The sequence below is a fragment of the Phoenix dactylifera genome, chromosome 15, assembly GCF_009389715.1.
Source record: "Phoenix dactylifera cultivar Barhee BC4 chromosome 15, palm_55x_up_171113_PBpolish2nd_filt_p, whole genome shotgun sequence".
Taxonomy (NCBI): domain Eukaryota; kingdom Viridiplantae; phylum Streptophyta; class Magnoliopsida; order Arecales; family Arecaceae; genus Phoenix; species Phoenix dactylifera.
In genome coordinates, this window is record NC_052406.1 from 1170553 (window position 1) to 1297153 (window position 126601).

Below are 126601 nucleotides of genomic sequence, written 5' to 3' on the forward strand. Positions count from 1 at the left end.
TGTATCAAATAAGCTTACATTATATATTAAGAGGCCAATTAGTGTGCATCACTTAATAAGGAAAAAAGAGGATGCGGCGATCTTTCTTCACACATAGGCCCCCCCTCTCTCTCTCTCTCTCTCTCTCTCTCTCTCTGAGTCACCTATTAGATCTTTAATAAAAAAAATTGTTCGATCTGATCTAATTAAACTGTGAGACCATTTCTCACTTGTTTCGAGTCCAGGTCAGAGAAAAGGAAAGATAAAATTGGAGAACCGGAAACTCCAGACCGGACTCGGCTGAAAGGGGGTTTTGTTGCGTTTCCGGGTCGGATTAAGACACCAACAACCCATGCCACGCGGTATTCACAATCTCCCGCGCATAAATCCACCGGGGAATAAGACCCAATTCCATGGGTGACCACAGTAAACAAAACCGGGGACGTGAATCCGTCCCGTGATCTCCTGAATCCGCCCGATTCCTTAATTCCCGCCGTACGGACGTTTCCTTTGAAACCCGACACCACCCGGGCGGCGCCGCGCGGCGACGAGGTCTCCCCCGCTATTCCCTCCTTCGAGCGAGCGAAGATCTCGTACTTCTTTCATGAAAGCGAGCAAGGGGAGGCCGCTATGGGGCTTGGCGAGGGCCAAGGTTGAGCTCCCGCTCGTGTTCTTCTACTGCTCCCTCTTTTTTCTTGCTGGGTTCTACGGATCCCTCCTCTTCTCCGTGGTGAATCCCCTTATCATCTCCATCTTTGCTTTTAGATCTCTTCTTCTTCGTCGTCTTTTGGAATTCCATTGTGATTTCTTTCTGGGCTTGCAGCGTTTCTCGGGTGGCCGCGTGCCTCGGGGAAGGCTGCTGGAAGTGGAAAAGGAAGTGTCGGATTTGCCCGGGATGCCCCATGGGGAGACCGGAGAGTCTCGCCCTTCTTCAGTCGCCTTCCAGGTTTTTTTTTTGTTGTTGTTATATTCTAGTTATGGTGAATGAATCTATTCTTAATGTCTCTGATAGAATTCAAAAGAAAGCCATTGATTGCTGTAAAAATTTAGTTTTTATACTCTCAAATCTACTAAGGTTTAAGTGATGAAGCTATTTGTAGTTGTTGCGAAGCAAACAGTTTAGGAACAATTGTTTGCTGAAAGGAGTAATTTTGGCTGGATTTCAAATTGGATGTTTGTTATTCAACTTTATAGATGCAGGGCAAGAGACAAAAAGGGAAAAACCAATTTTATTTGCCACTGATAGGAAAACTTATTTCTCATTTATTTTGGTTTAATTTGTTTGCTGATTTTATTTTGGAAGTCTTCAGATGAAATTCAGTTGTCAAATTACACTATAATTTATCCAAGACGCCAATGCACCTCAGATTCTTTTCTTTGCATGAAATACTTTCAACATCATCCAATTGTATAATTAGGGTTCACTTTGATGGAAGTGGGACCAAGGAATCATCACACTCATGCAAACCTTATGTTGAGCACTCAGGGTGTCTAGGATGAAACTGCTATGAGAAATCTGGTTCACCGGGCTTTTTGCAGGCTCTCATAGCTTGCTAGAGAAGTAGCTTAGTAGCACTAGTTGCAATTTGCAAAACACAGTTTTGGAATATTTGTTTGCTGAAAGGAGTAATTTTGGTTGTATGTCGAATTGGATGTTTATTATTCAATTTTATAGATTCAGGGCAAGAAAGTGAAGAAACAATAATTAAAAACCAATTGTATTTTGCCATTGATAGGAAAACTTATCTCTATTTACTTGATATAATTTCTTTGCTGATTTTATTTTGGAAGTCTTAAGATGAAATTAGCTTGTGAAATTATGTAATAGGTTATCCAAGATGCTAATACACCTCAGTTTCTTTTCTTCACGTGAATTTTTTTTCAACATCATCCAATTGTATAATTAGGATTTGCACTGATTGAAATGGAACTAAGGGATCATCAGACTCATGCAAACCTTATCTCGAGCACTCAGGTTGTCTAGGATGCAACTGGTATGAGAAATCTGGTTCACTGGGCCTTTTGCAAGCTCTCATAGCTTGCTAGAGGAGTAGCTTAGTAGCACTATCTAGTGTAAATAGGGTACTAGAGAATAATTTAGTTATACAATTTTCACCTTGCTGTGCTGCATGGCAGCAATTTATTATTGCATAGTATATATACTGGCTTCCATTATTGTTAATTTTGTTACTTTAATGTCTCAACAAACAAGATTAAAAGTTTCTGTAATTTTGATGCTTGGGAGTAGGTTCTGAGCTGGAAACCTCGAGCAGTATATTTCCCAAAGTTTGCAACAGAAGAAGAGTGCCGAAATATAATAAAAGTTGCTAGACCAAGCCTAGAACCATCGACACTTGCCTTACGAGAGGGAGAAACTGTGGAAAACACCAAAGGAATAAGAACAAGGTAAAACATTCTTTTATATTCTCTTGGAAGAAATCCATTAAAATTAATGTTGTAATAGAGAAGAAAATCACATACATGTTCCTTTGTTTGTGTTCCCTTTATGACAACAGTTACTTTTAGTTGATTGGTGTACTTTTTTGGAGAACGCTTGTTCATTTTTTATATTTAGATATCTAAAGAGTTCATGCAGAATTCAATGTTGTTGGAAAGTAAATAACAAGGTTTTGGATCCCGAAGAGCTCCTCTTTGCTTTCCGGTTTGGTAGGTTTTGAAGCGAGAGTGAGTGCAGGACTGAATTCAGGTGTGGGTACGGGGAAGTAGATCTTTTTAAGAAATTTAGAAGAGGAAATGCTTAAGAAGCTGGTGCTGAAACAAATTTCTTGAGAGATATATGCAGCAATTGTGGCAACCTAAATAGAAGTTTTCTATTACTAAGTTTCTCTTTATCTATTATCTTTGTTGCTTTCATGAGAGTTTCTTGAAGGGATATTATTGTGCACTGGTTCTGAAATTTTACCGTCAAATGCATTGATGTGTGGGAGAAGACAAAAAGAATGTGGTCTTTATTTTAAATTGACTTATAGAGCCGGAGATAGAGGTGAATGGATGGTTTTTCTTATTTTTGTATATGGGTAGCCTGGGGCAGATGACTTTACTGTGAACTAGATAACTATTATAGCTTTTTGTGCGGATTGAACTTAAAGTTTTGAATATACTAAATCATCTTAGGATTTGAATCCTTGTTTTAAAAAGAGGTTTATGCATCCACATATGCCAAGGAAGCCCCTGTACTGCATCCCACAGCCATATATGGCCCATTTATGTGCTGGGCTGCTTATGCCCAAGCCGCTGCATATGCACCCACATACTGCACATTTGATCACTTATGCACCAGATGCTGAATATGCACTCGCATAACTTAAGTACTACATGTATGTACTACATGTTTTGTCTCTTTTGTTTATGAAGTATGCATTCTAAAGTTTAAACTTTGTTATAAACTTGTAACAATGCTTTGCTGTGACTTATAGTTTACTCTCTATTACAAGTTGAGCATGAATAGGATCATATTGTCATTTTATTAACATGTCTTTTTATTCTAGAACTTAATATATGCATTTTGAAATACCCAAATAAGTTTGTATGCATGTACTTATTTTTTTGTTTGCTTTATTTTCAAATTTTTAACCATATATATATATTTGATTTATTTTAAATATTTAAAATTTGAACCTCATATGCAGCCGCATGCCACATATGTGCTACGCCATGAACTAATTACATGCATGTGGCTTCCACTTTTTAAAACGTTGCTTCGAATACTTAACCATTTGATCCTCTTTCTTTTGTTAATGTTTCCATGCAATATCTTGGATAGGGTAATTAGTTCGAAACCTATAAAATTTGCAGTCTTAGTAGTTTTGATCAATGAGAGGTAAAGAAGTGTTGAAATTATGGAATAGATGAGGTTGCTCATTTTAGGAGGATTATCCTTTTAATGTGCAATGGTTAACTCTAATATAATTATGGGGACCACATTAGTAGATAGTTTTGTTTAGAAATATTATAGCCCTTGGAAATACCCTTTTCCTCTTATTTGTTTTTTTTTTTAGCTGTTTAAAATCTTATATCTGATTTTGGGAGTGAATTTTTTCTAGACACTAGTGAATTATTTGTTATAGAATAGTAGAAGTTTATCTTGCCAAGATGCTAACTAGTATTGATATTAAGAAATTAATGGTGTTTTATGTGGCTTTGTTTAGTGATTACTTGGAAATTGGGATTAAGTCATGTAGCAAAAAGGAATGATTGCTCACATCTACAATGTGCTATAGAAGTTTGTTTTAAATGTGAAAGATGAGTTCTGTTAAGGGCTGGACATGGTTTAGTTTTGAATCATAGATACTCTATAGGTGGACTATCCAAATGAAAGATCGATATCAACCTTGATCTGGTATCCCTATATTCCAGAACTGTGCTGATGCATGGATGAAACAATACATCAAGGATCTTGCCCTATAGAACATGAGTCATATGAAAAATGGTTGATTAAAGATCATCTTTGTGTTTTAATGCAAACTTTCCTTTCTTTGTAGTTTTAAAATCTTGATACCTTCCCATTTAGTTGAGATACCTACCAGCTATAGTATTGAATGGAGGGCTTGTTACCAGAAGTGCCATTGTGGCAATGATCAGATCGATCAATGGACAGCTTTTGGGGACTTGTGAAATACAATTTCGTCATGGGCATGCAATTAAGCATGGGATGTAGATTTTGGTGAAAGTTTGTTGGAAAGATGGTTAGGCGACCTTTCATTACATCTGACTATACCAAAGCATATAACGTGGCCATGGAGTGGGATAAAAGATGCTTTATTTGCTTACAATCACATGGAGAGTGAGAATAATCTCATATGGGTTCAAAGTTGGAATATAGACTTAATGAAGCTGAATTTTTGGAACTGGAAGTCTGCTTAGTTGTGCTTGTAACATGGGATGATCGAAGTTATGAGATCAAGGTGCCTAATGACAGCTGGTGGAGATCACTCAGAGAATGAAAAAAAGTGCTTTTTTTTTTCTGAGTGAAAGTATTCCTCAGATTCATAATAGATGAATCTCATCACCCTGCAAAGATTTGGAAAGACTAAGTCTTCAAATGCGGCTATACTTTTCTGCAGTCTTTCTGCACAGAAAAAATTCTGGCCATGCTTTACTGGTAAAAAAGCAGTCAGTTGGGGTACACAAAGTATGTGATGTGCAGGCTGGCAGGGTTCAAAGGACTAATATCTAATATATCTGGACCCTCTCTTTCTCTGTTTTGAACATTTCATCAATCTTTTGGATATGGGAGTAAGATCAGTCCAATATGTTGAATTCTTTCTTCCAGGCTACTGGTTAGGATAATCTAAATTAAGCAGTATTAGGTGGACGGCTATTCACATCATTTGTGCTGTCTGTCATCCTGGATGAAACATTTTGATTTTTAGAAGGGAAACAAATTTGGAGTAATCTCCTGGATACATTTATAGCACTCAAAACTATAGGTATGTTTTGTCTACTGCTGTAGAAGTACTAATGCCATTTTCATTCTTTTTATTGTGCTTTTTCACTAGGTGTTTAGGCTTTCTATTTCATGCTTTCGAGCTGGGTTTGATGTGGTTTCTTCTTCTCCCTCCTATAAATTGTATCTTAACAAATTAAAATTGTTGGTTGATTGGGAAAAGAATAGAGGTTAGAAGTAGCCACCTAATGATTGGTTATGCTGGACACTGGCAATAATTTTTCAATGTTTCTTATAATCTGAGTTTTGCATTCGCGATCTTTCTTCCATAAACTGAGCATTGTATTATATTTTTTTGCCTACCTTATCTCTGAGTCTGAGGTCATGCCTCTTTCAAACAACAAATATCGAGGCAAAGTTTAATATATTATAAATTTTGACTTTCGATTGTTTGTGATAACACAAGAGACCATGGTTTACCGTACCGATCGGTACGGGTCAGTACGGGCCGGTATGTACCGGTATCGGACAGAACCGGTATGGTACAACTATATTTTTTGGTTCTGACCATTCGCAATGCGTACCGGTCGGTACCGGCCCGTACCGACCGGTCCGTATCGGCTCCAAATTGTTTTTGGCTTTTGGCCCGAACTAGCCAAACCAGTATGGTACCGGTTCAGTTCGGTACGGTACCGGTTCAGTTCGGTAAGGTACCGGTACCGGTACCGGCGCCCACCAGTATGTTGGTACAGTCAGTATGGCAGACCTTGCAAGAGACATTCTCCAGAAGATGGTTGTGGAAGTTTTCTGTGCATGAACATGATGTGGACTTGCATATCTTTTTTTGGCATAATATTGCAGATATGGTGTTAGGGTTGAAGTTTCTAGGTCTTATGAAGAACTTCTTTGTTAATGATATGTCTTCCAATCCGTCACAATGTATTTAAACTTTTTCTTGCATATTTTGAACTCTGGGCTCATAATTCATTAGGTAAATTAAAGGATTTGAAGGAAGTGTATTTTTTACTGCTTTATAATTCATCTCATGGTTAATTGGCTTGCATACTTTTTGCTGCAGGTTCATCTTCATTAGTGTTTTTTATCCAACAATCTCATTTGTTGTATATGATTCACATTTATTATTACTTTTGCCTTAGTGACTAATAAAAGACTGATGAAACCTGTATTGGTTCACTATGTTTTGGAACTTTTCTGAATTGTTGGCTTCTGGTAACAGTTCAGGGACATTTATCAGTGCATCGGAAGATTCAACTGGAATCTTAGACCAGATCGAGCAAAAAATTTCAAGAGTTACCATGATCCCAAGAGAAAATATGGAGGTATGTTCCAAATGCTTTTGTACAGATACTTAATAGTTGTTTATTCATACTTCCAAGTTTTAACAAACAATGTGAACTGTAATACCTTTTTACACATTTTCTTCAAAAGATACCTCTGTGGTAGCTTCTAGGGCCAATACTTAAATCACTTTCCTATCAAATGCTGTGACAGCATGAGCTACATGCTAAGAGTGCAGGTGTGAAACTAGTTGAATAATTTTGATGAATGTACCGGATGGGTGGTTAAGAATGCTGATGTGCTAAAGACTTCTTTTCTTCTTATTGGTGGTTAATTTATTGCATACTTTCTAAGCATATAAATTGATTTATTATGCTCCATGTTTTATTAATAGAGTTATATCTGCCACTTTTTTGCTCAACAAGCCACAGGGTAATTACCTAATACATTAGAACTCATAATTTTTATGATTGCATATTGGAAACTGTGCATTTTCCAAACTTACAAGCTTAATATTATGGAACCAAAAGGCCTATGATCTAAAGAAATACTAGTAGCTCATCCTTTGACGATCCTAATGATTTTACATGAACCCTTGCTGCTTTTAGAGGATTACTGGATGATTTGTAAGCTGACTTAGGTATGGTGATACAGGCCTTGTTGGTTAGGTTGATGGTTAAAGGACAGCTTTAGCACCTTTTCTTTTTTGTTGGCACTGCTAAAAGTTAACTGTTGGAAGTGCAATCCGAACTTAGAATATGTGCATGATAAGATAGAGTGTAGATAAAATATAAGTTATATTTGACTTAATTTTTGATGCAGATTTGGATACCTTAGAGAGGCCAATTGTGTCCTTGAATGGTTTCCCAGCCTTGGCCTTGTGATACAGTTTGAAATAGTTTTTGAGACTAGAGTCAGTTCATGATGTGTTTGGTTGTGATGATCTTTCTTTAGAGTTTGGAGAGGAGACTAGATATGCTCTCAAGTCTCAATTATATATACACACACTCATATACATATATGTACATAGACACAGATGTACATATGCATACATATACATATGTATGTATATGTATGTATGTGTATATATAGATATTTGCTTATATATGTGTATGTATGTATATATATGTATATGTATACATATATATATACATGTACATATATATATGTATATGTATACATATATATATACATGTATGTATATGTCTACATATACATACATACATATATATATACATACATGTATGTATATATATATATATACATGTATGTATGTATATATATATATGCATGTATGTATGTATATATATATATGCATGTATGTATGTATATATATATATGCATGTATGTATGTATATATATATATGCATGTATGTATGTATATATATATATATATATACATGTATGTATATATATATAAACTTTGGATACTAGAAAATCAAGATGCATTATTTCTTGCATCTGAAAGGTTGATAGATGTCATAGGGGATAGCTATGATAAAGTGGTTGACGAGCACGAGCATGAAATGCTCCCTCAAGTGGGAAAGAGACTAAAAGAAAACCAGAAAGACAAGATAGCACTGTCCCACATCTACCAAGTGGTAGGTGAAATGATCTTGGAGAAGATGTCGTCGGTGAGTACAGCGAAAGAGGCTCAGGACCTTTTATTGGAAATGGCTGTTGGAACCTAGGGAGGAAGAAGAAGCTTGGGAAGGTGGCAAAGATTCTAGCCCTGCAAGCAAAGAAAATGATTATGAATGGGAAGGCACATTTTGATAATTCAGAGTATCTTGCAGAGGTGAGCGTTATCACTAGTTGATTTTAACATGGCCAAAGAGATTTCTTCAAATTAGGTTATTATAAAGGATGGACGAGAGAACAGATTTGAAGATTTAGTTGGAAGCATTTTTATTAAGGCTGATAGTTAAGTGCACTTGCTACCTCTATATGACAGCTCAAAGTAGGTCAAGTCATCTTAGCATTCAGAAAAACAGATTAGAAATTAGAAGATTAGTGTGGCAGGCATGAAATATTGTGATGCTTGGCATCAAGATTGATTGGTGAACATGGAGCAAGTGCAAATTAGTTTTCTAGAACTACATGATTTAACTTCTTAAACAAGTCAAGATGTATCACGCAGTGTCATGTGCTATGTCAAGGGTTCATAACTAATTAAGGAAGACTTGAAGCTTCATGAATAGAGATTCACCACCAAGGTACGCCAAACTAGTACTGGTCGGCGCACCGGTGGAGACCCGGACCGGTTTGGTACCAGTTCGGGCGGTACCAAATCGGTTCAGATGGTTCGGCCGGATTTTGGCTACGGCGACGTTTTTTTTTCGGGGGGTTCTCTCTTTTGGATCTTTTTCTATGAAATTAAATCAAATTTGATATTTTTTTGTTATTTTTTTTCATGTTTTTTTTTATATTTCTATGTTTAAGTTTAAGGTCTAAGTTAGATGATGCATCTTATTACTTTTAATTGATATATATCATAAAATGAAGACCATAAAATATCTTCAAATTAAGATACAATCAATTACATACTTTTAAAATATTTTCGGATATCTAAAATCGGATCGAGTGGCGATGGCCCTCGTAGATATCCGAATCATAAGTATAGTCAAAAGGAGGTAGATCAAGTCATCCAGAAGGAACGTGCGCTGGGTTATAGGAACTGTCGGATCTCTTGCTCACGCTCTGGGTCTGAGAGGTGTCTTCTGACTGTGTAGGAGCCCATCCGAATATGGCGGCAGTAAAATCCGACCCGTGTGATGCTCCGGACTACGTAGAGTAGTAGCCATCAGAAGATGCCTCCGACGCACTATATCCATATCCGTATCCGTATGGATCATAGGCTGCCTGAGGCTGCGGATAGTAGGATCTAATATACGACTCGAAACTTGATACTCCTATGGATCCTACTCCACATGCGAGGTCATCTACAACTGCATCCTATCCTCCTGAACGACCTCGAGGAGCCCGTCTTGTATATGCAATGGTATCCTTGCGGGCTCTATCAGATGGCCTACCGTGGTCTCTAACCTGTGTAGTATGCGTAAACTAGGACTCGCCGGTGTATCAAATACCAACCTCCGGCTGTGTCTCATAAGTAGTGTACCATACAGCCCTCCACTTTCTCCATGGCCAGCAGATACATCACCACCACAACCTTCATCGCTGCTGCTTTAGGTCTTCTCGACACTCTCCATTAGGGCCTTTTATTTTTTTTTCGTTTGCTAGGCAGGTGCCTATTTACCATTCGTGCCCCTCTTTGCTTGACTACCACGCCCTCCTGATCGAGTCGACTAGGTACCGTAGCGTCCAAGTCGACTTGGCATTCCACCTCCACCTTCTTCTTGGCAGCCATCTCCTTGGCTTCTTTGATGTCAACAAGGTTCTGCCTCATTAGCAAACAGGTCTCCAGTGGGCAATTGGGGCATGTAGCTACCTCACCGGAATTACTGGCTAAGTTCTGCTTCAATCTAGTTACCCCTCCTTTCTTGAAGTACTTGTGGCAATATTAGCACTTAAACTGGTGCCGGGCCTCGAGCATGTGCCCATGGTCCCAGCCAATATCACGCTCGGAGGGTTGGTTTTTCTTGATGGCTCCATTCCTACGAGAACGATAATTTCTTTTTTATAAACTAAATTTATTTTTAATTTTTTAGTTATTGTAAATTCAGAAAAAGAAGATTTCTGCCTCTAAAATGACTTCTGAATTATGTAGAACATATGGCTATTTTTTTTAAAAAAATATTTTTTTATTTTTATTAAAAAATTAATTTTTATTTTTTTATTTTTAATTAAAATATAACTTATATATATTTCAAAAAAAAATTATGTCACCATGCACATATCTACAACATATAAAAAAAATCAAGCCCAAATCGGCAAATTGAGCATGATCTCCTCTTTTTTTGCAATTTTTGACCTATTTTTTTTAAGCACCTTAAAAATATATTAAAGAAAAAAGATAAGAAAAATAAACCATACCTTAATTAGCCTTTACTAGATTTTTTTCGGAAGGAGAATAACGCTTTGTTACCTCCTTAATTTTTTTTCACATTGCCTTTGCTGGATCCCTGCTCGATCCCCCTTCCCTTCGTCTACTGGATGCCTCGATCCCTGGACTGCCACTCGGTTTTTATAGCCGAACGAATTCGGCATTTGATGGGACAGCGCACGCGCTGTGGCTGAAAGGGCCGACAGCGCGGCCACAGCGCCACGCGCTGTCGGCCAAAGTCAAAAAGCGTCATGTGCTGTGGTCAAAAAGGCCACAGCGTGTGGCCTTTAAAAAAAAAGCAAACCGGTGCGAATCAAACCGGTTCGCACCGGTATAAGGATGTACCGGTGTGAACTGGTCCAGTTTGCACAAGTACGAAGTTGGAACCGCTCAGGGCCGGAACTGTTTTCCACGGGCTGAGCAGACTGGTCAGGAATCGGACCGATCTGGTATGGGTCGGTTCAGCATACCATGTTCACCACTTTGATGTGATTGTTATCAGGTGTTTTGGATAGTGCAACAGAGATGATGTTGGCTACTATAGGATTTTATGGCATCAACAGACTCCAGATTGAGCAGGGTTCTTCAAAGTTTAAAGCATAATTAAAACTTAGAATATGTGTTTTTAGTTAGAATACAATTGATTGGTCTTGTTTGAGTTCATGTAATGGGTGTTTGGATGTATAATGGCTGAGTGATAAAACAGAATTTAGTTAAGAGGTAAATATTATACTTAGTGTTTGGATTGAGTTGAGATCATAGTGGTCGATTGCAACCTTGTATGATGTCATAACCTTGGCATACAGTGATAGCATTCGAAGTATGGCTAGAGAGTCGGTTCATGAGTGCATTTGCTTTTGATGGTCCTTGATTAGAGTTTGGATAGGAAAGTGGACATGCTCTTAGCATATGCTATATCTAATGTACATCCATATAGCTTGTCTACTTAATTGCCAAAAGAAATTTAATAAAGATAATATTCTTGTGTGCTATTGTGTTATATCTCTCCGGTCTCCACTCCATTTCCTTCCTCCTATCTTCTCCACTGATATTTAAACCTGCTGGTTAAATATTTACTTGGGTTACCTAATCCTTATGCATTTCTGAATCAAGCCATACAGAAGGTGTAAGCCATTTTACTCAATGCCTAATATTATAGGGTATTGTCTATTATTCCAGTAACTATTCAATCATCCTTTTCTCATCTAAGATTTTGGATTATATATATCAAAATTATAAAACTTTGAACAATTTACGGAGGCATCGATGTGCATTCATGTGTAAGAAGTATCTTATTTTAGATGGACAAATTATTTCTCTAGCATGCTATATGAGGACATGCTATCTCTAAAGCCTCCCACTTCTAGATGCATCATTTGGAGAATTAAAGCATACTGTAGCCCAAGGTTCGCCGTTTCGGTACCAGACCCCATACCGGTGCCACACTAAATAGTATCGGTACAGTACGGTACGAAATTTTTTATTGTACCGAGTATCGGTAGTCTCTTAGTACCGAATACTGGTACTGAACAAGTACAGCACAGTACGCCTTGTACTGCCCAATTTGGCCGGTATGGCGTATCATGTCGTAGCTAGTGACCAATATGACACATATATGGATATACAGGTAGATTGCAGTCAACATTTGCATGCAACTTGGTGTGAAAATACTCCATTACATGTCTTTGGATATATCTAAATGAAAGAGTATAGGTCTAGAATGAATGAAGAACCACTTTTCATTTTGTTGTAATGTTTTTACTTCTGTACAAGAGAGACCTGCATTTTAAGTGAAACAACACCACCCTGCTAACCTCCACCCCTGCCCCTTAAAGAACTCAATATTCAAGGATATGTTATCAGCAATAAATTTTCGTATTAAAAATATATTGAATGCTTTTTTTATAATTAAATCCCTATTCTCAAATGGGAATTCCACTTACCAGTGGAACATTTTAACCATTGCAGATTGGATTGTTGTTACCAACAGAAATACTTCTTTGATTTAAAATATTTTTCACTCAACATGCATTGTAGTAGCATTCATCAGATATTTATTGGATGTATTGTGATAATCTGATAGGCCACTTTGGCTTAGGAGTTAACTGATAAATTATTATCTTCTCTGAATCAGTAAAGAAAAGTACTTATCAAACTTTGAAGACTCAAGGAATGTTAGGATGGGAGAATTGTTGCTCATCTTCTTGTTTATCTTGTTTGTTTTGTTAAAAGGTTTAGAGAGAATTCGGAAGGAATGAAAAAAACGTAATGCTGGAAGTTTCAAATCCTAGCTGGGCTAGCTAGCATGCAGATGACAATATATGGGATTTAATGGTGTTTTTTGATAGTTACCAATAGCTAATGCTCATGCAATTATTTTATTTGGGAACTCACTTGTCTTCTTTTACAGTTTATGGCATCTTTTTTGTGGTGCTTCAAATATATTGCTACTGTTTTATGCATTTTCTTTGTTGAACTAGTAAATTCCCTGTCACTGGAAGTCTAATATAGTTGAGTAACTTTTGGTGATATTATCATGTTGCAGTCATTCAACATCCTCCGCTATGAGATTGGACAGAAATATGCTTCGCATTATGATGTATTCAACCCAGCTGAATATGGCCCACAACAAAGCAACAGGGTACGTACTTAGCTACAGCATAAGTCTTTTTTTGGGGAGAAAATTCTTTTTATTTTACACCTGACATAGCATAACATAGTTTCCTAAGACCTGACTACAGTGAATTAAAATGTGCAAAATAAAATTGATCTTGACATAATGTGTCTTTACAATTTGGTTAAGAATCATTTTATTCATTATTTAGAAATCTAGCTGGAGCTGGCACCTTGTTTAACTAACCAGCTTGGCCCAAAATGCCTAAAGCCACTATCTCTCCCACTGCTAAAATCCTTCATTATCCTTTTTCTTTTCTTCCCATGTTAGTAGGGTAGCCCACTATTCTTTTCCAAACACCTTCATCAATCCCCTTATAAATAGCGGTTTTTGATAAAAAAAATAGTGATTATATCCATTCTGCCGCTCCTATTATTTGCCACCAGATCACAGACACAAACAGATCATGAAGTTGATCTTGTGCTTTTATCCCTATCTCAGATCTGAGTTTATTTCACAACCAAATATCATTTCAGTTCTAAAATTATATCAGTTTGCAACTTCTTGTAGAACCAGTCTTTTGAATATTCTTTATGTTATATTGCCTCTTGAGATGTATGCCTATAGGATATTAGCTGCAAATGCCATTCTTGCAGCATATTGGAGACACCTTTAAGTGTGTGTCTAAGAGAGTGGAGTGTATTATTCTCAGTTTCTGGTGTCTTTTAAAGGGCAAGGAAAGGATAGTTTTGCATTGGTAGTCTGAAATCTGTCTTGATTACATGTGAACACTTTCTTTTTTGCCTATTTGCTTTTTGATCATGATAATTACCTGCTTGGGTACAAAAGTTATCTAGCAAGTATCTTTCTTGAAGTTGTAGCATTTTGTGTGTTCCACCCTTCACTGAAAGAGGATGGTCAGGGGATATGCTAGATGAGGGGGAAGGCACCATACATTCCCTAGCCTCACTTTATGAGAATTAATGTAAGGATAAACATGCCATTTGCTCTTCTGGTTAATTGTAGCCCGACATTGATTAAGTTTATTTGACAACAATTGACGCAAGGGCCTATATACACAATTTAAATTTTGTGGGGGTAGATATGCAAATAATGATATATCGAGGCCTCTATGTATGTATAATATATTTGTATCTTATATATGCAAATTTCCAGTTTCTTTGGATGTTCATCAATAAATCTGGGGGCATAAACAGCGTGGACCAAAACTCTACTGGTCTCTTGGTGGTGGCTGTTGATTGGACAAGGCTTCGTGTTAGGTTATTCTTACCCATTGCTTGTATCAGGTTTCATATCTAAATATTTATGTCATAGCAGTTTAAGGGCATCCAAGGTGACCAAGTTGTCTTGTAATTGACACAAATCTGGGACATTGAAAAATAAAGTGATCATTTTTCTTATCCTTACGTCTGTCTGATGTCAAATGCAAGAGATTACATGAAGCATTTGAGAAGTGAAGGGGAAAAAATCCTAATATGATACCCATTTAATAAAATTTCAAGAAGGAAATTTACAGTTTTATTTACTTTGGTGACTGGTATGTTGCATGGTTTAAGTATCAAGCTTCACAACCTTGCTAGTCATAGGCTGGCATGGTTTGATACACTATCAAACTGTGTCATGCCTTGCCAGTCTTGTGTCAGGGTACTTAGCAATGTAAATGGGTTTATGCCTATGCTTATCAGTCTATGCCCGTCCATATTGGTCCAGCCAGTAAGTGCTGGATCAGCAAGCACTAGCATGCATGCTACAAGAGCCTGTAATCTCGTGCCATTCCAATATTCTATGGGCATGGATGTACCATACAGCAAGGACTTGCATGCAACAATATCAAAACCCTCAGTGTATCGTAGATTATTTCAAGCAAATTATCAACCTAATAGGACCTCTAGAATTGCATTACCATTAATTTAATCTTGAAAGTATAGTTTATTATATGAGGGATCATAAAACTCAACATGTTGAAAAGAAAGGTGGAGAAAAGTCAAAACCAAAAACAAAAGAACAGTGCCGCTTGTACAGAGGAGATATTATCATGGACAACATGAGTGAAAGGAAAAGCAAAAAGACCATTATGCTACGCCGATCCATGTGTTGCTATTAATAGTTCTGTTACAGTTATTAGCTACTCACATTAACACTGCCAACAAACCTAAGTGTGCAGCTGGATTAAAATGAGTAACCCCCAAGCTCATTTCAAAAGTTCTTCTGTTTCTTTCCAAATAAATGTTACTCTAGCCTTCATGAAAAGTGATTTTACATGTCTGTCTCATCTATTTTTGGTCTTTTATTGTCATTAATTCCCATGTTTGCCATGAACAGGTTATGTTGTGGTCTATGACTTAGTAGAAACACAAACTCTGAAAAATAGCCTATGTCAAAAAAACTTGTATTATGTAATTTTTTAACCTCAGCTTCTTGATTCAGTAATGGTGATTGGCTTTTTCACACTTTCTTGTATCACAATGTTATCCAAATTATACAAAAATCTTCCTATTTAGGAATGGAAACCATCCAAAATCATAACTGCTTAAAATTTAGAATACAAGCTTTTCTTAAGCTGAAGCTGATATTCTTTTCCATGTTTCAGTTTTCTTATTTTGGATCTTGACATTTGAATTATGATACTTATTCCATATTCTTGGGTTTAATAAAGGCTGTAGATTTTTAGGCTATTGTCTTGAGCACTAGTTTAGCCTTCCTAATCATTTGTAAATTTGTATACATTTTATATTGCTAGCTACTTTTTAAGATTTATATGATGAACCTTCATTTTAATTAACAAATATTATTGTACTCATTTAGATATTACTTACTGCTCAAGCAAAAATAATTACTCTGTGTTTGCAGGTAGCTACTTTCTTAATATATCTAACCGATGTTGAGGAAGGCGGAGAAACTATGTTTCCTTATGAGGTAAGCGGCAGTAACAACAGTGTAACCACTTTTAATCTATTTCTTCCATCACATTTATGCAGGATTTGGTTGTGTTTGCAGAATGGTTTGAATATGGACATTGGCTATGATTATGAGAAATGCATAGGTTTGAAGGTGAAGCCACGACAAGGCGATGGTCTTCTGTTTTATTCAATGTTTACAAATCACACAATTGATCCAGTATGTACTCCACCTTTTTCTACCGGGAGAAGAAATTTCTCTGCTTGTATTTTATTGCTGATACATGCTCAACTATATTGTAATCTCAATATGAAAGCATTTTGATCTTATTATTATCAGATTAAATTACATTATTGCATCCAAATTTATTATGCATTTCTGCAAGATAGATTTGAGAATCTTATGTCAAACCATGGTTTTGATGTCTATATGCAAACAGATGACTTAAGACTTGATGTTCCAGGACATAACCGAAGCATTATGCTTTGTACCTAAATTGATGCAAGTGATCCAAAAGGATAACCTAATACATGATAAAAATAAATTGTTCATTTTCTATTGAAAGCCTATCATTTTTCCACTTTGGTGCATATGTAACAAATTTCCAAAAACATTGGAAAATTTATTTTAGGCATTTGGATGATGTTGATTAGGAAGAATGTTATGGATCGTCAATTCGATTGCTTGACCATGCATTTTGGCACTAGGGAAAAAAGCTATACTGGTTATCTCATACAAGTATTGAGTTTGTCCTTGTGTAGCATTGTTGTTCCATAAACTTTATTAAACTCTGTAAAATGTTATGACTCTTCTTAGTTTGACTTTCAGGCTAGAAACAATTTTATGTTCTTGAGGTCATGTGTTAAGCTGATGATCTTTGCTGTTTATGCAGCTATCACTTCATGGGAGTTGTCCAGTGATAAAAGGGGAGAAATGGGTAGCAACTAAGTGGATCAGAGATCAAATACAAGACAATATGTGATGATACAGAGGCTTTTTTGTTCATTAGATTATCCTTCATTTTTTACATTAAGTATTTACTACCTATGAATAAAACTCATATACAGAAATATAACAAAAAATTAGTCAACTTTTAAGTGTCTTATCCAAATAAAAAAATGTTCAAATCTCAGATCTGAATTTGATAGTTTGTATTCTTCCTTTTTTTTCTGCCCCTTTAAGCTAATTTAAATTCACCTGCTAGCTATTTGTGGAATCTACTGATATTGAAGACTCGAAGTTTTTGTTTTAGTGCATAAAATAAACAAATTGAATGTAGATGTGTGATGGAATCATGAGCAAGCGACCTTCCTGCTATCTGCAAACAATGTTATTCCAATTTTTGTGGACGGACTTTTGTGGCAAAATTGGTCAGAGGCTTCATCATAAATTTGTACCGAAATTTATGGATGATCTGTATTTAGATTGTTGTATTTCTTCTTTTGTTGCTGCTGCTGCTGCACTCTTTTCCTGTTGCAGTGCTTCAAGCCAATCACCAAGCTGTTAAGTAAAGCCGCATTATGAATTGATGATTTGCCAACAGTATGTATCATGATATTTGTGATACATGATTTCCGTACCTCTGTCCAACTGGTCTTCGAATTGGATGCTGTTGATCAAGCTGGCCATATGGTCCACAAAAATTTCTTGATCATTATTTAATCTGCTAATATGCTTATCTTTGAATGATGATCAGTTTGGTACTGTTTTTTTTCCTGCCATTTCGTCATCTATTTGAGTTGTATTTCACATGCACCAGAAATGCGTAAACTCTCGAACTGGATCTCAAATACAAAGAAAGCATTTACCTGAGGGATTTTGTATGGGTCACACAATGTGTAGGCAGTTTTAGCACTACTTTGTTTACTTGGGTTCAAGAGAGGAAATTTAGTGTAAAAGGGAGCTTATTTATCCAGTCAAGCTTGTGTTCTCTTTTGGGTTCCAAAAACAAACCTGAAGTGCTAAGTAAGCCGCGTTAGGATCTAACTTGAGCGAAACCGGAAACTTGAAATCCAAGCTGACAATATAATTATGCAGGTATCTCACCTAAATATGATTCCAATATTTTTTTCCTCTTATTATCCTGAGTTCTTCTGGGAGGGTGGCTGAGGCTCAGCTCAGCTCAAAATAAGTTTGAACTAGTTTTAAATTTACATATAATTGAATCAAACTTGAATCTGGATCAGAGGATGGAAATTGATTTCAATCCAACCTGAGAAGAGCTAACTTAATTAAGCTTGGTTCATTAAGACTCACAATTAGGTCTCTAATATGAAATATATGTAAGAGAATACAACTAATCAACAATATGAATAAATCAAAAAGCTGATGTTGGGAAGCTTAGGATAATATTAAGGCTATAATTAATAGACTATATAATTAGTTGGAATCAGCTAAACTTTAATTACAGATCGAACAATTTGAGCTTGAGCCTGATTTTGGTTCAAGCTTGGAGTCAAAATTTCAATGGAGCTTGTACCAAGCTTGATTAATTTTGACTTGATTTAGGATCATCAAGCTAATAAAAATATACTAGTGTTAAATACAATTCAAAATTAAATTTAATTGCAGTTGATCGGACAATAAATGAGTCAAGCTTGGTCTCCATCTTTAGGCTCATAATTAATTTGAAAGCCAAACTTGGCCAACCTTGGCTATATTACACCAGAAAGCAAATAGCTCAATGCCACTATTCTTGAGCAACTTGAAGCCGAATTTTTTTTTTGCACTCTTATGGATAGTAAAATAATAAAAAAGATTGGATTCAATTGTCAATTGCTCCTATCGAAAATAGGATTGGCTACAAATTGGAGCCATAACACATGGTTGCATAGAATCCATATAATTTTTTCGATCTAAATCGAGCAAATCTTATATGAAGATTTTGTTCTTGTTCTATTTGATACTAGTAGAAAAAGAATCTGACTCAGTATTATTAAAAAATAAGAGTAAGCAGGACCAAATTAAGATGATATCGATCACCCTACTTGCGCTGCGGGAGCTACATTGTTTTTCAAATTTCATCAGAAGTTTCTATATGTTTTTGCGCCTTTTTTTTGTGACCTCAAAAAATAAAGGGATGGACAATTGTTTGTTCCTTGGGGACATATACAAGAAGAAGGATGGTATATTTCTTGCAAAAGAAGAGGACTCCTACTTCCATACGAATCCACCATTGGATCATCCATCGGTCGTTTTAAGATCTGTGCTACCGGCTGCATGGGAGTTGGGAGCGTTTTCAGATCTTTGCTGTGGATGATCTAACAGTGGACACGACCGAGGGAAGGTGAATCCTTCTTTCACGGGAAAGATACAAACCCGATCCTTCCAATTCTGCCCCGCGGGACCCACCCACGCGCAAAACCATACAAACCCCGTTCCCACGCCTCTGACTGCTGACTTCTACGACGTCTCAGGTTGACCGCCAACATTGCCTCCAGCCTTCTTTCCCATCGCTTCCTCCCTCCATTTCCGCCATTCCAAAAGCTTCTACCTCTCTCTCTCTCTCTCTCTCTCTCTCTCTCTCTCTCACACACACACACACACACACATGGCGTCCCGTGTCGCCTTGGTCTCCTTCCTTCTTCTCCTTGCTGCGGCTCCTGCCATGTCCACCAACTACGAAGGTACTACTCTCCCTTATCTTCACATATCTTTGTCTTTTGGGTTCAATTGATTCCACCACCCTTCCATCCAAGGAAGAGATGGAGCTAGATCGGTGTTGGTGGGTTCTTCTCCTTGCCACCAAATTTGAGTCGATTTGATCTTTGATGTTCTCTTACTACTATTTAGTTCGTGACAAACAGGGGAGGCGCTGCAAGCGCTGAGGGCGAGGCTCTCCGACCCAAGCAACGCGCTCCAGAGCTGGAACCCCAGCCTCGTCAACCCCTGCACCTGGTTCCATGTCACTTGCGATGTTCGCAACCGCGTCATCCGCCTGTGCGCCCTTTTCCCCTTTCCTCCCTTTCCTTGTCTTCGTGTAATCCCCTTTTTTTTTCTCTAAAAAAGATAAGTTTTTTTGTTTTGTTTTGTTTTTTTCGCTTCTCTCTCCAGGGATTTGGGCAATTCCAACATCTCTGGTCCTTTGGCTCCCGAGCTCGGCCGCCTCCAGGACCTCCAGTATCTGTGAGGACTTGTCCCTTGGAATCTTTGCTTCCTTGGACGCATGTTTTCTTGTTCAAAGATGAAATCTTGGTTGATGGTTGGTGTTGGATTTTGCTCGGTGAATACAGGGAGCTCTACGGGAACAACTTCGAAGGGAAGATCCCTGAAGAATTGGGCAATTTGAAGAGCCTCATCAGCATGGATTTGTATGGGAACCGATTGGAGGGAGAAATCCCCAAGTCCTTTGCCAAGTTGAAGTCGCTCCGGTTCCTGTAAGTTTCCCAATTTCCTGGTGATCATAAGAAAGATTCTGTTTTTTTTATTTAAATGCTATCATTGCCGATTTGGTCTAAAAATTTCCCCTTTAATTATTTCTGCAAATATTGATGCAGGCGTCTGAACAACAATAAGCTTTCAGGATCCATACCGAGGGAGCTTGTGACGCTCTCCAACCTAAAAGTCTTGTAAGAATAACAAGGATAAAATTCTTAAAATTTCTTTTCATGGCTTTACGATTCGGCATTGAAGTGGTGCTTCTAATTGTTGCAGTGATGTTTCAAACAATGATCTTTGTGGAACTATTCCAATTGATGGCCCATTTGCTACCTTCCCCATCCAGAGGTAGTGTTGGAAAACCCATCTTCAATATGGGATAGAACTTTCTATTTAACTTATGATTAGAGTCTTTAGACTATCTAAATCATCGACGATATGTTTTGCCTTTAAACGTTCTTATTAGGAATCTTTCTTGACTATAATGAAAGTAGAAGATAAAGTGATCAAGGGTATAGTGAGAGTGGAGCGTGCCAACTGGCTGAGTTGGTAAAGTCACTAGGTGTTGATACACGTAGATTAGAATCCAGCCTTCACCTTGATCTGGGGCGGGCTTAATTTGAACCTAGTTCTCAAAAAAACACTTTACTAAGAGTGTGTTGATAATTTTAAGTAAAATAGTGGATTAAGATTTGCATTACTTGCATCTTTTGTTTGTTTATGGTATAGAAAGTTCTTATTTTGACATATGGCCTAAATATTGGAGGTATATTTGCTTTAGACTTTGATCTATGCTAGACATATCTAAAACCAATATTTAAGAGATCAAATGTTGCCCTTTTAAGTGAAAATACACTTTTTAGCTAGCAATCTATTAAATTGCTGCAATACATATATAGGCCTGGAGTTGCAGTTAAATAGCTAGCAATCTTTTAAATTGCTGCAATAAATATATAGGCTTGGAGTTGCAGTTAAATAGTTTGAGCATTTTCCCTTATATGCTTTCTACTCTCTAGTATATGTCATTCATTCATGAGGTTGTATGATTATTGCCTTATTACATTGTCCATCTTCCATGTAATGTAATTGCTAGATTTCATAGCTTTGTTACATATACATGTTAGTAGTAGCTATTGTTCATACATACGTACATACATACATACATACATACAATGTAATTGCTAGATTTCATAGCTTTGTTACATACATACATACATACATACATAAGTTATCGAAGCGAAAAAAGAAAAAATATTGGAATTATAAAGAATTGCATCAAGTTCTTTCCTGCGTACATGTGAGCTGAAATTTCTTCCATCAAGATCCTTCCTACCAGGAAATAAACTTGTTATATATAGAGGAGTAATTTGGAGAATAAATAGTTACAAAGTGGGTAGCAAAAGATCACCTCTTTTGCATTCATGCTGTGTAAACCAACACATGCCAACCTCACATTTATGAGAATGTGGGGCTCGAAGATCTCATGCAAGTGTTAGGGTCTGCCTGGCATGCTGCAGGTCCACCTTGCACTGCAAGGCCGGTTATAAGGCAGGCTAGCCCGCATGTTTCGATGCTTGTAATTGGACTGTAGGTTGCAAGTCAAGCTGCAAGGCCCTTGCAACCCAAGTCTAATCTGCAGTAGGTTAGCTTGCAACAAAATTGGCTGCAAGTCGACTTGCAAGGAGAGCACTTCCATTACCTTAAGGGCATGGGTTAAAATCTTGTCTTCATAACATTTTAATAATATAATGATAATAATTATATAATGCAGTTGTTATCATAATATAATATAATTACTATCATATGTCCATATCCATGGTAAATGTAATCATAATATGATATGACATGATAATATAACAATATATAATATAATATAATATAATAATGTTATTGTATTATATAATATAATTATATACTATTTATAATATATTATAGTATAGAAATATTATTATGTTGGTAATAATATAATAGTATTATTATATTATAGTTTATTATTAGTAATTTGATATATTTTATTATATTATATTGTTGTAATAATTATATTTAAATAGCATAATAATTTATAATATAATATGCATTATAATATTTTATTATTATAGTGTAATAATATTATAGAAACTATTATTATATTTTTATATCATATATACTATTTATTATACTATTTAAACTAAAATATCAAAATAAATATTTCTAAATTAAATATATTTTATAAATAAGTAATATTATGTCGTTTTTCCATCTAGGCTCGAGCTCACTTGCCTCCACTTCTCTCTCTATGGCTACACCTCCTCTTCTCTCCATCTCTCTCATTTCGCCTTTCTTTTTTTTCCAATCTCTCCTCCAAGTGCACGAGTTGAGCTTTCTTGTAAGTAAAATACTGCAATTTAAATTGTAATGCTACTTAAGTTGTATTTCAGCTTTAACTATAAGGCTCCAAATAGCCCCATAATGTATCACCTGCATGAATGTATGATCACGATGGTGCATGAACCTGCCTAGGTACAGTTTACCAACTTTTAACTTTAATGTACTAAAAACTATAGTATCACTCTGTAGAAAGCTTCTAATCCAGTGTTCTGTAATGCAACCAACTCAAGTTGTGTATGAACTTGTAATGTGGCTCATGGATGTACATAAATAAATATTTTGGCTGCAATGCTGTGAATTTTATTTAACTTGCCTATAATCATTGACAGTTTCTTGTTTATATGGGACTGCAACTATACATTCTCTATGGGTATGAAAGTCCAGTATTTTGGATGAACCTAAACAAATAGATATAGTTCTAGTACTTTATTATGCTAGCCTGTTTCTTTCCCTGCCTTGTGGAGGCATCAAAGTGTTGCAATACTGAAACCCAATCATATGTTTAACAATGTCTGAACATTTGGCTCTCTCTTTCCTCTGGCATTTCAGTTTTGGCAACAACAGCAGACTAAACGGACCGGAGCTGCAAGGACCGGTCCCTTATGATTTCGGATGCTGAATGCAACACGATCTACTTCCCCTACAGAGGCATTTGGAATGATATACTTGAATGAATTCTTGTACTTGCGCTAGAGGGAAGCTATTGTAGTTATAAAATGCTAAGGCAGATGGAGCTTTTTTTTTAACATGTTTGACTTTACCTAGCAACATTATCAACCCACAGTTAAAGATGATATAAAGATCGAAAGCTTATATTGTGCTGAATTGCATGTTTTTTTCAGATGCTTACTGTTCTTTTTCTTTCCCTTGACGGAAAAATTAAACTTAAGTCTTAAGCCTTTGAAATCTAGACTTTGTTTTGTTCATCTTTTCCTCCATATACCAACTAGGGCAAGCAGTTGATTTTGGTTTTGTCATGATTATTTTGATCATCTTCTTTAGCCCAAAAGTGGAAGTATGTCGAGTAATCTTGAATCAAATTAAGATCATAGCCATCTGTTTACTTCTCACTTGAGTTGCACGTCAAGGTCTAGCCAAGATATTTGGCTGCATTTGGATATAGATAGCTAACCAAGGGGTAATAAATATTAACTCTGGGTATCCCACATTTATCCACTTATTCTAGAGTTAATAATATTCCTTGTTGGTTGAAGTTTGAGAGTTATTAAGTTACATAAAAAATATGACAAGATGGATAGATACACACACACACACACACACACACACAGAGAGAGAGAGGAAAAAAAAATAAAAGAGAAAGGAGAAACATTTGAGAGTAAAAGTTATTCCACTCCTCCCGGTGGAATAATTTTAATTGGGATTGCTGTTTTTTTTGGGAGGGATATTTGGATAAACTCAACGTACCAACATATGCCAGAGCTTAGCCAATGCAACATTTGGATACAAGGAATTGCCCACATTAGAATGGTTGCAAACAAGCCAAGGCAGGCCAAGCTCTACGCCTGGCTTGTCAAATGAAAGGGGTACTCCACCAGGCTTTGCTACAAATTGTTCAAGCCTGATTCATTCCCTAAAAACTTAAATGAAGTTTGTTATCGAACCAAGCGCAAGCTCTTGCTTAGTTCTGCAAGCCTAAAGCTTTTCTTGAGACTCGTCTTGTTTATGAGCCAGGCCCTAACTGGAGGATGTAAATAAGACCAATTAGGATGTCTCCGCGCGTGCTGATAGCATTCTATGAGCAAATCAGCCTGCCTATGACTTGGACTTGACATGCATCGACCAGCAAGTTATCACCTTGCTGGCAAGGAGGAATACATACTTTCTGATCCATGGTGAGCTTGCAAGATTGCTCAGATTGTCTGGCCATATATTCAGACACAACTACCTTCATTCGCAGTGTCGAAAATTTTTATTCAACCAGAGAATGGACAGAGAGGACAGTTGGATGGATTGGAAACTCCATAGAGCAGAAGTTTAGACATGTATTCTCATTTTCGATTCAGGGTTCTGTTGTTACAAGTAAAAAGTAGTCAGAGAGCTCATATATATTCAGTATTCCAATTTCATAAAAAGAAACCAGCTTTCACAGATAGAGCTGCAGATAGATTGGGTACGATGTACTGATATTATTTATATCTGTATCTATATTTTTTGATGAATATGAATGTAGGTATAGATAGTTACTTTTTTTGGAGTTTCCATATTTCTTCTAAATGGTTATGGATACAAGCCTGATATTAGCTATATATGTATTTTTTCAATCCAAGTATAGATATAGAATAAATATAAATCAAAACTTTAGCAAAATTCAAAAAATATTATAAAAGATGGGAACCGAATGCACTATCGAGATCGTATGCGATATGCAGATTACTAAAGATCCAAGACATAATTATTGAACATGCATGAAGACCACCCATTGGTCCAACCAGATTTATACTAAAAATATTAAAAATCAAAAAATAACATAAACAAAATTTATATTATAGAACTATTAAAAATTTTTTATATCAAATACCAACATTGCTCTTTAATTGCAGCATAAATTAAAAAAAAAAACATGAATTATCTATTTTTATAAAAAAATTATATATAAATGCAGGAATACATAAAATTTATTAATATTTTAAATATTTCTAACAATGAAGTTCTAAAGATATAATTAAAAAACAAAATAAAATATATTTATTTAGATTTAATGATCAAAATTTGAAGTATTACAATATACCTGACTTTTTAACAACGTGAAAAGATATCAGTAAAATAAACTACCTATAAAAAAATAGCAATAGATATTACAGGTTACTAGTTTGAGCATTTGCTATGTGAGTAAAATCTCATTGGTTTGAATTTTTTAAGTGCAAAGGTTATTTAGAGAATTTTTTTTTATTGATATATGAACCCAGATTCAAAAAATCTTTGTAATCAGTAATAAGATCCAGGTCTGCTATGATTTTATAAGTAGATATTCAAATATAGATCTGACTGGACACCAGAATATCTATCTGAATCTTCGAAATGGATTGGATTTTATCAGACCCGTTCTCAACCCTACCTTCAGCATGTATCAAATGAAGCGCCGGTTAGCGTGGAACTTTTGGTGTGAGAGAGCAGCACTTTGTAGCACCATTCTATCAGAAGTACTCTTTTTTTTTTTTTTTTGGCTACTTCAAACAACATGATTAGTAACAAATATACAATTTGGAACAGGACCCCTCGGTCGGCAGATTCACATTCCAGTATATCTTTTTCTTGTCCGCTCATAGACAGATGGAACTTGACGTTTGAGAATAAGAACAATTAAATACATTTCCAAAGACACAAATACTGCTAAATTAAGAGCCTGTTTGACATTGCTGTTGTTTTCGTGCTTTTTACTCTACAAATTGAGATTGATATTAAAGATAGCATTTGCACAAAACTTTTGATATTCCTTGCTTTTATTGCTTTCAAAAATTCTAAAGATTTTACAAACAATTTCAAAAAAATAAAGGTTTCTCATGCATGTTCGGTCTAGTTCGCTTTTCTTCGGGTTTTTGGGAACAAGAACAGAAAATGGAAGCAATACCAATTAGGCTCTAATTTTTTCTGGCACAAATGGCTCATGTAGGAAAATTATCTCCTGATAAAGCCAGGAGTTAACACATGCGTTCAGACTAAAAGATGCAAAGAGTAACAAGCACACATTGAATGGTTCGAGAAAGTACAATATATCATAGGAGTGCAAGGGCCTGCTGTCAGCTAAGTGGTCATGACTAAAGCAAGACAACTTGTTTATATAGTATAGAGGTGCCCCAAATCAATGACAATGCCCATTCTTAAAATAACACAACCAAAATCACCTGCATCTCCACTACTAAGTGCGCATCCTGCTGTTCTCTACAGCCCTCACTTGAAGGAAATAAGGATGTGCCTGAACAATATGAAGAATAACATGTCAGAACACTAAAGTAGAATAAGAGAAGAACAAAAGCTGTACAACAATAAACAAATATTACTTTCTTTTTTCATTCTTGAGGATAGAATGCATAATCAGATATAAAAGAATGCTTCAACAAGATTGACCTCTGCTGCTCACCCAACTTATTTTTTCATATTTGGTACAATGGAAACTCCTTATAATGCAATTTCATAGCTTCCGAGATATAATCAAAAGTTTGCTTAACAATGCTCGTAAATTGTATATACATATGTATCCATCCAAGCAGGTAGGCATGTGTTGTACGATTAACTCATTACTCATTCTTCTAAAGACGAGATTAGGCGCCATTTAACAAGTTACCGCACATGTTAGGTGCAGGCATAGAGGGTAGGTCGAGATACAGCTTACCAAAGCGAAAAAAAAGGTTATGCAGACACTCATTTTGCCTCTAATATGATTTTCTTTCTATCAAAGTCACCCTTGTGCAACTAGAACCATAAAAAAAACTTCACTTTAGTCAAACAAGCATAATAGAGCATGAACAGTAAGTCTTAACTAGGGGATAGGGCGGGTTTCGAGCCCAACCCCAAAACTTTTTTGGCTCAAAGACCAAAATTTTTTTCAAAATTCTGGCCCAAACTTGAACTTGAGTTCAATCTGGCGCCCAATAGGGCTGGCCCGGAGAGTGGGGGGTCAGAGAGAGAACGGAGAGGGTAGAGAGAGAGATCAGAAGGTAGAGAGAGAGGGGAAAGAGATCAGACAGAAGGGAGAGAAGGGAGGCGAGGAGAGAGATCAAGAGGAAGAGAGAGAGCGAGGAGAGAAGAGAGAGGGAGAGAGGGGAGAGAGGAGAGAGATCGGATGGGAGAGGGGAGAGAAACATCAGGAGGGAGAGAGCATGAGGGGATAGAGAGAGCAAAGAAGAGAAAAGAGAGAGCAAGAGGTCGAGTTGGAATCAAGAGGGGAGAGATGAGAGGAGAGAGAGTGTAGTGAGGAGGGAGAGCGGAGGGGGGAGAGAGATTAGGGGGGAGAGGAAAGAGGGGAAAGATATCGAAAGGGAGAGAGGAGACTAGAAAGAGCAAAGTGGGGGGGGAGAGAGATCAAGAGGGGGAGAGCAGAGAGGGAGAAAAATCAAGTGGGAGAGCGACGAGAGGCAGGAGAGTGGAGAGAGAAAATACATGGAGAAAGAGAAGAGGGGAAAGATATTGAGAGAGGGGGGAGAGGAAAGAGCAGATAGAGATTGAGTGGGAGGGAGACAAGTGGTGAGAGAGCAGAGAGGAGAGAGAGAGAGAGTGGGGAGAGAGAGTCTAAGGGGGGATGAAAAACAAGGGATGGTGGGGTTTTCCTTAGGCTTGGTTCTAGGCTTGATCTTTGGATTGGGCCCAGACCGGGCCAAGCATTAATCCAAAGTCGGGCAGAAATTAATTTGAGCCCTACTTTTCATCCCCAACCTAACCTAATGCATCTTAGGCCTAGCTCATGGCCCCACCTCAAACCGGACCAAGCCCACTTCCAGCCCTAGTTTTAACCCATTAGGCTCTAGATTTTCTTTTGCTATTATTTCTAATAGTAATACCTTCTCTCCCAAACTTATTCACATCCACACATCATACCTTTCTCAATCCTTCAATGCACCATGTTCTCCCATATAATGAACCTCTACAACTTTATCACAATTAGTAGTTGTCACTTCCATCTAAATGTAAACATTTACCTCTTGCCATCTTGATTATGGAACACATCTCTCCCTATATTTCCATCTCTAAAATCCTCATCTTACAGTAACCTCATCTTATGGTAACTGTCCATCTGTGACCAACTATATGGCCCATAAAATAATGTTCGAACTTATTGCAAATTTCTGAATTTTTTCTAAGCCTCATAAGCATATTCTATGTGGCCACCCTTTTATTGCACCTTTCTTGATTTATCTCTCATTATTCAGTACAACAGACCCATGAAGAAATATTAATCACAATAACAAAGAGGCCTCATTTAAATATATAAGTATATCGACACTAAACTCGCATACAAATAATCTGATTAATCTTTGGAGTTTGGACCCTTACCCTCCAAAGTTCTTCATACTGGAAAAGCCATCAACATGCAATAGTTGAAGACCTTGAAGACCGAAACTAGAGAGCATATTCAAATTCAACAAACAAACTATCAAATTTGGTGATCTTTATTCTTTCATAGGGTGCTTGAGAGACAGGCTACGATATTAGAGAATTCCTGAATGTTGACCAGAGAAACAGCTGGTGTATGTTGGAGGCTAAATGGTGCAGTATTTGTTATGGAGTTGGCTACAAGGGATACAGTAATTCTGTGAAAATGGGATTTGCAGAATTGTGCTATTCGGAAATCTTCACATTATAGAACTAGTGACCTCTCTTATCCATCATCCTGCTTTGCTCTTCCTCTGTGTCTCTCTTCTGCCAAACGGAAGGTTTCATGTTGGAACTCATACTCGTGCACAGGAAATCATAAAGCAGTAGATGAGCATTCACACATACCCACATAGTTTGCAGATAACTGCCCCAGGAGGTCATTAGCATGAACTTCATTACAAACTCCACCACCTAATCCTTTTGGTATCATTAAAATGGAAAGTCATAACACATTTAGATGATTACTCTTGACATTTCAATTGAATATTATTCAAGGTCCATTAATTGATTGTCAATTACCATTCATAGGTCAAACCAAAGACCATCCCCATCAATTACAATCTGTCTTAACCAAGGTTCGCCGTCTCAGTACCGAATCCCATAATAGTAATATCCTATTACAGTATTGGTACGCCCCCGTACCACATACCGATTTGGTACTAGTATGGTACGGTATGGTGAGTGCACACTGGTACAGACCAGTATGGCAAACCTTGGTCTTAATCCTTGAGGACCACCTTCTTTCCATTAACTCATGTCATTTCAAAAGACTCATACATATTCTTGAATTGAGACACTGACTAAATAAAGTAACTTATTTCACAAATTACAAGTGTTATAGATGATATGATGTTAAACTAATATACTAGAGCTAGGCCATATTGGAGTTCCAGTCACAGCTAAAACGTTGTAAAGGCTTCACTAGGAAGTAAGTCTATTAAATGAAATATAAGTTCAAAATAATACCATTGCTTCTCGTGCTGTAAGCCTATCCTGGTGATCATAGCGAAGAAGCTTATCGAGAAAATCTATTGCCTGCATGCCAAGCCAGAGTCATGATGCAAATTGCAAACTAGTGAGGATGCTGATGATGATAAAAAGAACTAACAAATTAATTAAAAAATAAAACTCATTGCATCAGAATGCATGCCAAATGATATAATTATAACCTCTGGAGAAACAAGATGCTGATTGTCTGCATTGATAAACTTAGACCAAGGTTTCCTGCTGTGCCTGCAGAAAGTAAAGCAAGCATGACAATGACTAATGTGCTAGCCAGCAGCATCTTATCCTTCTTATTAAGTTCTTAGATAAGGTGATTGTCGCATGTAACCTACTATTATATAATTCTAGTATCGATTATAAATCCATATGTCACAAAAAAATGTACCTTCCAACAAGAGCTTCAAGCTGTGGATCAAGTTCCAAGCGATACTTATTTAAATAAGCATTTAGTTCATCTGTACCAAGTACCTGGAAAATTAAGTACAACATCAATAACTCATCAAGCGGTCACATAATACTATTGAATGCACTTAGCATGCTGATGTTGTGGCAAATGAACATTTACATTTGAATGGCATTCATAACCGGATTGGACTTTGTCCAATTCTCTCTCTCTCACACACACACACACAATCACACATATACACACAAAAAAAAGAGTATAACATGACCAGTCTACTGAAATAGCATTCTTCTATTATTCCTTTTCTGTATTTGTAAGATGACTTTTGACGCCAAGACTTCCAGTTTTAGACATTGTTGTTGATCAACTGACTGACAAATAAAAGTAGCTCTAGATACATACCAACATCAGATACAAACAAGAGATGACATGAAACAGCCATATCCATTTTGTCATATGATCTATTGACATAGGAAATAAAACATTAATATCGACACTTAAGAATACTGCGACAAAGAAAAGATAATAAGTTAATGTAATAGTAAAAGATTGATTTAGGAGGCCAATGTTAGCACTTGGTTGAGATAGAGTCCCAGTGTATTGTCAAAATTTGATTATTATACCTTGATCCATAAGTAACCTGTATAGGTAAATTCCCATACTAACAACTGCCAATAAAGGTTAAGATTAAGGTGACTATCATAAATTACCATCAAGCATTGAAACTAATGTAAGTCAATGTTCAGGTCATATATTACTAAGCTCAACATAGTAAACTAGAAATTAACATGAAAAAAGTGTGTGCATGCGTGCAAGTATGCATGCACATACATGCATATAGTACATATACATTATATATATATATATATATATATATATATATATATATATATATATATATATATATATATATATACGAGTTTGACTATACAATTTATGCTAACTCCTTGTAAAAGAAGTTAAATATTTTAAAATGAACAACAAGCAAATGAATGATAGGCAATTCAACTTGAATTAATACATTGCACCAGCATGGTAAAATATATGATAGGGTACATAAATTAAAAATTTACTTTATGGATCATGATATACACCTCTTAAAACATGGGAGGATTTAAATTCATTAGATTTTGATGATTAGATCATAGTAAAGCATAGTATCATTGTTCAACAGTTAAAAACAACCAAAACACATGAATTTTGATTTTTAAGCCTTTTTTTTATAAAGTATGTCATGTTCAACAGTTTGGATCTTGAATTTGGATAGCCAATCATTGATTTTAAATCATTAACTCTTTTTTTGAAGGAATTACCTAAAGCATATAGTCCAACTCATATACACATAGACACACACGCACACACATATGTACGTATATATGTGTATGTATATACCCAGGGGCGGCCCAATACATTTGGAGGCCTAAGGCGAATCCAATAGATGAGGCCTTTTTTTTAATAATAAAATTTTAAATAAGTATAAAATATTTTTTAAAAATGATATAAAAATAGATAGTAATCAAGTATAATATTTCAATAAAGATACACGAATCTAATAAGAATAGATAAGAAGTCTTTTCAATTTAATATAATTTTTGAATGAAAATATAGAAAAATAATTAACCTAAAAAAGGAGCCATGAAATTGATTAAATAACTGAGATAATGCTTAATAATACTTTTATTCTGTCAAGTAAGAGCAGAATAGGAAAAGATCATCCTATGGCACTTTTTATGGGAATTATGGTAAAGCAAGAGCAGAATTTGTCCAGGCCTTTTTTATAAAAGAAAGTAGGGGCATTATGGAAAATTCACTCGATCTAATTAATAAAAATCCCATCCCACCATTTCCCTTTCAAAGTGAGTACCCTTACTTGGTGAGTACCGAAGCAGCTACTGCAGCATCACATCACAGCAGCCATTCAACACCACCCCCCCCCCTCTTCCCTCCTTTTCTCTCTCTACCCTCCAAGAAGTCCATCTCCAATCCCCCTATCTTTCTTCCCGATGGCCCAGGTGGATCAGGAGTATTGTGAGGGAAGGAAAACCAAGACCAAAACCAAAAAAGAGAAGGGATGAAAGATAAGAGTGGCTTCAGGCGGGTATCAAGCCAACCAAATCCCTCCTCTCTCTCTCTCTCTCTCTCTCTCCCCCTCCATCCAAAACAAAACTACTGTCCCCAACTTCCCAAATTGCTCCTCTGCAGGCCAGAAAACTCTCCACCTCCCTTCCATCAAGGGAGAAGACTCGTAGCCAGCTCCTGTTTCCGTTTTAAAAGAGGCCTTTGCTTCCTTTTGATCACGGTGCCAAAAACTTCCCCCTCTCTCTCTCAATTTCTTTTCTCCCTTCACCTCCCGGGGCCTTCCATTGGCCCGGGGCCTTAGGCGACCGCCTCGATCGCCTAAGGCTCGGGCCGGCTCTGTATATACCCATATACACATACACACACACACATATATATATGTATGTATGTATGTATGTATGTATGTATGTATGTATTTACGGATATATATGTACATACAAACACATGATGTATATGAACATACAAGCATGCAGGCATGCATACATACATAATACATGCATGCATTCAAACATGTACATATGTACTTATGTATATAAAGCAGAAGGTCACAGAGTTTCACCTAATGATCAGGAAGGAAAAAAACAATACGGATCTACAGAGGGAAAGATTGGAAGATCCAAAACTAAAAAAGTGGCATTTGCTAGAAATAACATAAATACAACAAGACCTAAAAAATCCAAATGATTTTTACCTTGGCAATTTTAACAAGCTGATCATGATTATCATGGCCATAGAAGAAGGGTTCCTTGCGAAATATCTGCAATCAAATAGCAGAGAATTGTCACCGCTCACCATAATCGAGAAGTCATGAATGGGCAAGAAAGAACAATCTAATAGCATTTAAGATAACTAAGGAACTAAGATAAACTTAAAAGCTTTGGGTAGCAGAGAAGCCACTTACCATTCCAGCAAACATGCAACCAAGACTCCACATGTCCAGGGAGTAGTCATAATCTTGCAAGTCAACAAGGAGTTCAGGCCCCTTGAAATACCTAATTTAAAAAGACAAAGAACATTAAGTAGTCAAGCATATGTATAATAGACCAAACATGAGCATTTGCCGCATCCACCTACAATCATGCCCACACATTAATAGCTATATATATATATATAGACCTTCATCCAGAAAGACTAAAGAGCCGAGAGAGTTAGCTGATGCATGACTTTGGCTATGACTTCGGCAACATATAACCTGAGAGACGCTATTTAATAACTTAATAAATATCATGTGAATTTCTTTAAAATATCATGCAAAAAGACTTGATGATTATTGTTCCTCTTAATATCAATATGATTAATTTGGTAATGGTCACATCTCTGTTCAATATAGCATACTTGTTATTATAGCTGATCTATGTAAATAGTGTTTACTCAATAAGTTCAAAAAAATATGAAGGTTATTAGAAGCAAGATCAGTTGCAACTGTTTGCTAGAAGTCATCAATCTTAATGCCTAACAAATTAAACCAAACAAATCCTAGCAAAACAATAGAGAAGCTGTACAAAAATAGAATATGCACCTTATGCTAAGAAAGCAGCATGAGCACAAAAATATATACCAATCTGAAGCAAAAGCAAGTATAGCAAGTACAGTGCAAACAAAATATAATACCAACAAACATGGTTCGCCGTACCACCCCAAACCATTCAGTTCAAGGCATACAGAATCATACTGAGGGAGAGCCAAGACAACTTTCCATTTTGGTTCGAAATAGAGCTCGAACCACTCCGAACCATATGGTATGCCTCGATTCGGCCTGGATTGCCCAACCCCCAACCCCCCTCGAATAAAGGAGTTGGGAGGCGAAGAAGGCCTCCCATGACTACTTAGCCCCTCTCTAACCCCTTGTTTCTAAAAATCATGAAAAGTTGATACATTTCGCCGATCTAAGCCAAATCTAGCATGAAAAATAGGTAATGGCCCTCTCACTCTCTTTCTTTTTCCTTTTTTTCTTGTTTTGAGGTTGAAAGCTGGCAAGAAAATGAGAAAATGAGGGGAGATAAACTATGGATCTATAATGATCTAGCAATTCTACCTAAATCATAATTTTTCTTTAACTCTGTAATTTTTTAAATTAAAAAATATATTTTTGAATTAAAAAGTAATAAAAAATAAAATAATAACCAAAAAAGTGTAAATTAGTAACATTTTTAGGGATGTGCTTGCTACTCTCTATCAAAATTTGGTACCAATTTATTTAAGTTTGGGCACAATCATACATATAGAGGCACAAGCCAAAATTTGAATAAATTTAAAAAATAAGTAACCTTTTGCGCATATCCATGGGCTGAGAAAAATACAAGTAGCATCCCTGCTATGGTGCTACACTGATACGAACTCAAATTAATTTTCTAAATATTTTTATATTTAAAAATACTTTTAAATCAAAAATTATTAAAAAATATTTAAATAATACAAAAATAATAAAATAGGTATTATGTATAGATAATTCAAAAGTATTTTCTAAAGTAGAAAACTGATTTTTTGCATTAAAGTAAAATTTCACCGATTTTAAATAATTAATTAAATAAAGATAATATAAGATAAACATATAGCTAGCATCCCTAGTAGGGTTCTACATTATTCTGAATTAAAATAAAGCCACCATCCCTCAATATTTTCTAATTAAAAATTAATTTATTAGATAAAAATTAATTAAAAATATTTAATGAAATCTAAAAATATTTAAAATTATATTAAATATAGATAATGTATCCAAATTGGTTTTCACATCACCGATGAGTTTCAGTTAACTCATGCCACACCAGATAGGAACCATAGTATACAACTTGATAGAGCCCATAAAGATACCATTGCATAAGGAGACAATCCATCAAGGTTGTTCAAAACATGACATTGCTATGTGTAGATGACCTGGCATATGGAGTAGGATTCCTGGACGTATCTGGAGCCGAGCCGTACACTGGATCCTATTCCACACCAACTAGGTATGCCTATATGGGTATGGATGGGGTTCGTTTGAGGCATCATATTCGAATGGGTACTATCCTTCACAACCTTGAAACTGAACATTGTTCATAAGAGATATTGTTATATTTTCAGGTTAACAAGTAATACTATGTTAAAATGAGCTCTCATACAAATATAAAAGAGAATAATTTATTTTCTTCTTTTATTTATTTATTTATTTATTTATTTATTTCTAATTTTTTTTTTTTTACATTTGTGTGAATGTTATTATATAAATATTTTAAATACCAACAAAATATTTATTGTGTAATATCTCAGCTACCTGCATGCTACAGCTACTTTTTTAAAACTTCATTCCTAGCGGTCACTGATGATCCCAATGGAGTTAAAATGATACAAGACACATCCATACCACCTCTAGAAGATGGGCAAAGTGACTTCTAATACCTGGTTTCAGTGCAATTTCATCTATGTTACATGGACCCAGATCTGTGTGTTGGCTGCAGGGGCGTGTCCAAGCACCAGACCCTTTCAATATCAAGGAATTCCTAGAGAGTTGTATTCAAGTGTCACCCTAATGTTCATGTCTAAAGTGTTATTTACAGGCACTTCAGGCTAAGGCAAAGGAACCATAATATTTCATGTTTAGTCCTTGAGCTCCCACTCTTGGTTCTGAAGAAAACTGATTTTCAATTTTTCCTTGGTAAGAAGACCACTCAGACTCTAATATTGAAATGCTCCACGCCCTCTCCCTCAACACACCCTCCTCTCCCAAGTGGTTCCGTTTGGCAATGTGAACCACCTCCCTCCAGCTTGACTCATCTTTATAATCACTCATGACATTCTTTGATATTGTGAAAAGTCGCTAATTTCTCAATCCAGCTAGGCTTTTTGATGCTATTCAGCTATTCCCTGTTCCAGTGCACAATAGAACTGGACCTTTTTTCTTGGGCTAAGTCATCCAAATCTGAGTCCACCTAGTTCATCTATTGTCTGCCAAAGTATACCCTTTTATGGCCAGTTGTTTGTAGCAATTTTTGAATGGTGAAAAAATGATTTTTAGTGAAAGAAGCCTATATACCCTCTTTTCCTCATGCTCCCTCTTCTTTTCTTTTTCTTGTTATTCTTTTTCCTATTTATCTCTATTTTCTCCCAATTCCCTCTCTTTATCTAAATTCTTTTCTCTTCCATGACAACATACAGAAGTACATAATACATTATTGTTGTCTATCATTGCTGTGATGATCCGACTACCAGAAGTCAGCTTCATTTAACAAAAGTCAAACCGTCAAAGGCTTGAGGTTGCAGCAGCATTAAGGAATAAGGAGAAAACTGGCAAAGGAGAGCTTCAAATGGAGCAGGAAAGCAGACTTACGTACAACAAGGTTTTAAAGATTCTAGGAAGGAGAGAGGAAGTCAAGGGGCTGCCGTATGCCTAGGCACCTAGATGGGCGCCAAGAGTTCAAAACGATCCAAAAAATATAAATAAATTCTTAAGATTACAAAACAAAAAGAATGTGAAAAAAACATTTGCTAGATATTAATCCCATCTATATTCAAACATGATACAAACATTAGATAAACTTAAGGAGTAAGAATACCAGATAATTTCTAGCTTTCACACTTTTTTCCTAAATATTCTTGAGTGGCAGCTGTAGTAAGCATCATGGGTCGCAACCCGAATAGCAGCCACCATGGGCAGCAGTCATAGCAACAGCAAATGCTGCAGCTGATGGTAGTCACACCAGTTTAGCATCATCTCAATGATAGCAACCCCGATGGTAACAAAAAGGAATTCTTATGAAGCTGTATTCAAATGTCACTAATGTTCATGTGTTAGTTACAGGTACTTCAGGTTAAGCCAACCGTCCATAATATTTCATGTTTAACCCTTGTTGAATTCCCAATCTTGGTTCTGAAGAAAACTGATTTAAATTTTACCTAGCTTAAAGACCACTTAGCCTCTAATATTGCAATGCTCCATACCCTCTCCCTCAGCACACCCTCCTCGCCCAAGTGGTTCCATTTGGCAATGCAAACCACCACCCTCCAGCTTGACCCATCTAATATCCACCTTTATAATCACTCGTGACATTCCTTGCTATTGTGAAAAGCTGCTAATTTCTCAATCCAGCTAGGTTTTTTCGATGCTATTCAGCTATTCTCTCTTCCAATGCAATCGAAACATTAGAATCGGACTTTTTCTTTGGACTTAAGTCATCCAAATTTGAGTCCACCTAGTTTATCTATTGTCCACCAAAGCATACTCTTTTATGGCCAGTTGTTTGTAGCAATTTTTGGATGGTAAAAAAAATGATTTTTAGTGAAAGAAGGCCTTATACCCTCTTTTCCTTTTCTTATGCTCCCTTTTCTTTTGCCTATTTCTTGTTATTCTTCTTCCTATTTCTCTCTATTTTCTCCTAATTCCCTCTCTTTATCTAAATTATTTTCTTTTCCACGATAACATACAGCAGTACAGAATACATTATTGCTGTCTATCATTGTTGTGATGACCTCAAACATGATACAAACATTAGGTAAACTCAAGAAGTAAGAAATACCAGATAATTTCTAGCTTTCATACTTTTTCCTAAATTTTCTTGAGTGGCAGCAGTAGTAGACATCATGGGTTGCAACCTCAATACCAGCCATTAGGGGCAGCAGTCATGGCAACAGCAAATGCTGCAGCTGATGGTAGTCACACCAGTTAAGTATCATCCCAATGATAGCATCCCAGATGTAACAAAAAGGAAGAGAGAGAGAGAGAGAGAGAGAGAGAGAGAAGGGAAGGGAAGAGAAAAAAAAAATACTAGAGTCGCCAGCCTTCGGTGCCGGCAAAGCCGCCACCCACTACTGACCCCTCTTTCTCTCTCCATCTCCAATCTCTTGGCTGCTGTTAGGGTTCGGGTGAAAATAAGATGCGGAGAAAGGGGGAATCAGGAGTGTATGAAGAATCAGTTTAATGCTTTAACTGGGTCTAAGTGCTCACAGAAATATCTAGACAATCCAGCAATTATGAGCATCTAAACTCACTTTTGTGCCGTCATGACCCTTAGACTGCATCACAACTAGAGAATATTCATCTTCTAATGTAATATGAAAATGATTCTGCTGAGTAACAAAGCCATCTCAGAAGGATCGGTTGATATATTTTGATATGTTAACAATTTTAAGTCATAATTAAAAAACAGTAAAATCAATGATTTTTGGCATGGTTCCTAAACAAATAATTTGTCAACTCATCCAACAATCACTTCTTGACAAGTAAATCACACTGTCCTCAGTCTTGACATATCCATATGTTTAGATAGATTGCTATACACCCACCTTCTATGACCAGATTTCCTTCTCGTACTTTTATCTGAAACAAATAATTGAAGTGCCTCAAATCTCTCTTCTCCCAATACCCATTGGACACTAAAGAAACAGTAATCTGGTTGATGATGATGTCAAATGAAATATTTATATATAAATCATTTATAATAAAGTTAAATGAGAAAAAAAAATGATTGCTTCGTTGAAGTTGTGCAAGTAGATTGACTACTCTTTTAAGGAAAATCCATGGAATAAGCACTGGAATGTAGAGTTGTTGAGAAACAAAAAACCTAGTCAAGTTGGAGTGAAAGGCAATGGGCAATTGACAAACAAGAAAGCATTAAGGCATGAGAAAAGCTCCATTTAGTCACAATTACCTTGAAGCCACACGAACATTGTACTCCTTTCCAGGATGGTAGAATTCTGCAAGTCCCCAGTCTATTAAGCGAAGTTTACGAAGTTCATGATCGATCATAACATTGTGAGGTTTGACATCTCGATGCATTATTCCTTGTGAATGGCAGTAATCTAATGCCTGAGGTCATAAGAGATTAATTTTGAAACATTTTGAAGTCAATAGCAAGAGAAATAATCTCAACATCTTCAAGTCGAAAGTGCTGCAACTAAAAGGTTGTCATGATAAGCTTTCCTAAACTCTAATAACAGCTGCAAACAAGAATTCTTAGGGATGTTTATATAAAGGAAACAACACAATGCAGAATCAAAAGGGTGGAGGGAAGAAGGTAATTTAACTGACAACAATTAAGAAGTGTAACCATTTGTAACAAACACCAATTACAGCAGTGTAGGCAATACGTACTTCTGCATGTAACCAAAAATTCATCTGTAGAAACTTGTGAACTAGCACGTCTAGCAGTTCAATCCAGCATTCGAAGATCAGTTGAGTGAGAGAGGGGGGAAAACACGACAATATTCTCATGGACAACAAAACCACCAAAAATAACATGGAAATGTTCAGCTGTTGCAGTAATACAATGAAGTTAGCTTAAAGCTAACTCCCATTAAACACAATATAATTAGTGCCATTTATTATAGATGGGACTTGTAAGAAGTACTCAGAAATCTCATGCGTAGAAATTTTTGAGAAAAAATTTGGAAGAGGTTGTGGTGACAATAGTTTCAGCCTTAATAGGAACAATTGTCAAGAATGGTTCCATGACCTAATTGATAGTTGAGATACGTCTGGATGCTTACGCTTATGGTAACTCATTGGATACCAAAATAAAAGACGAGTAGATAAAATGGAACATTTTTCTTTAGATTAATTCTTTTTTTTTTGACACTAAAGGGAAAGAGTAGTATCAATTATGTCCCATAAATGATATTATTAGCCGATATACCGGCTTAGTACTTTACAGAGGAGCATCTTTGCTTTGGCATAGAGAGGACAAATACCACTTCACCTGATAGTGTTTACACCTGGACATCGTTTAAAAGGCTTATTTGAGACTCACATTGCCTCATGCACCAAGACAAGACTCTATAGAAACACCTCGAGACTCTTAGGCAAGGCTTTAAGATGTGCAGGCTATCAAACTAAGATTTTCATGGAAGGCGCATTCATTTACATTTATATTATACCTTATATGCGAGCAAACAAGCTAGGCTTTTTACAATTACTAAAATGAAATAGAAGAGAAGAAACGGATTTCAGTTTTATATTTCTGTAAGAAGTTCTCTGTGAACCTAAATCCAAAACCTGGGTACAGCAAGAAATGTTACTGTATGCTACCCATTAGAATTTGCACAGTACTGGCGTGTAGAATGCAAACTTAAATCCAAATCCTGTGGACAATAAGAATTATTACTGTATGCTACCCAGTATTGGCATTTAGAATGTGTGATCTGTACAAAATTTCATATTCGTGCAAATATTAACTGGGATTAACAATGCATATTTTTATCTGCATTCTTGTCACATTATTTTTTCACACCTTTTAAACCTCATTAAAAAAAAGTGAGATTTATATGTCCTGCCTTAAACTGAGTTTCTCGGATATTTTTTCATCTAGTTATTATTTTTACCAAACTTTTCCCTTCTTGCATGTTAGCATACAAGAGAGGAAAAGAGACTGCCCCTTATTAATGAAAGCCTTGTAGACCCAAAATGGTTCATACCATTGTTAAGCCTTTAGTTAAGATGCTTCTAATCTGCACCAGCTGGTTATTCCGGTGAATTGGGTGCATACCAGTTCATGGATGAAACCATACAGGTTATGGTCTTGTGAATCAGTGCCCTGGTAGTTTTTGATTTGAGACATATTGGATCTGAAATTGCTAAATTGCTACAAACAACCAACAAGTAGCACTATTTTCTCACAGGTTTTGCAGGTATATAAACCTTGCATCACTAAATTGATTTCTTGTCAAGTTTTATTAAGGAATAGAATGCCTTATTTTATCTCGACATATCACAGTCTAACAAAAATGTTTACAAGAATATTATAGGATAATAGGATTGCTCTAAAAGAAGCATAATGTACGCTTCCTCTTGATCAGTATTCAGACAAAATATGATCTGCAATTGCAAGATGATACACTAAATCAAATGTTACAGGTGAAATTATGATGGAACATCTTTTCTATAATATCATCAAACATGTTTCAGATAACTTAAACAGAGCAAGTAAAAAAAACCAATAGAATGGAAGATGAAATGGGAGCTTGCAAGAAGCACATCACAACATTGAGGTCAAAAGGCACCAGGAAAATGAAGGATAACAATGCACATACTACAGTTTCCAATGTTTCGAAATTGAAAACTAGTTCAGAGGTCTTAAACATGCTATTAAGCAAAAAACCATGTGGCACGAATGGCCAGCTGTGTGCTTAATCTATCTCCTTGTAAGGCTATACGTAACGTCCTGGCCAATTGTGATTTGCAAAAACGATCATTTCTCCTAGTTGGATTTGGCATTTTTCCTTTTAATGTAAGCATATATGTAGAATATTAATATTCATAACTCATGTCACTATATTGTACACAAACAAGCACATGATGAAACACATATAAACATAACAGGGAAAAGTGAGTTAAAAATGAACCTTGAGAAGTTCATATATGTAGTAGCGTATGTCATAATCCGTCAGCGTGGGATATAAAATTTTGAAATCTGTACTGTTCACATATTCAAATATTAAGCTAGGAGTTTTTGAATGCTGATCTCTGACAATATCAAGAAGCTTCACAACATTTGGACCACCACAGAGGTTCTGAAGTATTTTAATCTCCCTCTTTATCTGCAAAAGGTGGCAACAGAGATTATTTGTAAGAACATCAAAGGCAATCCAGTTTAGCCAAATGCAGTCATTATTGTTTTCCCCGTAATTCCAACAACTGAGAAACAGTGCCAGCAGTGTGCAAAAATCATTCGTATAACGAAAGCATGCTAAAAAAAATTGAAAACTAAAGAACTTATTGTCACGCAAGAAGAGTAAGACTGATTATTAGTGCTAGATGCAAATTCTTTGTGATCAACTGGCATTAGGGCAGAAATCGGATCGAATACGGATCGCATATTACTATATCAGTATATCCATATCTATATTTGTTCTATTTGACGAATACAGATACGGATACGGATGTTAGTCAGATGCAAAAATTCATAACCATATTTGTTTTAAAAATAACACAGATACAGAAATTGTGGATATAAATATTGATATAAATTGGATAATTAAATTTATAACCATAGAATCAAAGATATTATTAAGTGGATGATAAATTAAGTTAATAATATGTTAATACAGTCATTTATTTTTCTTAAAAGTTCATGATAAATTAAATAGGATTACAAATGAAATCGGATATTTGGATACAGATCAGATACTATCCATATCCATTTTTTTTCGACGGATATAGATCCGGATAAGTCGGATGCTCAAATTTCTATACATATCTGAATAGTTTTGGATAAAAAAACAGATTTGGACATGGATTTGGACGGATATTATCCGATCCACTTTCACTCTTAACTGGTATGCAACCATACAATCCAATCTTCTTTATTTAAATATTTTGCCAACCAAGGCACTAGATATGAAGAAAATATATTTTCAATAGGTTCAGTATGTAGGAGCTAAGAGAGCTCTGAGATTGGAGAATGAATCTTCCCCCACCCCAGAAATGGGGTGGGAATAAAGCTAGAATTAGAGGTGCTACTGGAATTCAAGAGACTCATGATGTAAAGTACCCACTCAAAAAGGGTTGACAGCTGAAGAATAAATTAAAACTTCTATCATCTCTTCTGGTCCTCTAAACATCATAAACAGGTTATAGCTAGGATAGAGGGGAGGGGATAAAAAGAGAAATATTCAGATAAGCAAATTTTTCCCATCTAGCTAAAAAGATTATATTCAAAGTGCTTGGAAAAGGGGGAGGGGAAAGCCAATAATAATAATAATGAAGATAATAATATAGTCTTGCTCCTGATGTTACTTCATTACCATTTTAACCATAATGTGGTCTGTCTCAATTAAGCATTAAAACTATGACCATGCTAACTTGGGAATAACCACGTCTTAATCAGATACTGTAAAATGGACAGTCAAAATGTTCACAGCAGTTATCCATCAAATTCTTTGTGATCAACTGGCATTAGGGCAGAAATCGGATCGAATACGGATCGCATATTACTATATTAGTATATCCATATCTATATTTGTTCTATTTGACGAATACAGATACGGATACGGATGTTAGTCGGATGCAAAAATTCATAACCATATTTGTTTTAAAAATAACACAGATACAGAAATTGTGGATATAAATATTGATATAAATTAGATAATTAAACTTTATAACTATAGAATCAAAGATATTATTAAGTGGATGATAAATTAAGTTAATAGTATGTTAATACGGTCATTTATTTTTCTTAAAAGTTCATGATAAATTAAATAGGATTACAAAAGAAATCGGATATTTGGATACAGATCAGATACTATCCATATCCATTTTTTTTCGACGGATATAGATCCGGATAAGTCGGATGCTCAAATTTCTATACATATCTGAATAGTTTTGGATAAAAAAACAGATTTGGACATGGATTTGGACGGATATTATCCGATCCACTTTCACTCCTAACTGGTATGCAACCATACAATTCAATCTTCTTTATTTAAATATTTTGCCAACCAAGGCACTAGATATGAAGAAAATATATTTTCAATAGGTTCAGTATGTAGGAGCTAAGAGAGCTCTGAGATTGGAGAATGAATCTTCCCCTACCCCAGAAATGGGGTGGGAATAAAGCTAGAATTAGAGGTGCTACTGGAATTCAAGAGACTCATGATGTAAAGTACCCACTCAAAAGGGTTGACAGCTGAAGAATAAATTAAAACTTCTATCATCTCTTCTGGTCCTCTAAACATCATAAACAGGTTATAGCTAGGATAGAGGGGAGGGGATAAAGAGAGAAATATTCAGATAAGCAAATTTTTCCCATCTAGCTAAAAAGATTATATTCAAAGTGCTTGGAAAAGGGGGAGGGGAAAAACAATAATAATAATAATAATAATGAAGATAATAATATAGTCTTGCTCCTGATGTTACTTCATTACCATTTTAACCATAATGTGGTCTGTCTCAGTTAAGCATTACACTGAGACCATGCTAACTTGGGAATAACCACGTCTTAATCAGATACTGTAAAATGGACAGTCAAAATGTTCACAGCAATTATCCATCAAATCAAGTGGTAATAATGATCTTGCTATAGACATTGTTTTCTTATCTTCCCCTTAACAAATCCACCTGGTAATCATCCATCATCCATGGATCAGAATGGTGTAAAAATGTAGGTGCAGGTGCAACAGAACTTGAGAAGGTAACTGGCTGCAACTTAGCTAGTAGAGCATAACACGTGTTCAGTCATGGATGTTAAAACTTTAAAGTACTTACTTTACAAAAGAGTTTAACTAGCCGTATTTTATATAATCTAGTATTGTGGAATCACAAACATATCACCATTGCACGCCTGAACATCAGTTCCCAAGTTAGAATGGTTACTAGACGGCTGTTAAAGGTAGTCAATTTGAGAAAGTGCTAATTGATACAATATATTATGCTTTGATTTTGGTTAATAACTTTATGGATGATTTAAAATGATACCGGGATGATGTCAGTTCATTTCATATATCTAGATTCTTGAATTATCATTCAGCAAAAATAAAGTGATGCCCGTGATTCATAGCACCAGTTTCAGTACCTGTAGGAGTACCATGCTGGTACAGTGATGTGTCGGTTCATGGTACCGACACTCAATATGCCCCTCAAACCTAGTATTGGTTTGCTACTGATACAGTACAGTATGCACGGTACCAAGAAGTATGGTCAGGAAACCATGTTCCTACCTTTCTCTCCTTGTCAAGTCCACTTATTAGTATAGCTTGTATGTGATTCTGTTAACTTTATCACTCTTAATATCAAAAGCATGCAATCAATATAAGCAAAACGAAACAGAAAAAGACAACTGCTTACTAGATTATATTGGTTTCCAGACAGAATGATTACATATTAATACATGTATTAATACCTTCTTCTTCTTAACGGGCTTAAGAATCTTGATGATGCATCGCTCATTGGTGGATACATTTATACCTTCAAAGACCTCGCTGTATTTTCCTCTCCCAACTTTCCTCACAACCTCATAAACGTCCTGATCACTGGGGGGAAGGGGGGGAGAGAGAGAGACTTTAACTATTTGATTACAACTATTTTAGCTTTCTATAATTGCAGACTATTTGTAGCATGCAGTTAACTAAAAATATCATAAATAAATGGACTCACGCAAAATGCCCTATAGGCAAACAGTGCAGCTCAGTGAAACATTTATTCACTAAAAAGAAAACATATTTTGCAATATCATTTCATAGCTAACTCAAAAGTTCCAGATACTAAGAGCCATAAGTGCCCAAAAAAAAATTATACTGGTATCAGAATAGAGAAAAAATGTAATAAGTAGAGTATCATAGCCATTTCTGCATAACTGCTTCTAACAATTTTGATGTGTGTAACATCCAAAAATTTTGCATTATACAATTCTACATTACTGAAATATAACATCTTTAAGAAGTTAAGAATCAATAAAGCACTTAGAATCATCCAATATAATTTTTTTCTTATTCAAGCATCCAAAATAATCTGAACCGATGAAAAAATTACTTATCAAGCATAACATCTATATGCTGTAATCCAAAATACAAATTACAAGGGGGGAAATTGACGAAAATGTTTACTAATAACCTCACCGAGGCTCTTCACTTCTAGAGACCTTGCCAAAAGGCTTACTACTGATAGATACTCTTTTTAATTAGCAAATGAAATGTCACTGATATAAAGGGAAGGACAAAACACAACATGCTGACTCTCTAGCATGATTGGTACCAAGTCTATTCATATTCAGAGACTAGAGCTGGTAAAACACCAATTTCATGTTACTAAAAAGTTGATCCTTAGCTCTATTATTGCAGCCTATTGTATAGTGACAGGAATTTAGAAAATATTTTGCTACAGGTTCCACATGTGGATTGCTGGGTGGCAGGGAAACTGGAAAACAAGGAGGACTTACAAATGAATACTTAGACAAAGAAGATATTACTTCAAATACCGTATTCTCACTCTCTTTAGTTCAAGAGGGCTAGCATTTTTCAGAAGAGTGATGGTAAAAGGACTTGTAATATAACTTTATTTTCTCCATGTTCAATCTGTTTGCCCTGTTTTACTGAAACATTGAGGTACATATATTCTTCAATTTTCCAAATTTAATGGATTGTATTGCTTCAATAAGTAACAACAGAGTACTCCTAACCAAGATTCGCCGTCTCGATACCGAACCCTGTGCCGGTGCCATACTAGCCAGCATTGGTACGGTATGGTACGAAATTTTTTTTGCGTACCAACACTCGGTACTTCATCCATATGGGTACCAGTACTGAACCGGTACAGTACGGTATACCCCATACCGGCCTACGATACATCTTGTACCATCCGGTTCGGGCCAATACGGCGAACCATGCTCCTAACCACTATGAAGGATTTCCAGTATGAAATCAAAGAAGACATATACATCTAAGTTTGTTAACTTCAAAGTATTAAGTTCAGAATTTGTAGTTACTATTGCATGTGTCATGAGGCTCCATATTTCATTAGTAAGAAATATATTATAGGGTCAAAAGCAATTTCACAGTATGCAGTAACATGCCTATGAAAAGAATAAAAGTTTCAGAACTTTGAAAAGGATATAAATAAGGATCTGTTTGGTTGCTGAAAAATGAAAGAAAAGAAAGATAAATCAGCAGAAGAAAAAAAATGATTGGAAAGAAAAAGAAAATTGAGTGTTTTCTCATGTCTTGTTAAAGTAAGAGCAAAAGTCATTGAGATAGTCGTTCGACATGGTTAACTTAGCGTGAGAAACTCCCTTGTTGTCATTTTCCCTCAAAATTGCTACTTTTTCTAGAAGAAAATTTTCAGACTTGCTGTAGAAACTTTTGACCCTGTATTTTCTCTTTGAAACAATATCTTGTTTCAAATGCACAAAAACAATGCAATAAAATGGAACATCTTCAAGTAAAGGTTTTCTGAAGGAGAGAAGGTTAAGAAGGTATATCATCAGTTGGTTGACCAGGAGACAACATTTGTCTCCTGGGGTGAGAACAACAAAACTCCAAAGTATGAACTAAAAAGCTGTCTGGACAGCATGAATTAAAGAACTGTTTGGACAACAAACTAACTTATCTATATGATTTCTCCCACTTGAATGGGAAGGGGTGAAGAGAAGCTAGAAAGTTCAAAGAAAATAATTGGGAGGGGCCATGAGAATTTATAGATCTGACAAACCAATAACTTCTGAGGCACCAGAAATTATTCTTCTGAATGGTTTCCAGCATCCGAAACCTAAGGGTCATAGGACCAAGGATATCCGATGACTCCCTTGAACTTCTTTCCTCCTTTTGTTTGTGCATATAGCATCAACCACTGGAATCGGATATCTCACGGACAGGACAATCAAGCATCCAAACAGTACAAAGTATCTAAAATAAGTTGTATACTTGCTTTTGCAATTTAACGAAAAGCAAAAGGCATACGAAGCATTGACGAAGGACCTTAACTAGAAAAGAAGCATTACTGAAAGTGGGAAAGTGACCGTCAACTTCAAAAACTTATCACACTTCAAATTCATTGAAGCATTATTTGAAATCTGTAACCCTTCGCAGTTTGTGCAACATATTGAAGCTTTGTCCTCTCAAAGATATACATGTATAGGGTTCACATATATTTTGATGATTTTCTCCATCATCTCTTTGAAAATCAGAAAATAAGAGCAATAGCTATAGTGAAAAAAGGAGTGATGAGGCACCAAATAAACTATAATTCCATGTTATATATATTCAAACTGGTGCATGCATAATCAGAGAAGCACGAGTGAATGTTTCATTGGGGAACAGCTTAAACACCATAATTTCAAAACAATTGCAGATTCTAGCAAGCTAAACAAATATAAAGAGAGAATCTACATGACTAGCAAGAAACTCTCTCTTTCCATAACTCAGACCTCTCTAACAGTTTAACTTTCCGTCCAGAATTCGCTTCCTTAATCAGCACACATTATCGCCTTCTTTCGCATCAATTGAGACAAAAAAAAAAGGGAAAAATAAAAAGACATAGCGACCAAATAACATCCAGACATCGACGGATTACGTTTTTAGATTATTAAAACAAGGCGGCGGCTCAGCAGCAAATTCTTTGGGGAGAAGAATCAAATCCAATCCAATCCATCGGACAATTCAGATCACGCCGCACAGCTAAAACTGGATCAGACCGATAAAAAAGATCGCAGAAGTGAACACCATAAGCTAGGGCTACGGTGGTTCCAGAAATCCGATCTTACCCCCACTGGACGGTGAGGGACTCGTAGTCCCAGTAGTCCTTGGGGCGGTGGACGTTGATGTCGGCGTAGACACGAGCCTTCGACATGGCGGCGCCGCCGGGCCCCTTCACCCAACCGCCGCTCGGATCTTCGCGCAAGAGGGCGAGAGAGAGAGAGAGAGAGAGAGCGAGCGAGCGAGCGAGCGCGAGAGTTTCTCCTACCGATCGACAGTATTGGAGAAATTATTACCCGGGGGGCGAGGGCGGAGGGGGAAAGGTAGTGGGGAGGGGGCGGCTGGGCACGTCGCGGAACAGAGCGCGCCCACGGGATCCCCACGATTTCGTGGGCGTGCCTCGCTGGGATCGTCGCGAGGGTAGCTGTCTTCTGTTATGTGAGGAGATTCCAATTCCGGAAAGAAACGAAGACCAATAATTGTCAGCGCCGGGAGCCATCCATCAGAATGCCAAGTGATGATGCGTATATGCGGCTGCTTTTGTTTTGCCCGTCTGTCTATGCTCAATGCTCAACGTTTTCTTACCGACCGCAATAAGCCATCCTATAGAAATTATCGAATCAATAGCAATAAGCTAGTTTAAAGAGGCTCATAAAATACGTCTCAAAAAACTGTATAGAGCAGAAAACTCAATTAACCGAATTTAGAAGCTAACATTTTATCTCTCCCAACAATAAGTTTAGCCAGAACATTTATAACACAACCCAAATAACCTTCACTTATAGGTATCTAAGTATATTTCTCTCTTTAGGACTTCCCTCTTACATCGCCGAGCCATCACCCTTATGGGTTGGAAACTTGGCGTTAGTATTTGGATCCAGATTGGCTCCTTTTAGTTCTCAGGTTAGCAGCCAAAATGTTTGAGGAAAGAAAAGAGTCCAATCATTGGGGCTTGTTCCTTGTTTTTTTTTTGACGAGGTTATATGTTGTATTTGGACTTAAAAGACTTTATGGACTATAATGGAGAAGCAACAAGCCTTCTTGTTTAAATTCCAAAAGATCATGGCATTCTAAAATACAGGCAGAGAAATTCTTTTCTTGCAATGCAACATGATCCAATGTATTTTAATAAGTCTAAAGACCAAGCACATCTTTGCGCATCCCACTCCCCCCCCCCCCCCCCCCCCCACAGTTGTGGTTTTCCCCTTTTTTTTTTGATAAATATAGCTCAATTAGCTCAGTTCTCTCTGAAAAAAAAGGAAACAAGAAAAGTGTGACTGCCAAAAGTTGCAGCACTTCAATTATGACAATTACCACAAGCATAATTATGGAAGGGTGGAGTCTCCCATTCTATTCCCTCCTTAATTACCACAAGCATCTACATACTCAGCATTACAAAATGATCCATGAGCACCACAAATATTACAGCACTTCAATTATGGCAAATGACATACAACATAATTATAAGAAACCATAAGATCTAGCGGATTCCCATATCTCTGACCATATAATCTTCAGGATGGTGCTATTGAATGCCAACTTCAACCTATTCTGCTGCAGAATCACCAGATAGTCTCTCATATAGTCGATAGATCAAAGCTGATTTAGACATCTGAGGCTCCCTCTCAAGGACTGCAATCACATCCTTGATAGAAATGTTGCGTGCCACTTTTGGATGGGAGACTGCCACTGGGCTTCTCCCCAATTTTCTCATGCCCCCTAGGACATCGAATAGAAATTCTACATTCATCAGTAGGTCGATCTTTTTTATTGGGATAGAGGACACCCGCCCAGCCCACGTTGAACTGCGGGCTACACCTACCATTTACAAGTAATTCTTTAAGACAGTAAAGGAAAAGAATGCCTTACACTTACCAGATATAGCTGCAGCAGACGAGCCTTTCTTTTCAGCTTCTTGCTGTTCTCTCGAACTTCTTCCAAAGCTTGACGCAGGCTTGCAAGTGGTAGTTTTACCAGGTTGGGAACCAGAGGCTCCATCCAGTCCTTCCCGTTTCTGCCGTGCTTGCTCAGCCATGAGTTGCCACTTTGAAAGCATATCATCTCCCCCAACTGCAGCTCGAGCAGCAACATTTGCAGCCGTCGTTCTCATCTTATCATCCTCTTCTTTGTTAGCCTGCATGAGGGAGAAATTCTGCAGCAGAAAAAGGATACAGACAACTCTCCCAATAAAGAACAACATTTTCAAAGAATGATACCTTAAGGGTCTTGGAACGCCCTTCATCCTTGTCCTTGTCAGCATCAGCCCCTGCATTCCCCTCCACCTGTGATCGCAGATAATGAAAATAGTGGCTCATGCAGATTTTGTTCAAAAAATAACATAAATAAAAGTTGAAGAAACACATTAAAGGGAAAAAGTTCAGGCAATATTTTGGCTTCTAAAGTGATTAATTTCATTCATAACCAAAACTAGTACCTAGATGCATAAATAAATGTGCAGGGATGCCTGATTCAGAGGTAAGGATCTCATTTTTGCGTGGAATGGAAAAACTTTCACAGACCAATGCTTTAAGTTTTCATTCAAGATTGAAGGTCATCTTTACTGAAAATGCTATGGTGAGTGTGGATATAGACAACTACAATATAGGTAAGTAATCACATTTATTGGCCACATGGACTGGCTATAATCTCTTACATCATACAGGTTGATAAATATATTAATCCACACCCAGTTACAGATGCTCCTGGCCTTCCTTCCTACATGGACTATTTCTTTTAACTTAAACAGTTCAATCTTCATATCTGCTCACTCTCTGTTCGTTCTGTTCTTGTCCTTTGTAGGCTGAACATATAGGGCTAACTATTCCACTTCAAATGTCATTGGTATTATTTGAAGAATTTTTTGGTGCTCACTTTCTTCACAACAAAATCATAAGAAGTTAACATAAGATCATAATTTCTTATATTTAAGTACATTTTAATTTTATCCATACTAAATCAAAATGAAACAAGCGTCAGACGAAAAAACACCTATACTTCTGTGCTTCGAAAGTAAAACAAAGATTTAACAGAAAAGCTTGAAACAAAGAAGCAAGGATCAAATAAAAATTACATGAACTTAATGGATTGTTCTGCTGAAGAAGAGAATAATGCCATGTAGAACAAAGTTCATTGAGGAATAATAAGACACTCAAACTACTCACTTCATTTAATTTTCGGAGCTTTTCAGCTTCTTCAGCCTGCTTTTTGTCCCACTCCTCCTTAGCTTTCTTGTTCATTAACAAAATCTGGCGCCGAACATCTGAAGTGATGACAAATCGATGACTTGTCTTCTCAATATCAACCCTCTGTTACAACTATAACATAATTAGAAAATGGAAGATAACAAACAGCTAAAATTAAGGGGTAAACAATATTAGGTTATTACCTGTTTCGATAGTCTTATTAGGTAACTTATCAAACCCCGCAAACGCTCCTCCATGCACTACAAAATAGGACCAATGAGGTTAGGACATAGATCAACCCAAAAGAAAAGGAAATTAATAGGTCTTATCTCACCATTGACAGGCAACGCTCCGCATCACTGTTTATAGTCTTTAAACCACATTTTGACACTGCCACAAAACACCACTAATCATTTACTTCATGTTCTATAACTTCCATTGCATCTTAATAATATTTTTTTATTTAAAAAAATGAAGTTGTATCTGGCTCAGGTAGAAAAATTAGTAACTGATATCTGCTAGCTTTTTCTGAAGAGGACCCTTCAGCAGAATCAACCGTTCTTCTTCTTCTTGTACAACTCTTCTAGTTGCTTCTGAAGCTCGACTCTCCTCTTTGGGGGCTGATAACAGTTGCTCTTCCTCTTCCTAAAATAATCAGTATGAAATTAAGTTTCCAGGTATGAATTATTTAACGATGAACTAAGTAAATAAGTAAAAGCATATATTTTCCATAAGGAAACACAAGGGAGAAAGTTCACACCCTCAGGTTAACTCCGCTTACGGCTGTAACATCATTTAGTTGTTCAATGCTTTGATCAAGTAATGCCCCAGTGGTCTTCTGCTTTTTGCTAATGGTATAATTTAAAAAATTTGTGGAAGTCATTAATAGAACTAAAACATGACATATGGAACAGATTGTATGAATGAAAAAACGACACACTAGAGACATGAGGCTAACCTGGACACAGGCGGGGAAGTGCCTAGTGCTTCATGTGGCTTCTTCTGGCCAGCTGATGGTTTCTTTTGGGCAGTTCTTGTAGTAGCTCCAGCCTGAAGTTGCGGGGTTGCAGATGAAGTCTGAGATTGTAACTGCTTCTACATTGTAATCAAAAGAATTTACCAGTTATTATTTCTAAGATAACTAATGTTGCATTGTATGAGAATACTGCCATTGTAAGAAAATGCAGCTTTGCACTGGTTAGAAGAAATAGCTGAAAATTTTTCTAATAATTTCAAGGCCAGTAGTACGGTAAATATTTTCTAGTAATTTAAAAGCCAATAGTTCAAAATTCAGGACACTATTCCATAAGTGTACTTCTAAAGATGTGTTTTTATTAAGGTGGTATAAGCAGTTCAAGATATTTGAAATGCCGAATGATGACATATTGATATTCAAGATCATGCAGGTGACAGTTTTAAATGGACACAGAAACTAGAGTTGCGTACAGACATCTGTGCATTTGCTTTGGCAATAGAAAAAAACTGTTGATTAAGTTTATTTTTTAATACTATAGAATTGTAAATGTTAAAAGATAATATTTGTTAAGGTGTTTTATCTTCTATATACGATTGACAAAGTGCTCCTTCATTGATAAGTTCTAACAAATTATTGTATTGCTATTGGTTTCAAATATTCCAATTGTTATGGCTACTTTTATGTGCCATACAAAGGTGCATAGTAGTAAATAAGCGGTGCTTGAATTGATTCTACAAAGTGGTCACAAGTATTCCATATGTTAAACTCCAGCAATTTTTAAACCTTATTTCTAATGAAAAATTTTGATTAGTATTTGAAGTCTCTGACATGTATGCTACTAACAAATACATGTCAAATGGATTCTTCAAGCTTGGTGCGAGACTCAATGGGTCCAAGTAAATCTGATAAGTGAGATTCTCCAGAATCAACATTCCATGTAAACCTCATGGTACTTGAGACTTCTAATTGATGCAATTAGAGATTTTTAGGATCTTTTGAGGGTTCTTGTAAGTCTGTGTGCACCTTTAGGGAAGCCAATCAGGGTGCAGATTAGCAAGCAACCTGTGGAAAGAGGCTCGACAATTATGTTTGGATGCCCGAGATGAACAGCGAGATGCCACTTGAATTAAGCTCCCTCTTGGGTGTGGATGTGTAATGTCTCTTTTTGTTATAGCTTATTACAATGCATTTTTGACCACCAAGAAAAAAGAAGCTATGTATATTTCTTATTAAGATAGTGTAATCAACAAACCAATTTATAGAAAGGAAAGCAGATCTGATAGATAAATCTCTCTTCATTAAACTGCTATTAATTATTAGCATGATTTAAAAGGCAATGATAACTTTGTCCTGCTGTTGAAGAAGAGAAGAACATCCCAAGTTGCGCAAAGCTCTTCCACAACTTTGCCCTTCTGTTTACGAAGGGAAGGACATCTAAATGTTTGCATAGCTCGTCTCCTTCAACAATTTGACCGCATTAGATAAGGTTAATAGCAATGTCCTTGAGTCTATTGCCTGCATGAGTACTCAGACCTAAAGAGGTAATGATGCTAATACTACTCCACAACGCACAAATATCTATTTCTGAAATCGAAGAATCAGAACAGCAGTCAAATGGCAAAAACCATGACTGAATTATTTCGGGCCAACATGGATAGTCAACAAAGAATAAAGAGGTAAAACTTATGGTCATGGATAGTCAACAAAGAATCAAGTGGTAAAACTTATGGTCTTTATAAATCGTACTGAAATGTGTTGCTCTTTGCCATATCTACAAAGTCGTAAGCATTTGACAACAGATAAGAGAAGTCTTTTTTCAAAAAGGAACTGCAAATTTTGAGGGAATTTTGTTGCTAGAAGTGAAAAGTCGTTCTAACTGATAGTAAGATACTATGTTAAAGATTGAATGCTATTCCAAATTGACCTTCTTAAGTTTTAATATTATAAAAAGCATTTAGTATTAATATTATTATTAGAAATCATAGTAAAAATGAACTCAATAAGCTACTTCAACCATCCCATGACACAAGAAGTTTCCTGGGTGGCATGTAGCACGGTTACTCGCCTCTGTTATATAAATAACCAAACATTACAATTAATTTACAACTATAATGAATGTAGTCCGGGACTAAAGTATCATGACATCCAAAAAATGTATGATGCAGACATTTTGACTGCTGTTGGCATGGGAAAATATGCAAGTCCTAAAGTTACACTACCTGCACGATAACATATACAAGCAAATTTGCTTTCTTCATCAACTTTAACATTAACTGCTTCTTATTTAAAAAAGACATGTTTCTAATACTCAAACAAGGTCTCTCAATTCATCTTAACAAATATAGCAACTTAAGACATCCACTTGGCAATAACTGATAAATACCTCATGAACAAATTATGTATTGTATAATTTAACCATAGAGTCACATGAACTACAATTAAATTAACAAAGGAGAAGCTTATAAGAAACTAAGGCCTTGTTTGTTTGCAGGACAGCAAACCCTGGTTAGATGTCCCTGAATCTCACAAACCCTCCAAGCATGGTATGCCATACTAGTTCAAATCGAGCGGTATGGGACGTACTGTTCCGGTTCGATATCGGTATCCAGTACAAGAGGCGCATCGACACTCAATACGACAAAAAAATTCCATACCATACCATGCCGACACTGTGCTAATGTGGCACCGGTACAGAGTAAGGTACCAAGACGGCAAACCTTGCCTAAATCCCTTATCCCTAAGTTAGTAAAAAGTGGTGTTTGATTGAATTTTGAGGGTTAGTGGAATAAGAAAAGAAAAGTTTGAAAAAATAAGAAAGTGAAGAGAATTATCTACAAACATCCCACCTTTTGAAAATGACCAGGTTATCTAACTTTTTAGCGCATAGACTGGATAAATTTAACCTCTAAAAACAACCCTCAGGTTTGTGGAATAATCCAGTCCTAGCTCACAGTTATCCTACAAGTAAACAGGGCCATATGACTTCTGGGAGAAGAAATAAAGGAACTGAACCTAGCCAAATAAAATAATTTGACAATTGGCTCATGCTAGCATGCATTAGCTTGCGTCAGCCTCTATAATGACATAGGAAACAATGTGCTACTGCTGTTACAACATAGTATGATAAGAGTTGGAACTTAGTTTAACTATAGAGTACAAAATGACTCAATTTAACCTACCCAAGGTAGATGTTAGTTATAGCCACATCAAGGTGGACACATGTCCACAGTTTTACTTGCAGACAATGTTTAGAATATTTCATGTTTTAGACATTTGATCTATGAATGATAATTGAGGTTTAACTAGTTTCTTTGATTATAATGATTATTCCATTATGGATGATGTGACATGTTCAACCTAGATTTTTTTCTAGTTTTATACATTTAATTTGGTTTTAGTTAAAAAAGTCAAAATAGGCGGATAGGAATGCTTAATCGCGTGCAGTATGAGGTGAACTCAATTATCCATTTCATGGCCCAATCACTAATAGATCTCTTTCTGGAGGAGGGGACCAGGCGAGTTGGTCTAAGGCACCAGATTCAAGTACTGGTTAATTTTTTCGAATTTATTCATTTAAGTTCTTGACAAATAATATTTTCTTTAATTTTTCTTTATTTTCCAATTTATTCATTTAAGTTTTGACGAAATATATTTTCTTTAATTGGTCCTTGAGTAGGTTAAATTGAATCATTCTGTGGTTAAACCAAGTTCCAACTCTCATCATACTATGTTGTAACAGCAGTAGCACATTCTTGCCTATGCTATTATACAAGCCAACACATACCAACATGATCCAATAGTTATATGCAACCCGGTATCATTCCAGCATCCATACACAATGGTACATCATATGACATGATGATACTGGCCAATGATTTTGGGAATTGATCAACTTGACAGAATCCCAATACATAACTTTGGAGCTTCACCTCATACAGTAGACATGGTCAACACTATCACTCATTGTATTGTCATTCTTCCACCTCTCTGGTTATCAATGCTATCATTAGTTTAAACACTTTCTAGCTATTTAAAGTTGATTCCTGAAAATAGAGGAAAATTTTGATGGTATAATCTTTGGTGAAATTTTTTCCGTCAATTCATGTATAGGATATACATCAAACAGTTTGCCCTTTAATAGAGTAATTGGTAAATAAGGACTCAAAAAGCCAACGTATTAGCAATGAAGATAATGGTTGATGGATATGGTATGGTTATGATAGATATTTCACTTTGTATATGTATAAGAATTAAAAAATCCAAATTATAGTTCTAGTGAAACATGGTGTTCTAGGTTACCCAGCAGATTAAAGTTAAATTCATATTTGAATAAATGATCTTATATGGGATATGCATACAGCATCATCGGAAAAAAAAAAAAACCTTGTATTACTTAAAATTTTGCAAGAGAGATCACCAATATCCACACGTATATCTTTTCCACTGCAACACTAACATCATTTGTGTCATAATGCATTTACCATTGAAATTCGAAGTTAATGATGCAGTCAACATAATATTTGAAGGAACAGCTGCAACCTGTTCATGAAAATGGTGCTTATAAATGCGCCTTTCTCCTTTGACATCATTATTAGTTACTGAGTAGATTTAGCATAGAGTATAGACTGGTGAGCTGCTTTTATGATGTTATGATTTAGCTCCTACAGGTGGGACTTCCCCTCCTATCTCAAAAAGAAATGATGTTATGACTTTGTATAATTTTTGTATCCACCATTTATTATGAGTAATTAAATAGTCAACAAGGGAACCATGATCTTAAAGGTCCTTAGAAAGTGGCACAGAGTCACATTGCAATGGGGCTTTGAAGAGTTTTTCTTTTTTCTATTTTTTAAGAATTATGGGGCACTAAGGAGTCACTAGTTGTTGAAAGGACATAGATATGATAGGTCACTGAAGAGTCCTCGAGATGTAGTCATAAACCAAGTATTTCAATGGGTCATTGATAAGTCACGTAGGGAAGTTAGCAAGTCATGGTATTCTCCTCCAATTAGAGGATGTAAAAATCTAAATTATGCTTTCTTTTCTTATCTTTGTTCCAACACCTTCTCTATTACATTCTTAGAACAGGAATTCAGGTCTTCCTATGATTGTCTTTACAAGGACATCCGCAAGTCATGGCAACCTCAGTAAACAAATTTATCAATAATTTTCTTTTCCTTATTCACCATTTATACCTTTTAAAATAAATTACTGTCTCTTAGAATCTTTAGTCATTCTTTGCACTTCAATACCAACAAAACTGAAACCTGAAAAACCTTGATATTCGTATTGACTTTTTTTTTTTTTTTTTTTTTGGGGGGGGGGGGGGGGGGGGGGAGGGGGGGGAGCTAATAAAACTTTTTAAACTTTGATCTTCTAAAAGTAATCTCATGATAAAATTATGGAAGTAGTTGTTACCAATTTTATTTTCTAAAATGTTTACTGAAAGTAGGGTATGCTGAACTGGTGCCGGAAGCCATATCGGTCGGCGACTAGACCAGTTCAGCTCGTTCGGTACCGTCTCGGTACCAGGCCCATACCAAGAGAGCCCACCCAGAGCTGGAGAAGGAGAAGAGACACAACGAGCGAGCAGGGGAGGAAGGGAGAAAGAGAGTCGCGGACTCCTGCGGAAGGCTGCAGGGGGCGTGGCGGAGGCCACTCCCCCGCGGCCCTCTGCAGGCGTCCGCAGCGGCTGCTTCTCCCTCCCGCTCACTCGCTGTTTCTCCCTTTCTTCCCCGGCTCCGGCACATACCGATTTCCACGGCGAAACCATACCGGTAGGGCACCGGACCAGTCCGGTAAGGGCTGAATCGGCCCGTACTTTTCGGTTCAGCATATCATAACTGAAAGATATAAACATGTCACTCCTTTTAATTTGGGTTCATCAACTAAATTATTGAATTGTTACAAATGTGTGGACCACTTGTCTTGTTATTTGCATGCATGCATGACGCCTCCCATTGCATAATACATCAGCATGACAATTGTTTTAAATTTTGTGGTACAATGATTGAATAAAAGCATATAGAAGTATCTCTCTTTGGAATGTATGCACAATGCGCCGATGGAGGCCAATTTTAATTTCGAGGTCATATATCTGACATATACCCTCCAGCTAAGCTGGAATCTTCCAAAGATGAGAAACACTTGATGATCCTCAACTACTGAACTTCCACCTATGGTACCCCAGTTATCATAATTTACAAGAACTAATAAAAGTTCATAACATTCAACTCATGCATGTTTTCTGCCAAATTTCGTTATTTTTCCTTTGCCTTTTCTTGTTTCTGTCTCTTGCTAAAATCTTTGGATAACAAACAACTCTCGACTTACAAAAATAATCATCCTAATATATACAACCTTGAATGAAAGCTTGGAATTATTACCTTCAATATGAGATCACTGGCATAGTATATGGTAAAGGGTTAAATTCCAAAGGGACCTTTAAGTGGTAATGATCCAGTATCTTAATATATAAACAGCACTTCAAATTAAACATAATAAGGTTTTATTTGTTATTTGTCTTTTGCTTTCTCCTCTTTCAATAGCAAAATGAAAGAACTTCTAAAACCAAAAAAGATATGATGCCTTCATTGAAGACATTTCTTCTAAATTCCAGTTTTTTACTTTAAATCCAGTAAGTATGCAAGAATGATATTGCCAGCAGTCCAAAAAGTGAATGTATGCATAAAATGTGCCCCTAACAGTTTGAGATATATTTTCAAAAAAAAAAAGAGCTATACTGCAGTAGGTATTTGCAATGGGAACCACAAATAAAGGAGCACTACTGACTTCAACAACTCCAAAAATGGAAGTGGTTAACACCACAACATGATGCACAAGGCACCTAAAACCGCCAGATATATTCAATTCTTTAAGATCGGAGGAACATGTGGTCAAACCGAACAGTTCGGTTTGACCACATGTGCAGGAGAACAAAGTCTTATTATTTCATCTCCTCTCAGGCTCTGCCACTTCATACTTTTTCTTCCTCCCAATGTTTGCCAAACCAAATCACCTGGTACAAGGCGTACCAAACTGAACCAGTCTAGAACCAGGTCAATGCAGCAATTCAGTTTGGGACTCAATGCGAATTGACCCGAACCACTTTGAACCAAACCAAACCACCTGGTTTGGCTCGATTTTGAGTGGTTCGACTCGATTTGGGAGCGGAACAAGCCCAGTTATCCTGAAATCCCCACCCCAGTTGTCGCTCGATCGTGCTTACCTGTGCCATCCTTTTGCTCACAATCCTTCGCAAGGTTGAGACCCTCGCTCGCTGCTAGAATTTTCAGCTTTTCGTCACCACCACTATCAATGCCCCGGCCCTACAGTCTGCCATCGGCATCCTTCTTGTTGTCTCTATCTCTGATGTCGCCCTCCGCACCTTTTGCAATAAGGGCTTCAAACCACCACTGCCAACTTCGCCCTAGTGGTTCCCCTAAGATTCTTGTATCCAAAACTCTTAACCCTCTGCTGGTTGCTACTCCTCTATGGAGGAGAGGCAGTCACCATCAGCAGTAGTGGCTATGCTTGGAGATATGGCATAGCAGTAGATGCAAGCCACATGAACTGGTTGGTGTTACAAAGGGCAACAGCGGCGACGATATGGCGGTCCTTGGCTATCCATTGCCCATGTGTCATCGGCACGACCTGTCCATGATGGGAAGAGCCAGGAAGGAGAGAGGGAAAAACATGTGCAAAGGCAATGATAATATATGAAGTTAGGTTTAGAGCCTTAAAAATATCTCTTGCGAAGAGGAGAAAACCGATGGTAAAAAAGAACATAAGAATGGCAAGAAGGGTAGGAAGAAGAAGTACAGCGGAAGAAGGGTTGAATAATTTTTTTTCTCCAATTGGCCAATTGAAACGAACCATTCGGTTTGAGAAATGCCTTCCGATAGGATTAAGAAATTGGACTAGTGCCACAGTTTTAGGTTCCCTTCTATTGAGGCAACAACATCATGATGCAGTGTAAAACGCACCCCCCCCCCCCAAACAAAAAAAAAACGACTACAAATTATTATATTATGAACTATACAATTGATTCATAGAAGCTTTGATCGCTAAATACAGAATTGGACAACAATGCATGCAATGTCACAATATATATATATATATATATATATATATATATATATATATATATATATATATATAACAAAGACCTCATTGACCAAAACCAATGTTTTCCAATATTGACTTTTTGATGCTCTCAACTATAAATTCAGAGTTCCAGGTCAAAAGACTTCAAGAGATACAGCTGATTAAAATGCTTAGCCTCAAAGGATGAAGATCAATGTTGTATTAAACATAGAAGTAATGGTAAATGCTAACCTGCATGGTTTGGTCCCCTTGGATTGCCATGGGACTTGAAACCTGAGCTTTACTTCCCATCATGCTTGCAGGTGTAGAATATCCCAGTTTAGATGACTGTTTTTTCCAAAGTTTCCTCCTTTGATGATTCAAGATTTTGATTTCCTTGGTTACTATGGATTGAACCAAATGAAGAGCTCTCTGGAGTTGTGAATTGAGACTTGTGAGGAGGTTCAGATGGTTGATCAGCAACTTCTTGTTTCATGTACGGCATTGGCGGGAAAGCACTGCTCCTCTGCTCTTTGTTTGCTGATAATTGCCATGCCACTGGATTATGTTGTGATGCTGCATGGCTTGTCAAAGATCCACTTTGTAGTCTCTTAGTTTCCTTGGTAGTATTTTGCACTTCAGATTTAGGCATGTTCATTACATTCACAGTCTGAGTTGGCCCCAGTTGTGTCATAACCACTCCCTGAGTATGTGGAGCTGGCCTCATAAGTGAATCCTGAGTTTGTGATATAAGAGAAGTTGTTGCACAACTGATAGATGGCCTAGGATATGAATGGGCATGAAAATTACTTTGAGTGCTTCCATACATTGAGAAAGATGTCTGTGGAAGTTGTGTGTGTTGCTGCTGCTTGTTAACTGCTTGGAGTGAATTCATAGAAATGTCTCTTTCTGGATTCATTGTATTCACGTTACCAGGAAAATTCTGGGTAACATACCCCTTCCCATCTGACTTGTTCTCAATTTCTCGAGACTTCTGAATATTGCTCTCAAGGTTTGAAGTATCAATCTGCATTTGGACTGTTGAAAGAGGAGCATAAGGCTGGCGTGGAGGAGATCTGGGGCCTTTCTGCTTCTGAGATGATGGTGTTAAATGAAGAGGTGGAACTGCCTGTGACTCAATGAACTGTTGAGCACCACCAGCCAAAATCTGCTGAGAGGAAGCTTGAGTCTGTAAGGAGTATTGGTTTGGATTTGTTTGTGGATTTCGAGATGACTGGGCATGAAGCTGCCGGCAAATTTTAACAAAAGCAAATTGTGAAAAAGAATTAAATATATTTCAATACCAGAACAATAAGTGTGTGGCATCTTTATGGACTGGCATCATAAATCTTCTACAATGAATTATGCTAATCAAGGATCATGAACTCCAAGATTATTAAATTTAAAACAACCAAAAGTCCATAAAATCAATTTACTTGCCTGCATTTGAACTTTCTGAGCTGCCTGCCTAAGCATCTGGTCCCCAACAATATTCCTTATGACCCTTAAAAAGTCTTCTTTGCTGACTTCATTAGTCTAGGTAAAACAACAAGTGCAATGCAAAATCAAGCCGAGCTGTGGAAATAGATCAATTTATGGAAAGCAGTTAACTTACAGCATGTCCGCATAATTCTCATACCTCTCACTGAAAGTTAAATTCCAGATTTTGTCAGGGAGGTTGGGGGAAGTGGTTCTTAATATTGCTGCAAATTTTCAAGTTATTCACTAAACAATTCTTATAATTTCCTAAATTATATAAATATGTTCAGTTCACCATCATTTTCTCATCTTTTTCTATTGCACCTTCAGAAATTTCATAGATGCAACGTTTATCCAACTCCCTGGTTTTTGCAGGTCATATATAATCTTGCCAAACTAGTTCTGAAATCTCAGTCTTGACTTAATGACCACGACTCCAGCTAAGTAGTAGAGAATAAAAATCGAGAATAAGAATGTCAAAAGACCCACCCTCAGTTTTGCGAATATGGACATAAGCTGCATGGATCTGTCTTTATCAAGGTGAGGGCGTAAGATTGGAATCAACATATGGAATGGTATGCTAGAATTAACTTTCGTCCTCCTCATAGAACTGTTTGCTTGGTTAGTAGCTGGTGCTTGTTGACTATTCAACTGTTGCAGTGTATGCTGCTGCTGGATCCCAGAATGCTGAGTAATGTCATGTTTTGGGCCCCGAACAGTAGTTTGCTCAGATGTGTTGGCCTGCTCTTTTTCAACGAATTGAAGGGGATTTGGTTCTGACTGTTGCTGCTGGTTATCAGAATGAGAATGTTCTTGTTGCAACAGCAACCGGTCATGTTCTGGTTGGCTGTTTACTTGTTGATCTTGATCTTTGGTACCAGATTCTTGCCGTACCAGCTCTGTTTGAGATGCCTGCTGCTCTAAGGACTGCAAATGCTGTTGTTCTTCTTGTTGGATTTGCTGACCAGGATTGTCCTCCTGCATAGAAGTTCCCCATTGTCCTAGTATTTGTTTTGATGCAGAACTGCTCCCTTGGGATGATACTCCAACTGATATCATGTAAAGGTCAAAACTGATAATAAGTTAAAACAGTACTAAAAAATAACTAAAATAAAAAGCTGAAACACATTATGGAAGATTAAAAATAAATAAATAATATCACTTTTCAGTAAAGTTGTACCATATCGAAAAGTAGACAGAGTCATCCAGTCAAGCTTAACATAAACCATGCTGTCAATTGGTGCATATTAACTGTGATGAGAAAAAGGTTACCATAGCTAAAAGTGTAGGAGTAACTTTTTGCTACATAACCACTATACAGGCCTCAATATGAAAGACAGATCTGGCAAGGCCATCATTAAGTGCCCATTACACTTTCTGCAGAATTCCATAGTGATTGGGTCATTCGCATTTAAAGTGACATATAATAATACTGGAAAAAAATGCATTATCCAAATAAAAGGTTATGGCAGCATGGCGTTGATCTTAATGATAGCTTTGGCCCAATTGTCATCAAAAACAATCAAAATTATCTCCTTTATTTTGACCCATGACCATCAGCATGTGTGACATTTACTCAGAAGCTCCAATTTTCTGGACCTTCAAAGTGCCCATTTTTTTGGGACACTTAAAATGACATTACACTCTGTGGCATTCCAAAAATGGAGTATCCTGTCTATGTCAGCTAGAAATAGCAGCATCTGGCACAGTTTTTTGAAGTGTCTTGGCAAGAAACACCTTATCAGAATTGATGAGACTTGAATTCTCAACTGCTTACTACTGACTAGTCAATCTACTCTAGATGTCATCATATTTTGACAATTTTATGCATTTCTATTTTTTCTGTTGTATTAGCTAGAAGTGTTGCATGCCTGGGTCTTCTTGAGGTAATTGTAAGAAGCTAGGGGCACTTGGATCAGAGAGATAGAACTGGAAACAGGATTGGATTGGAGAGACAATCATGTGATTTTGTGTGTGGGGAATGTTAGGTGGTAGCTGAGGACAAGAGTGAGATCCAGTTGTTAAGGAAGAGATGGAGGGAAGGGACTAGGTCAGTTGATTAGGAAAAGCATAGAGGAAATAGGGGATGAGGGCATTTTATAAGGCAGGAATCTTCCCCTTCTTAAAGAGCACCAAAAGTTAGACAGTTATGCTTCTTATGATTTTTTTTTTTTTTACTTTTTTGAAATACAGAATTCAGATTTCTCTCTTTCTTATTTTCCTTGTTGGATGCAAAATCTTCATCATTTTATTGACATGATAAGATATTGATCTTTATTTAACTCTAAATTGTGAAATTCTGTTATTAGTTGGGCACTCCAGAAAACCTTGTTGACATATCTGATCATTTATGTTATTTTAATCCAAGCCAATTTAGATGTTTATATCCTTATTCCTTTTCAATATCTATAGTAAGCATGTTTAAGCACCGAGCTTGAATGTCTAAAAAAAGAAAAAGTTAAAAAAGGGACAAGAAAAGTTATTCTTTAGTCAGCTCAGTCTGCTATCTCTTGAAGTACATTGTGTTCTCTCTTTAAGCATTTGTTTCTTTTATTGTGAAATAAAAAATGGTAAAGTCTCTCACAAGCTCAAAAAAAAAATAGCAAAATTGAAAACTATTTAATGACAATAACTGTAATCAGTTTTATGTTATAATCATTGCTACAGTTCCCACTAGAAATATTATGATCAATTTTTTCCTCCATATGGCAGAAGGACTTCAATTTTATTATATATATTTACATTTTTTATTAATAAAAATTTGAACTCTTTTATAAGTAAACCTCCATTAATGCATTGAGTTTCCCCAGCCCCAAGATAAAAATCCTAGCTCATACCCTACAGATAATATTGAGCATGCAGCCATTGCTAGACAAGCACACTCTAGATACCTCAACAATGAGTCTGATGCATTAATCAAGAAGTCTAACATTAAAAAAAAAGTGAAGATTTTTCTTTGCGGTAGTACAGATTAAAACAAGGTAAGCTGTTGTTCAGAGAAGAAACTAGAATGATTTGCCAAGAGCAAAAGTGTTAAACAAAGAATTAGAATCTTGCACATCACGAAGAGGAAGATAAATCTGTCAACACTGGTAAGATGAGCAATAGACAATTTCCTTGAAGATACGTTTCACTAAATGGCAACCAAACAAGGCACTCCTTGCCTCAGTTCATAACCATGATAGCAACTCCTTAAAATTCCCAAAAACCCCTCAACAAGCTTCCACAAAAAAAAAATAGAGATGCCACTGAAAGCCAACTGGATAATGCTATTCTTGCCATTTCTGGAACCATAAACATACCCTCCAATTTCATGCAAGTGGGCTTGAATCCAAACTGCCATCCACATCTTAGTAGAAGATTTACATACATGTCAATCTAAGCTCTAAATTTAAAGAATCTATCAAGAATACAATTGAATTTACAACAAATTAATTTCTTGCTCGAGAACTCTGTAAAATGTTTATCCAAGGGGTTGCCTATAACATAAAAGAATTGGCTGCACACCCTGTGATTTTTGCAGATTGATATCAGAAAGTCCTATACTATGATCATCTTTTCAGCCGCTGCATTCCAAATCCTTCTCCTCAATGAATCCCTTCTATATTTGGGCATCTGATAAGTTCCTTTTTAAGGTCATAAGTCCATTATGACAGCTAACCTTGTAGACCTCATTTATGAAATCCATTCCCCCTCGGCCCCTCCGATGCCTTGCGCCATTTCAAATCATTCCTCATCAAATAAATTGCAAACCCATTTTACAAAAAGTACAGGAGCAGGTGAGATAACAATTCCTTCCACCTTATAGTACGTTTACTGACTCCTCATTAAACCTGTTCCTCCAGCTAATTGGCATTTAAGAAGCTAAAATTTTGTTTTTATTAAAGAAGAAAAGGAGACAATTTCGTAATGATCTGTGTAGTCCAAGAAGCCATCAAAATTTTAGTTTTCTTCAGAAAAAAGAGACTGAACTGAAGCAAGAAAACCTGATGAAAGCATGAAACAATGGATGGGTATTTTACCGGTATCGGGCTCCGAGGGCTGGGAGAAAGCAGCAGCATCGCCTCCGATATCCCGATTCAAGGCAGCTGTGAATGCCTCCACATCCGCCCCGGAATGCATGCTCTCGTCCTGCTCGCAAACATGAAAACAATCTTAGGTTAAAATACTCAGCAATTTGGACAAAATTTGGAGTAAAATGTTCTAATAGGCTCGCATTGAGTGAGGATTTAGCATGAAAGAACTAAGAGAGCGAAGAGGATAAGAACCACATCGTCTTCGAGGAGCTTCATGATGGATGGATCCATAGCGGCGAGCCTTGGATTTTGGGGGAGCGGAGCGTTGTGTCGGGGCCGGACAAAGTCTTCAAGCTCGTTGGGGTTTGAAGGTGGCTGAGGTTTCGTAGGCGCCTAGGATCGGAAGCTGGACATTGCTTCCGATCATGGCAGCTCGGCGAGGGTCGGGGCCGGAAACAGCCTCGCCCGACAGGGTTTGCCGATGGGGCAGCGGCTTGCTGCAGGCTTTGGAATTCGATCCTTGTAGACGCCGTCGGTCACAGCTCGAGCCGCGCAATTGAGGGGCACGTGTCACATTCGCCAAATGGAATATGGATTGGATGGCTACTGATTCATCAATCAATGATTATTTGCCGTGGAATTCTTTTTTATTTGTTCAATAGCACAAAAATGTATTCGAGAATATTTTGGAAAAGTGATTTTAGCAAATATATATATATATATATATATATATATATATATATATATATATTGGAAAAGTGAACAAATATCTCCTGATTCCAGAATGATAAATATAAAAATAATTAATTAATTGGCAGCCTCTAGTCTCCCTTTTTTTTTTTTTTTTTTGGTTAAAAAGCCTCCAGTCTCCCTCGGAAACCATATCCAACTCCTTTCTTGACCCGTCCTCCAGGTCTTCCCAAGATTGGCCTTATAAATACATGCATACAAACATATGCACGTTCATAGATGTTATATTTCAGAATCTACAAAAAATGGTGACTATTTTTTTTCTTATACAGAAAATAGTATATTACTAGCATATACAAGGATTTGAATCCTATATACATGTGGAATCTGAATATAATTTTTGTCATTAATAAGCACTCATGACGAAAAATTTATATTGAAAATATAATTTGAATTACTAATAGTGTTTATAGTACTGGCGTACTTCGTATACAAGTTGAGCTCCCAGATATAGTAGAATACAACGATAAAATCTATGATTATGGAAAATATACGAAAGACCAGATATAGTATAATACAATAACAGAATCTTATGATTTGGTACAAATACTAAATTTAAATATGACAACCACATTCAATAATTTTTTGAGATTGATCTGAGCTGATATAGCAAAATTATACATGTTGTTGCTGGTGGTCCAAACCGAGAACGATTGGCACAGCGGTGTGAACGGGGTTCCCTTGGAGTTGGGTTGGTTGCGCTCCACCTTCCACCGGGAAACCTGCAAGCAAGCCTCGCACCACCACTGGGGTAGTGGGGGCCCTCCGACGATCAAGTCAGAGAGGATTGAAGGAGAAGGAGAGATAGCAGTAGCAGGTAAGAGAATGCTCTGGAAAACTTTTTCTTACCTCCCCCCTTCTCCCCCCAGCCGCATATATACCAGGCTGGGGGGTCCTTCTGGGGGGTTGGTCATCGTGTAGCACGATGGAGCTGCCACTGACATGGCCGTTACAGGGCGTCGTGGGGCAGCGCTGGGTACGGCCATGACAGGGCGTAGTGGAGCTCCGCTTTGTACGGCTGTTACAGGGGATCGTGGAGCAGCGCCGGATACGACCGTTGCAGAGAGTAGTGGAGCAGAGGGCCGCGGCGTGCTTCAGGGGAACAGCCTGTCGTTGTCGAGAGATTACCGACTCGGGGTCGGCTGCTGCCCTCCCGGGGATCTTCCGCATCTGTCTCGGGGCCGGGAGGTCCTCCCGCCCCTTGATCTCCATAAGGATCTGGGCCCGGGGAGTCAGGAGAGGGGTGTACCGGTTGAAACGTCGGGGCGGAGAACGAGGGCGTGGGGGGCCGTGGTTCCTCGCCGGCGACGGGCTTCTGCGCCGACGCTGGGGCGTCAGGCTCCTCCTCTGGCGTGCCTCTTTTCGCCTTTTCTTCCCAAGCTTTGGAGGGATCTCGGTGGCCTCCTTGCTCCGGTGGGCGGCCGCCTCCTCGGCGTCCGCATACTGGTTCGCCCGGGACAACAGCTCCGGGAAGCTCCTCGGCAGGCGTTTGTCCAGGGAGAAGGTGAGTCTGCCCTTCCGGAAGCCGCGCTTCAGGGCTGAAAGAGCTACCTCCTGGCTCAGGTTCCGGACCTCCAGCGTAGCCTTGTTGAAGCGGGTGAGATAATCCCACAGGCTTTCTCCCTCGTTTTGCCGAACATCAAAGAGGGAGTCGGAGACCAGTCGCCGCCGGCTACTGACGGCGAAATGAGTGATGAAGAGGCGAGTGAACTGGTCGAAGGACTGGATTGAGTTAGCCTCCAGGCCGGCGAACCACGCCCTTGCCGGGCCACGGAGGGTTGCTGGGAAAGCCTTGCAGAGGAGAGGATATGATGCTCCGTGGAGGAGCATAAGGGTCCTGAAACTCTCGACGTGATCCCGCGGGTCCGCTGCCCCGTCATAGGGCTCGATCGCCGGCATCTTGAACCCCGGCGGATTCGGGGTCCGCAGGATCCTCGAGGCTAGCGCCGGCTGGGAGGAGATCTCCAAGTCGGCGAAGGGATCTTTGGAATGGCCCTTCAGGACCTGGAGTTGTCGGTGGAGATCGTCCACCCGCCGGTCCAGGGAGCGCGACCGGTGGGCGGGAGACAAGGAGCGGCAGGAGGGAGACCGACTGGAGCGCGGGTTCCTCGAGGACTGGGGGGTCTGGGAATGCGCCCGGGTCCGCCTCTCGTACCCCGCGCAGCTCCGATGAGAAGGTCCCGGCAGAATGGAACGCGCTCGAGAATCCTCCTCGCGCCGGCGCTCCTCCCCATGGGAGAGGAAGGAGCGCGGGTTGAGGAGAGCAGGCGAACGCTCAGGCAGCAGCGGCTCCTGAGCTCGCTGCGGCGCCCGGGACATCACACCCTGCAGATTCTACACCGCCTCCGCGAGGGTGCGAACCTGCTGGGCTAGCTGGTCGAACTGAGCGGCTTCGACCGTCTGAATAGGCGGTGGGGCGGTGGAGTGTTGCTGAGAGCGCGTTGGAGATGCAGCGGCCTCCCGGCCGGAGGCGCGAGAGGCTCCGCGACCGGAAGCGTTGGAAGCTCCACGACCACCTCGCCGTGCCATTAAGATCGCTCTGAGATCCGGCCCTTCCTCTAGCGCCAACTGTTGCTGGTGGTCCAAACCGAGAACGATTGGCACAGCGGTGTGAACGGGGTTCCCTTGGAGTTGGGTTGGTTGCGCTCCACCTTCCACCGGGAAACCTGCAAGCAAGCCTCGCACCACCACTGGGGTAGTGGGGGCCCTCCGACGATCAAGTCAGAGAGGATTGAAGGAGAAGGAGAGATAGCAGTAGCAGGTAAGAGAATGCTCTGGAAAACTTTTTCTTACCTCCCCCCTTCTCCCCCCAGCCGCATATATACCAGGCTGGGGGGTCCTTCTGGGGGGTTGGTCATCGTGTAGCACGATGGAGCTGCCACTGACATGGCCGTTACAGGGCGTCGTGGGGCAGCGCTGGGTACGGCCATGACAGGGCGTAGTGGAGCTCCGCTTTGTACGGCTGTTACAGAGGATCGTGGAGCAGCGCCGGATACGACCGTTGCAGAGAGTAGTGGAGCAGAGGGCCGCGGCGTGCTTCAGGGGAACAGCCTGTCGTTGTCGAGAGATTACCGACTCGGGGTCGGACTGCTGGATCAAGGGGCAGCCGACTCGGGGTCGGGCTGCGAAGCCGAAGATATCCGACTCGGGGTCGGACTGCTGGATCAAGGGGCAGCCGACTCGGGGTCGGGCTGCGAAGCCGAAGATATCCGACTCGGGGTCGGACAGCTGGATCTAGGGGCAGCCGACTCGGGGTCGGGCTGCGAAGCCGAAGATATCCGACTTGGGGTCGGACAGCTGGATCAAGGGGCAGCCGACTCGGGGTCCGGCTGCGGAGCCGAAGATATCCGACTCGGGGTCGGATTACTGGATCAAGGGACTGCCGTAGTCTTCCTGGGTGCGCGTGCCGGTCACGTGGGGCGTGGCGGCTAAGTTCCCCCGTAACACATGTGATATGTGATAGTCGTAATATTAAATATCGTACATACTATAATATGTGAGATTGTTCATGATTCTAACAACTATAATACATGGTCATATGAAATATGAGAAAAATAGCAATTCGATCGAGCATACTCGTGAATTGACTCCTAGTAAATAAATGAATAGAATATGAGAAATATAGTAATTCGGCCAGGTACACTAGTGGCCCCTAGTAAATAAATAAATAGATTTTGAGCTTTTTTGTTGCTTATTAAAAGTTTATAACATGAATACCAAAACAGCTATGAACTATGCTAGGATCATTCAGTGCAAAAAAAAAAAAAAAAACTATGGTAGGATCTAATAGCATCTTTGTTGAATAACCTAGAATGAAAAGTCTTAATACAAAATATTTAACTCTTGCAAATAATTATAGCTATAGATTTTAGTATGAATCATGACGACCAACCATATTTATAATATTTATTTACTATTGAAAGGAATAAAGTATAAAAAAGATTCAAGGTCAACTCTCCCGACATCAGTTAAAGAATCTTAATACAAAATATTCAACTCTTGTGAATCATTTCAGCTATTAATTTTTTTAATATCAGTTAGTTGTGGATCATATCAAATGATCATATCAGTAATATTTATTTGGTATTGGAAGAAATATACTATAAACAATATCAAGATTAACTTATTATATCGTTAATATGGTGTTCTCTTGCCATTGTAGTTTTTCGAGATTCCGCTACTCTTGGTTAACTGCTTCGTCATTAGTATAGGCTTCCATTTGATGAACGAAGAGTCAACATAAGCCGAGCTTTCATTATTTATCCATCTATCTATTTACACCTTCTTCCCTTTCTCTCTCTATAGAACATTGTTTCAGTCAAATGAACCAAAATTATAAAATTACATTAGTATACTTCGAGCTTTATTAGAAATACCGGTAGCAATTAAAAAAAAAAAATTGTACTAGAGAGGGATAGATGATATTAAAGTTTTTTTTTAACACTATTAAATATACAGACTTGATTGAGTTCAATTTATTTCCAGATTGGCTTAAAATTACAATTTAACTTGTGGACTGGATTTAAGCTTGGCTCAATTGCACTATGACATTACTCATATCTATTAATAGATCTAATTAGGTGCACCATGTTAATTACACATAAGCATTGAAAGCTATCATAATAATAGTATTGGTATCTTTATACAAAAATCATTCTTTTTAGTTTTTTAGTGTCAATATAATTTTTCTTTAGAAGAAAAAGCTGCCTACCATGGATGACAAAAATGTTTATCATAATTAGATTTTTACATGCAAAGTTGTCCGTATCACTTTCTTTAATCAAACCATTTATAATTAGCATAAAAACTAATTATAAAATTATAAAAATATAAATGTAAATATAAATTATCTTTATCAAATATATAATCTAAATAATAATAATTTATAAAATCATTCCACTTTAGGCTCCACTAATTAGAATCCAGATAAAAGCTCTTATCCTTGAATTACCCCTACTTTATTCATGGAAAATGCCAAACATCTTACGAGTGCGACAATTCAATCAAATTATGAATAAATGAAAATGGATGGTTCCACAAGGTCTCCAAAATTTCATATCCGCGCTCTTTGTCCTCTCTTAAATTAGTTTCAAAAAAAAACTGCTATATAGCAAAAAGTAGCTACAAAAAATTATAATAATTTCAAAAGTAATAACAATGATGTTTGGATTTAAAAAAATCGAAACAAAAAATTATTTAGCTTATCTTATCTTGGAAATAACCCTACTGGGAATAATAATGATGTATCTTGGAATTGCCTATCCGGTTTCTAAGCTATCCCTAAACTCAGAAATAAACAATAAAACAAAAAGAACCACAGGGACGCGCCGCGCGAGGGGCCGGGGGTGAAAGTTCTTCCACACGTGGCGAGCGTCACACTTAGTAGGTGACGAGTCAATCAGCCAAACTGATGACGGGTCGAAATACCCCACGAAACCACCACCCCAGATTCCCGGAGACACCCGCGACCCAAACCCCGGGTCTTCTATGCACACCCACAATTGCCTGGATCCTTCTAATATATTCTTCCAGCTGTCAGAACAGCACACCGCGTAATAGGGGCGCGAATTAAAAACAGCGGAATAAACTTATCAACAAACGGAACGGGTCCCATTCCGCGTCCACAAGAGACGTCCGTTTTCCATGCGGCTTGCGTCAAACCGGACCCGATAAAAGGACGAGCGGGCGAGGGAAGGTCGAGAGAAAGAGAGAGGGCGAAGAAAACAGGGCAAAACGGGGGCAACCGAAGAGGGCAAAAAGCATGAGCGGCGGGTTTCTGAGGAGCGTCGGGCGGCGAGCCCACCAGCTTCTCCTCCTCCACTCCCGGCCTTCCCTCGCCGACGTTCTCTCCAAGCACTCGCCGTCGATAGCCTGCGTCCGATCCAACCTTCTCTCTTCTAAGTTTAAGGAGTCATCGTCCCAGATCTCCCCTGCTTCTCCTTCCCTCTTCTCCTCATCTTATTCCTCTCCCTCGGCCTCGGACGCTACTTCCTTCGCCCGGAATGGGTTCGTGAGCTGGTATTTGGGAATGATCGAAGCCCGCCCGGTTCTCACGAAGAGCCTCACCGCGGGGGCGATTTTTATGGCCGCGGATGTCTCTTCTCAGGTCGGTGTCCTTTGCTCTGTCTTCGTTTCCTCGTTTCTTGCGATAAAATCCCATCTTGCTGCTTGTTTTTTGGGCGGGTTCTGCTGGCTTTGATGTTTGGATGTGTATGGAAAGAAACAAGGGGGATGTGAGCTGAAATCTGAAGCTTCTAATTGTTGGTAGGGGTTGAGTCTAATGAATATAGAAGTTGGGATTTGTTGAAGCGTGGGGCTGGTAGAGGGCTTATGTGTATTTAAGTTTCTAGGGTTTGCGCACTTTATCACATAGTTGTAAGATATTGATTGGTTGCATCATTTTGTGGGTGCTTCAGATTTGTGTGTGGTTCCACTCATCTATTTGCTATAATTTTGTGTTTGTGCATTTGAGTTGTATAAGAAGAACGGCCATGTAACTGCACGTTCTTGAAGCAACGATTGTAAGGAAAATGTATCTCTTGAATCTAGACTCTAGAGAAAATCTCTGATGTTATGATATTAGAGGAGACTGATTAGAAGAAGACATCTGAGAAGAATGTGTGCTTTCCACACATTGTCATCAGTTATCACCTTCATCCAACTTTGATCTTCCACTGTCTGTTTTTCTTATTCTCTGTGTGTATTAATAACTAATTAAAGTTCCTTTCTAATTCACGTATTGAGATCAAAAGGAATAGGAGCACTCAAGTTCAGGACCCCTATCAAGTGCCAATTCTAAATTGCCAAACCACACAAAGACCATGCCTTAATATCATAAACAATAGGTGCATATTCCATGTGGTTCTTAATTCATCTTATTATAGAATAGAAGGTAAAAGAGCCTTGTAATATCACCTAGTTCCCGATGGTAATACCATGTGAAACATTATGAAACACACGGGGTTGATATATATTAAATTTGATATGGTGCTTGATCAATAGATTTTGTGTATGATCTATATATGAGACAATTAGTGAACATTATGAAAAACAAAGAAGGTAATATGTACACGAGCTTATATCACATGGATGCTACATATTTTTAGCACGAGCATATGAGCCTTGAAAAATCATCACAAATAATTTATATACTATGGAAGTCAGAGACAATTTATTAGTTATTAATAGGCAAGATCACCACTATATCTATTTTTTTTTTTGTCCAAAATGGACTACTATGAGTTATTGACTAGTATTATTTGCCCAAATAAAGATGGTTTAAAGTTTCACCAAAATCATAGCATTCCAGTTTTGACTAAACTTGTTTCAAAATTGATTCAAGGTATTTTGTAAGGTTTTGACCTTTTTCATGAGAAATTAACTAGTTTTGGTTGTCTTGTTAGAAACTACCTTTTAAATGTTCTTTAGCCTCATTTCTAGGTATTTTTTTCTTCGTTTTCGTAAGTTAAGAGAGATGCATATCACCTGTAGGTGATAGATTGAGACTTCAAGATGTAATTTTTATATAGTTTTGAGAATACTTATGCTTTTTCATAAGCAAGTCAATCTACATGCTATTTAATTTTTATGTCATTCTTGTCGGTAATTTTCCATATTTTTATAATAATAATGCTTGATAATTATACCTTTATGTTAATTAAGCGATTCATATATTTATAGTTACTTTTTGATTGCTTTACATGATAATTCTTTTATTACTTATTATTTTTACTTGTCTTGATTCTTTAGACTACAGACTCAATATTCAACCATCATTTGTTACTGACAAGTCTCCCCAAGGTTGTCCCATTCTTCTTGTTAGATTCTCCAGTCTATAATAACATCTAATATGTATTCTTATACTTGTTCTATCAGCTCTAGTATCTTTTTCTTTTCCTCCTTGGATTCATTTGTTTGAAATTTATACCAAAAAAACATATTATATCATGATATTGTATTATATTTTTCCTTTTTCTTTTTTTTAAAAGTTTTCTTATTTTTGTTTATCTCTTTTTGAAATAACTTCAGACAAATCCCTGCCAAAATTACTTAAATGTTCGGCATAGTCTCTTAGAGAAACTGATGTTGAGATTTCGTTTTTTAATGTTGCCTATAGGCTTTTCTATTTGCTTTCTGGATACGGATATGATGCGATGAGGTTTCAGATTTGAATTTGAAATATTTTTATGGGTTTGAATTGGTTTGCAAGGTTATGGGATTCATAGTTGGTCTTACATGCAGGGGCACTTGTGCAGATGTAGGTCTGCTGCTTAATGAATGCAATACACTTGGAGAGAATAAAATTAAAATTGAAAGAAATAACTAGTGTTTGTGTTTGATACCAAGAAAGGACCAGAAAACTCCTTAGAGAATATACATAGTAGCCTTCATTTGTGGTTATCTTCTCCTGTAGATTTATGGTAGTTCAACCATAGCTTTCGTTTGCTTGATTTGCTTAAAATCAGCTGCTGCAACAGTTTTAGAAATTTTCAGATATGCCCCCTAAAGTGTAGATATGATGGGACATTCGAGTAAATCCTATTTGCATTGTTATCTATATTGTGTTATAAAAAGGGCCTTTTAAATTTTGGAATATTTCTTGTATATTCGATCTGTCAACTTTTTTGACCAAAATGTCCTTGATTAATTTTAAAGTATTTGTACACTCTCCAAAAATATTCTTTGGATTATCTTTGTTTCCTAAAAGGATCAATATTCGAGTTCTTTCCAAACAAACCAGCCTTCTCTAATCCTTAATAAATAAGGAAGCAGGTGAGAAATAATGGATGTAATGTGGTCTCCTAATTTGTTAGAATATATTTATTCAGTGTTATTTATAAGATATTGCCTCATTGTTAAGGGCCTCTTAACAGAAAGTGGATAATTAGGGTTCATGGAATCTGGCATTGTGTGGGCTATGAACATAATGATGTTGATGGCTGTGGAAGATTAGAATTTTTTATTTTGGTTTTTAAGTATTTTTAATTTGTTATTTCTTTTTTGCTTCATATTATGCTTATTTTTTATTTTATTTATTTTTTTATATTTTTTTACTCCAATTTTTTTGTTTTGCATTTTATTTTTCAAATCTTATTTTCTGTTTTATAACTATATCTGTATTTTCTTTTTTGGTAAATCATATTTTTCTCTTCAACATGCATGGCATGTGCCTATTTGCTAGTAGAATTATAAAAAATCTTATATAACTATATATAGTGTTACAAGCTGAATATTCTTTCACAGAATGGTTTTAAACAATATGTAACCACTAACCTTATTCTGCCCTACTCTTAAAGCAATGCTGGTGAAGCTAATATGATTTCCTTGATGATCTAGTTCATCCCGCGTAACTTTAATGCAATTTTTATGACTCTAACATTGTTGTTTTGTTGATCTACTCCATTTGTTTGATGGTTTTGAAATTCCAGCTGATATGTGGTTGGTTGCCTCTCTTTGCAATATTTTGTATGTATCTCATCTTGACAAGGTAGCATAGATGCTTGAAAGCTCTTGGCAACAAATCCATTTAGTTAAGACCCATGCCTTGGAGCGGAGTAAAGATGTACATCATTTTGATGGTTCCTCATCATGATCTTAGTTAGGAGACTTATTTTGAAAGTAGTTAGGTGAATGAATCGTGTTATCAAGGTCAAGATATTTATGGTGGTGAACTGTAAGTATCTTATGGACTATTCTGAAGGTCAAGAAAAAGAGTTGTAAAGAAGCTTTCTTTGTAGACTGGTCAAGGAGTTCATGATATTTTAGACACACAGTGACCTTCTTGTTCTCCTATTACATTCTGAAGTACTGTTTATTTATCATTTAATACACATTCGAATGTTTTTTGCCATGTTATCTTGTTTGTTAGCTTGTGCATTTGTGCTTGTTTCTTTGTGTTTGTTATGGGTTGCAAAGAGGCCAAGGGGAAATCTATTTGTCTATATGCATGCAGAATTGTTTGTCATACCTGGATTGTGAGTGAATAACTGCTCAGTTGTGATATATGAGAGCATGCTGGAAAAGAAACTAACGTATAACATTTGGAAAAGGATGAACCACCCAAGGACTCAATTCATTTCCTTTTTTACTAGATGGGAAATTGTCTCTATAGAATGTTTTTATTTATATCTCGCTTTTGTTTTGATTTATGGGTGAGTTAGAAAGATGTGATAATGATGGAGGAGCACAGATCTGGCAGTAGAGGATTGTCGACGACAAGAAAATTGCTGGAGGAGGAGGGTGTGACAATGATGCTCACCATTGTTGTGCCTCTTTGTTTCTCTCCTCCCCTTCTTCCTTTGCTGGGAGGAGCCATCACTGAAGAAGGTAATGACAGGAGGGAGAGAGGAGGAGAGATTGATTGTGAGAGAGTGAGAGAGATTGATCATGATAGAGAGGGAGAGGAGCGAATTCCAGACCACAGGGGAAGGGGGAGTAGGAGGGAGGGGGGGTGCTTGGGGGTTTATTAGGTGTCAAACCATCCCAGTTCTTGACCAGTTTAGCATGATCTAAGCTGTCTGATTCGGGACAATTCGGCTAACCTTGATTCATACCATTGTTCTTACCATTTTTCAGATGAATGTGAGAGAATAGGGGTGGCAATGGGCTGGGTAGTGTTAGGTTGACCTGGAGTGAGATTTAGGTTGTTAGATATAAGTTGCAACCAACTCAACCCATTTAATGAAGAAGTCAAAATCCTTAACCAGAAACCAATCTGTTCATTAGATGAGAAATAAGGCACAACATCCTTAACTTGTTTTATTAGCTAATAGGATCATGTTTGGCAGTATGCAAGTGACTTGTTGACTTGATGTGTTTGACTAGTTTTTTTTTTTTTTCGAGAGGAGTGTTTGACCCGTTAACTTGATATGAATTCAATAAGATTGATCAACCAATGTTTCAAATCTCGCTCGATACTGGTAACCTATCAATTCAAATTGAACATTATTGCACATGTGCAGGGGTAGATATTGCAGGTGCAGGTTTATAATTCTTGCACATGATTTGCATCAGAGTCATGCTCATCATCCAATAAAGGATAGGAATATTCATGTCAGATTAACATGGCGGATTTTGAAATCTAGGAAATAGGCTATGGGGCAGATCAACAATTAGAAGCAAGTGGACTTTAGTGACTCCATTCCACATAAATCATTTCTTTCAAACCCCATTCCTCCACAAATTTAGGTATTCTATTATTAAAACGATTATAGCAGTTATCGCGACTGTTATTGTTTAATAAACCCCCATAGCTGTTGGTGTGTGTGAAGATTAATCTTTCCTTGTAAGAAGTAAATGTGCAAGGATTTATGAGCCATGAGTTATTCTCAATATTTGACGAGGCCCCCAAGAAAAGTTCAATGGATATGAGAATTATCATCATATATTTAATTGCAATCTTTTTTATATCATTTTGTTGTCTAGTTTGTGTTGATTAAAGTAAATAGGTGGCATTTCACCTTTTGGTGGAACCTTGTGTTTCTTTGAAATGAGGTGATATAAAGTTGTAATAATTCAATCAAACAAATTCTTTTTTTGCGTCAAATTGGAACTATGTTATCACATACAGGAGATACTGTATAATGATAAGCCTGCTATATGAATGCTTCATTGGTGAAAGGCCAAATAAGGAATATAACTTGCATGTATTTCGTGACTGTGTTTCTTTTTGATTCTTTTGGATGCCGCCCTCATGAAACTAACTAATGCTGCTTCATTTGAATTCACTGCTTTCTGATTCTTGTATATTTATCTTATCAGATGATCACACTCCCACCCTCTGATTCCCTTGATTTAGTAAGAACCTTGCGTATGGCTGGTTATGGAACACTAGTTTCAGGACCCTCATTGCATTTATGGTTCAATTTTGTGTCAAGGATACTGCCAAAACGAGATGTGCCAGCTACTTTTAAGAAGATATTTCTTGGGCAAACTACATATGGGCCTATAATGACTGCAGTTTTCTACTCAGTAAATGCAGGATTACAAGGTATTGATAATATTAGTTTCCCCGCCATGATATGAAAATTTACATATATGATATGAAATAACATATTATGTCATACAGATTGTGGTTTTTTCTTGTTCACTATTAGTTTTTGATAGCTAAAGCAAACTTTATGCTCTTGTAGTTATCTTCTTTGCTCAATTTTGTGTAGCTGAAACATAATGCATTAAATACAAACGATTAGGCATAATATCTGTTTTCATAAATTGCATTGAAGCTTAAATTCTATAATGATATTTTTCTTTTTCTTTTTTTTGTTTCAGTGGTAGCTTCTATAATCAAAAGACCTAAATATTCATGCTGATGTCATCTGAAATACATGATTGTATTTACCATTTTAACCATATTTTATCTGCTAATCCGTAGGTAGGTTTGCCCCTCTGCGCTAAATACCTGCATAAATATAGTGGAAACTGGGTGTCTCTCTTTTGAATTTAGTCTTGATATATAGTTGGTAGGCATTTCTGTTCATGCTAACCACTTCTGGCATCCTCCATCCTATTGAAATTAGCAGACACATCTAAGCGTAACCGGTTTGCGGGTGTGGAAATATGGCTCTTAGTTGCTCCATTTTAAGAAATTTTAGGTTTGATTAATAAATACATGAAATTTGATTACTCAAAGACTTTATTTTTTCCATGTCCATAACAATAGCCACCAACCCTTGTTCGAGGTGTTTGGGATCAGCTTTGTGAATGCTCATTTGCCAATCATTCCTTTTTAGATCTACCTTTGATATTTAAATTGTGGCCATCCTAGCCTTCGCAGATATCAAAGTTGGATCCATTTAGGGGTTTGATATGCTTTTATGATTGTTTTCCAACCCAACATCAACCTTTAACTCTTGTATGTGGGATTTGGATGGACATTGGCAGTGTTATGTGATTCTCTTACAAGAAGGAAGGAAAACGAGGGATCACTACATTGTTGAATTAAGGTAGCTAAGGTTAATGCTTTTTTATTACCTTTCATGATTTTGGCATTTTTTTTTCAGTTCCGTGTTTGTGATCTTCATGTAAGTTCTTGACTGTAAACTGTTATTGTTATTTTTCAAATAATGCAAAAAAGAGTATAATAAAACTGTCTGGAATAAAGGGCATTTTAAAAGATTCCATTGCCAAAATGATGTAAACCAATAGAATGTGTGAGCATGTTCTGCAAATGGAAGGCATTCAAGCTGAGGAGCTTGAAGTAGGAAAGGATAACAGAAGAAGAAGTCAATATTTGAAGAATGGTTCATGTAAGAGCAAGTGGCTTGGTAAAGATGCAATTATGGTGAAGATCCAAAGTGCTTCATGGGATGGAATTCAGAACTGTGAACAACTGTGGAAAATTTGTTTTCCAGGAGTGCACTTAATATAAAATTGCATATGTTGAGTCAGGCATTGAAAGAGCATCCCAGTCTTTTATTGGCTTAATTAGAGTTCAGACGAAGAGAGGACTAATGGAGTTGTAGTTGCAATTCTGAAACAGAAACCAGTAAGTCTTGTATCATCTCTTCTTCTGTAGGAATGTGATCCTGAGTTCGAAACCAAGTTTGTACGCACTTTTATAATTAGAAACTTATTTATATTGTATCATGATCAGAGTTTGAATCAATTTAGAGTGATAGATATAATTTGAAATGCTATGATCTTTTCTTTCATTTTGGAGTGCTAGAGTTGATTCTCGGGTTGAAATCTTATTTTCAGTTTGAACCTTTTATAATAAAACAAAGTGCCTTTTTTTTTTTGGGGGGGGGGGGGGGGATGATGAATAGATGATTGATAAATGAAGCTTTGGTTCAACCACCCCATGTCCTTTTTCCCAAAAAAAGAGGATAATTTGTTTTTTGAGAAAATATTGGTGGTATTATTTGATTGTTTCCTTATCTTGGTGCTCTTAATTCCTTCGAGATCTTGTTGAAGATGCAAGATGTTGACAAGCTCTTCAAAGAAATTAAGGTCATCATTCATCTACTTATCTATTTCTTTATTCAACTTCTCTTCAGTTTCTCATCTTTCAATCTGAAAATCAAGTCATATCTGATTGGCATCCCAGAGTTTTGGACTGGGATAGTATTTTATTTTTTCTCAAGAGAACTTCTTGATAGGCTTTCTTCTGGGAATTTTAGAGATTGGTGTAGTATTATATATACTTTGACTAATATATAGTATTTCTGGTACTTGTTTGTATAAACTGGCTAGTATGACACTGGCTAGGGTCATTCCATCAATGGAAACTAATATAATTTAATAAAAGCAAAAAATTCTTTTAAAAAAAATAAGACAGGGAAAAATCAGAAGCAGTAAAAAAGTCACTAAAGAGGAGTAAATGCATAACATCATTTATGGCATTTGTTTACCATGGCAAGCAAGCAGCAGGTATATCAATTACAATCTGGGTATAATAGTGGCTATGATTATATAATCATTATATTTCATTGTGTTTATAAGTATAGGAATCATTCTTTTTTAGCTTAAGCAGTAAAGTAAAAGCATCTGCATTTTTGGAATTTAAGAAAGGTTTTTTTTATTTTATCTTACTCTATAATTTCTTCTTTCTCGGCCTTGGAATTCTAAAGTTTTTATAATGAAAAAAGAAACCACATGCTGCCTTGACGTCACTTTTACATCCAATGAATTTGCTATGAGAGTCGAGTTTAGCTAAATTACTTTAAGATCCTAAGTTGGTAATACCAGGTACTAAGTTGCAAATGATGCTGTATTTGTTATTTGTATTACGAGTATGAATGGTATCAAGTATCAACTAAGATTTGCTTTCTAGCTTGCATGGGGCGTGATATTAGTTATATTTCTTCTTAGGGATTTTTGGTCTGTTTTTTAACCGTAATTGATTAGTTATTCAGAGTAGTATCATAACAACATTCAAGTTATCTTAACATGAATGTCAAACTCGTCCTTGCAAAGTTGCATAGCTTGCATCAATGTCCTCTTTAACTACCATCCTTTTTTTTTGTAAAGAATTTGACCAATTTTTCATGAGTATTGTTGATAATCAGGAAGGAAGTGTTTGTTCATATGTCAAAGGGAACCATCATTGAAGGACTACATTGATGAGAAGTTTGCAAAAGATTTTATTGGAGTTAGAAAACAAGGGATGTAGTGCTTCTTATTCTTGTCGTCCAACAACATCCCAAAAGATTTTTTTGGCATTTAGAAGCCAAGTTAATCTTTAAGAAAGTAAAATCTTTATCAGATTTGGTTTATTTTTCTTTAACAAGGTTCGTCGAACCGGTACAAGAGGCCTTATCGGCCAGGCTTGGTACGGTCTAGGTAAGTACTGTATTGACTTGAGGCGTACTGGAATTTGAGGGAGAGGTGGAGAGGGAGGAGAGAGAAGGAAGGAGAGAGAGAGGAAGGGAGGGATAGTGTACCTCCATCGTCATCGTCTCGGCAACTCCCTAGTCTTTGTCATCATCATCGGTGGTGGCAATGGAGGTGATGAAACACTAAGCCTAGCAAGGGGTCATGACGCACGATAGGCGATGATGATTGGGAGAGGGGGAAGAGGCGGGGAAGATTGGGAGAGAGGGAACAAGGATTGGGTTGGAGCTGCGACTCGCGACAAAAATTATAAACCACCAAACTGCTCGATTTGGTCGGAGCAGCCTGAAATGGCTTGAAATTGGGCAGAACCAAATGGTTCAGCCTGATTCTCAGCTGAAACCAAATCAACCAGCGGCTGTCTTGATTCCTAGCCGATACAACTTGGTATGCCTCGAACTGCCTTCTTTTGGACTGTTTAGTTTTCAATTAAGGTTAGCTTTAAGGGGGTCCTAATGAGTGTATGGCTGAAACTAAATGATTAGATGAGGTGTTGACATGGCATAATTAAGAACAAAAGCCACATCAACTGAAAATATGTTAGTGGTAGTGCAATTACTGTAGTGATCAGTGTTCATGTGCTGTTCACACTACGGTTCATGCTACAGGAACCATGAATAAGTGGTGCATTATAAGGGATACTTTAGGGACTCGAAAAAAGGTCCTTAGGTTTTTTGGTTTCTTTAAATATGTGAGTCAGGTTATGTAAGGGACTTTTATGTAGAATATGAAGAAAAGAATGCATAATTGGTGTTTTTTTCTCGTGGTGTGATTCTGTAATGGAGGCATGGGACATTCAAAAACCCTAGTTATGATTCCAAAGTCTCAGATTGAGTCCGGTATTGTCCTTTCTCTCCTTTTACTACTTTCTACTACCTCCAGTTTTGCTTCTGTTCTTTGTTTTCTGTGGCTTGGTTGTTCTGTTGTTGCTGCTAATCTGCAGCAAAACCTTAGTCTGCAGACCTAATAACATAGCAAGCTATTCCCCTGCCATTATGCCACCACTAATCATCTGTGGAAGGCAAACAGCCACCTGTAAGGGTCCATTTTCAGGTCACATCAGGGCTGTTGTCACAGCAAATCTTGTTCTACTATTGCAGCGAGCCTAACAGCCTTCCACCACAACCCATGGTTGATCCTTGCAAACCTTAACCTTGCAGCCCCTAACACCACTTGCTTTCTTAGATCGGTAATACTGCAGAAACAAATCTATTGTTACCATCTTTGCTATTTCTCCTCGAATCTATACATGCAAGCCACCAACAGACCATTTTTTTTCTAGCCAAAAACACAGCTGATTTCTCTGCTGTATTTAAAACCCTAAACCTGCTACTAAACTGGAAGTTTCATCAACCTGTAGGTTTGATCCTTGCTTCCTCAGATCCTGGGGACCCCTACCATCTAGATTATCCTACATCAAGAATCAAGATTATGTCCTAGAGGAACTTGGCTGATGTTCTTCAGGATCATCAAGTCTCCATTTAAGGTGGCTATGGAGTTTTTGAAGACAGCAGTGTGATTGAAGAAAATATTATTAATGTCCAGTTCATTATAAGATCCTTCTTGATGAGGATATTGCTCCCATTATTGATGTCCACGAATGTTAATATGGCATTAAGGATGAAATATTTCTTGCAAATATGACTGCAACAATGGCTTCAGTATCCTTTGTTTGGATTTAAGGATTATAGAGAACCTCCCCTACATACAGCTAGGCAATGGCCACTCTAAGTCCCTACAATCAAGAAGGAAGGTATAAATATATGAAAACAAAAGAAAAAAATTGGTTGGTGGATTTTTTCAGGAGCTGCAACAGTGATATGGTAATAATTAAGGGAGATTTGATTTTCCTTGAGGGATTATGTGACAGACCCAAATCCAGAAATTTTTGCATTTTAGTATGGTCTAAGTTTATTCCTGTAAATTCCTAAATTCTTTCTGTTCAACTTTTACCCTACTTTTTGGTTTTTCTTTTTATAACATTCAAAATTGTAGACACGCTAAATTTACAACATAGTTGAAACTTGAAACCTTGATCATATGAGAGGGTATTGCTAGCAGAGGTATATCTCTTTATCCATATTTACTTGGGGATGATGATGGGACGTGGATATTGCTAAGGTGAGTGTTAGAGAAAGCTCTATTTGTAAGATCTACTCTATTATAAGCATGCTTCAATTCATGTCGTCGATTGTTTTATATTACAAGCACGAACATGCATGAACCAGAGTCACAAAATTCAACCACCTAGCAAGATTAGATGTAGATTTTGCAGATAAGCTGGTATCTGGGTTTACCTGCAAAGGAAAAAGGTATCTGAATTTGTTAAATCCATCCTTTGTTGATAAAAGATGATCTGAATGCTTTTTGAAACAAAGAGCCCTGAATCTTATGAAATTTGTAACTTTTCTGTAATCCATTCATTCTACAGCCAATTTTAATCTGATTTTATATGTCCTGTTAGAATAGCTAGCCCAAGTTTTCTACTCAATTCACATTCAAATGTTTTGATATTTCCTGCCACATGGCTACAAATTCTAACTACCACCATTGATTTCACTTTTATATTTGTATATCAGCTTCTAATACTGTCCCTGTATTTATGTTTCGGTTCATCAGGGAAAACACTTGTTAATTCCATATCTGCGCTTCTTTATACTTGCATTGTTGGAACTCTTCTACCATTCTAGGAATTCTCATGCTGCCATTTCTTCCTGCTTATTTTGGTCTGCTTGCATCTTGGATAGTATGCTTGTTCTCCTGGTCTAAATGCACTGTCTTGCAACAAAAAAAAAAAAGAAAAAAGAAAATGGATGCACTGCCTTGCATGAGAGACTAGATGAGTGCTTTGTCTTCTAGTAACTGGTTATAGCTGCCAATGTACAAGGGGTTGGTGTTATTGGACTTGTTCGAACTTTAGTTCACTAGAATATGATACGTGCCATGCACATGATAGGATATAGTTTTGGAGAGTTGTGGAGATGTGGAGCTTGACTGATGCACGCATCTGGAGTTCTGGTTTATATTGTAGACTGGACTCCATTCTCAATTTCTGGTGTTCGTCATACTAGCAACCTTCCTTGAATGCAGTGCATTATATTCTCTTTTCATGTTCAAAGAACTGGAAAAGCTGGTTGATGTGACATTTTATTATGTGATTAGATGCAATTTCTAACCTCTTTATGCTTTCTTTTTCAGAGCCCAAAGTTGTCCCTTAATCCACTATGTACAAATGGATTTTGATTGCCCCCTTTTTTATTCAAAAAATTGTGGTTCTTCCCCCAATTTCATATTGCTTTATAAAATCTTACAAAGTTTAGCAAGTAAATGTGGATCTATTTTGGCTTTTTCTCAGCTAATATTTCCTCCACCTTGGCATCTTTTTTATTTTTTATCTTCTATTTTTGTTCTTCGGTGGGTCACCGTAGAAACTAATCATCAAATATCAATCTATTAATGATCATTTATAAATAGTGTGTTATTTCACTCTGTTTATGTTAGCTAGAAATTCTGTGTTTTTATGTGTTTATATTTCTTGTATGATGTCATTCTTTAGGTGAAACTGTTGCTGAGATCATTGCCAGATTGAATAGAGACCTGATCCCTACTTGTAAAAGTGGGCTTGTATACTGGCCCATATGTGATTTCATCACTTTCAAATTCATCCCTGTTCGTCTACAGGTGACATCTGACACCTATGCTATTATCAAGTAAAATGCTAATTTATTGAAGTGCGTTGTGACTGCTCTAAACACAGATGCTGTTTATTTTTCAGCCACTGGTAAGCAATTCATTCTCATTTCTTTGGACCATCTACATCACATACATGGCAAGCTTGCAGAAGGCAAGTGTCTAAAGGATCTCAACTGACTCAGTGCTGTATGTGCTCTCATCATTTATACCTTGTTCATTTTTTCGCAAATTGCCTGAATGGCATTGCCCAGAAATATGGTATTGACACGAAGGGTGGATTAGATTCTTTACTTTGTGTGCAGCACATTCTGAAAAAATGGATGTATATTGTAGCCTAGAGCGTTTTAAACGTGCTTGATTATTCTTGCCATAATTCTGTTAGAAAGTGCTGAGCACTGTCAAAACCTTTATCTCTTAAACCAATGAAATAGTTAATTAAGTGGCTCGGAGCCATTTTTTTCAAGACCAGCTTTGTACTTGTTATTATAGTATGGTTTCTTGATGCTTCATGGTGTTCTATGGAATTCGACGCTTTGGTTGCAAATGTCTTCTTACTGAAATACACGGTAAAATATAACAAGGAACTCAGTATTTCAGTGCACGGCCACCTGGAAATCCATAGTTTCATAGTTTTATTGTCAATTATCATTTTGACTCGTCGACATGGGAATATGGAGGTGTCAATAATCTCATAAATTATCATTTTGATTTTGGTTGCATTCCCCATAGTGCTATCCATCTCATTCTATGGCTCGGTAGGAAACTATTCTGAGCCATAGGGTTCATATTTCGCCGTGAAAAAGGATGAGCAGAGACTGTTCCCTAATACGATATTGATGGAACCCTGCCCCCCAAAAGAAGGTAAAAGAAGCAAAGAAAAAGATATTGATGGAACCCCATCAACAGGTCATGAGATTATGATGCTAAAACCTTTCCTGTTTCAAATCTACTTTGGAGTTTATCAAGTTTCTCCTCAGCTCTTCTTTTCTGCAGATAATTGTCATCTTGAATCTCCATTAGCAAACTTTGGTTCAGTCTTGGCTACAATTTCTCTACTCTTACAGCAGCTGATACTGTTTATGTGATCGATTCTGAATTTAAACATTGCATGTCCATTGATCCAACCAGCCAGCATCAACCCCCACCTTCCTATGTTTTTCGAACAAATTAGGCAGCCTTTCTGTGATGTTGGTGACCATTTCATGTTATCATCGTCGATAGGACCCGTCTCCGGCCACTCTCTCGGACATGGGGGCTGCTGGCTAACCTCAAGATTGGGAATGGAACATACTGATTGAAGGGTTTATGTGTCAGTCTTCTGCTTCTTCCTGTGGTTGTGGATGGGTTTAGTTGGTCCAGCCTGATATGATGCTCCTGCTCCCTTCACTCTCAAGCCTACCTGTCAAACTGGCGCATACAGTTGGATGGTTGAAGGTCCCAACCACTTGCCAACAAGCTTTCAAGCTTGGCCCACACTTTTGGACCATAGATGAGCTCAAAAAGAACTTTAATGCAAACGAAAGAATCTACAACCAGGAGAAGCAAACAATGCCCTGCGTCCCTCTCAGCTATTTGGCTGTTCATGCTTTGAGTGAAGCAGCTTAGTGATCTGGACCCCTTCATGAATGGCTATTTTTACGCTGATTATGTTTCTAATCAGTTATCAGATCAGGTGGCAGAGCAATCTCTCTCGTTCTTTCTTTTTTCGTTTTTATATATAGAATGGAAGGATCATCCTATTCCTATTCGTTGAAGTGCCGTGCCATGTAGGAGGTCATTTGGTCTGCGGCATGATTGATGTGAACGGCAAGGAGTACAGCGCAATTCTTCATTATCCTCCAGATATCCAGCACCGGAGGGTTCTACTCTGCTCTAGGAACCGAGATGTTGTAAATTTATCTGCCACCGATGGCAATAGAATTGGAGAAGCAAAATGGTGCACAGCATGAGGAGGCCTTTCCACAGTGTACCTCGGCCGGTGGCCGCAGAGACCATATGAACTGGCCTTGGCAACGTGATTCTTGTTGCCATTTTTCTTCTCTCTTCCTTCATGTTAGATGCGGGTGATGCAGTTGAGATGCTTCTAATGAATGAATGACGGGGCTTCAATCTTTTACATCCAAAGAAAAAAGTTAAAATACCAAGATAGTTAGGCTTCGTAATCTATCCACGGCTTCGTAGCCACCTTGCTAAGATAAAGAAACTGACAGCGTGCTCTCAGCAGTGTTATGTTGGGATAATGTTGGGGTAATGCCCCTCAAATAAAATTATTGTACCAAAAGATTTCAGCTGTCGCAGCCACCCAAAAAATTTGGCTGGAAGGTATTATTTACATTTCTTAGTCTTGTATAAGTATCTAAAATCTTCTTGGCGAATAATCAATATGGAATTAAATACATGCCCACACAGGTCCTCACATACTTCCTCCGTCCAAAATTTCTTTGGTGAATAATCGATGTGGAACTACACACATGCATGCATGGGTCCTTACATACTTTTCTCATTCAAATTTCGACATCCTCGTCAGGTTAAGAGTTTAAATCCATTCAAATCTAATTACAAGCACCATAATATGTCTGGTTAGCCTCCATGAATTCATGCTATAGTGTTTTCTAGTTTACATAGTCTATGTCCCGAATTTGTTATGATACTATTTCTCATAACTTAGAATCTCACTTAAAAAAAATAGTTAAAAGATATTTTTTAATTTTTTTAATTCTATGTAAATGCTTAAGATCTTCCAGTGATTAACCGATGGGCTAAACACACGGACCTCACAGTCTTAGTATACGAGAGGGATTGATCACCTCCAGACCAAACAAAATAATAGGGAAACAAACATGTGAGGAACAGAAGCAGACCCGTGCTTTAGGGGTTGCCTACTTGCCTTAAACCTTCACCATATCCTTTTATACCTCCTCTCTTCTTCTTCTTCTACTATTGCACCCTTGTTCGCAACATGGTGGAGACATGGTCGAGATAAAGAAGAGGAAGAGGAAGAAGAACGAGGAAGAGAAAAGTGGTAAGCCTCTGGAGCCACAGGAATGCTGGGGGTTGATCCTGAAACTGCACCACCATCTGCTGCCATCTCTAAAAAGAAACAGCTGCTCTCCACTGCTATGAAGAGAACCAGTGAATGGTCTTGTTTCTTTTCCTGCTATATATTCCATTGGGCCTCTCTCCCAGTTCATTATACTCATTTGCGAACTCTTAATATTTTTTCTGCGTCTTTCTTTGTTAGAAAAAGCTTCTCTATGAGAGAAATGTTTAGTAATCAATGAAGAGGATTTCTTTGTTTGATTGGTTTGTTGAAAAAAATGTACTTTTTCTCTCTTCAATCCTTTTCTGTTTTCCTTAATTTGCTTTACGTGTTCCATTTGGGTTTTCATACGATTTCTGCACGACGTTTTTTCATTCTTTCATTCATTTTTTTTTTCTGGAGCTAGAGAGATGAAGGGTGTTTATGATAAATGGAAAGGCAATTGATGAAAAGGTTTTTCTTTGTACTTGTGATATTCATAGGATACTCTCCCAGGAGATCCCCAGTGATATCACCGTCCATGCTGGAGGTGCCACTTTCGCCTTACACAAGGTAATTCAAAACCAAGGTGCCAAAAAATATAGAACTTCGAAAGAAAATCTTATTGTTTGATCCTTAGCTATTCATGCAAAGATTGGTCATTGGAGATCTATAGAGAGTCCTTTTCATGAAATATCTCAGAGATCCAAAGAGGCACAGATGGTTTATTTATCACCAAATAGAGATGAATCCTGTCAACACATGGAACTTCAAATAAATGGAATTGAATAGCCCCTATTCACTCTCCATAGTTCATGTAGATTTAAGTACATGAGATAAAGAAAGTTAGATATATTCCATGATCATAAAAAAAGATTCAATTTAAACTCATTCCATGGTGCATGGAAGTTCGCCTTTTTAGCTTTTCTTATTCAGCTTCATCCCCCAATCAAATTCCAATTCTTATATACTGCAAACTTTCCATGCAGTTCCCTCTGATCTCCAAGTGTGGTTACATAAGGAGGCTGGTGTCTGAAGCCAATGACTCAAACATCTCACCTATTGAAATCCCGGATGTTCCTGGAGGTGCTGAAGCATTCGGATTTGCAGCAAAGTTTTGTTATGGAATAAATTTTGAGATCACAACGGAGAACATTGCTATGCTTCGATGTGTTGCGGAGTACTTAGAAATGACAGAGGATTATGCATTTGGAAACCTTGTGAGCAGAACAGAGGTCTACTTGGAGGAAGTAGCATTGATGAGCCTTTTAGGTGCAGTCACTGTCTTACACAAATCGGAGGAACTTCTTCCCATGGCTGAGAAGGTTAAATTAGTAAGCAGGTGCATTGATGCGGTAGCATATATAGTCTGCAAGGATAGCCATATATGTATATCCTCAAGGACTGAAAACAGCCATGAGAGCTTGTATTCAGGATTACAACCTAAGGCAATCTTGGATTGGTGGGCAGAGGAGTTGGCAGTTTTGAGGATTGATACCTTTCAAAGAGTTCTCATGGCAATGAAAGCTAGAGGCTTCAAACAGTATGCTCTTGGACCAGTAATTATGCTCTATGCACAAAAGTCTCTGTGAGGTTTGGTGAGCCAAAATCCTTGCATGGCTGCTTCTCTATTAATTTTTATTTTGTACTACAAACATCACAATCTGCCGATGGTACCAAGGAAAAATTTATTGGTTTAATGAGACTGAATTGCTTATGCCAAATCTAATATATAAATGATAGGTCCAATTCTCCTTATGCCATACAGGGTGGCATGACTTCCTTAGAAGAACTCTCTCTCTGTTTGTTTTTTTTTTTGAGTGAATGTGGAGGAAGTAAGATACTTCACCCGATTTATTAATGAAAGACCTTAATCATCAAAATCAGATTTCTGCTGCTTTCTTATGTTCGCAACATTAAATTTACCTTAAGGAACCCATTTTCTTGTTACTGGCAAGATAAAACCAATGTGATTAATTCATACTTGCAAATAAACTTGAATGTGACCTTACATATTTCTGTTTGCAACATGTTATTTTATATAAATTCAATAGTTTTACGCAGGACATATTTGGAAGGAGGAGGAAGAAAATCGAGCCAAAAAAAGAGCATGAGAAAAGGGTGGCGCTGGAGACAATTGTCAGCCTTTTGCCAAGAGAAACGAATGCGACATCGGTCAGCTTTCTCTCTATGCTTCTAAGAGCAGCAATATATCTCGAGACGACAGTGGCTTGCCGGTTTGATCTGGAGAAGAGAATGGGCTTGCAATTGGAGAAGGCAGTATTGGACGATCTATTGATCCCTTCATTTTCCTACAATGGTGATACCAACTTTGACGTTGAGACAGTTCGGAGGATCTTTACAAACTACCTTGAACATGAGGTAGATGGAAGCCACTTCGGTTATGACATGGATGATGGCTATGCTTCTTCACTTCCTAGTGACATGGAGAGGGTCGGAAGGCTAATGGAAAGCTCCTTGCGGAGATCGCTTCTGATCACAACTTGACCATTGCAAGGTTCATAAGCCTTGCTGAACTTGTTCCAGAACAAGCAAGGGTCACTGAAGATGGAATGTACAAAGCAATTGATATATACTTGAAGGTGCTGTTCCTTTTGCTCTTAAAAAGTGATCTTTCTTATTGTTCTTGAGGACCATTTTTTTTCTAATACCTTTTCTTTTTCGAAGAATAATGGCCTTGAACAAATGTTGTGCGAGAGATTATACCCATCTGACTTATGGGAACACCTCACAAGCTTTGAGCCTGAAACCTCCTCCAAATGGAAGGGTGCAACTGCTGGGCCAAAATCCGGTTTTGCCCAAGTTCTGTTAAATAAGCTTATGGTCATGTTCTTCAGTACACTGATTCTGACCTTCACATCTTCTGTATTTTGTTTTTGATCTTCATCATAATTCTTTAATAGTGACATTTCCATCTGCTAATTATCTCACATACGATAGCCAGATCTTTGTTAAATTTATTTTACGTGAAGGCATTGATCAAATAAATTTATGATCACAGCACGCATCATTTAGTTGGAGTCCTCTTCTAAATTTTATACATGAACAGCAAACTTATGCTCCATTATAAGTTGTGTATTTTTTGTATCTTTTTCATTTATTGCCGCTAATGCTGAACTTACAGGCTCATCCATCTTTGAGTGACCTGGAAAGGAGAAAAGTTTGCAGCTTCATGGACTGCCAGAAGCTCTCAAGAGAGGCCTGTGCCCATGTAGCTCGGAATGATAGGCTTCCGGTGCCGATCGTTGTTCAGGTGCTTTATTATGAGCAGCAACGCCTTAGAGATGTTATGAGTGGAAACTTGATTGGTGGAGAATCTCCTGCTCTATCCCAGAAAGCAACTTCATATGGTATTGGATATCACAATGCGCCTGATGAGCTCTTGCGCTTGCGAAGAGAAAATGATGACCTGAAACTGGAATTGGTCAGATTGCGAATGCAGTTAAAAGAAATTGAAAAGTCTTCAGGAAATATAGCTGCTGCAGACAAGCTTCCATTGCTAAAGAACTCGTTCATTCATTCTATATCGAAGAAACTTGGACGCCTTTACCACTTCATGCATTCTGACACTGCAAAACTTCTCTCTGACAAAACCAGGAGAAAGCCATCCAAAGCCCAGAGGCATTCAATCTCTTGATACATGACTCTGGTTAAAAGTGAATATGCTGCACTTCTTTAAAACTTAGGGGCTTCACTAGAAAAAAAGTCATTTTTGCTTTGGGTTAAGGTTGCATGTAAGAGTCATCTGTTTTGTCTCTTCTTTCATGTAAATATCATATAAATTATCTTTAATCCTTCACTAGATGCAATGGTGTAAAGAAAATGTAAAATAATTTTCTGGAAGTATGTTAATGTTTATTGTTGTATGTACATAAGCAAATGAAATAATTTTCTTGATATTATCCTGCATATTTGCTCTGAGATTAGAAACTTAAGTTTTCTTTAAATAAATTTTAACACAGCTTGAGTTGTTCTTCTTCGTTCTCATTTAAACAATGATTTGACATTTTCTGGAGTTTTACAAATAAATTAGCATCAAGACAAGACTACAGAAGGAAACAATTTAGATATTACCTTGTGTTTACTTGGGATGAATGATCGGTAAACAAAAAACCATTTCAGGAATCTGCACTATTGTTGAATGACCTTACACCAAATGTCCCCCTGGACACAAAAAGCAATCAGTGACATGGAAACATTCTCAAATACCTTGGTCAGTTTTCCCCCTTGAATAGAAGGGAGGGGAAGCCCCATATGAGTATACTGAACATTAATATTTTATAAGTCAATAGAATGTGAATTTAAGGAATCATCAGCAATTAGGATAACTGTATTTTCTAAATTATGGGGAAAAAAATCATCAACTGCTTTGGACAAATTCTTTCATTGAGCATGTATCTTTAAAAATTTCTTGTTCAAAATTTGACATGCACCACTTGTCTTTGTCCTGTATCCTACTGCAAATTAATTGTGTTGCAGTTTCCAGCTAGCTAGTCATTTGACATAAATGTTATTTCCATGAAGATGAGGCTTTGTGTTGGACATGACTATCCTAATGTCTCTGAAGGGCTAAAAAATTTTGGGATCGATTATTCTAGATCCAATTAACATTTCATTATACTAAAATACATTACAGATTTAGAAGCTTCATAGCTTGCCATTTTAACATGTGTTGTACAAAGAATCATATCAGATACAGAGTTAGTGAAGAAACTTCATTTATAAGTTGCATTAAAAAAATTGCATGCGACACTATTGCTTTGATGTATTGCTAGTTCAACAACAACGAGAAGTCCGAGGTTCTTCTAAATGATACATGTACTGAAGGTTAGACATTTTCTGAAAAAAATAAGAACTCTTTGGACAGAGGTCAGTTCTGTACTCTAGAATACTTGGGGACCTCATAATACCAGACTGAAGCGGCACTATGTATGCGATGTGATTGTTTCGGTGTTTTGTTGGAGTGTGTGGCTAGAAAGGAAGGGGAGAATATTGAGAAGTCAAGCTAAATTTGTTACTGATGTTAAGAACAGCATTATGGCAGTGTGTTTATCTTTTGATTAGCATGTTTGAGGCATTCTAAGTTCTTTATTTATATATGACTTTATCATAAACAGAGTAAAATTTCAAGTTTAATTCTCTCTACCTAATCTCGCAATTGTTACTGTCATCACTCATCTGTGCCCGTATTCCCATCTGACCAAGCATAATTTTGGTTGACCAGAAAATCCCTGATCGACAATGCTGAGCAAGTATTGTCTTTATATAGAACTCTTAAGCATTAAGTTTTCCATATAGTCGAATTCAAAGGAAACCAGTTTGCCTTCTTTGATGATTTTTTTTGCTTCCTGCTCTTGGCGAGCGAGGTGCTTACTCTTCCTGATTTGCATTATTTAAGATAATGGATTTTCTTTTTGATGAAAAAAAGTGGGAACGCCACTGTCCATTCTGGATATTTTATGCTTAACATGCATCTTCTATAATTCACTATTCTCTTCTTCTAGAAAAATTAGGATGCTTTAGCCTTTCCTTGCAATAGACCAAAATTTTCATGTTTCCTAAGCTTTTATGTTCACCCACACAGTCTTCCCAAAGACAGCATATAATCTTCAGGAGGTTCTATGATATATATTATTAGTGTTTAATTTTTATTTTTCTCAATAGGTTATATTCGATATTTTTTCCTTTCAGTAACTTTTTTTTTCAGTAATTTGTTATACTAACTCATCCCTCATTATATATCATGGGGAAAACATGATCTTTCTAGATCATTATGTGGTCACTTGTTAGGTGATCTTTAACATCCCTTCGTCCTAATGATTTTAATTAATGATCTTTTGCTGCGTAAATCTTTATGAAGACCAACTTTTGGTCAGTAAAGATTATACAACTCCACTATTTTAACAGCCTTGTCAAATCAATCTACCTTGTTTATGCAGTACAAGATCCAGGATACTTATCAAGGACAAAGACAATAGCGAACCACCAAGGATATTTCTAATATAATCTTAGTCTTTAAAAAGTTGCCTTTGGTGCTTTATTTCCTAATTTTCTTGAGAGTGACGATTCCTTCTCCTAGTTAAGGCTACTTATGTAATTACATGTGTAGTAGGGGTTGTTGGAAATTTACCTGCACCTGTTATAAGAGCTTAAAGCAAACAAGTATTTGTCATGGAGAAAGCTCATACGAAATGATGCAAGTCACCTGTACAAGGAATAGCCAAAAGAATCTTTCAACCAGTAAAGCAATGCAGCTTGTACAGGCTCTGCAGTCTAATAGTCATATGTGATAAGATGTGTAGAACCACTGCCATGCAAAGAGAAAATTGACCTTTTCTTTATGGGCCAACTGGGGAAGGGAACCGAGTGTTTTAAGTATGAATCAGAAAATCAACTGTTTATATCTTCGTATATACTTTTGTACCATGCTGATGCACCACCCTTACCAGAATATGGTAGTTCCACGTCGAGTTCAATTTAACCAGGGATGGTCTTTTCATAATTATCCATTTGTGCTATTATTATTTGAAAGATTCAGAACGAATTACTTTGATTTAGGAGGATATATATATATATATATAATTAACTTTATTATATTTCAGTTACAGAATCTTAATGATCCGCCTCATACTTCATCTATATTGCATCATATTGTGCAACTTTGGCACAACGGATTATCATGTTTTCCTTTCATTATAGCTACCATGTATTCCCCTGAAAAAGAAGAAGTTAGCATACATATTGAGCAATGAAAGTATTTGCAGTAAATCAAATCACTCCAGTTAGCTAAAATGCAAAGGGTTTCTGTTTCATCTTCCCATGCTCTAGTTTTTCTTAGGCTGAATCATCTCCCAACTGTATCCCTTACCATCAGATTTCCACCACTAATTTGTCATCCTCGTCTGCTCTTTTTGACTGTTTGATTGTTTACAATCCATCCTTTGCGGTTGATGGCAAATACCGTCCATAGATCAGCATAAACAATTTGCAGGAATTATGCTCATCTTTTGTTGATACATGGTGTTGGGTTGAAGACAATGAGAAGTACTGTAAGATGTGGGTTCATGTCAAAGTTTTCATAAACTTATCCAAAGCTCAATCTGCCATGCTGAGATTTAACCGTTGCCGTCATTATTAACAGTCCCATCTTCACATGATGTTGTTGTTTAACTTGTCAAACGCATTGCTTAGTCCAAGCATGCAATGTGTCTGTGTTTTAAATTATTTGTGGCTCCTGTTTGCCCTTTTGTTTTATTGTGAATCCAGCTCATGGTCCTAAAACTAATCAGATAATTTCACATCTAGCAGATATTACAAATTTGTCAGCAAGGAACATGATAATACCATGAGATTCTGTTCAACAGCTACAACGATATGGACCATTGCAATCTAAGAAGGCTATGATGCCATGTCAAGACTCAAGCATTGGAAGAGCCAAGGAGGCTGTTTCAGGCGATCCTCCCTCATTCTTCCTTCCACATTAAAGCAGCTCTTGGTCTCATCTGGAAACCTCATGGATATGTCTGGCACATGAAATAGTCCCCACTCCTGTCTGTTCAATTTCACCACAGCTGACTCGCTTGAAGACGAAGAAAAGCATGCTCCAGAATCTGAAGTAAATGATGTCTCTTCTTTCTTCCTTCGGCTTCTGCTGCTTCCGATGGCCAGCGTCAGCTCTAAGTCGCTTTCTTCTTCAACCTCTAGCATGACATCTCCATCATCCCTTCCAATGCACTCTACTGCTGGGAGTCCCAGATCGAGTGTCTGATAAGGCTTCCACTGACATATGTAACTACCATAACATGATTGATTTGTACCTCTCTCATTCTCTACATTTCTTCTCTCAAGACCGGGTCGGTTTTGTGTGAATGCCTGCTGTCTCTTCAGCTCCACATTCTTCATGTCTCTCATCAACAGCTTCTGGACTCGGTACAGACGGTGAAGCTCATGTACCTGAACCAGTCATAAGGACATGGCTAAGAATCTCCTGAAACTTTGAAGTGATGGGCATAAAGGAAAAAGAGGAGAATTTGACAATGATTCTCATTACCTGGTGTCTGAAGGTTTTTTCCTGCTTCAACATAGCTGTCTTCATGCATTCTTTGTCATACTGTTTCAGATTTCTCTCCATTGGTCTTTGCAAATCAGCTAGGATAGATCAATGCAAATTGTTCTGCTGGTTACTTGCAATGACATGGAAAAAGATCCACAGACTTGCTTATTTTTTCCTCACTCTTCCTTGAATTTGAGTGTCTGTTTTATTTTGTTGCCAATTTGGTCTACTCCCTGCACATAGCCACATTCTGGATTCAGTCCTTCTAATGATCAATTGGTCAGTGAAGAAGTTAACTTGGCAGCTAACATAATAAAAGGGGCACTACTGTGTGAAAGTATTAGACATTCCAAGTAAAGGATTGATGTAAAATTTAAAGGCAGCAAAACATCATAATGCACCTGCATTAAATGTGTCTTTTGAGAATACCACTTGCTATATGTCTATATCTTTGTATCAATAAAATATTCTAGTGTTGTTTTCTATTCTAACGAGGCCTTCTTTGTGTTCTTTTTCTTTTTTTTGGAATTTTTGTTCTCTAAAGTTCTTTCACTTTTTATATTATGTGATATATGATAATCATTGACAAAGAAACCCACTTTCGTTGGAAAAAAAGGATAGTATGATTATCATATGATATTGCCAGCTGAATGTTGAATATAGTTCTGTTCATCATGGCCTTAACCATGTCTAGGACTTGATATGTTGGATAATTTCCTTTCATGAAAATGCCTGCTTAAGTGGTGCCAAGAGCACTATTCCAAGGTACATCATATTCAGTACAATTCCAATCTCTAGAGCCCTCCTTTTCTTTTGGATCTCGGTGATGATAATTATTGTCATGTGGATTCTGTGGATCTTCTCAAAAAAAAAAAGAAAAGTGGATTCTGTGGAGCATGAAGATCTTTATTTGCTGTGGTTTGCCATGTTGACTACTTGTCTTTGCACAAAAATGTTTTGTCTTCAAGTTGAAACTGAGTTCATAACAAACTCTGTTTGAGATTGCATAATTCTTTAACAATTTTTTTCCTTAGATTCCGAAATTTGTCTTTGAATTTGTGCTCATGATGATTAAAATGTTGAATCAATGAGACAAGGGGGGAATTTCCATTGCAATCTCCAAGAAACTAGATCAGCTGGCAATAACATCAGTAAGCATGGAGTTGATGGAAAGTTCTTCGAGGAAATTTTGATTTAACCAATCCATGTTAGACAACTCATGTCTATATCAACTACCTAATGTTCAAACTCATTAACTTTGATTTGCAAGACATTCGGTCAGATCTTAAAGGGACAGGTCACCTAACAACTAATTTTTTAACTTCATATCAGGCCTCTCTTACTAAAATTTGTATTTTTCAGGAAATTGACATCATCTCTTAGAGGCTTGATGTTAATTCCAGGGTCTAAGTTCCTGAATGTCAAAGATCATATCTTGATATCCTACATAAAATAATCTCTTCAGATATCAAATGAAGAATTCCCCCATGAAGCCAGCTTAGAACCTCACCCATTCACAAGACCAGAGAGGAGTATTTCTTGGTTAATCTGACGAGATGTTTCACTGCAAAATCTCTTCATGAAATGGAAAAAATTAAGCAAAGAATGAGCACACATACATGTGGAGAAACAAATTCAGAATTATACAACTGTAGACAAGTACTCTGTGTTATCTAGATGACACTAGCAAACTTCTAAAACAGCTGAAGTATTTAAATGGGTTACAATTGTGATCCAGTATAGCGGTGCATAAAATGATTCTAAAAACAATTAAAAGGAACAACTTTGTAACAAGATTCCATGGCAGACAACCTTCTGCTCTCTTGTGGAAGCTTTAGACAATTTGACATGAATACATGCTGTGATATATGCAAATTTATTTTCAACACAATCTTTTATGAACCACCATGACAATAACTTAAAAACAGTAAGAGCTAAGTATCTTCATGCAACCTTGCAAAGATGCAGCTAGGATGACCATGAAAAGAGAAAGACAGGAGAGAACAATCTGAAAGATAGCTCATGACCAGTGGAAGGAGCAAGAGAGAAGGTAAGGAGGGATCCTCACCTCTGAAATTCTATCAGCTGAAGTCTTGAGCTATGAGAAAAGAGAGGCGCAGAGGTGCAACCATGGAAAGGATTACTCTCCTCATCTCATACCACCCTTAGACCACAGTTTCCTTTGGACAAAACATCAACTCCACATACCCAAACTGTTGAGGCAGGAGGAAGATTTAAGATTCTCTTCACAGACTCTCACCAGAATATTTTAGTGGGCTCTCAAGCATGCCAAACAAATCCCAGTCCCTTGGCCAATGCAGTTCGAGTATATGTGGGGAAAGATGCCCCCAGACACTGCCAACAAGGGACAGTATTAGAATAAGGAGACCCACTTATTATATATTTCTTGGAAAATTATGGAGCACTACTCTAAAAGAATCATTAAACAGACAGCTAAACCTGCCATGGTAGATCACATGTGCCCTGGAACTCTATGATCATCACCAATTGTCTCAACTTATATATTGTTGTCTAAATGTCTTGAGTGTAAACAACACATCATATGATGATTGTGATAGACAAATACAATAGAGGGATAGATGGATGATGGGATATGCAACAACTCAGGGCCTCACCCAAAATGGCTAGCTGGAAGATATTATTTGGGTTCCTTGATCCTGTATAAGTACCCAAGATCTATCCAGCAAATAACCGATGTGGAACAAACACACGCCCGCACGGGTCCTCACATACTCCTCCCGTTCAAGCCCTGACGTCTTCGTCAGGCTAAGGGTTCAAATTTATTCAAATCCATTCACAAACACCACGATCGGCCCATGGTCAGTTTCAATGAATCTGTACTGCAGTATCTCCTAGTCCACATAGGTTATAGGCTGGATCCGCTCTGATACCATTTGTAACAATCCAGGACCTCACCCAAAATAGCTAGCCGGAAGGTATTATATGGGTTCCTTGATCCTGTATAAGTACCCAAGATCTATCCAGCGAATAACCGATGTAGGACTAAACACACGCCCGCACGGGTCCTCACAGGATATGTTGTGAGTCTTATACATGGGAATAGTTTGTCTGGCTCATCAGTTTATAAGGGTACCTAGTACATACACTCTTGTACATTCTTTATGATTTGAAGGAATTCATAGGTGTATATAACTCATGCATTCACACCTAGATGGGGAAGCATGATCATCATCTCTACCTGCCAAGAGCTGGATTTGTCTTGCATGTCTATGACCACAGTAGAATTGTGCGAGAGCTAGGAACAAATAACAGAGGCTGTGATGATCTTTACCATCCATCAGGGGTACTTTGCCATTGTGCATTCAGTTGATCCTATAATGCATCCTTTGGCATTCATTTATGGAGCACTCATTTAATTGGTTACGTTTATGATGATGTAGTCTCGGTCCCAAGCCTAGATGAAAAAGTTGAAGGGTTGGTATCAGCAAGACTACTCGTTGCAGCAAAAAGAAAGGACAAAATACCTAGCAAGTCTATCTACGATCATACTCGTTCGCAAATTGCTTGGATCATCGTCCATCCATAGTGGAGCCCAAATGGTAATATGGGATCGCAAAATATGCCTTTCACAACAAAAGCTAACCCTGTTCCATTTACTCGAGCCATATGTCCTGTTGGGATAAGGCTTGATGATTACGATTAATAATATAACCAATAATCCGACCTGGTGGAATGTCAAGATCATAATTTGTTTGATTCTATCACATGATCGAGCAAATTAGGTTCACAAGGGTTACACATATTTCTTGGATCATGCTTGGGGGTAGGTAGGTACCTTCTCTTCGGGGTCTAACCTTAGTAAGCATAAGCTCAAACAAAGGATGACACATGGGTGTGCGCACGCGAGCATTATTGCCACAATAATACAAAATCCCTTCTAAGGAAAGGCTCGGTCTTGTCCTTGCTGTACTGGTGAGGCTTACTATAAGGGCTTGGGTTGTATCTTTCGTGTAAAAAAATGATTAATTTTTTTTTGCAACATCAATCATTGGATTATTTTTTGCATAAATTTTAAAATATTTTAAACTCTTTCTTTCATCTGCTTGCATAGATATATGGTAGCTATTGTGCAATCCAACGGTGGACACCACGAGAAAAAGACATAATCCGAAACCTCCAGGGCAAGGAGGATGAAATCCCACAAAAAGAGCGGCACTGTACAAAATTATGGAAGTTGAGGTGTGTGAAAACTCTTTTAACAAGAAACAGGAGCATATAACTCTTGGGTTGGGACTATCAAGAAGGGGATCAGACGTGGGGTTCATGAGGATAACTCTTTCTTTTATTCTCTCTCTCTCTCTCATAACTCTTTTGGTTTCTTCTCCGACCCCAAAACGCCGGGGAGGGGGACATTGGAGCACGCGTTGCCGGTCCGGGGAGGCACAGACGTATCGGGCGGTGGGCCACACGAGGGGGATGGCCGAAAGGACGAGCCAAGGCTTGCCTATTGGGCCCCATCATATTTGCCCCCTCCTTCCAAAAAAAAAAAAGTTTCATAGGAGGATAGATGAGCTTCTCATATAAAAACAAAACTCTTATTACTTTCACCTCCAATGAAGGGTGGGGAATGTAAAGCAAAGCTACTTTTTCTACTGCAAAATCAAGAGGGTGTATGATAAATTATTTGGGTTTATCAGCTGCTAGGTTGATTGAGAAACTTGTTTAGTTGTTGATGACCAAGAAACCAACACACCACTGCCAACTTGTGGGGGGTGATAAAGGGTGAGATGACCTCACATCTAATCAATTACAAGATTATAATATTGTGTTTTGATTGTGTTGGGTTGAACCTGACAATATTAAAAGAGTTTTAGGTCTAGCTTATTAATCTAGGTTTTGTTTATACACTTGATGGATTTGAATTAGTTATAGCTCCATCATGACTAAGTTTCGGTCGCTCTTCTAGGTTTTCCGGCCAAAATTGATGTTTTGATGTGATTTTAGTTGGGCTTATTTGGATGTGGCTAGTTTTGTTGCATCGATTCCAAATTAGTTGGCGAATTAAATTTAGATGTGTGATTCATAAATTCCAGCAGTATAGGTTTCCTACTTAGACCATACCCAACCAATTTATGACTAAATTTGGTCAAAGAATAAGCTGCAGAAACTCCATATTGTTTTGTTTCCCTTGAAATATATTTAGGATCTTAGATTTTCTTCACCTGAGAAAGATTTTACCCTGTTCCAACCTCCTGTCTCGTTCCACTGGTGCTATCAAATGATGTGTTTCCCACACCATTCTCCAACCTTGCTGTCATTTCTAGTCTTGATGATTGATTTACACTGTGCAACACTTGTTCCTCTCCAGTAGCAGTGGAGGAGAGGAATTGATAGGTGATGGTGATAGAGATACTTGTAACTAATTTTATAAGGTATTCCATGCACATTGGCTAGTTGTCGGGATGAGTAGTCCATAAAAACCTTTACATAGCGAATAACCAATGTGAGACTAAACACACGCTCACACGGGTCCTCACATACAATCCCCGTTTAAGCCATGACGTTCTCGTCAGATTAAAAGTTCAAATTTATTCAAATCTAATCATAAGTACCACAATCGGCTCGTAGTTAGGCTCAATAGATTCATGTTGCAGTGTCCCCTAGTTTATATAGGTTATGGGTCGAATTCGCTCTAATACCATTTATAACAACCCAAGACCTTACCTAAAATGGCTAGCCAAAAAGTATTATTTGGATTCTTTGATCATATATAAGTACCCAAGATCTACCCAACGAATAACCGATGTGGGACTAAACACATGCCCGCATGAGTCCTCACACTTACGATACATGCCCTAATGGAGATATCATTGGTTCCTGAAGATTATCTCCATGGGTAACTATTATTTTGGTTGTCTGATAATATCTTGTCACTGTAAGAAAAAGAGTAAACTGTTCTTTTATTGTCGATTTGCTTTCATGGGGAATCTTTGCATGGTCATATGTTTTGTATGATAGGTATTGATAATTTTGCCCTTTTAGCCTATGTACATAAGTACATTAGGTTTTCAAATGATTCACAACTCAAATATTTTGCAGATGAATGACTGTGGAAGGCATGGTATACATCATGCAATATTTTTTTATTATTTTTTGTTTTGATGGGAAAAAGGGAGGAGCCTAGTTCCACCTGCTTCAATAATTTTTTTTTTTTTTTGCTGAAGTCAGTGGATGTTTAAGTTCTTGCATTTATATAGAGATAACACCATGCATAAGGAGTGGAAGAATTATTATTTAACAAGAGCAACAGTTCTTGGCCAAAGCATTATTAATTCTAATAGACCTTGTACAAGAATCACAATTACTTCGCAACAACGATTCTTGATTTTCTTTTCTTTCGATGCTGTTTTAGTTATTAAAGGAATCTAATTATTGTATGCATGTTCGCACCAGTGCATGTGTGCACATGCGCATGCATGCACACATTTCATCCTTGTATAACTTAAAAGATATCTAAATGCAAAATCTAATGCAATGAAGTCATGTTCCATTATTTAACAATAAGTTGTCATGCTTTATTTTAACACCTTTCATATGACTACTCCATTAATTTGAAGTAATGAAAATTTCATTCCTCATGATGAAGGTAAAGCAATTGTTGCTTTGCTACATATGATAAGGGTACAAATTAACACGTTTGGAGCTACTTCAATATTTCATCAAAATAGAGTGATTAAAAAATTCGTCGGCCCATGATTGGAGTACAAATAACGATCTGGCTATTGCATCCTTTCTGATTAGAGTGGAAACTCGTATGGCAAATTATTTTAGTATTAGGAATATGAGATATTCTATTAGGCCCTATTGGGTTGGGGGATAAGCCACGATAAATGGCATTATTTGGGCTTATCCTGACAAATAGAATCAGCATTTCTTAGGAATAGTGCAATTCCGGTTGATGACTATCATCCCTTGTCGGAGGAGAAAAAATAATTCCATAGGAAGGGGTGAAACAACTTTAACCTCCGGATAGAGTCTAAAATTATCCTTCCCGAATTATGTTTCTGTTCCCTCCTTTCACCTTTTATCCCAACTCTTTTTCACCACCTATCTCCAAGCTCCTATCTCCATGCAGCAGTACGAGGATCCGTGCGGATATGTATTTGGTTTTATATCGATTATTCATCGAAAAGATCTTTGGTACTTATATAAAACTAAGGAACTTAAAAAATACCTTCGGAACTCTCTTTAAAAAGAAAAACATAGGCGCACAACCTTATATGTAGGGTAGGACCCTTATTGTAGGAGAAAAAAACAATTGGCTAGCCTTCTTAGATAAAGTCCTACATTGTTACAAATGGTATCAGAGTGAACTCGACCAATAGCGAGTTCATGGAGTGGAGACTTCGCAGCACGAGTTCATGGAGACGGACCACGAGCTAATCGTGGTGCTTGTAATTAGATTTGAACCCTTAGCTTGATAAGGGCATTAGGTCTTGAATGAAGAAAGTATGCGAGGACCGTACATGCACGTATTTGGTTCCACATTGATTATTTATATAGGACTAAAAAATTTAAAAAATATATTCTAGCTAGCTTTTTTGGGTGAGACTCTAAGTTGTTATAACTAGGTCTTAGCCATCTCGACAAGCTCCAAATCAGAATCTAGAGGATATTACGGCTGCTATGCATGGGTTTAATTTGTTGAGGCTTGCAGCCTTTTTGCCCTCAAAACCCCTCTCGTGGCTTGGCTTAAGCCCACGACCTGATGCCATGATGTTCATGTTGGTCTCTTCCTCGGCTCGGTTCGAGGCCGCGCCCTATTGCTTTACCTCGGTCATGCTGGTCCCTTCCTCGGCTTGGTTTGAGGCCATATGATAGGAGGAGCAATTGTATGGTGTAGAACTTTTGCTTGTGATGAGTAAAGAAAGCTACTTAGTATACAAAACTCATTTTGTAATTTGACCCCACATGCATGAAATTATGAGAAACATCAATGTAGGAGTTCTAATTGGTTATCAATTAATTTTTCCACTATAGTGCTTTTTCTTCTCTCTCTTTGGTGTCAATGCCATTAATTTATGTATAAAGCTCAATATAATAGTTCAGAGACGCGCAACTTTTTGAGATGCAACCTGTACAAAATTAATTTAGAAATGGGAGCTAGCGCCGTTCTTCACAAGGGAGGGACATAAAAAGCCTCTGTGTGTGGACAAGTTGAGGAAGAAGAGCAAGCAATTGATGGGGGGAGCGGTGCAGAACACACGAGGCCTTGGGGAAGCAAATAAACATCATTACATGGTCATCATTATCTCCCACAAAGCATGCCTATCATTTCACAAGCTATTAGCCTCATCAGATTCAGCACTGAGCCTCTGAAAAGCTCGTCACTCCCTGTCGTTTTATCGTGAAGTCCGTAAAGTATTTGTCAAATTCCTCTTTATAAATGAATACTATATTATGTGGGCAGGCTGTTTGGATACACAGGAGGGGCTATTATGGTTGAGCCGTGTGCTCCAAACTCTGAGAGCTGAGGATAGTTAATTTACGTGCGCGTGATGCCGCATGCACCATGCACGAGGTGCATGAGAGCTATATTTTGCACTCCGGTTTGCTTTTGTAGCAGGAGCAGCAGAATAAGAAAAGATGAGCAAGAGGAAAGAAATTGATAGCCTGCCATCCCTTCTCTCTCTCTCTCTCTCTCTCTCTCTCTGCGTGTGACGATCGTGCTTGTGTATGTACATGTTTATCAGCGCTCATGGAGTTTTTAATGATTACAGAGTGCTCAACCATCTATATATCTCTATTGTTTTAATTAGAGAAGCCAATCCATATATAGAACTTTGTAATCCTTTGTTAAGTAGGAATGGGTTGGGTTATCCCGTGACCTAACTTGGTTCTGATATGGTTCTAGCTAGATTTGGTCCAATTCCATTTTCGAAGACCCATTGGTGGGGTCTGGAACAAAAATTGGATCTAATTTAAAAATCAGACCAGGTCTAGATTTTGTAATTTATAACCTAACTTGATGCAACGTGGCCTGCATATCCAGCTGCTTTAATTTGGATTTATAAAAAAATATGTCAGGTCAAGTCTCGATTTTGTAAGTTACAACCCAACTTGATGCAATGTGGCATGCATATCAAGCTGCTCGAATTTAGATTTATAAAAAAAATATGTTCGATCTGGCTTAGCCCCAAGACTTAAATGATATAATACATTTGTTTTTCTTTCTCCCTAGATGCATTTCTTAGTTTGTCAAATAAAGTTTCACCTAAAGTAATTCCTCTTTATTTGTCCCAAAGTCTCCACCTCCTGCCATTCTTTGTTTCTCTCGATTCTTATTTATAATATTTTCGTGTGTATCAAGATTAATTATTTTTTTGGATCATTATTTTTTTATATTTTAACTACAAAAAGATAGATAAATGCTTGACCTAAATCATAAATCAAATATAATGCAGTCCTAATCCAAACTTGAACATTTAGGCTAGGATCATGCTCGACCCTTACCCACCTCGAATGATTTGTTTTGTGTAAAATCTCCACCTAAAATCTTTCGAAAATCAAGACCTAATATTGAAACTAGATCGAGTTGGATTTGAGATTTCCCCGATCCGACCTATTTGCAACTCTATTGCTAATTTATCCACTTATACATATATGTAATCAAACTATGGCAATTTGGATTTTCTAAAATAAAAACTAAAATCCATGCCAAGCTTCCATATTTCTATATTTTTACTTAATCATGTGCATAGAAAGTTTCTATCACTTAGGTCATATTTGGTTGATAGCAATTGAGAGACAGAGTGGCTATTAGATTCCCTTTCTATCTGTTTTAATGTCTTCTAACTCATTTGGACATGAAAATATTGATTCTTGCGGGATTGTGATCCCATAATCAAAAGGATAAAACCATACCCAAAAAAGAGTGAGGTACCATTTTTTTTGTTAGTCATAGCATTTGCTTGAGTAACAATAAGAAAATATTTTTTAATATTATAATATTACTATTAAATATTTATTAAAAATATATGATAGTTATTTTTTATTATCTAGTTTATAATATAATATTACTTACATTATATTGTATTACTGTCATTTAAAATATTAAATTAATACTTACAGTAATATGATAATATATAATATTGAGATTATAGTGATATTTTACACTACCTATTATTTTATAGAATATATTTTAGGGGTAATTAATTCCCCACCCTCCAAAAGACCACGCTATAACAAAAAGTCCCAGTTGACTGGTCTTAAAATCTTCCATCCAATATCTTTACCAAGTTTAATTCCTGGTTCTTGAGCCCCTTTTATTTTTTTTTAAAAGGCCGAAAATGCCCCTGCCCTCCTCATCTCCCATTCCCAAAAGGAGAAGAAGAAAAGGACGCCACCGCCGACCACGGCCCGCCTCCGCCCGAGCTCCCTCCTGCGGCCGCCGCCGGCCCCGACTCGCCTCCTCCCGAGCCCCCTCCCGCAGCCCTGCCCCCGACCGAGTTCCCTCCTGCGGCCACCACCGGCCCCGGCTCGCCCGCTCCCGAGCCCCCTCCCACGGCCCCGCCCCCTCCCAAGCCTTCTCCCGCAGCCGCGCCGCCAAGATTGCCCCCGCCCCTGCCCCCGCACGAGCCCCCTCCTACGGCTGTCGCCGGCCGCAACCCACCCTCCTCCCACGTTCGCCACGGACCGGCCCCTTTTCGGAGCCGCTAGCCTCGCGGGAGGAGAGGTGCTTTCCGCTGGCCGGCCGCGGCTGCCGCCGCCGGAGGCCTCGCCCCCTCTCGGGCCGCCTCCCATGGCCCCCTCCTGCAGCCGCCGCGGCCCGGCCCCCTTCCGGCGCCGCCAGCTCGCGGAAGGAGAAGAAAGAAGAAGAAGGGAAGAAGAGAAGAAAAAAAAGAAAAAAAAAGAAAAAAAAAGAAAAAAAAGAAGAAAAAGAAAGAAAAAGAAGAAAAGAAAAGAAAAAAAGAAAAAAAGAAGAAAAGAAAACAAAAAAAGAAAGAAAAAAAAATAAATAAATAAATAAATGCATCAATATATGAATGAATGAATAAATAAATAAACAAATATATTTTAATGACATAAAATAATTATAAATAAATAAAGCTGCTGTGGCTGGACCCCCTCCCGCGGCCGCCACGGTCCGACCCCCTTCTGGCGCCACCGGCCTCACGGGAGGGGAAAATAGAAGAAAAGAAAGAAAAAAGAAGAAAAAGAAAAAAAAAAGAAGAAAAAGAAGAAAATAAAAATGAAAAATAAATAAATAAATAAATTCATAAATAAATAAATACATATATATATGTGATGAACGAATAAATAGATAAATAAATATATAAGATATATTGTAATAAAATAATAAATAAATAAATAAAGTGGCTGCGGCTGGGCCTCCTCTCGCTGCCGCCATGGTATAACTCCTTTTGGCATCGCCGACCTCACAAGAGGAGAAAATAGAAAAAAAACAAAAAAAATAAAAAAAAATAAAAAAAAAGAAAGAAAAAAAAATTAAGTGTGTGTAGAGAAGATTTAATTGTATACAGAGAACACTTAACTGTATGATGCACACAGTTAAGTATTCTCTGGATACAATTAAGTTTTTTTTGCACATACTTAACTGTGTGATGCCGAGAATACTTAACTGTATGCAGAGAAGGAAAAAAAAGGAAAGAAAAGAAAAAGAAGAGAATGAAAGAAAAATAAAAAAAGGAACGAAAAAGAAGAAAAGGAAAAAAAAGAAAAGAAAAAGAAGAAGAAAAAGGAAAGAAAAATGAAAGAAAAAGAAGAGAAGGAAAGAAAAAGAAAAAAAAGGAAAGGAAAAGAAGAAAAGGAAAAAAAGAAAAAAAGAAAACAATAAAAGAAGAAAAAAAAGAAAGAAAAAGAATACTTAAATGTGTGATGCATAGAACAGTTACTATGTGCAGAGAAGATTTAAGTGTGTGCGCAGAAAAGACTTAATTGTGTACCGAAAATATTTAACTTAAATGTGCGATATACAGAATACTTAACTGTGTACAGAGAAAATTTAAATATGTGCATAGAAGATTTAATTGTGTATAGAGAACACCTAACTGTGTGATGCACACAGTTAAATGTTATCTGTATACAATTAAGTCTTCTCTGCATACACTTAATTGTGTGATGCAGAGAATACTTAACTGTATGCAGAGAAGATTTAAGTGTGTGCAGAGAAAATTTAATTGTGTATAGAGAACACCTAACTGTGTGATGCACACAGTTAAATATTCTCTGTACACACTTAACTGTGTGATGCAGAGAATACTTAACTGTGTGCAGAGAAGATTTAATTCTGTACAGAGAATACTTAACTATGTGATGCACACAGTTAAGTACTATCTGTACGCAGTTAAATATTCTCTGGATACAATTAAGTTTGTGTGCAGGAAAGACTTAATTGTGCACAGAGAATACTTAATTGTCTTTTTTTTTCCTTTCCTTCTCTTCTTTTTCTTTCCTTCCTTCTTTTTCTTTCCTTTTCTTCCTTTTTCTTTTCTTTCTTCTTTTTCTTTCCTTTTTCTTCTTTTTCTTTCCTTTTTCTTCTTCTTTTTCCTTCTCTTCTTTTTCTTTCCTTTTTCTTCTTTTTTTTTCTTTCCTTCTTTTTCTTTCCTTCTCTTCTTTTTCTTTCTTTTTTTCTTCTTTTTCTTTTCTTTTTCTTCTTTTTTTTGTCTTTTCTTCCATTGTATCTATCAATATCAAGAAAAGAAAAGAAAAAAAAAGAAAGAAAAGGAAAGAAAAAGAATAAAAAGAAAAGAAAAAGAAGAGAAGGAAAGAAAAGAAGACAACAAAAGAAAAAAAAAAAAGAAAAAAGAAAATAATGAGCGAGTGACAGTTAGGTTTGTAAGCTTGGTATACAAGTAATATAGCATGGTTAACTTAACTGTGTGCAGAGAAACCATACCTATGTGCAGAAAATAGTAAACTGTGTGCACAGAATAGAACACTATATTTCGAGGTTAATTAAGTATGTATCATCGTTAGTTAAGTGTGCTTCAAGTTTAATCGACTATGTGCCATGCTAAGGTAAAACTTGGCTCACAAGAACAACCTATATTAAGTATCTACCACATCATTGTAATTGATTCGAAACATTCTACAAAAATCAGATTGCTTCACTTAACTGTGTGCAGAGAAACCATACCTGTGTGCAGAAAATGGTAAACTGTGTGCACAGAATAGAAAATTATGTTTCGGGGTTAATTAAGTGTGTGCACAGAACAGAAAATTATGTTTCCTTTTTCTTCTTCTTTTTTTCTTTTCTTTCCTTTTCTTTCCTTTTTCTTCTTTTTCTTTCCTTTTCTTCCTTTTTCTTTTCTTTCTTTTCTTTTTTTTTCCTTTTCTTCTTTTTCTTCTTCTTCTTTCCTTTCCTTTTTTTATTTATAATTATTTTATTTTATTAGAATATATTATTTATTTATTTATTTATTTATTTATTTATGTATTTATGCATTTATTTATTTTTCTTTTTCTCTTTTCTTTCTTTCTTTTTTCTTTTTCTTCTCTTCTTCCCTTCTTCTTCTTTCTTCTTCTCCCGCGAGCCGGCGGCACCGGAGGGGGGCCGGGCCGTTGGAGGGGGCCGTGGGATGGGGCGGGGCCGCCGTCGGCGGCGGCGGAGAACACCTCTTCTCCCGCGAGGCCGGTGGCTCCAGAAAGAGGCCGGACCGCGACAGATGCAGGAGGAGGGTGGGCTGTGGCCGCAGGAGGGGGCTCGTGAAGGGGCGGGGTCGGAGGTGGGGGCATTCATGGCGGCGCGGTTGTGGGAGGGGGCTCGAGAGGCGGCGAGCAGGGGCTGGCGGCAGCCGCGGGAGGGAGCTCGGGCGGGGGCGGGCCGTGGGAGGGGGCTCGGCTGCGGGAGGGGGCGAGGCCGCAGAAGGGAGCTTGGGAGGGGACGAGCAGGGGCCGGCGACGGCCGCGGAAGGGGGCGAGGCCGCGGTAGAGGGCTTGGGAGGTGGTGAGCAGGGGCCGGCGACGGCCAGGCCTTTTTCTTTTCCTTTTGCTTCTGAGAACGGAAGATTAGGTGGGGAAGGGGCACGGGACGGGGCGGGGCCGCGGGACGGGGCTCGGGAGGGAGCGAGATGGGGCCGGTGGCGGCCGCGGGAGGGAGCTCGGGCGGGGACGGGCCGTGGTCGGTGGCGGCTGCCCCTTTTTCTTCTTCTTCTTCTTCTGGGAATGGGATATCAAAAGGGACAGGGGCATTTTAATATTCTTAGGGGGTATTTTCGTCTCATAATAAAGTATTGAAATATGGCTGGACTGATTGTTAAACAATCAGTCAACAGGGATTAAACATTACAGTCCGGTCAAAGAATGGACCGGACATTAGTTTCCCCTATATTTTATATAGTTTTTATTTCTATTTTTTATTATCAATATAATATTAATATTGGTATTTACTAACATTATGACATAATATTACAATAATATTAATTTATAATTATCATCAGAAGATTAAAATATTACTATAAGATTAGTTTTATTATTGTTATTATATGAATAATATTAAACTATTAAATAGTATAATATATTATAATATTTTATTTTTATATTATATTATTTAGTATGATCATGATCATGACACTATATAATATAACATAGTTAATCTTATTTTAGTATTACGAATATTCATCTAATATTATTAATATCATATTATTAAATAACATTGATATTAATAAATAATAATATTATACTACATCAATATTAATATATTAAATTTATATATTATATTTGTTGCTGAAATTTGGATCCGGGGGCGACCACTGAGCTAAGGAGGCGGAGCTCCGGCGAGAATCGGCGGGCTGCGGGTGGCGGCGGTCCGTCGGTGGGCAGCGTCCTCTGGGAGACCTGCAAGAAATCGGTGGCTGGGATTTCCGGCGCCGGTCCTCCGATGCTTAAGTCAGAGGGGAAATATGTGTAAACAATATGTCCAGAGTTTTTCCACCATGGTAGAGGGGTTCTTCTTTTATAGTGGGGTGCTGGGTTACCTGTGATGCAACGGGACCAGGTTGCCGTACGATTGAGCACGTCGCGTGAGTCGGTGCACGATCACGTGAATTAATGTCTTGCCGTAGAGGATGAGGTCGGAATCAGGAAGTTGTCGCGGCCGACTGAACGTAGCCGAGCTGACTTGTCGTGGAGGACCGGAGATCCGCAGACGGCAGGAGTCATGTGCATTAATCGTTGAGTAAACCGGAGGTCTGCAGAGACTATAAGCATTAATTGTTGAGTAAGCCGGAGGTCTGCAGAGACCATGCGCATTAATTGTTGAGTAAGCCGGAGGTCTGCAGAGGCCATGCGCATTAATTGTTGAGTAAGCCGGAGGTCTGCAGAGACCATGTGCATTAATTGTTGAGTAAGCCGCCCAAGGCGTGGTCTCAAATTAAGCCGTAGGAGGATATGACAGTAGCGAGCAGTGGGTGAGGTCCGGCCTTCGAAGAATTGCTTTTATTGCAGTGGTGGGGCTTAAATTATGCCGGCGCTCTGCGTGCTTCGAGGCGTTTTTAATGAGGGGAGAGGAGGCGACGCCCTTTCGTCCTTCGAGGTTATTTCGAGTAGCGGGCACATGATGGGGCTCCGAGATTCGATGGGACGGCGCCTTGGTCCCGTATCCGAGGTGCCCGTCCAGAATAAATGCGCTGCTTCGGTTCTTGGGGCTGACACGTGGTGCAATCCAGACGGAAGGCGGGTTTTAGCCCTGCCAATCTGAAACGTCGGGAGGGTCTATATAAATCTCCGATTTCGCCCTAGAAAGGTCTCGCTTGTTTGCTACTGCCGTCTTCCTTCCTCTCTCCTTTCTCCCGACTGCGACTGATCTTTCCCGGCGGCGTTCAGAGGCGACTTTCGGCGATATCCTGGAACGATCCCCGGCGACTTTATAGTAGGTCGTTTTTCCATGTTGGCTCGGAAGTCTTTTCTTTAAATACCTGCTTTCTTCTCTTTCTTTGTCTTCGTTTCTCGCTGTTTTTTTTGTCCCCCTTTTTCTCTCGAGATGGGTCTTGATCCCGGTGAGGTTAGGTCTACTTTGACCGAGGAGGAACTGGAATTGGTTTGCTCCCGGTTTTTCTTCCGATCCGGGTTTCATCTTGAACTTGCGGGGTCGGAGGACCGGGTAACTAGACTTCCGCCAGGTTGGATCGGGGTGTACATCGATGCACTCTGGGCTGGCCTGCGGTTCCCGCTGCATGAGTTCGTGAATGACTTGCTGGTGGAGTACCAACTCGCCCCGGCACAGCTCACTCCGAACTTATGGAGGACCATTGTCGGGTTTGCGTCCCTCTGCCTTGCGCATGGGATCCCGAGCTCGGTGAGTGTCTTCCGTCGGTATTTTATGTTAAAGACGAACCCGGCGGATGTAGAGTGATTATACTTCGCCTGGAGGAGCGGCCTGTCGCTCTTCTGAGGTGCCCCTTTCTCGATTCATGAGTGGAAGGAAAAATTTTTCTTTCTTTCTTCCGAGAGGTGGGGGCTTCCCGGGCTGAAGGCCCTGAACAGGCACAGTGGTCTTTCGGTGGAGGAGCAGAGGGCCTTTGACGCTCTGCGGAGTCTCGGGAGGGACATCCTTCTGACCGAGTTTTTGACCGAGGAAGCTCTAGTGAACGTTGGCCTGAGCTCGGCGCGCCCCGAGGGTAAGGGCAGTTGTACTGCTCCTTTATTTTTCAGTTCTTGCCATATCTGTTTCTTTCCTTTGTTCTTCTGACGTTAGTCCGATACTTAACAGAAATTTTTTCCTTCTTTGTTTCAGATATTCCTCACATGCCGACCAGCAACGCGTCCCTCTTCGCCCGACTGAAGAGGAGGTCAGACGAGACCGGCGGGGCTCTACCCAAGCCCCGCAAGAAGGCCAGGCTAGCTGCCACTTCTGCCCCTGCCGAGGCGAGGGGCTCGGGGGCCGGGGCCTCGGGGTCTTCCCGGGGCAGAGCTCCAGTTCTTTAGTGCGTGAGCTCGGGCTCCGGGGGAGCACCGGGCTCGGCTTCTCTGAGCCGCCCCGCTCCCATTCCCCAGCAGGCGAGCCGCATGGTCATTCATCTGCGGTGCTCGGGGCCTGAGCCGAGCAGGGGCCCCGGGGTTCCGGGCCCGTCTCGTCCCGTTACCATGGGCTCGGGCGGGGCGAGCTCTTCAGAGGCCGGAGGGCGCTCTGAAGGGGGATCGGCTGAGTCAGAGTCCTCGATCCCAGAGGGCAGCTCAGCCTTCCGGGATGACGATGTTGCGCGCACTGTATTTCGCCGCACGATGCTCCCGGTTGACCGGGCCGAGTTCCGAGCTCTCGGCCTTGAAGAAATTGTCGACCAGACATACTGTAATACTGCTTGGGTAAGCTGCCTTCTTATCTTATTTTTAGTCGTCGGCATTTCCTTCATTCTTACTCATTGCTATTTTTCCTGCAGCATATTCACGAAGTAGACACTCTGGTATTCATTGCTCGGAATGCCAGAACGAGTCTCGGCGATTCCAAAAACAATTGGAGTCAGCCGAGAAGAGGCTTGCGGAGGCGGAGGCCGCGCTGGCGGAAGCCGTAGCACGGAGGGAGGCCACTGAGGCAGGTCGGCAAGCTGTTGTCGACGAACTTGAAGGGGAGAGGGCTGCGCACTCCTTGACGAGATCAGCACTGCGCGCCTTCGAGGCGCGTCTTGCCGAGGCCTGCTCCGAAGCCGCCGGCCACAAGTACGAGGGCGAGATCCTCCGCCTAAAGGTCAAGCAGCTCGAGGCCCGAGAGAAGAGGGCGCTCGAGCGAGCTGAGAATGCCGTGGAGCTCTTCAAGGAGTCGGAAGAGTTCCGCGACATGTTGGAGGAGGAGACCGTGGATGGGTTCCTCCGGAGCTTCGAGAATTTTCGAAGGCAGATGGCTCGGTACTGCCCCCAGCTCGACCTTTCGGGGATCCATCCGAGGATGGGGATAGGCGCTGAGTCCAAGGACGACGTCCCTGCGATTCTCACGCCCAAGGAGGAGCTCGCCGAGGCTGAGGCTGATATGGCCGATCAGGCGGTGTCGGAGGCTCCTCCCGGGGAAGTTGCCGACGCTGGTGCAGCCGCCGCTCCCTAGGACTTAGCTTTTCTTTTTGTTTTTTTTCCCTTTATGAGTGAGATCGGCCTTCGAACTTGTTGTACGGCCGGTCTCTAATTTTGTATTTCAGCCTTCGGGTTTTTGTTAATGAAAGAACTTTCTTTATGAATTCATGTCTACTTTTCTCTTCTCTGGGTAACGGATAGACCTTGTTTTAACCATTCGAGTTGATTTTCTTCTGGCGAATTCCTCTAAGTGTTGGAGCTCGGCTAAACTCATGGACTCAGGTTCGGGTTATGTGTGCCAAACTATCAAGCTTAAGTCCGATGAAGAACTTTTAGGCGCCGGGCTCAAATCTTAGGAAGATTCACCAAGTCTTCGAGCTCGGATTCGAAGTTTGCCGGGCCCTCGAGCCTGGCTTCCAAATCCCTAAGGCACCGAGCTCGGGCCTCGAACCCTAAGAGGGGTTCTACTGGGCTTTCAGATTCATCTTCCGGAATGTCAGCCGTAGGTTCGCGGAAAGTTTTGGGGTTGGTCTCCAGGGAGACCATGAATTAAAGTTAAGTTGCCGCTGGGGCCTCCGCGGTAATTGGCCCCGAGCCCAGTCGAGGTACCGACAAGCAGAATAAAATATATGGTGGGTGCCTTGGCACTCCCAAAATCTACCAGAGCATCAAAGGTCGAGGTCATCGCTGCGAATGAACGTTGACTTTTCGGTGTTTGGGTTTGGCTGGGCCCTCATTCAGAGTGGTTTGCGTGGGCTGGAATGGAGATCGTAAATAAGAGGGGTTGATGGGACCTCGGCCTTGGGTCGGTCCGAAAGGATATCCCGACCTTGGTTGGGAAGAGTCGAGGTTGATTGAGATTTTGCCAACGATCCATAAGTAAATGGACATAATAGAATAGGCGCTAAGTGGGATGTACCTCTTGTGCCTTCGAAGTCGAGCGCTCCATATTGAAGCAAGCCGCTCCGCTTCTCGGCCAGCTTTCAGAGGCATTTTTGGCCTGGGGTCTGCTTAGGGGACGCCGGCATGGTGGGAGATGTCGCTGTCGTCGGGAATTTGTGTGGATGTCACTCTGCCGTCGTTGTCAAATATCACGGAGGGCCGCGAAGGTACTATCCCATCTTTTCGTGGTCGAGGGAGCTCGGGCTCGCTGTTGGCCTAGTAATGTTTTTCGAGGTCGAGGGAGTTTGAGACTCTACGGTCGACACACGAGGCATCTCGATCTTAATCGAGGGATCGCGCGCAAGGTCGTGGGGTCTGGAAACGCACTGCCGACCTGCGACGCTTCCCGAGGTCGAGGGAGTTTGAGACTCTACGGTCGACACACGGGGCATCTCGATCTTAGTCGAGGGATCGTGCGCAAGGTCGAAGGGTCTGGAAACGCACTGTCGACCTGCGACGCTTTGCGAGGTCGAGAGAGTTTGGGACTCTACGGTCGACACACGGGGCATCTCGATCTTAGTCGAGGGATCGTGCGCAAGGTCGAGGGGTCTGGGAATGCACTGTCGACCTGCGACGCTTTCGGAGTCGAGGAAGTTTGGGACTCTACGGTCGACACACGGGGCATCTCGATCTTAGTCGAGGTTTTTGAGGGAGACCTGGATCGAGCTCGATATCGACGCGGCGGGGCATTCCAGACTTTGCTAGGGCATTCGAGCTTGGTCAGGCATCCGAGCTTGGTCGGGCATCCGAACTTGGTCGGGCTTCCGAGCTTGGTCGGGTATTCGAACTTGGTCGGGCATCCGAGCTTGGTCGGGTTTCCTGAGATTCATGGACATCACGTTATCAGGGAGAATGTGAAATGATTAATGGAGAACCATAGGTGAATTGCCATAAGCGGAGGGTGAGAGTTGTATTCCCTTTTGTCGACGACCCCCGAAGGGTCTATTGATAGTACATCCGAAGATTCTCGGAGTTCCAGCTCCGAGGGATGGAAGTTCCCTCAAGAGATTCCAATTTGTATGCTCCGGGCCGCTGGACTCGCGCAACCCGATAAGGTCCTTCCCAGTTCGGGGTTAACTTCCCTTGTTCAGTCGGCGGAGAGGCTTCGGCTCTTCTGAGGACGAGGTCCCCCACTTTGAAAAGCTTGAGCTTGACTTTGGAGTTGTAGTACTGGGCCGTTTTTTGCTGGTATCTTGCCATGCGAACTCGGACAACTTCCCTTGTCTCTTCGACGAGGTCCAAGTTGTTTCTGAGCTGAGAAGAGTTGGAGTCGGCGTCGTAATGTTCCACTCTCAGGGAGGGGAGACCGACCTCCATAGGAATAACAACTTCCGTCCCATATGTCAGGTTGAAAGGGGTCTCGCCTATGGGTAGTCGGAACGTAGTCCGGTAGGCCCAGAGAACATTGTACAAGTCCTCGACCTACTGTCCTTTGGACCGATTGAGCCTGGTCTTGAGCCCCTGCAAAATGGTGCGATTTGTTACCTCGGTTTCTCCATTTGTTTGAGGATGGGCGATCGAGGTAAAGCGGTGGTCGATCCCGAGTTCGGAGTAGAATTCTCTAAAATGAATGTTGTCGAACTAGCGGCCGTTGTCGGATATGAGGATGCGAGGGAGTCCAAATCTGCATATGATCGACTTCCACACAAAGTCCCGTATTTTCTGCTCGGTGATCCGAGCCACTAGTTCAGCTTCGACCCACTTGGTGAAGTAGTCGATGGAGACAACCAGAAATTTTTTCTGCCCGGTTGCCAGAGGAAATGGCCCCAGAATGTCAATTTCCCACTGAGCAAATGGCCAGGGAGCACCGATCGAGGTCAGCGGGGCCGAGGGTCGGCGCTGGATGTTGGCGTTTCGTTGACATCGGTCGCATTTTCGGACGAAGACCGTTGCGTCCTTTTGGAGTGTGGGCCAAAAGTATCCTTGGCGTAAAATTTTATGAGCCAACGCTCGGCCTCCCAGATGGTTCCGACATACCCCTTCATGGACCTCTCGCATAGCATAGTCCGCCTCTGATGGGCGGAGGCATCTGAGGAGAGGAGAGGTGAAGGATTTTTGGTAGAGTTTGCCTTCGTATAATATGAATCGGAAGGCTAGACGTCTGACTCGGCGAGCCTCGAGCTCATCATTAGGGAGGACTTCACTTTGGAGGTAGCCGACGAGCTCATCCATCTAGCTCGGCTCGGTGTCTATGCACATGGCTGGCTCGGGCTCTTCTATGCTGGGTGTTTGGAGATATTCAAGCGCCGTCGTCTTGGGGAGCTCGCTCATGCGGGAGGTCGCTAGCTTTGACAGTTGATCAGCTTTGAGATTCTCCATCCTGGGGATATGGTGAATGTTGAAGGAGCTTAGGGCGGATGTGAGATCTCGTACCTTTTAGAGATATTTCTGCATCGACGGCTTCTTTGCTTTAAAATCTTCCAAAACCTGGCTCACGACCAGTTGGGAGTCACTGAAGGCCTTCACGTTCCCGGCTTTCAGTTCCTTTGTCAATTTAAGCCCAGCAACGAGCGCTTCATTCTTCGCCTCGTTGTTTGAAGCCGGAAACTCAAGGCGTAGGGCCTGCTCTGCCACCACCTCGTCTGGGCTTGTAAGAATAAGACCGGCTCCACTACCCCCCGAGGTTGAGGAGCCGTCTACATATAGGACCCATGGCTGCCCCGGGGTCTCCTTTGTTGGCATGAGTAGGTGCTCGGGATCGTCCGGCAAAGAGCACTCCACAATGAAATCGGCGAGTATCTGAGCTTTGATTGCCGGCCTTGGACGGTATTCGAGGTCGAACTTTCCGAGCTCGACTGCCCATTTGGCAATCCTCCCTGCGCGGTCTGACCTCTGCAAGATTTGTTTGATAGGCTGGTCAGTCAGTATGGCCACGGTGTGGGCCTGAAAATAGGGCCGGAGTCTCCGAGCTGAAGTGATCAGGGCGAAGATTGTTTTCTCCAACTTAGAATATCGGGTCTCAGTATCCTTGAGGACCCGGCTGGTATAGTAGATAGGCTTTTGGAGCTTGTCCTCTTCCCGGATCAGGATTGAGCTTACTGCAACTGGGGAGACGGCCAAGTATAAGTAAAGAACTTCACCTCGCTGAGGTTTGGTGAGTAGAGGAGGGGAGGCGAGGAGGCGCCTGAGCTCTTCGAAAGCTTGCTGGCATTCCTTCGACCATAAGAAATCTTTCGGCCGCTTGAGGATTTTAAAGAATGGGAGGCACCGCTCGGCCGACCTGAAGATAAATCTCCCCAGAGCTGCGACCCGCCCAGTAAGTCGCTGTACCTTCTTGACTATCTTTGGTGGCACCATGTCTTGCAGCGCTCGGATCTTCTCGGGATTGGCTTCAACTCTGTGCTGGGTTACCACGAAGCCCAGGAATTTTTCCGAGGTGACTCCGAACGCGCACTTTGCGGGATTGAGCTTCATTCGGTACTTCCTGAGCTTGGAGAAGGCTTCGTCGAGGTCGGCCACATGGTGCTCTGCTGTCCGGCTCTTCACCAGCATGTCATCCACATAGACCTCCATATTTCGGCCTAACTGGTCTTTGAAGATTTGGCTGACCAGCCTTTGATATGTAGCTCCTGCATTCTTCAACCCGAACGACATCACCTTGTAACAATAGGTGCCCTTGTCGGTGATGAACGTCGTTTTCTCCTCGTCTTCAGGTGCTATTCGGATTTGATTATATCCCGAGAAGGCGTCCATGAAGGTTAGCAGCTGATGTCCCTAAGTAGAGTTGACGAGCTGGTCGATGCTGGGGAGGGAAAAACTGTCCTTCGGGCAGGCCTTGTTCAAGTCGGTGTAGTCCACGCACATGCACCATTTTTCATTGGCTTTTTTCACGAGGACCATATTGGCGAGCCAGTCTGGATAGGAGACCTCCCGGATGAAGCCGGCTTCGAGGAGTCTGTCTACTTCCTCGGCCGCCGCTTGCCGCCGCTCCGGGGCAGAGCCTCGCTTCTTTTGCCTCACGGGTCTGCAGGTCGGTTTCACCTGGAGTCGGTGAATCATAACCTCGGGGTCGATTCCCGGCATGTCGGCGGGCGACCAGGCAAAGACATCCATATTGGCTCGAAGAAATTCGATCAGACGCTTCCTTTCGCAGGAGCTCAAGCCGGAGCCGATCTGTACGGTTAATTTTGGAGAATTTTCTAGTAAACGGATTTGGGTAAGAAGCTCACCAGGCTCTACCCATTTCTTCCAAGGGTCGTCTCGCACGTCCAAGGTTTCGATGGGCAGCATGCGGTCCGTTGCTTGGGTCGACGCCTCGACCAGTAGCTCCTGCTGACTTAATGCTTCGGTCGATCGCTTTGCTTTATAAGTCGCCATGTAGCACCGTTTGGCCACCATCTGATCTCCGTGGACCTCGCCCACTCCTTGGTTGGTAGGGAACCGCAGGAGTAGGTGGTAGGTCGAGACTATGGCTCGGAGGGCGTTTAACCCTGATCGTCCGAGGATAGCATTGTAGGCCGAAGGCAGGCGGACCACGAGAAAGTCCGCCCTCACAGTACTTTCTCGGGGGGCGAGACCAACCATGACTAGAAGGCTGACCTCACCCTCAACTGGGACCGAGTTCCCGGTGAATCCGACCAACGAGGCGTTCATTCTCCGAAGCTGGCTTTCCGCTAACCCCATTTTTTGGTAGGCTTGGTAATACAAAATATTTGCTGAGCTTCCATTATCAACTAAGATCCGCTTTACATGAAACTTGTTTACAACCATGGATATGACCACAGCATCATCATGAGGTGTCTCAACTCCATCTAAGTCCTCCTCCAAGAACGAGATGGCTTCGGAGGTGCGTGGGCGCTTCAGGGGGATCCTTTCCTCGACTAACTCTTCAGCCGAGCCTCCTCCTCCAATGACATTGATGGTGCCGGCGATGGGCCTGTTGTCATTTGGATTTTAGGGCGGCACGGCATTTTCCACTGACCTCCTTTCCTCGCGTCGGTTCCTTACAAACCGATTGAGTACCCTGCGGCGGATAAGCGCCTCGATCTCGTCTCGGAGCTGAAAACAGTCCTCCGTGTCGTGGCCGTGGTCCCGATGGAAGCGGCAATACTTTCTAGGGTTGCGCGGGACTCCTACATCCCGCATCGGAGGTGGGGGTTGGAAAAAATTCCGACTCTCAATCTCCATTAGAATCTCGGTCCGGGGTGCGTTGATGGGTATGTAGTTCTCGTACTTCCCCGAGTGCATTCGGGGCCGCGGCGGGGACCTCGGTTGGGGCGGGGACCTTGGTCGAAGCTGTCCCCGCTGTCGGGGCGGACTCCTCAGCCGAGGGAGATTCTTCTCTCGGCGGGGAGATCAGCTTCTCTGGCGGCCGCGCTCCTCGCGGCGCTTCTTTTGCTTCTTCGAAGCCTGCTCGGTCACGCCCCGCCTAGAGGCGATAGCCTCTTTGGCCTTCGCATATTTTCGAGCTCGGGCCAGCATTTCGGTGAAGTCGGCAGAAAAGCTCTTCTCGATGGAGAAGAGAAATCTGTAGGAGCGAGCTCCGGTCTTCAGTGCCGACATGGCTATCGACTGGTCGAGCTCACGGACCTTCCAGGTTGCAGCGGTAAAGCGGTCAAGATATTCTCTAAAGGATTCCTCCTCCTTTTGTTTGACGTCCAGGAGGGAATCCGATGTCCGCCGCTGACGTTGGCTGGCAGCGAAGTTGGTGGCGAACTGCCGGCCGAGCTGCTCGAAAGAAGATACCGAGCTCAGCTTCAGTCCAGAGAACCAAAGCCGAGCGGTTCCCCGAAGGGTAGCTGGAAAGGCCTTGCAAAGCATAGCCTCTGAGGACCCTTGCAATGCCATGAGGGCTCGGTAGCTCTCCAAGTGGTCGAGGGGTCGGCAGTTCCGTTGTAAGGCTCCACTTGGGGTATTTTGAATCTCGGTGGGACTGGCTCACCCTCGATCTGACAGGAAAAGGGGGACTTGGTGGTGAACTCAAAGTCACCCTCGCGCCTTGCCTTTCCATTATGAAGCGCTTCAATCTAGCGCTCCAGGTTCTCGACCTTCCTGTCGAGCTCCCCAACCTGGGGGATTGTCACGGTAACCTGCTCCGGTTCGTGGTGGTCCGGAGCCGACTCAGCCTCCGAAGGCTGCGGCCTTCTGTCCAGGCTTCTTTCCGGCGGTTTTCTCCGGGGAGACGCTCGTTCTTCATTATTAGCCCTGGAGGAGCCATGAAGACTTTGGCCCTGGGGGATCGGTCCATTTGGAGGAAGCACCGGCTGGGCCTGGGCCTGCAGAGGCGGTTCCGGCGCAGCTCTCCCATGTTGCAGGCCTTGGACTGCTGCGGCCAGGGCCTGGACCTGCTGCACCAGGATGTTGAACTATTCCGGCTGAACTTGGGGGACCAGGTCAGCCGGAGGCGGCGAGTTCTGGACGGAATGTCCAGGGCTTGGTGGAAGACGCCGGAAAACGTTGGAGGCTCCTTTACTTCTCAACTTCATGGCAGCGACTCGGGCCCTTCCTCTAGCGCCAACTGTTGCTGGAATTTGGACCCAGGGGCGACCACTGAGCTAAGGAGGCGGAGCTCCAGCGAGAATCGGTGGGCTGCGGGTGGCGGCGGTCCATCGGCGGGCGGCGTCCTCTGGGAGACCTGCAAGAAACCGGTGGCCGGAATTTCCGGCGCGGCCCTCCGATGCTTAAGTCAGAGGGGAAATATGTGTAGAAACAATATGTCCAGAGTTCCCCCCCCATGGTAGAGGGGTTCTCCTTTTATAGTGGGGTGCTGGGTTACCTGTGATGTGACGGGACCAGGTTGCCGTACGACTGAGCACGTCGCGTGAGTCGGTGCACGATCACATGAATTAATGCCGTGCCGTAGAGGATGAGGTCGGAATCAGGGAGTTGTCGCGGCCGACTGAACGTAGCCGAGCTGACTTGTCGTGGAGGACCGGAGATCCGCAGACGGCAGGAGCCATGCGCATTAATTGTTGAGTAAACCGGAGGTCTGCAGAGACTATAAGCATTAATTGTTGAGTAAGTCGGAGGTCTGCAGAGACTATGCGCATTAATTGTTGAGTAAGCCGGAGGTCTGCAGAGGCCATGCGTATTAATTGTTGAGTAAGCCGGAGGTCTGCAGAGACCATGCGCATTAATTGTTGAGTAAGCCGCCCAAGGCGTGGTCTCAAATCGGGCCGTAGGAGGATATGACAGTAGCGAGCAGTGGGTGAGGTCCGGCCTCCGAAGATCGGATGCCTTCAGAGATCGGGCGCTCTCTAGGTCGGATGTTCCAAAGTTGAGAGTCCCGGGTTGGGCGCCTGGTGGGGCACCAGGTCGGTCGTCCGGGGTTGGGCGCCAGGTCGGTCGTCCGAGTCGGGTACTTCTAATCATGTGTTTTGGGGTGACTTGTATTTTCCTCAACAATATTATATGCTATCAAGTCCATATCATTGTTTAGAGATTTATCTAGATGCATTCAAATATACGAATCAAACTAATCATTCTCGACGATTTCCTAGCATTGATGTTCTGGAAATTGTTTTCCTAATCCAATTTTCATGTATAAGAACCAAATGTGGCCTTACTAGGCTAAACCATGTATGACCTAATACATCATTGGTTCATGGATTAGGCCATTGACTTGGACACATGGAGTGACCTATGCAAGTTAGATGCATGGTACATCCCATGCTCACACATTCCACCATCTTTTCATGTCGCATTGCCACCAAATTATTGAGTTTGGAGAATTTTTATATCCATATACATTTGGAGGCAAACATATCCTATATACCATATACTACTGCGATTACTAGACATGCTCTTGGACCAAGCTTCTTTTACATGTTATATATATATCTACAGGCTAGTTTTAAAACCGTGATGGTTTAAGCGTACAAAGACAAGAACTCAAAAAAATTTCAGGATTCAGATTCATAATTTTAGGCATCCAGAGCCAATGTTTTAGTCTAGTGATTGGTGCTCTCCTCTTTAGTGGTTGCAAGGTCGAACATGATTGATTTTTGATATACTTCAAGTGTGACACAGATAGAGGCATTAGAGATGTGACACACATACCACAAAGCTATTTGGGTTAGTGTGGGTTTTAGGGTCTATTGCTGAAGTCAAGCAAAAGTGTACTTCTGCATGTCCTGTACCATGCAATCCAAAATAATTGATCTTAGATCAATAGTGTAGATTGGGTGTGTGAAAGTTACACCTACAATTACTTCGATGCATGAAAATTCTTTAGTTTTTCAAGTTTCGAAGCTTAAACATGATTGCATGGTCATTAGTTGATCCAAGGAGAAAATTTATGATGGATGAAAGTGCTAATGTCTTGTATCTAGCTACATCATGCTACTAAAGTTAAAGCTGAACTGCTTCCTTCAATGAAATATAATTGATTTTCTTATTTTATTGATAAAAAGGCCATAGCTCAAATTAAGATGGATGCTTCCTATAGTAATATCCAGGACACATGTATTGATATATGCTCGCATGCATTACGTCCAATAGTAAAAATTAATTTAATTATTCTTTAATTTTCTAACAAAAAATAGCAACATTTCATAATTAGATCATGCAAAACGAAGAAAAGGAAACAAAGAAAAAAATTAAGAATGAGAACAAAGAGAATAGATAGCAAATTTATTAAGAAAGAGCGATTATTGGATTGAGATGAAAATAATGTAATCGACAAAATTTTTTTTTTGGAGAGCGTGTTATTCCCAATTTTATCATAAAAATTATTTATGCGATAAAATTTGGCATGCCCATTAGTTATTATCCGCCATAAACAAAATAGCAAAGTCAATAACTCTACCCTTGGTGAACTTTACATTGCTTTAGACGATTATGCTCCTATCAATGCAATTTTGAACATGTATAAATTTTTAATATATATATATATATATATATATATATAAATTTTTAATATATATATATATATATATATATATAATATATATATATATATATATATAATATTGTACATGCGCATGGTTACATGAGAAAATAAGAAAAAGAATATCAGAGGCAAGCTTTGTGTCCAAATTCCTCATATAACCGTTTCACTTATCTGCACCAAAGTATCCGATATTCTTGGGTAGGATACTTCTATTAGGAAGTGGCCATGTTTTTGTCCATTTCCTTGGCCTTGGTGCAGGATGCAAAGGTAAGTTCAACCAAAAGTGGGGAATCCTAAAAAAGATGGGCCCACTAGTTATTAAAATCGAAGATAACATGGATCCTTCTTGACGTCACCCGGACATCGTACGTGGCCTTAGATCGCGCCCAGTTAGGGCTGGGGTGGAGGGGAACCCAACTTTTATTTTCTGGTCTCTCATGTATGTGGTTGAATCCGATGGATGCACATTCAAAGTTGTGGAAGTGGAAAAAGCTAGGAAAAAGTGAACTTGGAGTTCAATGTGTGCTCTCTTTTTTTTTTTTAAGGGTTCGGACGGTATCTTTTGTATACAAAAATAATTAATTTTTTTTCATGATGTCAATCATTGGATCGCATCAAAATATTTCAAATTTCTCTATTCATCCATCTGCATATATCTCAAAGTAGCTCTGCATGATGCAATGGTGATTTGTGCGGAGGAAAATGAATCCTTCTATGGCACGAAAGCTACAACCTCTACCCTATTTTTCAAGGAGTGAACATATTTGGTTCTTGTCGTTGCACACATGCCTTTTCATTTCATTTGTTAGCACACACTCTCTCTCTCTCTCTACAGTTATTGAAGAGATCATATGTATAACATATGCTCATCTAATGGAGTTTTTTTTCTACACATGACCTACCAAACATTGAATTAAGAGAGGGTTCACTTGATCTCCAATATTTATTTGGTGTATGTACAACTTTGAGCTTGTGATTTGACTTGCTTGATGATTGATTGCATCAAGTTCGAGGAGAATATGTTTTACCAACATGATGTGATAAATTCTTTAGGGAAAACCAAAAATGTGAAGAAATGTCAAATAATATTAATAGCGATATTGGACTTCTTCTTTGTTTTAATGATAGCACCACATGAGAGGCTAAGTTTACTTAATTATTTTAATGTTAAGAGCTAAATTAATTATGTCGATAGTATATGTAAGCCTATAGTTATGACTTCTCTCAGACATTACCTTCTCTCTATTTCCACAAGCATGTTTGCTATTATATTATATATATAAACAACTTGATTCCTGAAAAATTTTATTGTTAAACTAAATGAGGCATGAAACACTTGAGTTGATAGCTACACACAGCTAACCAACCACTAAGCTCCAAATGAAGTAAGATGCCATTTATTTGTTAAATACTTTTCCATCTTCCAAAGTTGCTGCTGCTAACCAGGCACTAGACCCCAATGTACCAAGCTCTATTTGATAAAGAAGAAGGCTTCGAGGTGCCTATCAGTGTGGTTGAAAAGTATCTTAGACTCACATAATTCTGGCTTGGCAACTTAGCA

The 126601-nt window shown here is 39.0% G+C and overlaps 6 protein-coding genes and 1 pseudogene across 6 annotated transcripts; 4 read left to right on the forward strand and 3 right to left on the reverse strand.

Moving 5' to 3' along the window:
* Nucleotides 1-400: 400 nt before the first annotated feature.
* On the forward strand, nucleotides 401-17881 carry LOC103719793 (probable prolyl 4-hydroxylase 9). Its single transcript, XM_008809193.3, has 8 exons — nucleotides 401-709; nucleotides 803-925; nucleotides 2228-2385; nucleotides 6624-6726; nucleotides 13237-13332; nucleotides 16177-16242; nucleotides 16324-16443; nucleotides 17117-17881. Exons 1-8 carry the CDS (start codon nucleotides 584-586, stop codon nucleotides 17204-17206), a joined length of 882 nt encoding a protein of 293 aa, XP_008807415.1. The 5' UTR covers nucleotides 401-583; the 3' UTR covers nucleotides 17207-17881.
* A 1737-nt stretch (nucleotides 17882-19618) lies between these two features.
* LOC103719792 (leucine-rich repeat protein 2-like) lies at nucleotides 19619-23809 on the forward strand. Its single transcript, XM_026809506.2, has 7 exons — nucleotides 19619-19850; nucleotides 20031-20163; nucleotides 20278-20349; nucleotides 20457-20600; nucleotides 20721-20792; nucleotides 20878-20949; nucleotides 23518-23809. The coding sequence occupies exons 1-7, from the start codon at nucleotides 19775-19777 to the stop codon at nucleotides 23585-23587; spliced, it is 639 nt and encodes a 212-aa protein (XP_026665307.2). The 5' UTR covers nucleotides 19619-19774; the 3' UTR covers nucleotides 23588-23809.
* Nucleotides 23810-26571: 2762 nt separating this feature from the next.
* LOC103719791 (casein kinase II subunit alpha-2-like) lies at nucleotides 26572-49122 on the reverse strand. Its single transcript, XM_008809190.3, has 10 exons — nucleotides 48727-49122; nucleotides 45373-45502; nucleotides 41879-42073; nucleotides 39190-39347; nucleotides 33468-33558; nucleotides 33258-33323; nucleotides 30470-30552; nucleotides 30249-30312; nucleotides 30046-30114; nucleotides 26572-26902 (listed from the first exon to the last, which is right to left on the reverse strand). The coding sequence occupies exons 1-10, from the start codon at nucleotides 48810-48812 to the stop codon at nucleotides 26846-26848; spliced, it is 999 nt and encodes a 332-aa protein (XP_008807412.1). The 5' UTR covers nucleotides 48813-49122; the 3' UTR covers nucleotides 26572-26845.
* Nucleotides 49123-49917: 795 nt separating this feature from the next.
* On the reverse strand, nucleotides 49918-66967 carry LOC103719789 (transcription initiation factor TFIID subunit 4b-like). The gene is made up of 15 exons (XM_039134459.1): nucleotides 66649-66967; nucleotides 66403-66511; nucleotides 62870-63429; nucleotides 62342-62437; nucleotides 61243-62147; nucleotides 61154-61205; nucleotides 52799-52935; nucleotides 52601-52688; nucleotides 52350-52485; nucleotides 52175-52230; nucleotides 52044-52100; nucleotides 51820-51963; nucleotides 50875-50940; nucleotides 50534-50810; nucleotides 49918-50398 (listed from the first exon to the last, which is right to left on the reverse strand). The coding sequence occupies exons 1-15, from the start codon at nucleotides 66685-66687 to the stop codon at nucleotides 50205-50207; spliced, it is 2916 nt and encodes a 971-aa protein (XP_038990387.1). The 5' UTR covers nucleotides 66688-66967; the 3' UTR covers nucleotides 49918-50204.
* Nucleotides 66968-72835: 5868 nt separating this feature from the next.
* LOC103719788 (protein SYM1-like) lies at nucleotides 72836-86635 on the forward strand. Its single transcript, XM_008809184.3, has 4 exons — nucleotides 72836-73252; nucleotides 78907-79135; nucleotides 86036-86160; nucleotides 86255-86635. Exons 1-4 carry the CDS (start codon nucleotides 72908-72910, stop codon nucleotides 86333-86335), a joined length of 780 nt encoding a protein of 259 aa, XP_008807406.2. The 5' UTR covers nucleotides 72836-72907; the 3' UTR covers nucleotides 86336-86635.
* Nucleotides 86636-89000: 2365 nt separating this feature from the next.
* LOC103719787 lies at nucleotides 89001-93114 on the forward strand (annotated as a pseudogene).
* Nucleotides 93115-96521: 3407 nt separating this feature from the next.
* LOC103719786 lies at nucleotides 96522-99580 on the reverse strand. The gene is made up of 3 exons (XM_008809180.4): nucleotides 99334-99580; nucleotides 97263-97498; nucleotides 96522-97165 (listed from the first exon to the last, which is right to left on the reverse strand). Exons 2-3 carry the CDS (start codon nucleotides 97341-97343, stop codon nucleotides 96611-96613), a joined length of 636 nt encoding a protein of 211 aa, XP_008807402.2. The 5' UTR covers nucleotides 97344-97498; nucleotides 99334-99580; the 3' UTR covers nucleotides 96522-96610.
* Nucleotides 99581-126601: the final 27021 nt, after the last annotated feature.

Excerpts from the sequence above, each read along its gene's own strand:
- LOC103719793 (XM_008809193.3), top strand. The coding sequence starts at position 584 with ATGAAAGCGAGCAAGGGGAGGCCGCTATGGGGCTTGGCGAGGGCCAAG. Across the intron at positions 2,386-6,623 it reads ACCAAAGGAATAAGAACAAG|TTCAGGGACATTTATCAGTG; the intron begins GTAAAACATTCT and ends TTCTGGTAACAG. Across the intron at positions 16,243-16,323 it reads AAACTATGTTTCCTTATGAG|AATGGTTTGAATATGGACAT; the intron begins GTAAGCGGCAGT and ends TTGTGTTTGCAG.
- LOC103719792 (XM_026809506.2), top strand. The coding sequence starts at position 19,775 with ATGGCGTCCCGTGTCGCCTTGGTCTCCTTCCTTCTTCTCCTTGCTGCG. Across the intron at positions 20,164-20,277 it reads CGCAACCGCGTCATCCGCCT|GGATTTGGGCAATTCCAACA; the intron begins GTGCGCCCTTTT and ends TTCTCTCTCCAG. Across the intron at positions 20,793-20,877 it reads CTCTCCAACCTAAAAGTCTT|TGATGTTTCAAACAATGATC; the intron begins GTAAGAATAACA and ends TAATTGTTGCAG.
- LOC103719791 (XM_008809190.3), bottom strand. The coding sequence starts at position 48,812 with ATGTCGAAGGCTCGTGTCTACGCCGACATCAACGTCCACCGCCCCAAG. Across the intron at positions 39,348-41,878 it reads ACATATATGAACTTCTCAAG|GCATTAGATTACTGCCATTC; the intron begins GTTCATTTTTAA and ends TTATGACCTCAG. Across the intron at positions 30,313-30,469 it reads CTTGAAGCTCTTGTTGGAAG|GCACAGCAGGAAACCTTGGT; the intron begins GTACATTTTTTT and ends TACTTTCTGCAG.
- LOC103719789 (XM_039134459.1), bottom strand. The coding sequence starts at position 66,687 with ATGGATCCATCCATCATGAAGCTCCTCGAAGACGATGTG. Across the intron at positions 62,148-62,341 it reads CTCAGAAAGTTCAAATGCAG|CTTCATGCCCAGTCATCTCG; the intron begins GCAAGTAAATTG and ends ATTTGCCGGCAG. Across the intron at positions 51,964-52,043 it reads TAATAAGACTATCGAAACAG|AGGGTTGATATTGAGAAGAC; the intron begins GTAATAACCTAA and ends TAGTTGTAACAG.
- LOC103719788 (XM_008809184.3), top strand. The coding sequence starts at position 72,908 with ATGAGCGGCGGGTTTCTGAGGAGCGTCGGGCGGCGAGCCCACCAGCTT. Across the intron at positions 73,253-78,906 it reads CCGCGGATGTCTCTTCTCAG|ATGATCACACTCCCACCCTC; the intron begins GTCGGTGTCCTT and ends TTATCTTATCAG. Across the intron at positions 79,136-86,035 it reads AGTAAATGCAGGATTACAAG|GTGAAACTGTTGCTGAGATC; the intron begins GTATTGATAATA and ends GTCATTCTTTAG.
- LOC103719786 (XM_008809180.4), bottom strand. The coding sequence starts at position 97,343 with ATGGAGAGAAATCTGAAACAGTATGACAAAGAATGCATGAAGACAGCT. Across the intron at positions 97,166-97,262 it reads AAAAAACCTTCAGACACCAG|GTACATGAGCTTCACCGTCT; the intron begins GTAATGAGAATC and ends TGACTGGTTCAG.